This window comes from Lacerta agilis, chromosome 17 (genome assembly GCF_009819535.1).
Source record: "Lacerta agilis isolate rLacAgi1 chromosome 17, rLacAgi1.pri, whole genome shotgun sequence".
Lineage (NCBI taxonomy): Eukaryota > Metazoa > Chordata > Lepidosauria > Squamata > Lacertidae > Lacerta > Lacerta agilis.
Genome location: NC_046328.1, coordinates 37,403,342 through 37,545,822, shown reverse-complemented (window position 1 = coordinate 37,545,822; position 142,481 = coordinate 37,403,342). Strand labels below are relative to the sequence as shown.

At 49.0% G+C, this 142,481-nt stretch overlaps 3 protein-coding genes across 3 annotated transcripts in view; 1 reads left to right on the top strand and 2 right to left on the bottom strand.

The window, feature by feature from the left end:
* RIIAD1 (regulatory subunit of type II PKA R-subunit domain containing 1) overlaps window positions 1-4,002 on the bottom strand; it is a 6,801-nt gene extending 2,799 nt beyond the window's left edge. Inside the window, exons 1-2 of the mRNA XM_033174914.1 lie at window positions 3,878-4,002; window positions 280-356 (exon numbers count right to left, since the gene is read on the bottom strand). Coding sequence (XP_033030805.1) covers window positions 280-356; window positions 3,878-3,976 — 176 coding nt within the window. The 5' untranslated portion in view covers window positions 3,977-4,002. The remainder of the gene's footprint in view (window positions 1-279; window positions 357-3,877) is intronic.
* Window positions 4,003-30,282: 26,280 nt separating this feature from the next.
* Window positions 30,283-105,303, top strand: CELF3 (CUGBP Elav-like family member 3). Its single transcript, XM_033135774.1, has 13 exons — window positions 30,283-30,492; window positions 56,853-56,935; window positions 80,663-80,711; window positions 82,084-82,212; window positions 83,338-83,417; window positions 86,685-86,828; window positions 88,154-88,304; window positions 90,452-90,601; window positions 91,985-92,050; window positions 93,506-93,616; window positions 95,449-95,592; window positions 96,899-97,042; window positions 105,144-105,303. Exons 1-12 carry the CDS (start codon window positions 30,348-30,350, stop codon window positions 97,024-97,026), a joined length of 1,380 nt encoding a protein of 459 aa, XP_032991665.1. The 5' UTR covers window positions 30,283-30,347; the 3' UTR covers window positions 97,027-97,042; window positions 105,144-105,303.
* A 4,660-nt stretch (window positions 105,304-109,963) lies between these two features.
* LOC117039225 (neuronal acetylcholine receptor subunit alpha-7-like) lies at window positions 109,964-127,847 on the bottom strand. The gene is made up of 10 exons (XM_033136314.1): window positions 127,784-127,847; window positions 120,390-120,529; window positions 120,135-120,179; window positions 119,629-119,738; window positions 116,881-116,960; window positions 115,393-115,560; window positions 114,332-114,526; window positions 112,966-113,052; window positions 112,174-112,283; window positions 109,964-110,805 (listed from the first exon to the last, which is right to left on the bottom strand). The coding sequence occupies exons 1-10, from the start codon at window positions 127,833-127,835 to the stop codon at window positions 110,299-110,301; spliced, it is 1,494 nt and encodes a 497-aa protein (XP_032992205.1). The 5' UTR covers window positions 127,836-127,847; the 3' UTR covers window positions 109,964-110,298.
* Window positions 127,848-142,481: the final 14,634 nt, after the last annotated feature.

Sequence of the window (142,481 nt, the reverse complement as noted above, 5' to 3'; positions counted from 1 at the left end):
GTACAGCTTCCGGATCATGTGGCCAGCAGGACTAAGCCGCTTCTGGCGAACCAGAGCAGCGCACGGAAACGCCGTTTACCTTCCCGCCCGAGCGGTACCTATTTATCTACTTGCACTTTGACGTGCTTTCGAACTGCTAGGTGGGCAGGAGCAGGGACCGAGCAACGGGAGCTCACCCCGTCGCAGGGATTCGAACCGCCGACCTTCTGATCGGCAAGCCCTAGGCTCTGTGGTTTAACCCACAGCGCCACCCGCAATCATAGAAGTTGAAAAACTTACCTGAGAAATCCCGACAGCAGCATTTCCACTTCCTTGTGTGACCGAAGATATTTCTCATTAGCAATCCTGGTGTTTATCTGGGGGGGGGGGGGAAGAGTCGAGAAGAGGCTAAGATCTGAGCATCTAAGCAAATTTGTGCCGACTTGGAGGTGAGGTTTTCCCCAGCTCCAAATCTTACTGCAGGCTATGGCTAAAAGCCCAGTAGCTGTGGAAGGAGATTGTTCACAGCCCATTTCTTAACAGCTTGGTGGGAGCAACTGTCAGCAATAGAATGTGAACAAGCAGCGCTTGGCCTTTGAGGGAAGTGGAAAGTCATTTTGGCTGGGGAGGAAAAACACTAAACGAGGTCTAGCGATGGGGAAAAGGAAAGGAATCGCCAAACTATTCCCATACCGGATATGGCCAAAGGCTCATCTAGCGCATATTATCTAGCTCCAGGCAATAACATGTTTCCTTTCCCCCCCTCACCACAACCCTGTGAGGCAGGTTAAGCTGAGAGAGAGAGACTCTCAAGACAGACTGGCCCAAGATCACCCATTGAGAGCTTCATGGCTGAGTGGAGATTTGAACGTTTGTCTCCCAGGTCTTAAGGCCCATATTCTAACCACTATACCACACTGTGATGCACGTACAAGTTTCGGGTAGCCTGAAAGGATTTGAGGAAGAGGGGGGACACTGCGGTTACACTAAGGCAGGGGTGGCCAAAAACTGCCAGTGACTGAGCTTTTTTAGGGAGGAGAAAAGCCCTGGTTTTTTAGGGATTTTTAAAAAAAAGCTTTGGGGGGGGGGGAGAGTTCCGTTTGGGGGGGGTTAAAGGCAAGACACAAAGTCGTAAAGTCATTCACAAAAAGATCGCTATGGATCAGAACAGCACAGAGAAAGCTCCGTCTTTCCTACAACAATGGAGGGCGGGGCGAGGGGGCATGGCAGGAGTCAGTTTTAGCGAAGCTAAGGCCTGGCAGGGATTGCAATTAACCTGTTGGACATCCCTGCACTAAGGTTACCAGATTTTTTTCATTGAATCCAGGGACACTTTTTAACTTCATTGGGTTTTGTATGGGAACTGATGTGTAAATCTGGGGACTGTCCCCGGGAAACAAGGACGTCTGGTAACCTTAGGTTAACACCAGACAGTTGGAAGGGGACGTTGGTAAAACAAAATTTTAAAGGTTCAGCAATGTTCAGCTGATCACCGAAGAATGGATGCCTTTGGATTATGGTGCTGGAGGAGACTCTTGAGAGTCCCATGGACTGCAAGAAGGTCAAACCTATCCATTCTCAAAGAAATCAGCCCTGAGTGCTCACTGGAAGGACAGATCCTGAAGCTGAGGCTCCAAGACTTTGGCCACCTCATGAGAAGAGAAGACTCCCTGGAAAAGACCCTGATGTTGGGAAAGATGGAGGGCACAAGGAGAAGGGGACGACAGAGGGCGAGATGGTTGGACAGTGTTCTCAAAGCGACTGGCATGAGTTTGGCCAAACTGCGGGAGGCAGTGGAAGACAGGAGGGCCTGGCGTGCTCTGGTCCATGGGGTCACGAAGAGTCGGACACGACTGAACGACTAAACAACAATGTTCCCTGACTCTGATGCCCATCAGCCCCAGCCAGCACAGCCCAATGGTCAGGGATGATGGTTCTTGTAGTCTTCCCGAGCCACTTTAGTAAGACATTCCTTAAAGGGGGAAATATGGGTAGGGGGTGGACTAGCCAGAAAAGCAGAGGGAGGCAGAGCCCAGGGAACCTCCCCACCCACTCCGATAATAATATAGACACCTTTAGCTTGCAGAGAGGCCCATTAAAATGTACAGCAAAGATCCATGTGGCACCTTTAAAGACTAGCAGATTTATTGCGGCATAAACATTGGCGGACTGGATGCGCCTGATGTGCTGGGCTCCAGTCCATGAAACCGTCTGCCACAATAAATCTGTTTTGTCTTGATGGTGCCACAGCGCTCCTCTTCCCCCCCGTGTTGGCTGTATCGAGACGTAACTCCAGGCTACCGTCTCCGGAACGTGTCACAGTTAAAATACGGCCTCGGTTAGCTTTTATGGTGCTTGTGGTTGTTTTTATTTTATTTTATTAAATTTATATCCCACCGTTCCTCCCAGAGGAGCCCAGGGCAGCAACTGCACAAACGAGAAAGCAATTAAAATATCTCAAAACAATCCCGATGCAGATGCAAACTGGGGAGGGCGTCTACTCAAAAGGGTGGCGATGATTTATTAATTTACGAATCTGCTTTTACATTCATGTCTCAAGGCGATTTGCCGCCGTATCGTTAAAAAGAGAGAGAGAGAGAGAGTTTTGAAGATGTTACGCAAAGAAAAGCCAAAGCAGAGATCTTTTTATCCAGTTTGGAAATAAAATAAAAATGTATTCGATTGTTTCCGGAAAGTACAGGTAACGGCTGCCTGTCGTATCTCAGCAGCAGCCGTGCAGCAGCGCAGCCCAACCTGCAAAGATCACCACTAAGTGCAGGCAAATATCCCTGAGCATGTGTAGAGTGCTGATGAGTACAAGCAGCCAGCCCCTGAGAGCTGTACAGTATCCTCTGTGAGCGTGCCTAGTCCTCTTTAAAAGTCATCCGAGTTTGCAGTCATTGCTAATGCCAGCCTCAGAGGCTCGCCAAAAATGGACAAATAACCGAAGCTTTTGCACTGGAAAAATAACGTCAATCCTGCTCCAAATTGCGCCATCACATAAAAAAAGACGAAAGATAAATATATAGATAGAGATAGATGATAGATAGATAGATAGATAGATAGATAGATAGATAGATAGATACAGGTGAAACTCGAAAAATTAGAATATCGTGGAAAGGTTCATTTCTTTCAGTAATTCAACTTAAAATGTGAAACTAATATATGAGATAGACTCACGACATGCAAAGCGAGATATGTCAAGCCTTTATTTGTTATAATTGTGATGATTATGGCATACAGATGATGAGAACCCCAAATTAACAATTTCAGCTTTGGGGTTTTCATCAGCTGTGCGCCATAATCATCACAATTATAACAAGCAAAGGCTTGACATATCCCGCTTTGCATGTCATGAGTCTATCTCATATATTAAACTCCAGTAGCTAATGAAAACAACTGCTTACATAAATGGACTTTTCCATGATATTCTAATTTTTCGAGTTGCACCTGTAGATAGACAGACAGACAGATTATACAGACAGACAGACAGATGATAGATAGATAGATAGATAGATAGATGATAGACAGAGAACAACAAAATGAAGCCAACCCATAGCAGGCAGTTATTTAAAACTTTGTCCTGAAAGAAACAGGTTTAATAATAGTAATCCTAATCCTAATCACAATGTGATTATGCTAAGCAATTTCTCCAGGGCACTGTGACTTTTGCACACCCCAAAACCAAACCGCCCATTTCCCCGTGCTCCACCATCTCCGCGCCTTCCATCCGCTTTATCTCTTTTTCTTGCCCAGCCGCCTTACGGCACCCTCTCCGGACCCGCTTTGCCTCTCCCCAGCCCCGAGAGAGAAACCCCTTGAACCAGACTCCCAGCATGCCTTGGGGAAGCGGAGACACCCCTTCCTTCCTCCTCCTCTTTGCCTCCCCTCGACCCACCTTGTAGTGGGAGAGCTTGGTCTGCTGCTCTGGGTCGAGGGAGCCCCAATCCTGGCCTTGCAGGCCGGAGGCCAAGTCCACCATGTCGCGGAACGCCATGTTCAGGCAGGCAGGCAGGCGGCAGGCGTTGCCATGGGGACAGAGAGACACAGAGAGACTCATGCCAAGATGCTCGGGAAGCAGGCTCTCTCCCTCCCTCTCTCTCTCTCCCTCTCTCCCATTTAGAAAAAAAGAAAAGGCCCCACAACAACAAAGACACACTCCTCCTGGGGAGACACCATGAGCTCGGCCCTCTTTCGGGAGCGATGTTGGCAGATGTTTGCTCCCCTTGTGCGGCTCTTGTTCTGCTCATGTGGGAAACACTGTCATTTTTAAAATTGCTTTTATCATTACTATTAGACACAATCTCCTTTCAGCCCACTTTGTTCATGTGGCTTTAATAATAATAATAATAATAATAATAATAATAATAATAATAATAATAATAATAATGTAGGCTCTCCTTTAACCCCATTCCCCCAGGTGGCATTATTGTCATTTTTTAAAAAAAATTAGTAGCACAGTACTAAAGGTAAAGGGACCCCTGACCATTAGGTCCAGTCATGTCCGACTCTGGGGTTGCGGCGCTCATCTCGCTTTACTGGCCGAGGGAGCTGGCATACAGCTTCCAGGTCATGTGGCCAGCATGACTAAGCCGCTTCTGGCGAACCAGAGCAGCGCACGGAAACGCCGTTTACCTTCCCACCAGAGCAGTACCTATTTATCTACTTGCACTTTGACGTGCTTTTGAACTGCTAGGTGGGCAGGAGCTGGGACCGAGCAACAGGAGCTCACCCTGTCGAGGGGATTCGAACCGCTGACCTTCTGACCAGCAAGCCCTAGGCTCTGTGGTTTAACCCACCCGCATCTCTCATAGTAGTAGTACACATGCTTATCTTTTGACCCATTTTACTCGTGTGACATTATTATTACTACTACTATTACTACTACTACTACTACAGTAGACCCTCTGGTAATGTAACTTTCGGGTTGTGAACATGGCCAACAACCCAGAAGTGTGTTCTTCCGTGTTTTGCCATGCTCACATGCGCAGAAGCGGCGCCTCCACTTGCAGATTTTTCAGGATACGTACGGACCCCTGGAACAAATTACATTTGTATCTGGAGTGTCCACTATATTGCTATTTTTCATATTTTTCTTACCCATTCTTTGCCACGAGGGGTGTTTGTGTGTGTGTGTGTGTGTGTGTGTGTGTGTAAAATCTCTTTATGAATATTCACCGGCATTTTAGCGCATTTTTCTTCAAACGGAAGCATTTTTTGCCTGCAATTCTGCCCGATAGAAACGCAGTTCTGCCGAGCAAATTCCACCTGAAATAATGCATTTCAAAGCACGTTATTTTCATGGACGCCTTCCCTTAGCGCACACACATTTCCCCACATGTGGTTTGGAGAACTACGTTGCAATATTCGGAGAAGAGGTGTGGATTTCGAAGGGCGGACGCATTTCAGTTTGCATTGCATTTCAAAAAATGCAAATTAGGTAAACTGTCCTTTAAATGCAAACTGAATTGATTCCCCCCCCCCCACATATCCCTAGTTGTTATTAGTTGCTTGTTAGCTCTGAAATGTGAGGTACAACACATTTCAGAGATAAATATAAATACATTATACCACATCTTTATTTCTTTATTGTGACTGTGCTCAAATTGCCATCGCCTGCTTCTTTGGTCTCCTTTTTGCTGCCCTTTTGTGCAAGCACCCACAACACTTTTATCTATATATGAGTCCTGGCCCCTCTTCACACACCCCCCCCCCCAAAGCACACAGTGCTATACCATAATAGCAGAACAAAGCAACCTCCGTAACAGACATAGGAAACAAACTAATAAGAAAAACAGCATCTTTTCAGGCTGTGAAAGGGGCAAAGGTGCCAGGCGGTCCTTGCTGAGGAGAGCATTCTGCAGGCGAGGGGCCACCACTGAGAAGGCCCTGTCCCTTGTCCCTGCCCTCCGAGCCTCCCTCAGAGGTGGGAACTGGAAAAGGACCTCCGAAGAAGATTGAAGGGTCAGGAACAGGCCTTTTCTGTAGTGGCTCCCCATTTGTGAAATGCTATCCCTTACATATATTTTGGTGTCAGGGGGAAAAAAAAACATTCCTCTGCTTCCGGGTCTTTAGCTAATTAAACAATTTATGGCTTTCAAACTGTTGGGGAGAGGTTGTTTTCGTTTGTCACGATATTAATGCATTTCCGGTGGTTTTTTATATTGTAATACTCAGGTGAAGGGTGGTACAGAAAGTTAATTCATTAATTGATGTAGTTACAGGTGGGTAGCCGTGTTGGTCTGCCATAGTTGAAACAAAATAGAAAATTCTTTCCAGTAGCACCTTAGAGACCAACTGTGTTTGTTCTTGGTATGAGCTTTCGTGTGCATGCACACTTCTTCAGTGTATCTGAAGAAGTGTGCATGCACACGAAAGCTCATACCAAGAACAAACACAGTTGGTCTCTAAGGTGCTACTGGAAGGAATTTTCTATTTTGTTTCATTAATTGATGATAATGATGTGATTTAGCCCGATTTTGCAACCCATAGGTTCACCGGTTCCGTTTCTGCTTCAGCAGCAGAGCCGGCAGGGTGAGGAAAGGTGGCAATCGAATTTGGGTTGGACTGGATGACCTCTGGTTCATTTTTAAGTGCATCCTTCTACAGAGCCCTACAAATATGCCTTTGCATTGTCCCCCCCACACACACACTCACGTAGTCTGTCCCTGCCGGGCTCATATTGCTTGCTTGTTTGGTCAGGAAGAAACAAGTCCTCCCTTCAGGGGATGTGCTGTTTATACCTCAGGCAGTGAAATGCGGTTTCAATAATATTCCCCTTTCTATATGGGAGAATCCACAAAAGAGAACCTAGGGAGGGGGGGGGAAATCCTAGACCCCAGATTTCCTGGGCTTCTTACCCACCAATTGATTGCAGACAGGGGAAATTATTCTTTATTTAGTAATATTTATTTCATCCCACTTTTATATCCCACCTGGTATGGCTCAAGGTGTGCCATACCTGGCTCTCTCCCACTTCCTTGCCCGTTCTGCACTCAACAAATAAATAAGGTGAAGAACTAAGCACCATCAGCGGAGGCGGCCCAAGCACTGTGCCTTCAACACAGGCAGGAATTCTTCAGGGGAAGTCTTCCTCGCCACGCATACAGGTGCAGTAGGGGGTGGGGGACTTCACCAGTTGGATTTCTGCCTGAATGCGCAGCTGGGAAAGGCACGTGAGCCCTGCTGGGTGTTGGGCAGGCACTGGCAGTTGGTGTTTTGACCCGTGAGTTTATCTTAAGCCTCCCCAGCCTCAGGGCCTTGGCAGCCTCCCAGTCCTATCCGAAGCCTCTTTCCTTTCGCTGTGCGGTTGTATAAATAGATTTATTTCTTTTTCTCCGAGCGGCCGCAAGTCCTCCCTTGAAAAATGGCCAAGGAGTGGGCGCTGGGGAGGGGGGGAGGAAGATGAGAAAAGAAAGGTGAAGCAAAATTGTCTGATGGCGGTGGTAAGGTTAAAACCAACCTCCCAAAGTTCTCTCCCCCTCACCAAGGGCACGAAAATTGAACAGGATATCAGCACAGTATTGTTGTGCAGGCTGACCCAGCAACTCATCCTTACCCTTTGGCGAGGTAGGCACTCTGCCCATGCTCAGAAGCACCTCTTCTCTATCGCATCGCATCTTCCGACAGGCTTTTTGTTGGTGTTCATCCCCCACCGGGGGTTTGTTCCAAGGCCCTGCCACCTACTCGCCCTCTGCCCCTGAGCTGCCTAAGTGCCCAGAGAGGAGACTGTAAGGGAAACTGAGGCTGCGTTCTTGCAATGCTCCGAGGGGGGCAGGTAAAGAGGTAAGTACAGCACCAAGGCACTGCAGCAAGGGCCAGGAGCTGGCAGCGGCTGCCCCCTGGAGCGCCGTGGGGTTTGGCAACGGTGTGTAAGCAAGGCCTCCATCTAGTGAGTTTTCAAGAAGAAATTCTCACGAACCAGCCAGCTTCTCTGGGCAGGTGGAGGTGGGGGGGGGGGCAGGGTTAGGCCTTAGCAAGCATTGCCAAACTCACTCTCCTGGATATATTAACACCGTCCCCCTTTCGTGTGTGTGTGTGTGTGTGTGTGTGTGTGTGTTGTTTAACCTGTAGGGAAGATTTTCTTTCAAGTGAATGTCAAATGGAGGTATCTGAAGAAGTGTGCATGCACACGAAAGCTCATACCAAGAACAAACTCAGTTGGTCTCTAAGGTGCTACTGGAAAGAATTTCCTATTTTGTTTCGTCAAATGGAGAAACGGGGAAGGGAACAGAGAGGGATGGAGAGAGGCATGCTCCCGAGGTTCTAATTAAAAGAGGGAAAGTGGGAAAAGGAGGAGGGCCGGAAATAGCTGCCTGCAAGAAGGCCGCCACGCACTCAAGAGTCGATATTTTGCGCCAAGATGACTTTTGGTTTGAGATTTCTGGGTAGAGCAGTAACCTTTGGAAAGGAGAAACTGGGAGAGAGAGAGAGAGAGAGAGAGAGAGAGAGAGAGAGAGAGAGAGAGAGAGAGAGAGAGAGAGAGATGCCTTGAGTGCCAAGACAAGAGATGTGCTTTGTTGCACAGAGGACTAGTGGCAATGACTTGTGAGAACAGGATGCTGGGCTAGATGGGCCTTTGGTCTAATCTAACAGGCCTCCACGTATGTTCTCATGAGCATGGCAACTCGGAACAGATCTGTAGGCTGCCTCGGTGCAAATTAAGCCCTGCCAATTGAGAGGACAGGCTCTCCCCTCCTCGCCGCCTCCCGTCATTGCATAGAGGCTGCTGCCAGCGGTGGGAGGCTGGCCTGGCAGGATAATTACAATTATCTCCTGACGAGCGGAGGCGGCCGTGGCATCGCTAAACACAGTTGTTTGCACATTTGCTCCTTGAAGGGCAATCGGCAGCCCACGGGCCTCTTTTTGCAACCTGGCAAAGAACCGGGCAATCAATCTGATGTTATACACACAGAGAGAGAGAAAGAGAAAGAGAGATCCTTTTTGCCAGCATTTGATTGTTTACAATGTCCCTTATGTGGGGCTGCCCTTGAAGACTGCTCGGGAGCCTCAACTGGTCTAAAATGCAGCAGCTGGCTTTACTGGATTGAGTTCCTTCTAAATCTCATATACCTCTCATTTTAAAACGACTGCGTTGATTACTAGTTCATTGATTGCCAGGCCAATTAGTTGCCAAACGCAATTCGACTTGGGCCTCTTTCTTAGGCCTCTTGGGTGTAAAGATCAGCAGGAAGGGCCCTCTTGGCAGGGGCGAACGAAGGCGTCGTGACACCCGGGGCACATGCGCCATACGTGCGCTGTACGGATGGTGCCGGGATCCTCTACATGCAGCTGTAGCGGTGACGGAGGGATCCCACCGCCGTCCTTACGGCGCTCGAGCGGCGCCAGCGGCAAACCGCTATGCACAGTGCACGTGCGGCAGCGTTACGTACAGAGCATGCATGCGACGCCACACATGCGCTGTGCATAGCGGTTTGCTGCCAATGCCAGGATCCTCTGCTCGCGGCTGTAGCTGCGAACAGAAGATCCTCCACATGCGGCTGCTGTGGCGCAATGGCTGCTCACGCCGCTGCGGCGGGGCGCCTTCTTGTCACCCCCACAGACATGGCACCCGGGGCGCACTGCCCTCCCCGTTGCGACACCACTGCCTCTTGGTAGTTCCAACACCCTCAGAAGTTTAGGGCGTGCGTAGGTATTGCATACTTGCCAAGTGGCCCGGAAAAGGGGGACCTCCCGTTTTTTCACCCTGTTAGGGTTGCCATATGTCTGGAATTTCACAGACATACTGGGAATGCTGCAGTCAAAAGCAGTGTCTGTGCAAGGTGTGGGTCACGTGACTCACCCGGAAGACGAGCGTCTCAGTTCTGGGTCTGAAATGTTGGGCGGTATGGTACTGGCCTGAGAGAGGGTCTTCTTGGTGACATCCCCCCCCCCCAGCATGTGAAATTCCTTTCTCACAGAGGCATGCCTGGCACCTTCATTGTATAATTTCTGTCATGGGCTGAAGACTCATCTCTTTGCTCTGGCCTTCGATGCTGCAAGATGTATATTTGTAGGACCTCGCCCTGTTCTGGTGACTATGGTGTGTTCCAATCTGTTTTTAATACAGTACCGAATTTTAAATGTTTAAGAAATAGAATAAGTTATACTTAGTAATACGAAAGCACACGAAAGCTCATACCAAGAACAAACTTAGTTGGTCTCTAAGGTGCTACTGGAAGGAATTTTTTTTATTTTTTATTTTGTTTTTAGTAATAATAGTTACAGGTAGGTAGCCGTGTTGGTCTGCCATAGTCAAAACAAAATAATTGTTATGATTTGATGGATGTGTTAATTGGCTGTTTTTATTGGGAAATTAATAAAATGTTTAAAAAATATATAGAAAGGAGCTGGTTCTGGCTTCCCAGAAGTTGCTGGAGCTGAATCTGCCCGGTTCCCTTTCTGCAAGAGATGACGTGTTCGGGGCCCCCCGCTGGGAAGGCAGCATCTCCCATCCACCCCCATCCACTCCGCAGCTTTTCTGACATGTCCCTTCTGTAGCCCCGCCTCTGTGCCCCCCTCCTTCTTCTCCTTCCTCCCCCCCTCTCTCTGTGGGGAGCAGACTTGCAGAAAGCCACTTCCCGTGGTCCTTCCATGTTTTGCCGTAGGAGGTGCCCCAGCTGCTTCCCTCCTCCCAGCAGGAGGGAAGGAGGCAGCTGGCAAGAGCTCTGCAGGTCAGGCCGAGATTGGCAAGGGAGGCATTGGTTAGGGGTGCAAAGTCAGGAGGGGGGGGGTCGTGGCTTTTCCATTTCCTTGGTTGGAAAGGCAAAGCCAGTGGCTGAATGTGACCGTCCAGTCCTCTCTATAAAAGCCCAGGCTGCACTCTTACAACCCTGCTGCATTGCACCCTCTCCTTGAGTGTTTTCACCTGGTCGGATTGGGCCCTCGGACTCCAGCCGTGCTCCTTCCTTCCTTGGATAGAGAGGAGCACATGTAGAAATCTGGCTAGGGGTTGTTGCCAGTTTTAGTCCTACTCCGAGTAGACCCATTAAGATTAAGGGGTTTGGCTAACATTCTTTTCAGCAGGTCAACTTGGAGCAGAACTTCATTGCGTGCAACCCCTATTCCACACCCTGAGCCAGCCACCTCCCCCTGCCCCTCCCCGGCTTGAGTTGTTGGCTACCTCCCTCTGTGGCAGGAAGGAATTCGCCTGTCCTCTTTGGCCAAAATCCACACTAAGTGACCAAACATCCTATACAGACAAGAGGTGTGGCTTTGTTCATTGTTGGAACACAGAGCAAGGGACCCGAACCTCTTCTTAAGTTTCTCAGAGAATTTGCCAGACGGGTAATGAACTCAGGCGAAACTGAACCAGGCTTACTTGTTGTTGTTCAGTCGTTCAGTCGTGTCCGACTCTTCGTGACCCCATGGACCAGAGCACGCCAGGCACGCCTATCATTCACTGCCTCCCGCAGTTTGGCCAAACTCATGTTAGTAGCTTCGAGAATACTGTCCAACCATCTCATCCTTTGTCGTCCCCTTCTCCTTGTGCCCTCCATCTTTCCCAACATCAGGGTCTTTTCCAGGGAGTCTTCTCTTCTCATGAGGTGGCCAAAGTACTGGAGCCTCAACTTCAGGATCTGTCCTTCTAGTGAGCACTCAGGGCCGATTTCCTTGAGAATGGATAGGTTTGATCTTCTTGCAGTCCATGGGACTCTCAAGAGTCTCCTCCAGCACCATAATTCAAAAGCATCAATTCTTCGGCGATCAGCCTTCTTGATGGTCCAGCTCTCACTTCCGTACATTACTACTGGGAAAACCATAGCTTTAACTATACGGACCTTTGTTGGCAAGGTGATGTCTCTGCTTTTTAAGATGCTGTCTAGGTTTGTCATTGCTTTTCTCCCAAGAAGCAGGCGTCTTCTAATTTCGTGACTGCTGTCACCATCTGCAGTGATCATGGAACCCAAGAAAGTGAAATCTCTCACTGCCTCCATTTCTTCCCCTTCTATTTGCCAGGAGGTGATGGGACCAGTGGCCATGATCTTAGTTTTTTTGATGTTGAGCTTCAGACCATATTTTGCGCTTTCCTCTTTCACCCTCATTAAAAGGTTCTTCAATTCCTCCTCACTTTCTGCCATCAAAGTTGTATCATCAGCATATCTGAGGTTGTTGATATTTTTTCCGGCAATCTTAATTCCGGTTTGGGATTCATCCAGCCCAGCCTTTCGCATGATGAATTCTGCATATAAGTTAAATAAGCAGGGAGACAATATACAGCCTTGTCGTACTCCTTTCCCAATTTTGAACCAATCAGTTATTCCATATCCAGTTCTAACTGTAGCTTCTTGTCCCAAATAGAGATTTCTCAGAAGACAGATGAGGTGATCCGGCACTCCCATTTCTTTAAGAACTTTCCATAGTTTGCTGTGGTCGACACAGTCAAATGCTTTTGCGTAGTCAATGAAGCAGAAGTAGATGTTTTTCTGGAACTCTCTAGCTTTCTCCATAATCCAGCGCATGTTTGCAATTTGGTCTCTGGTTCCTCTGCCCCTTCGAAATCCAGCTTGCACTTCTGGGAGTTCTCGGTCCACATACTGCTTAAGCCTGCCTTGTAGAATTTTAAGCATAACCTTGCTAGAGTGTGAAATGAGTGCAATTGTGCGGTAGTTGGAGCATTCTTTGGCACTGCCCTTCTTTGGGACTGGGATGTAAACTGATCTTCTCCAATCCTCTGGCCACTGCTGAGTTTTCCAAACTTGTTGGCATATTGAGGCTTACTTAGCAGGTATTAATTTGCAGGGCATAAATTCATTTATATCGAAATGATTTGGAGGGCAGGGCAATGAATGAGAGCAATCAAAAAGCAGCCAAATTGATTTGGAGGCAGATTTGCGAGTAAATGAACTGAAGAGAAATAGGTTTGGAGTTGGGCACCAATTAACTGGGGGGGGGGGAGGAATCTGGGGTGATTTATAGGGGACGTTCATTTTTGAAACATCCAGAGGGTGCAGAAGTTCCCTGTTCTAAATGGACAAAACAGTTTCCTTCTGTACCATCCCAGATCCGGCAGTTTTATTCAGGTGCTATACCTGGCACCGATCAGGTCTCAAGGCCCATTGAGCGAGCGCCTTCTGCAAACAGAACAATATGTGAAGCTTCAAGTTGCTCCAGCTGCAACTTCAGCAGAGAAGATCGCCCAGCATTATGGCAGAAGCCCTTTGGCAATCAGCAAGCAGGGGAGGGGGCTTGCCAGCTGGGAGATCCCAAATATCCTCTGGGATAGGGTAAATGTAAAGGTAAAGGGACCCCTGACCATTAGGTCCAGTCGCAGACGACTCTGGGGTTGTGAGCTCATCTCGCTCTATAGGCCGAGGGAGCTGGCGTTGGTCTGCAGACAGCTTCCGGGTCATGTGGCCAGCATGACAAAGCCACTTCTGGCGAACCAGAGCAGCACACGGAAACGCCGTTTACCTTCCCGCCGGAGCGGTACTTATTTATCTACTTGCACTTTGACGTGCTTCCGAACTGCTAGGTCGGCAGGAGCTGGGACCGAGCATCGGGAGCTCACCCCGTTGCAGGGATTCGAACTGCCGACCTTCTGATCGGCAAGCCCTAGGCTCTGTGGTTTGGACCACAGCAGAAGAAGAAGAAGAAGAGTTTGGATTTGATATCCCGCTTTTCACTACCCGAAGGAGTCTCAAAGCGGCTAACATTCTCCTTTCCCTTCCTCCCCCACAACAAACACTCTGTGAGGTGAGTGGGGCTGAGAGACTTCAGAGAAGTGTGACTAGCCCAAGGTCACCCAGCAGCTGCATGTGGAGGAGTGGAGACACGAACCCGGTTCCCCAGATTACGAGTCTACCGCTCTTAACCACTACACCACGCTGGCACAACCTGCGTCTCCTTTGGGGTAGGATAAGGACGAGTAAATACTGTCAATTCCGGCTTCTTATTTTTCCACAATCTTAAGTTCCGTTCAGCACATTCCCCATCTTTTTGTAGATTTTTGTTGTTGTTTAAAAAGTCCATGCAAAAAAATCTTAAGTGGTTTAGTGCAAATTACTCCCAACAGACACGTTTTTGTCTGGCCCAACGTACACATATGTATTTTTTTTGCAAAGCAACTTCCCCTAATATATATGTTTATATGTATACTTGTATCCCAGTACAGTATATGCATTTTTGTGCATGTGCCTTGGCTGGAGAATTGCATCACAAAATTTGTAGAAAGTGAGGATTTCAGTATGCAGATTTGCAGTTTTCCCTGATTCATTTTGGCAGGTTGTTCTCACTAATATACGTGTCCTTATGCACACTTTACCCTAGTAATATAAGCATTTCTGCTGTTGTGGAGAACAGCATCACAACATTTAAAGAAGTAGAAATCTCAAGGGATAGGCGCACATTGTCTCAGAAGGTGCAATTTCTCATCTCCATCCCAATCCCCCTGGGTCATCTTTGCATTTGAGTTTTCCCTGGAATTAACTGGAGATGCTGCTGAAATTTGGATTTCTTTCTGGGTTTTGGCTCCCAGCTCTTCCAAACAGCAGAAATTGACCTGGTCTTAACTTTGGGGGCAAAATCCTGTGTTAACTGAGACACTGCAGTGGGAATCATAACCATAATCATAGGCCGGAGGTCGAGGTTTCGTTTACTGCTCCTGAGAGTTTACTGGTCTGTGCATAAGTTGGAGAAGGGGCAGATGGATAGAACGGGTGGCAATGATGAACAATGATTAAACTTGCAGGCTTCCTCAACCTCGGCCCTCCAGATGTTTTTGGCCTACAACTCCCATGATCCCAGTAGTCAGGGATGATGGGAATTGTAGTCTCAAAACATCTGGAGGGCCGAGGTTGAGGATGCCTGGATTAAAGGCTTGCAGATGGGGCTCATCAGCCTGGGAAGGGAGCCCACCTAGGAGAAGGAAAACTCTGGTCCCAAACCTCTGCTGCCTTGTGGAATATCTTTGTGAGAAGAAAAGGCTGAGGAGGAAACCTTACACAAAGGCAGTTGCATTTCTGGCAACTCCTGCCACCAAGCTGGTGCCAAACATCTTGCTCTGCTTTCCTTTGGACCAGATCCGTGAGGCTGAGAGGGGGTATTGTCATATGAGCAGCCCACGTCCTCCATATCAACTGCCCAGACTTGCACCCCAGGGAGGTCACTTGGGTTAGACTTCACCCCTGGAGGCGCACTCCATTGTCTCGCAAGACAGACAGGTGCCAACAGCGAAACTATTGCTAATCCCTTGTACTGAGCAAGAAGGAGGGGTGAAGCTCAGGGGTAGAGCATGCGCTCTGAATGGAGAAGGTTCCAGGTTCAATTGGTGATATTATGGTGCTGGAGGAGACTCTTGAGAGTCCCATGGACTGCAAGAAGATCAAACCTCTCCATCCTTAAAGAAATCAGCCCTGAGTGCTCACTGGAAGGACAGATCCTGAAGCTGAGGCTCCAAGACTTTGGCCACCTCATGAGAAGAGAAGACTCCCTGGAAAAGACCCTGATGTTGGGAAAGATGGAGGGCACAAGGAGAAGGGGACGATAGAGGTGGTTGGACAGTGTTCTCGCAGCTACTAACATGAGTCTGACTAAACTGCGGGAGGCAGTGGAGGATAGGGGTGCCTGGCGTGCTCTGGTCCATGGGGTCACAAAGAGTCGGACACGACTAAAGAACTAAACAACAGCAACAGGTAGGGCTGGGGAAGGAACCCTGCCCGACTCCCTGGAGAGCCACTGGCAGTCCATGTAAACAATGCTAAGCTAGATGGATCAACTTCCTATTTAAACCATCCCTTTGTGCAGAACCACAGGGCCTAGAATCTTACTTTTACTTTTAAGGGGAAGCTCTGTAGCTGAGTGGCAGAGCACACCTGCTTTGCACGCTCAAGCTCCCAGGTTCAATCCCCAGCATCTCCCAATACAAGGCCAAGAAAGACGTGAAGAGCTTCCGCCAGTCAGTGTCTGCAGTACTAAGCTAGATGGACCTATGGCCTAACCGAACACAAGTTCGGAACCCCGTGTTCCCTGTTTATCTGTGACTGTATAAAAACTGGTTTAAGTCTTGAGGTGCAGAGACATCTATCACCCCTCATGGTCAGAAATCAGCTTGGGGAAACCTGTCAGCTCATCCAGGAAAGGGCAGGCCATTCCCAGCAGCCCTCCCCACCCTCAACTCTTGCCAAGACTCACCTTGGCCAGTCTCCAAATCAGGATGGAGGGACACCCCCTCCGCTCTCGCCCCTCCGCCGAACCTGCCTTTTGCCCTCCTCCGTCTCCAGCAGCTGTTCCGTCTCTGTAAGCCACGGGCTGCCTCCTGACCCAATTTCTCTGCTCCTTCTCCGCCACCCCCTGGCATGGAGGGCTCAAGCTGTTCAGGCTCGCCTTGACGCCCTCCCCCTCCCCAGTGTATGTTCCTTCCATCCAACCAGCTTCCCCCCCCCCATCCTCCCAAACGATAACAAAACTGTCGAGGAAAGCACATTCTACACTCCTTCCCAGGTTTAAACGGGCTCTTAAAACCAAAACTATTAGAGCAGGTTTTTGGGAACCTCAGGTGCAGAGGCTGGATGTGGGCCCCAGTCCTGTCCTTCTGGCCCTTAGGATTCTCCCCAGCCCAGATTAGCCCACATTCTATTATTATTATTATTATTATTATTATTATTATTATTATTATTATTATTCCTATTCCTATTCCTATTCCTATTCCTATTCCTATTCCTAGCTAGAATGGGTCTTTAAATTATAAGGCTTCTTGCTTGCCTAAATGGAGAATATGGGAGCAAATAAACTCTTGCCCCCACTTTCACTCCGTCCCCCTGCCCACAGCTGGCATGCAGCCCTCTGGAAGAGGCCTAGCAGGGAAAGTAGCCCATGGAATGGAAAAAGGTTCCCAGTCCTGCTTTAGAGGGTCTTATGTATAGCTCAGGGGTCCCCATACTAAGGCCCGGAGGCCAGATGCAGCCCAATGGCCTTCTAAATGCGACCCGCAGACGGTCCGGGAATCAGCGTGTTTTTACATGAGTAGAATGTGTCCTTTTATTTAAAATGCATCTCTGGGTTATTTGTGGGGCATAGCAATTCGTTCATATTCTTTTTCAAAATATAGTCCGGCCCCCCCACAAGGTCTGAGGGACAGTGGACTGGCCCCCCGTTGAAAAAGTTTGCTGACCCCTGGTATAGCTGGACCATAAAGAAGGCTGATCGCCGAAGAATTGATGCTTTTGAATTATGGTGCTGGAGGAGACTCTTGAGAGTCCCATGGACTGCAAGAAGATCAAACTTATCCATCCTTAAAAAAATCAGCCCTGAGAGCTCACTGGAAGGACAGGTCCTGAAGCTGAGGCTCCAGTACTTTGGCCACCTCATGAGAAGAGAAGACTCCCTGGAAAAGACCCTGATGTTGGGAAAGATGGAGGGCACAAGGAAAAGGGGACGACAGAGGATGAGATGGTTGGACAGTGTTCTCGAAGCGACTGGCATGAGTCTGACCAAACTTTGGGAGGCAGTGGAAGACAGGAGTGCCTGGCATGCTCTGGTCCATGGGGTCACGAAGAGTCGGACACAACTGAACGACTAAACAACAAAAGTATAACAGCAACCTAGCAGTTTGAAAGCACGTCGAAGTGCAAGTAGATAAATAGGTAGTGCTCCGGCGGGAAGGTAAACGGTGTTGGAAGCCACAGGAGAGAAGAGGACTCTTGTGCTTGGGTCTACTCAAAGCAGGACTTAGCTGCTTGCAACCCACATTTCGATTTACAGTGAAACATTCAGCATGAATGGGAGCCTCCAAATGTTGTTGGGCTCCAGCTTCCCTCATACCTCACCATAAGACCTGGGACTGATGGCAGTTCAACAGCACCTGGAAGTTCAACAGCACCTGAAGCTTAGGTTGCCAGATTTTTTTTCAATGAATCCAGGGACACAAATAAATAAATAAATAAATACTACACGTCGAGGACCAGCCCCATCCCAACTCCTACTTGCGTGCAAGCAGGAGGGGGTGGGGATCCCTCAGCTGGGAAGGGAGGCTTCCCGTTGCCTAACTGAGAGATCCCTGCTCCCTCCTGCTTCCATGCAAGCTCTGATAGACAGCATGAAACCTCCCTTCACAGCTTAGTTGCTGGGTTCAGGGAAGGTGGAGGGAGCCCGGAAGCTGCATCTTTGAGTCCCTGCACCACCATCATATGGGGACTTCCGAGCAGCTCCTGAAGCCAGACAGAGCCAACTGCTCGGGGCTGCTGAGACTGCCGCTGCTGCGTTTCCTGGGGACATTAGATGAAATCCAGGGACATTCTGGGGATGGAATTTGTCCGGGGACTTGTTCGCAAATCTGGGAACTGTCCCCGGGAAACGGGGACATCTGGTAACCCTACCTGAAGGTCACCTTTGGTCCCTGACTTATAACCTGCTTTTGGACTAAAATGCTCTAGAATTAAAGCATCACGCACCTGGACAAGCTTTGGTCAGACTGCATTGGAGTTAACTGAGCAGCACCAGATCCCACTGCCTTGCCTGGAGAAGACTTTTCCTGCAAATCTGATTCTACCCCCACCGAATGGCACACAGCCCTTTTTGCTTAGAGCTCTCCAACGACGGACCTTTCTGGTGCAGGCCATCACCCCCGGAAAATGTAGCTATGCTTTTTGCAAGAGAACTTCTGCCAGGGATTCTTTAGTTGCGATTGCTGCTTTGCGGGGGGGTTGGACTAGATGATCCTTGGGGTCCCTTCCAACTCTGGCTCCCTGAGAATCTTGAGGGCTGTCGGTCTGCCCCCCTTTTTAAGCACACCTTTTCCTGCACTCTAGATCTACTGCCTCTCCGCTTGATTTGATCCACCGGAATCCAGGTCAAAACGAATTACAGCTGAGCAACGCCGTTCGTTTTGAAAAATTAAATACTGGCCTCTGGGAGGGTGGGGAGTATCTCAGAACCAGGCTGCTAGCATAGGACGAATGGTGTGTGTGTGTGTGTGTGTTACACACAGATAGTGGGAAAGAGAAGCAAAGAGGAGAGTCCATTCTTCTGCCCCCCTCCCAAGCACGAATGAGATCATCGTGGAAACGAGCAAATTCTTAAATCATCTTGTCATCTCCAATATCAACAAGCAGCGCACGCTCCTCGACAGATGCCAATATATATTACACGGGCGGGCATCTCGCCCATCTCCACGCTGAGGCGCCGAGGGCCTCTTACGAGAGGAGTTTCCGCAAGTCTCTAACGCTTTAAAGGTGGCGGCGCTGAGACTATTAGCCACGGGGTGGGGTGGGGTGGTGGGTGAGAAGGGAAGGGAATTGCCAGCCTTGGAAGGCACCAGGGAGCAGCAGCATGGGGCATTGGCTGAGACCTGCGCATGGCAGAGGGGCACTGCCCATCACTTGGGCCTTCTGTCTCTGCTGTGGCTGCTCCCAAACCCTCCTCTATCCTGCTGGACACTGGTACAGACTAGGCAGGGGGAGAGAGAGGGGAGAGAGCTGGGGGGAGGAAAGGGGGGCCCAAGGGGGGCTCTTGCTCCGGAAATGCTCCCCCTCAAACCTAGAGCCATTGCAAAAAGGTGGCATGCACTGGAAAGTATGCTAACAGTAAGGGCATCCTGTTACTCTTGTGGCCTCCCAGAGATCTTCTGGCTGTCCACTGCTGGAAGCAGGAAGCTGGACTTGAGATGGATGCCTGTTCTGATTAAGCAGGTCTCTCCTCCTGCTCTTATTGGCGTGATATTTAGCAATGGAACACCCATGTATAGGTGCAGTATGCCCCTGAAATTCAAGTGGGGGGGGAAGCTCAGGCCTTCCGCCCTGCTTGAGGTCTGCCCTAGAGGTGTCTGTCTGCCCTCTGTGAGGAACCAGGATGCTAGACATGGCAATCTGAGCTGGCAGGGCTGCTGGCCCGGAATGGGATATAATCATGGAATTGTAGAGTTGGGAAGGACCCAGAGGGGGCCATCTAGTCCAACCCCCTGCAATGATGTTCTCAGGCATGTGGTTGCGATGTCTTGAAAAGTGCTGTTGCGCATGGGCTATGATGGCATAGAGTGAAACTGGTTTTCTCCCATCAGAAGTGGCCTAGATTAAGCAGTAGATTTGGGGGGGGGGACTCATTTACACCAACTGACCTGGAGACCCCTAGAGCCTGCCCCACCAGGGTAGAGGGAGCACAGACAACCACCTTCGTTGAACAGAGTAAGCAGTTCAGGTGGCTTTAAAAGGGGATTCAGCAAACGCATGGAGGAAGACAAGATTTGTCCTTGGCTGTTAAGGCCAGGAGGGCTGAATGGGTGCCATGCATGCAAGAGCAGTATACCTCTGAATGCCAGTTGTCAGAAAGGAAGAGCTGCAGGAGGTTGTGTGTGAGCCCAGGGAGGCCCAAAACAGCCACAGGGAGCTGTTTTGGTTTTATGTCTCCAGACCAAAAATATATTGGGTTCTACCGTATCTGTATATTCCACACACACACACACACACCCCGCCACCCAAGACCCAAAGGCTTTACCCTTCCCTTGCAGAAAAGGTGCAGCAAAGTCTTCCAAACTTTGAGATATACAACAGGCAGGTTGGCGTCCTACCTTCCAAGGTGTCTTTTTTTTTTTCAAATTTGAGGCCCGGGGAGTCGTGCAAGCAGGAAATGCCACTGGGAAATCCTTATACAAGGAGAGGGCAGGGAATACTGAGAACAATACTTGGACATATTTCCTAAAAGAAAAAGAGATGTCAGGACTTGTAAAAGTCACACTAGCTGTGCCACCAAATTTTAAAAAACAATATGTAAGCTATTAAGCACCCCACAACTCTTCCACCATCTAGATTCTAGACTGAGAGAAGAACTCTGGAGGACCCAGAAACTTGCTCATAATTTTCTAAAGTATCGCCTTAATGTAGATTTTGGATTTCTTCTGGCTGATTTCCCCCCCCCCCGTTGTTGTTCTTTGTGTGACTGGCTGCCTTGAAAACCTACTTTATAGGAACCACAGAATCTGCCTCTGTACTGAGTCGGCCGTTGGGGTCCATGTAGCTCAGCGATGTCAACATTGGCAGTGATTCTCTAGGGTTTCTGAGAGGGTGCATTCCCAGCCCTTCCTGGAGATGCCAAGAATCGAACCTTCTGCCAGCTAAGCAGGTTGTCCACTGTAGACATGACACTCTCGCCCTGATAACAAAGCAAGCCTCCAGTCCTCATGGCTCTGAACAAAGGGCGTAGGAGGAAGCTCATGGTCCATTAGTTCAGAATGGTCAGCACTAATTGCCACTTTTTATTGTATACTTGGGTAGATTTTTTTATTGTTCTAATTCTACTAGAGTTTAATCACTATATATATATATATATATATATATATATATATATATATATATATATATATATAAAGGTAAAGGGACCCCTGACCATCAGGTCCAGTCGTGTCCGACTCTGGGGTTGCGGCGCTCATCTCGCTCTATAGGCCAAGGGAGCCAGCGTTTGTCCGCAGACAGCTTCCGGGTCATGTGGCCAGCATGACAAAGCCGCTTCTGGCGAACCAGAGCAGCGCACGGAAACGCCGTTTACCTTCCCGCTGGAGCGGTCCCTATTTATCTACTTGCACTTTAATGTGCTTTCGAACTGCTAGGTGGGCAGGAGCTGTGACCGAGCAACGGGAGCTCACCCCGTGGCAAGGATTCGAACCGCCAACCTTCTGATCAGCAAGCCCTAGACTCTGTGGTTTAACCCACAGCGCCACCTGGGTCCCTATATATATATATATATATAATTTTGTTGATGCTCTAATCTACGCAAGCCGCCTTGAGACCCTCTCTGGGGGAAAGGCGGGATACTGTTAATGTTATCATCATTTGGCAGTGGCTCTTCAGGGTTTAAGGCAGGGGTCTCCGCCAGCCCTTCCAGACCCCTGGAGCATAAGGCTGGCTGCTTTTTGAAAGCAAGCCTCTCTGCATATGCTCAGAGGCACTCTCTTTGTGTGTAATATACACAATATATCCTGGTGCTGGGGGAGGTTCCAGGGTGAGCGCAGGAGCCGGCTACGCCCCAAGTCTCTCGTGCCAGTGCGAAAGGGTAGGATAGAATCGTGTGCATATATGAGCGAGAAGAGGCGGGTAGAGGTTTGGCTGCTCGCACAGCCTTTTCTCCCCCTGCCTCCCTCCCTCCGTCCGTCCCTCTTTCTTTCTTTCTCTCTCTCTCCCTCCCTCCATAGCGAGCGAGAGCGGGGCGGGTTGCTCCAGCCTCCCTCCCTCCGGTCCATTTCCTGCCCGTCCTCCCCAAGGTAGGGCTTTTCTTCTAATTGTGATCTGGCCAGCTGTGTTTCAGCACCGAGGACAGCTCCATAGCCGAACAATGGGGCAGTGCGATGGAGGCGGCTTAGGGATGCTCAACAAATTCCTAGCCGGCAGCAAAGGAGAAGAAAACTCTAGGCAAGTCAGTTGCGTTTAATGTAGGGCGGGGTAGAAAAAGAGGGGGGGCGCTTTCTCCCTCTTCCTGGCGTGGGTCTGTCTGTCCATGTCCTGGCTTCCTCCAGGGACTGAAGGAAAATGGGCCTTGTGTTGAAGCTTATTTATTTAAATTATTATCTCTAGTCCACCTTTTTCTTCAAGGGGCTCTAGGCGGTGCACATGGCTTTATGCAGACAGAGCATAGTTAAACTCGCTGCCACAGGGAGCAGTGCTGCGTGGTTCCAAATATCAGAAAACTGCAGGAGGGGAAAGTGTTATTTTTGCTCCTAATTCTGCTTGTGGGCTTCCCATTGGGGCATCTGCTTGGCCAGTGTGAGAACAGGGATGCTGGACTAGATGGGCTGTTAGCCTGACCCAGCCATCTCTTCTTTCGTTTCTCGTTTATTCTCCACAGCAACCCTGTGACTGAGGTAGGTTAGGCTGAGAGGCAAGGACTGGCCCAAGGTCACAGTGCCCAGTGAGCTTCATGGCCAAGTGTGGGTTTGACCCCTGTTTTTTCCTGGGTCCTAGCCCAGCTCTCGCACCACTACCCACTTTGGTTCTATAGGCTTATCTTCCATGAATTTGTCGAATCCACATTTAAAGCCATCCAAGATGGTGGCCATTAATGTCTCATGCAGAAGTGAGTTCCAGAGTAAATGCTGTGTGAAAAAGTACTTTCTTCTATCAATATTTTATCACAATGTGGATCAAGTTACAGGTAGGTAGCCGTGTTGGTCTGCCATAGTCAAAACAAAATAAAAAATAAAATAAAATCCTTCCAGTAGCACCTTAGAGACCAACTATGTTTGTTCTTGGTATGAGCTTTTGTGTGCATGCACACTTCTTCAGATACACTGAAACAGAAGTCACCAGAACCTTAAATATAGTGAGAGAGTTGGGAGGGGTATTACTCAGAAGGGAGGTAGGAATGGGTGATTGGCTAATAGGTGTGGAAGACCTGTTGACGACTGTTAAGGACTGCAATTGGTCTTACAGGAAAAAGCAAGGGGTGAGATGGCTAAAGGTAGCTTTGTCATGTATAACGAGATAAGAATCCAATGTCTTTGTTCAGACCAGGTCTCTCCATGGTTTTAAGTTTGGTAATTAGTTGCCAAATTTTACTTTCTTGGGCTCCATGATCACTGCAGATGGTGACAGTAGTCACGAAATTAGAAGACGCTTGCTTCTTGGGAGGAAAGCAATGACAAACCTAGACAGCATCTTAAAAAGGTCCGTATAGTTAAAGCCATGGTTTTCCCAGTAGTAATGTATGGAAGTGAGAGCTGGACCATAAAGAAGGCTGATCGCCTAAGAATTGATGCTTTTGAATTATGGTGCTGGAGGAGACTCTTGAGAGTCCCATGGCCTGCAAAAAAGATCAAACTTACCGGTATCCATCCTTAAAGAAATCAGCCCTGAGTGCTCACTGGAAGGACAGATCCTGAAGTTGAGGCTCCAGTACTTTGGCCACCTCATGAGAAGAGAAGACTCCCTGGAAAAGACCCTGATGTTGGGAAAGATGGAGGGCACAAGGAGAAGGGGACGACAGAGGATGAGATGGTTGGACAGTGTTCTCGAAGCTACTAACATGAGTTTGGCCAAACTGCGAGAGGCAGTGAAGGATAGGCGTGCCTGGCGTGCTCTGGTCCACGGGGTCACGAAGAGTCGGACACGACTGAACAACAACAACAATTAGTTGCAATTCAGCAACTTCTCTTTCCAGTGCAAGTTTGCACTTTCTGTGCACAGATTAACCTATTTGGTTCTGAATTTCTACGGTGGCTTCTTGTTCCCTACACTGTACTTGAATGCCCCCATTGTCTTATAATATACAGACACAGGCAGGATGTCTGTAAGGATGGGATATTACACCAGTCAAAGTGGCCAAAATGTACAAAACTGAGATTAGTACATGTTGGAAATGTAAGGGGAAAGAAGTGACTTTTATCATATGAGGTGGAAATGTAGAGAAGTTAAAAAATATTGGGAAATGACTTATAATGAACTGGGGGGGGGGGGAAATGTTTAAAAAGACCGGAAGGTTTTACTAGGAATTTTAGGACAAGATATACCAAAGAAAATAAAGAATTTATTTATGTATGCTACAACTGCGGCAAGAGTTTTGCTAGCACAAGGAAGGAAGAAGGAAGAAATACTAACGAAGGAACAATGGCAAGAAAAACTGATGAATTATGCAGAATTGGCAAAACTAACAAACAGTTTGCGTGAAAAGGACAATCGGGACTTTAAGGAAGAATGGGAACCTTTTACAAACTATTTGAAAAACCAACAAAGAGACTTAGAATCGCTGGCAGGACTTGAATAAACGTACAGAAACTTTATTAGCGGAAAATAAATCTGAACAACAGGGAAATAATATTTACAACTGTACAATATGCAGAAATAATATGAGTTAATAAAACAGGGGAGCTGGGGGGGGAGTCCAGGAGGGAGGGGGGGAAATGTAATTGGCTGTATTGGTGACAATTGGTATGGATTTTATTTCTTTAATAAAAATTTTATTTTAAAAAAAGGACAGAAGAGGTTGAGCATCATTGTAAACCCTGAGCACAGTGATGGAAGGCACCCACTGGGACCGGTAGGGTGGAATGCAGGGAGCCCAACAGCAGGAGGCGCCAGAGCTAATGGGAGGTAGAGCCAACTCATTTTGGTTCTGTCTTCATCCTCCCCGCTGCTCAATTCTAAACGGGCAACACTGAGGTCAAGGAGGAGGAAGATGGCACCAGTGTCACCACCCACTGGACGGGTTGCAAGAAGGCAGACAGGTGTTGACTGGCAGACAGCAGGCGTGAGTTTGGCAGGGCACGGCCCCCTTCACCCTCACGAACCAGCCTCCAGGGTCTGAGCGTTCTTCAAATGCTAATGAAATGCTGTTATCCAAATGGTCTGAAATTTTGGGCAGAGCAGCCAGGCGCCATGCGTTAGAACTGAGCCAAATCTCAGAGACATTCATCAAGAAGATTTTTAAAAGCTTTGCGCGTACGTTTTCCTATCGAAAGCATCCAAAAAAAAAAAAAAAAAAAAATCTGGGGGGGGAAGAGCCGGAATACAGGAAATCTGTTATGCATCAAATTGTAAACTGTGGAGAAATTGGATGAGGAGACACGTTCCTCTTCGCTCATAAGTACTGGTGGCGCAATGGGTCAGTGTGTGTCTCTGTTACGCAGAAGGTTGGTGGTTCTATCTAGCCCACCCAGAGATGGCTGTGGGCAGGATTCCTGTATTGCAGTGGGTTGGACTAGATGACTCTTGGGGTCCCTTCCATTCCAACTCTACAGTTCTGTGATCCTATGATACTTGAACTCAGGGCCATCAAACGAAGAAGAAGCAATGCTTTTCAATACCCGTTGCTGGAAGCCACAGCAGGAGAGACTGCTCTCGCACTCAGATTCTGCTTGTAGGCTTCCCAGAAGAGGCATGGGGGGGGGTGCCTGTGAGAACAGGATGCTGGCCTAGATGGCCCTTGGCCTGATCCAGTGGGCTCTCCTTGTCCTCTTATGGTCTTTGCAATGTCAGGAGAGACAGGACTCACACAAGGGAGATACCTCTTCACAAAGTGCATAGTCTAGAACTTTGGGATTCCCTCCCACAAGTTGTAGGGAGGTCTACCGACTTGGATGGCTTTGAAACAGGATTAGACACATCGACAGAGGAATAGGCCACCCATGGCTATTGGCCATGCTGCCTGTGTTCTGCCTCCGCAACCAGCGGCTGTAAATGCTTCTGAATGCTGGTTGCTGGGAGCTGCAGGTGGGGAGAGCTGCACTAGATGTGCCTTTGGGCCTCATCCAGCAGCCAGGTCCTTCTGATGTTCTTAAGGTTTTAAAACCTCTGTGTAAGCCAATTAATTTTTCACCAAGGGCTGTTAGGGTGAGCTGCACTTAGTAGATCTGATGGACGTGTGTGTGTGTGTGTGTGTGTGTGTGTGTGTGTGTGTGTAACTGTATTTATATCTGTCTTCCTGGACCAGTCGGTCCCCAACTTGATGCCCACCAGCCCCTCAGCCAGCTAAATGCCTACCAATCTCCAGTTTAAACATCAGCACTGAAAATAAGTTCTGGGGCCAGGATGTCTCCAATGCAACCCATATTTTAATCACTCCTTTGCTGATCCCATGAGCAGGAGCAATTAGCACTCTTGAGCTGGATTGGATGAATGCATTTTGGGCTCCCTTGACATATTTGAATGACAGACATTATCCTTTGTTAACCTATGCTGCAATAACAAAGAATTGTATCCATTGCTACAGCCTACTCAGATCACATCCATTGAAATTCATGGGCAAGAGGCTAATTTAGGCTCATTAATTTCAGTGGGTCTACTCTGGTGATAACTTAGTACAACCCATTGACATTCATGGGCATGACTAATGTCGATCCAGTTATTTCAATGTGGGTCCACTTTGCACATTGTTTAGCTGGATACCAACCCAAAGAGTTTTGGGTTAATTAACCTAGTGTCAGATTCTTGTTGCTTATCAGAGGAGGTTTGTGAGTGACAATCTTTCTATAAGATCCGAGGACAAAAAGGGGGGTTTTCCAGCCTCTTTCTATAAGCTGGAGAGGGGAAGAGAAACAACTTCTCTTTTTTGAGGATTCCCATTTTGCAAATAAAATGAAAATTGGGAAAGCATCCTGAGGGTTAACACATCTTCAGAAAGTTCCCCCGAAACACCAAGTGATGTGTTTCCAATCTTTGAGTTTCTGGGGCGGCTAGCTTAGATGGCATTCAAATAAGATTGCACAGATTCACGGACGAAAGGCTAGCGAATGTAACTATGCTCTGGCACCATGGTCAGAGCCAGCTGTTGTTTCCACCCATCTGTCTTGAGAGACAATGGAGTGTGCCTCTGGGGGTGAAGTCAAACCGCTGAAGAATCACAGTGCCAGCTGTGGCTGCAGAGACCAGTATGCATGGAGGTCCTGGGCTGCCCAGATGACAAGACACCCGCCGGTCTCACTGACGTGGTCCAAAGGAAGGCAGAGCAATACATTTGGTTTTATACAAACTTTTGTACAACTTGGCTGCAGGAGTTTCCAGGAGGGGGGCGTACAAGACGACGGCATTGAACCGTCTTAGGGGCTCCACTCCAGATTTGCGTAGTTTACTCCTTAGCCTGCTTCCAAATACCAGTCGCTGAGAACCGCAGGAAGGGAGAGGGCTCTTGTGTTCGAATCCTGCTTGCAGGTATCCCACAGGGATCTGGGTGACCACTGTGATAACGGGATGCAGGACTAGATGGGCCTCTGGCCTGATACAGAAAGCCCTTCCTTGGATGATGGGCTTGAGAGCATCCTGATCAAGTTTGCAGATGACACCAAATTGGGAGGGGTGGCTAATACCCCAGAGGACAGGATCACACTTCAAAATGACCTTAACAGATTAGACAACTGGGCCAAAGCAAACAAGATGAATTTTAACAGGGAGAAATGTAAAGTACTACACTTGGGCAAAAAAAATGAAAGGCACAAATACAGGATGGGTGACACCTGGCTTGAGAGCAGTACATGTGAAAAGGATCTAGGAGTCTTGGTAGACCACAAACTTGACATGAGTCAACAGTGTGATGCGGCAGCTAAAAAAGCCAATGCAATTCTGGGCTGCATCAATAGGAGTAAAGCATCTAGATCAAGGGAAGTAATAGTACCACTGTATTCCGCTCTGGTCAGACCTCACCTGGAATACTGTGTCCAGTTCTGGGCACCACAGTTCAAGAAGGATACTGACAAACTGGAAGGTGTCCAGAGGAGGGCAACCAAAATAGTCAAAGGCCTGGAAACGATGCCTTATGAGGAACAGCTTAGGGAGCTGGGTATGTTTAGCCTGGAGAAGAGAAGGTTAAGGGGTGATACGATAGCCATGTTCAAATATATCAAAGGATGCCATATAGAGGAGGGAGAAAGGTTGTTTTCTGCTGCTCCAGAGAAGTGGACACGGGGCAATGGATTCAAACTACAAGAAAGAAGATTCCACCTAAACATTAGGAAGAACTTCCTGACAGTAAGAGCTGTTGGACGGTGGGATTTGCTGCCAAGGAGTGTGGTGGAGTCTCCTTCTTTGGAGGTCTTGAAGCGGAGGCTTGACAGCCATCTGTCAGGAATGCTTTGATGGTGTTTCCTGCTTGGCAGGGGGCTGGACTGGATGGGCCTTGGGGTCTCTTCCAACTCTAGGATTCTATGATTCTTATGACTACAGGGAGTGAATTGGACGGGGAAGTCCTATGTCGTACACGAGGCATAAAAATAACTTGTGGATTTCACTACCGCAAGATGTATACAGAGGGCCATTTTGGGTCACCATCTCTTCACAGACGTCTTTCCCTTGATCTGAACCATTGAGTTGTTGTTTAAATGGGATTGTTTGATTGCCCGTTTTTTATTCTGCCCATCTTCTGACGGAGGGGTTGGGAACTGGATCCAGCCAGTTCTTTACCCCCCCCCCCCGCCTTCTGCCTGGATGGGGCCACCCACCTGTCAATCATGATGACACCAGGGGGCCGCTTGAAAAGGCAGCTTGCAAGGTGAGAAGATTTACGTAATTACAAAAGCATAACAAAAGTAGTCATAAGCAGTAAATAAAAAACGTATCAAAACATACACAGGGAAATTAAACAATCCCCATGTGAGTCATAATAAAATCTAAAAACACAGTGAAACCCGATAGGATTAGGATGGAAACCAAAAGAAACCAGCAGAGCAGGGGGGATATTACGTTTCTTATTGTTTATATTTTGCATTGTTCTTGGTACTGTTTTGTATCACTTTAATAAAAAAAAAAATCCCAATAAAGGTTATTACCAAACAAATAAGATCTAAAAATAAAGATACAACAAATGAGTATCAATAAGAGGAAAATTAACATCTCCAAAATTAAATCTCGAACCGGACAACGGCGCCTAAGCAATATCCCATCTCAGTATCCCTGGGAGGGGGGGCGTTATTTGCCCCCAGGTGGTTCTGCAAAGTTTCCAGGTCACTCTTTGAAAGAAGGCAAAACGATTGTTCCCACGGCTCCTCTCTCCTCCCGCGCGCCGCTCTCCTCTTTCCCGAGCCAGTAATTTGTTGCCGGTCCCTTACTCTGACATGATTATTAGTCGGGGGGGGGGGAGGAGGAGGGGCCGCCAGGGCTGTGTGTGCTGCTGGAGGTTTTGTTGGTAAAGAAAAAGATTTGAAACAGAGCTCAAGATCCATTAAAGGAAGGGACCGTCAAACCTGAAAAAGCAGCCGAAATCGCGCTCTTGAGGTGGGGCTGGGGGGGGAGGGAAGGAAGGAAATTTTAAAGGGGTAGGAGGGAGGGAAATTGCCGGCAGGGTGCGAAAATGAATCAATAAGCGAGGAAAAGAGAGGGGGGAAGGAGAAGAAGAAGGGGGGAAATCACAAGAAACCCCAGAATCTCAACCGCGCCACGGAAAGTTAATCAATAAACTAATTAACTGCTTGCAAGCTTTGTAATTGTTTGATCAGAAGAATTAGAATGAGGGTCTGGGGGCTGCCCGCGACCCTGGGATAAGGCCGAATCGTAGAACTCTCTGCATTTTTTTTAACAAAAAGAATTACTATTTTATTTTTATCTTTTAAATAGGAATTTTATGGTATTTTTTTTGCACCCGGGGGGGGTGGAAAAGGGAAGGGAAATCTCTCTGTCCCTTTCTTTCTCGTCCCCCCACCACACTTCCTCATCCTTTTTTGTTTTTTAAAAGAAAATAATAATAATTGAAGGATTTGGGAGAGAAGCGAGGCAGACGGAAATGCCGTTCAATTAAAGCGAGATTGGAGGGAAATTTTGTCTCCTAAACTGCTGCCGGCTTTTGATCTCTTTGTTTCCATACAAGACGAAGACCACCAAGTCCAGCTTGGGATTTTCTGCTCCCCCCTTTTTTTTCTTTGTTTTGTTCCGACGTGATTCCCTCCCCCTTTTCTTTCTTTCTTTTTTTCCCTTTTTGGTTAACATTCTGAATTCGAGGCTCGCTCCAGCTTGCTCCTTTTTGGACCAATGAAGGAACCAGACGCCATCAAACTTTTCATTGGACAAATCCCCCGGAATTTAGAGGAGAAGGACCTTAAGCCTATCTTCGAGCAGTTCGGCAAAATCTACGAGTTGACAGTCATTAAGGATAAATACACCGGCATGCATAAAGGTAAGAAGGCGCGCGTTACGCGCAACCAAGAAGCTCTTCTGCGCCCGGCCCGGTACCGTCGCGCGTTGGATGCGCTGGTGGCAGCAGCGGTGGGAGCGGGAGAAGAGCAAGAAAGCCGGAGGGGACACTACTTTGGGGTTGGGGGGTCGGAGAGAGAGAAGAAAGAGGAAGAAGGAAACAAATTCTGAGCTCAAAGTATCGCCTGGAATTGTACTACCGGTGGCGGGGGAGGTGCACAAAAAGGACAGCTTTAAGCGAGCAGATAAATTCGTCGCTCAGAAAGCACCGCTCGACTCGTCACTGGCGAGCGTTACGCGTGGAGTTTGTAGGTTTTAGGGAGGGCTGGGCAAAGCGAGGCATTTGAGGGTAAGCGGTTTTTCCAGGAGGAGGAAGAGGTGGGGGGAGGGAGATGGTAACAGATGGCCGGAGCTGGAGAGCCAGTAGATTTCTTCCCTCTCCCCTCGGCCCCCCCCTCAAAAAGGGCACCACGAATAGAACTCTGGGTGTCTAACCATCCACAGGATTGGGTTAGAGACTTGGATGGAGTCAATGGGATGGAGGGGGTGGGGCGTCTAGATTTTGATTTCTTGAAGTCGTGTGGAGTAAGGTTTGGAAGCCAGCTGCAGGGGAGGACCCAAACTTAGCAGGGGAGCAGGAATCGTTTAGCGGGGAGGGTGTTTTGAGCAGATTTCCACCGACTTTGCGCTGTGTGAGAGAGAGATTGGGAGGGAGGGAGGGAGAGAGAGAGAGAGAGAGAGAGAGAGAGAGAGAGAGAGAGAGAGAGGCAGGCGCGGGGGCAAAAGATAGCAGACCCTTTCTCCAGTTCATTCCCTCTTTTCGGAGTTGAAAAGAGGGAGGGGGGGGTCAAGCCTCTCCTCTTAAAGTGTCGCTAAATAAATCCACGGTGTTGTTTTTTATACCCGTGACAGTAGAGCTTCTCTGAATTTTTGTAACCTAATTGCTTATCAAGTTTTGCCTTTTCTTTAAAAAAATGGAAATTAAAATTAAAAACCACCTTTTCGAAGAGGAAACAAGGTGTAATTTTAGCTGAAGCTCAATACTGGGTGACACAATTGCAACACCCCCCCCCCCCCACACACACAACGATTTCCAGATTTAAACATGCCTGTTCAACAGAACTCTGGAGACCTCTTGGTTTTCAGAACAAGAAAGCTTTCATCTTTCTTGGGTGGTTTTTATTATTTTTGCAGGATCATTTCCCCTCCAAATTCCCCCACAAAACTGCCCCTCATTGTGGATGCCTCCCCTTCCCAGGCCTTTATTCTCAGCTGCGTAAGAGAGTAGCCAACTCTGAAATCATTTTGCTTGAATTGTATTTAAAACCACATTTCAAGACGCATCAAACTTTTGTAGGTGAGTGGCAGGAAAAGTTGCAATATAGGATTATTATTATTGTTGTTATTATTTCCTGGCTCGTAAACACTGCTTTGCCCTCAAGTGATGCTTTAGAGGGAAGAGAAAGCAGAGCAAAATCCATTTAGTAGACCCTGAAGGAACACAAGGAAGGGAATGGGATATAATTAAGAACATTAAGGGGTTTGGGGTTGTCTTTTTTTAAAGTGGCAAAAATCCATGTGGTCCAGATTCCCTTAATTTTGAGATTTCATCAGCATCCAAATTTTGGCAACCGATAGGGCGGGAGGCAAGAGGCGTCTCGTTGTGTGTCTGGGCTCGCTGATCCAAAACCCTGATTAATGGACGTTGTTTGGCAGGTATTTTCGGCACCGTTCCGTGAAAAATTGTTTTGGCTTCGTAAACTGCTGGGACTGGGAGAGGGGGGCAATAAGAGAAAGAAGGAACATTTGCTGAGCCCATTTGAAGCTGCTCTTGTCTTTGAAGTCTAGGAAAACAGAATTGATCACGCATCAGGCCAGCTGGGAACACAATAACCAGGTGTGAGGCTCTTGGGTTTGTTGTTTCTCTTCGTTTTATTGCAGATGGTATTTGGTAGGTGAGGAAGGTGCCAGCTTTTTTGTGATCAGCCTGGGCTTCTGTGACTCGGACAAGGGTTCAGTTGACAGGTGTTTACAAGGGGACCCTGTTTATCTCCAGTGCCATGAAAAAAATACCTCTCCCCCCACACACACACCTGGCACGCCACCCCAAGTTCCAATGAATTGAACTGCTATTAAAGGCGGAGGAGCAAGGGCAGAAAAAAGGAATTGGCAAGCTTTGTGAGAAGGGAAATGAATCGAGGTTGAGGCCTAGAGTCTGAGTATGTTGGAAGTTGCAGGGCGTGGGATATTCCCCCCCCCCATTAAAAAATAACAACAAACAGGATGTTTGAGCAGGAGTTAAAGTTTCGTGTTTGGTGGCATTGAATGTTTGGTGTTGCAAAACACTGGCAATAAAATAAGATCAATTAACAAACCAATTCCCTCAGGTTTTGCATGCAAGGCTTGGAGGCAGAGGACGAACCTCGAGGTCTGGAAAAACACAAGCATATTCTAAATCTGCAATACGCTGCAATTTGAATTTCTCTCTCTCTCTCGTTAGAATTCATTGAGTAGCCTCTGTTTCTCAGAAGCTGAACAAGGGAAAAGGTTGGGTGTTCTGAGGAGAAGCTGTTTCGGTTCAGAATGTGGTTGTTTCCCTACCACCACCACACCTGACCAGCCCTCTCAGGGGGTCCTCTGACCCTCACGCCCAGCAGCCAGTGCAGCAACAGGCAAGGAGGATGGGAGTTGTAGTCCAGCAAGATTTAGAGGGCAGCACATGGCGACCCTTGCTCAGAGAATCAGGCTTGTCCTCATGGAGGGAGGGACAGGCTTATGACTGGCTGCTAGCCGCAATGGCTATGCCAACGGAGGCAGGATGCTCGCCCTCGGTTTCCTGGGCACATTCTGCGTTCCTGGCCCTTGCCCCAGGCAAATTCTTGTCCCTCCTTCCTCCCCCAGTACTTTTTCTTCATGTTTCTGGATGCCTTGAGCCAGTTGTGGTGTGGTGGTAAACTAGAACCCCATTCAGCCATTCTCTGTTTCTCAACCTCCATCGCAAAGTTGTTGCGAGGGCAAAGTAGGGAGAGGGAGAACCATGTGTGCTGCCTCCAGCTCCTTGGAGGAAAGGTGGGTAATAAACGTTAACAATGCATGATAATTAGCTATTGCGAGTTTGTAGCAGAGTCCAAGTACCCCTGAGCCCACCAAGGAATCTTTTAGAAGCGAAATCTTTCCATGGGAAAACAAAACATTGCTTTAGCGGACATGAGTGCTAAGGTCTTAGGTTCCTGTTTCACACATCCTGCAACCTAGCAAGGCTGATCCTAACCCACCACCATCCTAATCTAAAGAACTAGACACCTCTTTGGCTTTTAAATTGATAGAAGACAGGATTTCAGCGGAGCTGGTGGATCAAACCCTTCAGCAGGGCTTCCTCAACCTCGGCCCCCCAGATGTTTTTGGCCTACAACTCCCATGATCCCTAGGTAGCAGGACCAGTGGTCAGGGATGATGGGAATTGTAGTCTCAAAACATCTGGAGGGCCGAGGTTGAGGAAGCCTGCCCTTAAGTATAACTAAGGTTTTTGAGGTTTAAAGAGCAGGAAAGGGCTGCTTGCAGATGTGCTTTTGAAACGGCCCGTGCTGCGCTTTGAAGTCCCGGCCGTGGGGGCGCAGCAGCAGCGTCTGATGTCAAAGTGATGCCGGATGATTGACGGGTGATTGGTCCCACCCACCTGTCAAATTAAGCCTGGCAGGGGTGGGGAGAGAAAGATCTGGTCTGACGGCCAGACCAGAAAGGTTCTGCACCTCTGGCATAGAAGTAAGAAGTTGGAATGTCTATAATGGGGGGGGGCAACTCCCAAGAGACTGCGATCTACTCAGAGTTTAAAACTGGCAGTGATCTACCCCCCCCCATTATAGGGGAGCCACAGTTGTTCAGCTTCTTTGGGGGGAGCCAATAATCTACCAGTGATCTGTCGCAGATGTCCAGTGATCTACTCGTAGATCACAATCTGCCTGTTGGAAAATGCTTGGTCTATATAATATCCACCTAACAACCACAAAGCTTTGGCAATGAGCTTTCCTTCTTTTGCCTTGCTCACCCATTCCACAAGCCTAATCGCCAGAGATGAAGGATGTCCAACAGGTTATCGTTTACATAACCCAGAACTGAATGGCCTCTCACTTTCCGTGATACAGGGAGACACGGAGAGGTTGAAATCCATTCTAGACTTACCTGGGAACAAGCCCTGTTGGACTTCCTTCTGAGCCAACCTGTGTGGGATGATGCTTCCAGCTGACATTCCTAAACCGTGTTTACACTGAAGCAAGCTTCGCCAAAACCTGAGAGGCTTGCTTCTGAGTAAACACGCTCAAGAGGGTCTCCTGTCTTGCACCGTTAATCTTTAGAGTTTTTAGACACTGGTGGTTGGTCGCATGGAGACTGGTGGGGTGGAAGGAAGGCAGGGAGGCCCACAGTAGGCGGAGTCAGAGCCAACGATGGGCGGGGCCAACTCTCGATTGCCCCCAACCTCATCCCTGCTGTGTTCTCCTAGGACAAAATTGAAACTCAGGGCTAGGAAGGTGGCAGGGAGGGCCAAACCACAGGCTGGTTGGAAGTCAGAAGACAGGGAGCCTCCAGCATGTTTAGGATCTACCTACCGATCTTGTCCGATCACAAAATTCCGAAACCTACAGCAAACAACCCCATGTTCCAGGCACCACGGGGCAGGGAGATAGGACAGCAGGGGTCTGGTAATTTTTTCCACCCTGTCTTTATATAACTTGAAATATTTTAAACAATCCAAGGGGCAAAGTCGGCCTCCTTTTCCAGGAGGATTTGGACAGCTGTCCTTCGTGTGCCAAAAATAAATCAAAAACAAAATCTGGAATAATAATAATAATTATTATTATTATTATTATTTGTACCCCGCCCATCTGGCTGGATTTCCCCAGCCACTCCGGGTGGCTTCCAACAGAAATCAAATACAAAAATATCACACATTAAAAACTTCCCTAAAAAGGGCTGCCTTCAGGTTTTCTCTGAATGTCAGGAATGATTGTGGCGCCTTTATTTCCTTGGTCTGTCTGTATACACCCCCAAAATAAGGGAAACACTCCTTAGAGCACAGCTGATGGTGGTTTTCTTTTAAAGGAAATATAGGGAAGGCTTTGCCAAACTGGAGACCTCCAAGTGTTTTGGACCACACTTGTTCCTATCGGCCCCAGCCAGCTGTGCAGCATTGCACGCTTTTAGATAACTCTTTGAGAAGGATCTTTGGGAAATGGTGAAGGAGGCCTTTATTTCGCTAGTTCGGGTGGTTGCTTGTGGGGTGTGTGCGCGCAGCAGAATCTCAGGGGTGGCTAGGTAATAAGGAAAATCCTGTAGGGGGAGAAGAACCCCACCCCTCTCAGGACAAATACTCCCAAGCAGGGGCGTCTTAGCCATAGAGGCTAGCGGCGTGGGGAACGATGGCGCCACGTTCTGGAGGGCGCCAGGGAAGAGGCGGAGGCTGGACATGGCACCTCTCGGCATCAGCTCACCGCCCTCGTCCACCTCTGCCATGCCGCAGGGTGGCTGGAGCCTCCACCCTGCCGGAGGAGCACCCTCCAGCCCCGCCGGAAGCGCCAGCCTCACCCGCCTCTGCCATTCTGCCCCATGCCATGCCCGGTGCCTCCGTCCCATCAGAGGAGCCGCCCTCCAGCTGCTCCCTGCCTGGAGGGAAACGTGGGTGGATCCCGGCCAAGGCGAGGCGGCCGTGCTAAGCTTTCAGCTTTCAGCTGCCCAAACAGCCGGCCAGGGAGGTCAGCCCGTTTTTCCTGTCTGTCACCATCGATGCCAACTTAGCCACGGATGTGTGCGGGATCTTGCCCGCTGCGCCTTACGAGAAGGCTGTTTACCAACGGGGGAAAGGGGGGGGAAGCTGCACCTGGTGAGCTGCTGCCTGCTTTGCAGCGGATGAAGATGCAGGAGCTCGGTGCAGGGTCCGTGAGTGAAAATGGAAGTCCAAAGCTGACGGGGGGGGGGGGTCACCGGAGGGATCTTTGAACCATGGCGCCGGATAGGCTTAAGACGGCCCTGCTCCCAAGCCAGGGGGAGCTCTCGTGCCTGCTCTCCTGCCCCCCCCCCAGGCAGCCCATTTCTCTCTCATTCTGTAAAACTGGTGCGGAAGATTCAACTCTGCTGCTCTTTGTTCCTTAGGTTGAGTTTGGTACAGCAAGATCTGAGGAAGAGGGGCATTAGGGGGGGGGTGTGAGGGAGAGATACGAAATTAATTTTGCCCAGGGCAGTGTGATAACTGGTTCTGCTCAACCCCCGATTTGGGGCCAGGGGTGGGGGAGGGATACGGAAATTGCCAAATCAGAGCGAACAGGAACAGCTGCCAAATTTAATCTCTTAATTGCCCCAACGGGAATGGCTCGTTATAATGTAGGAGCATATTAACTAACTAAGCAAACAAGGAAAGGAGAGTCAGGTAGAGGGGCTTGAAGGTAGACAGGCCTCCCGCCCCCCCCACCGCCCCCTTGGCTCAGACGGCGTGGCCTGGGAGAGTTTCAAGGACCCCTGCTGGATCAAGCCCAAGGGAGGCCCGTTCAGACCCAACACACTATTTCCGTTGCAATGGACAGCTGGACCCTTCCGGGAAGCCAAAAGGATCCTACCCCCATTGCCTGTTCCGGCACGACTAGCATTTTATTTGCTCGTTTATTTGCCAATTTATAACCCACTTTTCCAAGGCGGCTTGCAACATGTCGAAAACACCATTTATAAATATTCGTAAAAAAAACAATTTGGAAACGTCTATAGAACCTCGTTGGATGGTGGAAAAGAGAAGCTCGTCTTGGAGGCCTGTCTAAGCAGCATTCAGTTTTCGAAAGACACCTGAAAGAAGTCAGGGGTGGTTCCATCTGAAGCTCTAGAGGCAGGGAGTTCCACAGGGCAGAGCCCGCTGCAATAAAGAGCCAGTTAAGGCCAGCCGAACCCCTGGGGCCTGGGGAGAACCACCAGAGGCAGCCCATCAGACGATCTTGGAAGCAGGCAGTCCCCCAGTAACTTTAGAACGAAGTTGCCTAGGGCTTTGTGAACTATTTGTTTTATTTATCTCTTAAGATTTATATACCACTTGGTTGAAAAAAGAAAAAGACCCAAAACAATGTTCCCAAAGGCCTAGCCTGGACTCTCTGCCAAAAGACAGAATCTAGAAGTTCGGGAGCCCCCCTCTGCAAAAAAAAAAGGACCCTCCCCCCAGAACCCCAACCAGCTAATGGCTGCATCAACAGAAGTACAGTGTCAGATCAAGGGAACTAATGGTCCCACTCTATTTTGCCTTAGTCAGAGCGCACCTGGAATCCTGTGTCCGGTTCTGGGCGCCACAATTTAAGAAGGACATTGACAAGCTGGAACGTGTCCAGAGGAGGGCGACCAAAATGATCATGGGTCTGGAATCCAAGCCTGATGAGGAACGGTTGAGGGAGTTGGGTATGATTAGTGTGGAAAAGAGGAGACTGAGAGGAGATGTGATAGCCATCTCCAGACAAGAAGAACTTTCATAGAATCATAGAGTTGGAAGAGACCCCAAGGGCCATCCAGTCCAACCCCCTGCCAAGCAGGAAACATCATCAAAGCATTCCTGACAGATGGCTGTCAAGTCTCTGCTTAAAGACCTCCAATGAAGGAGACTCCACCACACTCCTTGGTAGCAAATTCCACTGCCGAACAGCTCTCACTGTCAGGAAGTTCTTCCTAATGTTTAGGTGGAATCTTCTTTCTTGTAGTTTGAATCCATTGCTCCGTGTCCGCTTCTCTGGAGCAGCAGAAAACAACCTTTCTCCCTCCTCTATATGACATCCTTTTATATATTTGAACATGGCTATAATGTCACCCCTCAACCTTCTCTTCTCCAGGCTAAACATACCCAGCTCCCTAAGCCGTTCCTCATAAGGCATCGTTTCCAGGCCTTGGACCATTTTGGTTGCCCTCCTCTGGACACGTTCCAGCTTGTCAGTATCCTTCTTGAACTGTGGTGCCCAGAACTGGACACAGTATTCCAGGTGAGATCTGACCAGAGCGGAAGACAGTGGTGCTATTACTTCCCTTGATCTAGACGCTATACTTAACCCTCTGGTAGCAGGGGCTGTTCGGCAGTGGAACAGTCTTCCTCAGGAGGTGGTGGACTCTCCTTCCATGGAGGTTTTTTAAGCAGAGGTTGGGTGGCCATCTGTCATGGATGCTCTAGATGAGACCCCTGCATTGCAGGGGGCTGGGCTGGATGACCCTTGGGGTCCCTTGCAACTCTACAGTTCTACGATTCCTCTAGAAAGACCACAGCTCGGTGGGAGAGCATCTTGCTTGGCAAGACTCCTGTCCAAACCCCCGGAGAGCCTCTGCTGGTCCGTGTCAACAGCCGGAAGCTGGGTGGACCAAGGGTCTGCCTTGGTATAAATCTGCTTCCTCAGCTCCTGTTATGGTTGACCCCACCAGCAACCCTCAGATCTGAACGGCCGAAAGGGTTGCGTCTGCATACAGTGGTTTGCTACCCACCAGACAACTGATGTAACACAGAGATTCAGGATGTGGTTTAAATTGTGTCTGGTTTAAATCTCACCTCGACGGGCTCGCCATCTTCGTGGACCGGCCCCTGCTCCTGAGACTTGTAACAGCAAGCAGAGCTTGGGCTGATCCTACGTTATTTCCATGCTGCCAAGGGTTTCACTTCCTAGTTTCCTGCAAATCTGCCTGCTGAAATGGGCGCAGGAGCAGACTAGCCTGGGTTTTTCACGGTCAGTTGGCATCCCCTCGTCTGAGAGACGGGGGGATAGGTTAGGCCAGGTGCAAAGGAAGTGCTGGGCCTTGCAGAGTTGAATAAATGAGAGGGGCGTCAGTTGGGACAGATTTCTTAGACGGGCGTGACAAAATCAAACTTGTGAAAAGTCCCTGTAAAGGGTACCAGAGGCCAATGGACCTCATCTGGCACACAGAAATCTTTGGACTGCCTCTAGATAATTTGCTGTCGCTCAGCAACCACGGGATAGGGGGAGAAATTCGACAAAGAATTCTCATTTAAAGGCAAAACCGACTGAATCCACACTTTCCAAAACAATTCACGGACCGAAATGCAGCCCTCCTGCAAAACTCACACCCGTTCGAATTTTGCAATCCAGTTCTCCACCCGTGATGTGTACATAAATGCATATACTGAGGTAAAGTGTGCATAAGAAGGCGTATAATGTACAAATACATGTTGTATTAGGGGGAACTGCTTTGCTAAAATATGTGTCTTAGGCTAAAACTGCATGCGAACATGTGGATATTAGGAGAAAATTGCACTAAAATACCGGTGAATTTTCTTGAGGACCTTAAAAAAAAAAAAAGATTTGCAACCTGAGGTGGAAGTGTGGAGAACTGAACTTTAGATTGGGAAAGTGAGAAACTGAAAACTGACACCTCTGCCCATCCCTAATCCCAACCCTCCCCAAAATTGTAATATATGGGTAACAAATGGGGTCTGCAACAAAATGTTGCAGCATGGAACACTCCTGCCAAGGCTTCCAGTTGGCCAAGATACCCTATTCTGTTCCCCCTCTTGCTTGTTTTTTTCTGAGTTTTTCTGCCCCCCTCAACACACACACTTCTTGGTCTCCCTTGCAAGTGGTTTTTTATACATTAAATTTCTTAAAGTTTCCCCAAGCAAAATACTCTAGTGTTCAGGGATAGAAGGGGAAGTTTTCGGTGAAGGCAGGCTGGGGTTGAGATGGAGTCTCAGAAGCCAAGAGAAAGATCCTTGCTGTTCCAACTGCATTGCTCAATGCAGACAGGCCCCAACGACTTCTCTCTTAATGCATGGGTGCTGCTGCTTTGGCTGCAGCCATCACTTGGATAATTAAATTTTGTTGTGAGGATACAATACCACAGGCCCACCTTATGTGGCTGCTGTGAAGTTTACTGAGAGGATCTATCTCTTTGTGAGTTGAACCATGTGAATCTGATTTCACTGAAACCAGAGAGCTCTTACAGGGTATGGCTGAAACAAAATAGAAAATTCTTTCCAGTAGCACCTTAGAGACCAACTGAGTTTGTTCTTGGTATGAGCTTTCGTGTGCATGCACACTTCTTCAGATACACTGAAACGGAAGTCACCAGATCCTTAAATATAGTGAGGGAGTGGGGAGTGGGAAGGGTATGGCTGTAGTGTGTGTGTGTGTGTGTGTGTGTGTGTGTTTCTTCTTTTGTTCAGTTGATCTGATTTAGGGGACGAATGGGCAAAAGTGCGATTTCCTCCCCTGCTATTTTGCCATGCTCTGTGATTTCATCCGATACCTCATTCGTCTCCCTCTCTCTGACCTTAGTTAGTCCCCCAAAAGAGTATCCTGAGCTGGCTTTGCAAAAAGGTATGTAGATGGACGTGGGTGGCGCTGTAGGTAAAACCACAGAGCCTAGGGCTTGCCGATCGGAAGGTCGGCGGTTCGAATCCCTGCCACGGGGTGAGCTCCCGTTGCTCGGTCCCAGCTCCTGCCAACCTAGCAGTTCGAAAGCACGTCAAAGTGCAAGTAGATCAATAGGTACTGCTCCGGCAGGAAGGTAAACGGCGTTTCCGTGCGCTGCTCCGGTTTGCCAGAAGCGGCTTCGTCATGCTGGCCACATGACCCAGAAGCTGTACGCCGGCTCCCTCAGCCAGTAACACGAGATGAGCGCCGCAACCCCAGAGTCGTCCGCGACTGGACCTAATGGTCAGGGGTTCCTTTTAAATGATGCAACCATCATTTAAAAGGGGGGAAATGTGTTTTGCAAACAGACAGGCATCAGCAAAAGACTCTAGTGTTCAGGGATAGAAGTGGAAGTTTTCGGTGAAGGCAGGCTGGGGTCGAGATGGAGACTCAGAAGCCAAGAGAAAGATCCTTGCTGTTCCAACTGCATTGCTGGATGCAGACAGGCCCCAAGGGACTGCGAATCAAAGCCCAAACAATCAGGGAACACACAGAGAGATAATATATATTAGGGTTTCCAGTCCTCCAGGTCCCACCTGAAGTTTCCAGGTTCGCCTGGCCTCCTCCAGGCGGCAGGTAGAGGCCTTCGGTCTCCAAGGTTGGTGAGAGGGCCTTGAATAATAACAATAAGAAATTAATAATAACGATGTTTTCTAGAGCAGTGTTTTTCAACCTTTTTTGGGCAAAGGCACACTTGTTTCATGAAAAAAATCACGAGGCACACCACCATTAGAAAATGTTAAAAAAAATTAACTCTGTGCCTATATTGACTATATATAAAGTAATTCTCTTGAATAGGAATCAAATAAACACAAAGAAAGTATTTTATAATTACTTTATTATGAAATAGTAAGTAAACAGAAATATGAAAAATTGTAAAATACTTTATTCAGTGCGCAACCAGGGCCTGTTTGGCTGAACACAAAGCTGATATTCTGGCTGGAATTTTTCCCACGGCACACCAGGCAACATCTCGCGGCACACTAGTGTGCCACGGAACAGTGGTTGAAAAACACTGTTCTAGAGTACATGAGTAAACACTGTTCTAAGGAAAACAGGTTGGTATGTTTAGGTTAAGTCTGTAAAGTAGACCTAGGAAAAATTAATAGATTTAGAACATTAAAGACGAGAAGTGTAAGATGCAACGTAAATAAGGACTTAAAGTTTAAGGGATGATGAGTATTGGAGGAGGAAAGTCATATGGGTGTACAAATATTATTCTTTTCTCTTTTTCCTCTTTTTCCTTCCTTGGCTTTTTTCTGGTTTAATGTATGTATTTTTGTCGGTGGGAATAATAATTGTTTGTTTTGTCTTATCTATGAAATAAATAAATAAAAATTCAAAAAAGAGAGAATTGTTAAGGAGACGGGGCAAGCTTCAGTCTGGCAGGAGCTGGTTGCAAATTACAGCATAGACACTCGGGGTTGGGGGGGGGCTCTCCTCTCCCAATTAACTTCCATCTCCAGGAACCACCTCTGGATATCACCAGGGGCCGCCTCTGTGTCTCCGGTTTGGGCTCTCAGTTTTCAGGGTCTAGGGTGCTGCTGACCCGGCAACCTTAATACAGTCGTACCTCTGGTTACGCTTGCTTCAGCTTGCGTTCGTCATGGGATACGAATGCGCCGAACCCGGAAGTACCGGAACGGGTTACTTCCGGGTTCGTCAATTCGCGCATGCGCAGAAGCGCTAAATCGCGCTGTGCACATGCGCAGATTCGGCGCTTCAGGTTACGGGCTTTTCATGTTGCGAAAAGGGCTCCGGAACGGATCCCGTTCGCAACCCGAGGTACCACTGCACACGCAAACACACACCTTTTCTGGATGAAGGTGAAGCCGGCTAATTTCTCACCCCAAAATGAGAAGAATAGGGCCTATGGATTTTGTTTCATATTTGTTCGTTTATTTCATTTAAAAAAAATACCGGTAGATACTGATTGGTTGTTGAAAGCAACAGCACAACAACCTCAAAACAGTTCACGAAAAGAATAAAGCAGTGAAACCATCATTTAAAAAACAAAACAGCCTTTGGCATTATTTTCATTTCAAAGGGGTGTTCCCCCCTCCCATACTAAAGCGAATTGTCCACCGTTGTTTTTTTTAAGGCCGAAATTCACAAGCAAATGTGTGTGCTTTTTGGTCTTTCCTCCACAAATGAAAACCACCTCTTCCTAGGTGTGAAGCGGTTTCCAAATTCCTGTTTAGAGTGAGATATAAAAATATGTTCATTACATCTCAGGTTCTTCGAATGCTCTTGCTCTTAAAGAAAGAAAGAAAGCTGGGAATCTGGGGTGTAGGGTTCATTTTGGGGGCAACCCTCCCCCATGGACACCCAAATACATATACTCTCACACACACATATATATTGATGGCTTTTGCCACCTTTTTAAACCATGGGTGGGGCCGGAAAGTGGGGTGCAGCTCTCCAGACACCCCACTCCACTGCCTCGCCTTGCCTTTCCCCACAATTAATTGTATCCAATGTGAATCCTACCCAGGGCAAATCAATGGCATCAGAATATCAGACCTCTGGACCAGGGGTCAGCAACCTTTCTCAGACGTGGGCCGGTCTACCATCCCTCAGACCATGTGGGGGGCCGGACTATATTTTTTTTTGGGGGGGGGGAGATGAACAAATTCCTATGCCCCACAAATAACCCAGAGATGCATTTTAAATAAAAGGGTGCATTCTACTCATGTAAAAACACGCTGATTCCTGGACCGTCCGCAGGCCAAATTGAGAAAGTGATTGGGCCGCATCCGGCCCCCGGGCCTTAGTTTGCCTACCCACGGTTCAGTCACTTCAGTGCATCTAGTCTGAGTGGAACTCAGTCTGATAAAATCTAGTGCCTCTTTACCCAACGTGGGTGCCCCAGATTTTTTTGTCTGTTTGCTGACCTTTGGGGGGGCGTTGTGCCCGCTTTTGGGTGGGCATCGCCTCCTTTTTTGTCTATGTTGCATTTGTTTTGGGGTGTATGTAGGTCAGGCATCCCCAAACTAAGGTCCGTGGGCCAGATCAGGCCCGAGGGACTTGTTTATCTGCCCCCCGGCGACCCCTGCCGCCTGCTCTTCCCGGCCCTGTGCTGCATGGCTGCCCACAGGCCTCCTCCGACCCGGATGTGCACCGGAAATAACACTTGCGCATGTGCACAAGCTATTTCAGGTGCTCCTCCGACCCGGAAGTGCGCCGGAAATAGTGTGTGCGCACGCGTATGGGGGCGCGCTCTCCGGCCCGCCGCGCGATCGGCGCTGCAGACACCGGACCGAGGCGCGGTAAGTTTGCTGACCCCAATGTAGGTGATTCTCCTCTTTGGGTATTGATTTCCTAAGTGTGACCACTTTTTTCTTCTTTGAAATAGGTTTTGTGGTGCCCGTGGCTGTTCCTTAGATTTCCAAACGGGCCTCCGGAAGGTTGGAGAGCTCCTTTCCTATCCTTATAGCAGAGTCACAGCAGGCCAAAAATGAAATAAAATTTGACAGGCAGCTATAGGGCCAGTGCGCCAGTTGGATTTCTGTCTGCTCTGCACCCTCTAAGGGCCCAGCAGGGCTTAAGCACCTGTTTTCTGAATGTCAGGATTCCACCATGGAAAATATGAAGGAGCCATCACAGAGGCCTCACTCTGTGCGTGTACAAAGTGTGGTTCCCCCCCCCCCCAGGGCTCCCTTTCAAGTCTTTGTAGCGTCTGAGCACTCATGTTCCAGCAACCGAGGTTTCTGCGCCTGCTTGGCGGAGGAAGAAACAGAATAGATTATGCAAAGAGCAGCCCATTTGCATCATTCATGACGGGTTTTTTTAAAATTCATCTTCTCTATTTGCCAGGGTGACGGTGACCCACAGCCCCTGCCTTCGTTGAACTCATCTAAATCCCTCGAGCCCAACATGTGCTGTGCTTGTCTGTTGTCTGTTGGACGGTGTACTTAAAAAAAAATGGTCAGGTTGATAAGCTGTTTGTATTTTATTACAGTCGCACCTTGTGTTGCGGACGCTGTGGGTTGTGCTCGTCACGGGATACAAACGCACCGAACCCAGAAGTACCGGAACGGGTTACTTCCAGGTTCGGCGGTTCGCACATGCACAGACGCACCAAATCGCGCGGCGTGCATGCGCAGATTCGGCACTTGAGGATGCGGCCTTGGATGTCTCCGGGGTGGGGTGGGGAATAATCAATAAAGCCATGGAGCTCAAAAGCGCCTATTGAAAGAGGAGGGCTTCCCACTGCCTCTCTGGATGAGTCCTTGTTCTAGGCATCCTTCCTTCCCATCAGCCTCTGCAGGACGGCAGATGTTTCTGCTACACCTCCGCACAGGGCGCGACTTTTGCCTTCATTCACTTTTGGTGCGGAGACTCGGAGAAATTCCTGTCCACGGAGGACTGTGCCTGTCGTATCTCTGTATGATTTGCTGTTTATGGACAGGATGAAATTTGAAGCAGACTTGCTGCTTACCGGCCTGACACAAATCCTCAAGTTCCTAGTCCACAGTGGGGGCTTTTTTGTTTGCCCCGTTCCACATTTCAGTTTGCAGCGCACCGGTTAGCGGGGGCATGGACCAATCCACCTCTTTTGCCAATGGCCCGGTCACTTGCAGGCAGTTTTTTCCTACTCGGCCCAGGGGAGGCTGCACAGAACCATCTTCTGGTCCTGCACGCACCCCTTCCCCCTCTCTCCCGGGAAAGCTACCGCCGGCGGCTTGTCCGCTCAGCTGACGTGGCGCCGCAAGATGGGCCCGCTGGAGTGTGACGGCTTTTGCTTTTCCGCCTCGCTGCTCCTTGCGACAGGCTCGCTGGCAGGGAAGCTAAATATAGAACTCAGCACTGCAGCTTGGAAGAAAAGGAACATATTTTGCTCATGAATTTTTGAAAAAGGGTGGTGGAGGGAGGGGGGAATGGGGGCGAACAGAATCACTCTGGAGCAAGTTTTTCCACCTTTCAAACTATGCATGAACTCCGCAGTGGCGAGCTGGGAAGGGCAAGGATGCCCAGGAAAACGTGATCGCCCGGCCTGGCACTCGGTTCGCCATAGGGCTGTGCAATGTGGGTTTTCGTTCTGTATATAGGTCTGATCTCTTGTGTGTGGCTCCTCTTTGCCTAGCCGCCCGAAATGTTTGCGCCTGTAAAAAAAAAACAAAAAAAAAAACTGTCTCTGTGGAATCTAACCAGCGATCTAGTCATGGGGGCCAACCGGTGGGAAGCCGCCACACACTCACACACACACACACACCCAGAAGCAGGAGCTGAGCTGATAAGTAGAGAGATCAGTCCTACTCTGTGCTTTTTGCAGGCCGTTCTCTGCAAGGAATGCACTGGCAAAGCAGCAGGATTGAACCCTGCCCATCAGCTGGTGATGTCAGTTGATTGACTGGTGGGTGTGGTTTGGGGAAATGGCCTCATTGGCCAAACTGGGCTCCCTCCCCACCAACCCGGTGGACCAAGATTGGCCCATGGGCTGGAAAAACCCCCAACCTGCTAGAGAAGCGGCTCTGGCCCTGTGATCATTTTGGGATGCCCTTTTCGACAGATTTCCATCTCCCCTCCCTAGCACGATAGCCCTGTTTGCACATGCACTCCTTAAGTGATGGGCAGACATGTGTGAATCAGCTCTGAGCGTTCCCGCCCTGCCTCAGATATAAGGAGGCTGCATGATCAAGGAAGCCAATTTTTAAAATTATTATTATTTAATATTTTTATTGATTTTTTCATATTGCATTGCACTACACACATATGGCAACCACCACCCTTACCCCCCATATCTTTATATATCGTCAATCAATCATATTTATTCTTTTCTCCCTCCTCCCACTTCCCTCTGCCCCAACTCGATTTCCTTCCAGTTATATTAGTTACAGCAATCTTTGCATTCTATCATCTTCCCAGATTTTCTATGCATTCTTATTTTCTATCTTTACAAATTTTTCTTCCATCTAATGCTTCACATTTTAATCTAGGCGTATTAGCGTGTCTTTTTTTGAGCAATACTTTACCATATGATCGTCAAAACATTTCCACTCCTTTTTTTAATTTTCGATTCGACTGATTTCTGATAATTGCCGTTAATTTTGTCAAAACTAAATATTCATTTAATCTACAAATCCATTCCTCAAGGAAGCCATTCTTGGTGTAGATTCTCACGCTTGCATCTTGACTTGCTTTGCACAGAAAAGTCCCAGGCAACGTCAGCTGTTTGACAGGCCTGCTTTGAGGTACAGTTTATGGTGTGTGTGTGTGTGTGTGTGTGTGTGTGTGTGTGTGTGTCCACCTGTGAAGATAAACATATGAAGTGCCTTCTGGGTCAGGCCAACAGCCCACCCAGTCCAGGATCCTGTTCTCACAGTGGCCAACCAGATGTCTGTGGGAAACTCGCAAGCAGGATTCAGGCACAAGAGGAGCTCTCTCCCCTCCTGGGGTTTCCAGGAACTGGTGTCCAGAAGAATCGCTGCCCCCCAACTGTGGACGCAAAGCATGCCTGTCCTGGCTAATGGCCATCTGTGAATTTGTCCAAATCCTCTTTTAAGCTGTCTAGGTTGGTGGCCGTCCTTGCCTCCTTTGGGAGCCGGTTCCATAGTTTCACTATGCATTACGGGAAAACAACTGAAATAAAAATAAAATAAAATACAAATTATCCAGTAGCACCGTAAAGGTAAAGGGACCCCTGACCGTTAGGTCCAGTTGCAGCACTCATCTCGCTTTACTGGCCGAGGGATCCGGCGTACAGCTTCCGGGTCTTGTGGCCAGCATGACTAAGCCGCTTCTGGCGAACCAGAGCGGCACAAGGAAACGCCGTTTACCTTCCCACCAGAGCGGTACCTATTTATCTACTTGCACTTTGACGTGCTTTCGAACTGCTAGGTTGGCAGGAGCTGCGACGGAGCAATGGGAGCTCACCCCGTCATGGGGATTCGAACCACCGACCTTCTGATCAGCAAGCCCTAGGCTCTGTGGTTTAATCCACAGCGCCATCTTAGAGACCAACTAAGTTTGTTCTGCATATAAGCTTTCGTGTGCATGCACACTTCTTCAGATACACTGAAACAGAAGTCACCAGACCCTTATATATAGTGGGAGGGTGGGGTTTTCTCAGAAGGGTAGTAGGAGATGGGTGATTGACTCAATGGGTAAGGGATAGTATGCAATAGTTCAAATCAACGGGGTGATCTCCGGTTGCTCGGTCCCTGCTCCTGCCCACCTAGCAGTTCGAAAGCATGTCAAAGTGCAAGTAGATAAATAGATACCGCTCCAGCGGGAAGGTAAACAGCATTTCCTTGCGCTGCTCTGGTTCGCCAGAAGCGGCTTAGTCATGCTGGCCACATGACCCGGAAGCTGTCTGCAGATAAACGCCGGCTCCCTCGGCCAGTAAAGCAAGATGAGCACCGCAACCCAAGTTGTCCACAACTGGACCTAATGGTCAGGGGTCCCTTTAGGACGTGGGTGGCGCTGTGGGTCAAACCACTGAGCCTAGGGCTTGCTGATCAGAAGGTCGGTGGTTCGAATCCCCACAACGGGGTGAGCTCCCATTGCTCGGTCCCTGCTCCAGCCCACCTAGCAGTTTGAAAGCACATCAAAGTGCAAGCAGATAAATAGGTACCACTCTGGTGGGAAGGTAAACGGTGTTTCCGTGCGCTGCTCTGGTTCGCCAGAAGCGGCTTAGTCATGCTGGCTACATGACCCGGAAGCTGTACGCCAGCTCCCTCGGCCAGTAACGTGAGATGAGCGCCGCAACCCCAGAGTCGGACACGACTGGACCTAATGTTCAGGGGTCCCTTTACCTTTACCTAGTATGCAAATGACTGAAAACAGCTTTAGCATTATCTATCCTGAAGTGCATGCAAGGTTGGTGAAAGTAGTGTCAATAAGGTGGTCCGTGTGTAGGACAGCAAAGTAATCAATGGTGAGGGGAAGACTCAAAGTTACCTTCATTAAATGACATCCCTCTTTCTTTGAAAAAAAGATGCATGCCTTTGATATGCGTAGAAATCGTTGTGGCGAAGGATTACCATTTAAATAAATAGACTCAGTTTCATTGTGGGGAATGCGAGATCCTCGGTTAGAAAAACCCACAAGTAAAACACTCATTTGGGGCTTTCCCTCTTTGATCCTTTTTGAAAATAGTCCTGTAATTCAGGAGTATTCAATGAAGCAATGAAGGTCTCTGCCTATTTCCTATCACACTGTCACCTGGAGACACACACCTGGTTTGCTCTTCCAGGTAACATCAACGATGACTGAATTCATTTACAACATGCATGGCACTGTTTAATCATTAGTGTTTCTAAGGATAGAAATAAACCATGCAGAGAATAAACTGGCAGAAGTCATAAAGCCCAAACATAAACCCAAACACTGCCTTATATTTCCTGCTGGACTAAGGAGCCCCTCTGAGTTTCGCCCTCTGATGGTTCCCTTCATGGGCCATCTCTGGTCTCCAGCCTCTGCTCATGGCCCATCCAGGTAGCTCTCTGCCCAGCTGGCTTGAGACTCCTTAACATAACTCAGTCCAAGGGGATTCTGTGCAACTTTGGCAAAGTTTAACCAAACCTTGATCAATTGCGGTACAACTTTATTACATCATAACACATTTAGGGGGATCTGCCTCCTCTCCAAACTCATAATGCTGTTTGGGGTTTTAAAATTTTTCTTTTGCCAATACTGTTTGGTTGTGTTTTTTTTTTAGATAATTGCACAATGCTTAGAAGCCTTTAAAAAAATTAAGAGGTTTATAAATGCTTCTAACTGCATGGTTATTTTGGAGCCAAGGTGCGAGGGTTCAAGGGTGTTTAGGTTTCACAACATCTGCTGGTAATAATTACAAAATTTAGTATTTCAGTCTTATAATTATACCCCGCCTTTGCTCCAAGGAGCTCAAAGAGGCCTGCATAGTTCTCCTCTCTGCCTCCATTTTATCCTCACAACGACCCTGTGAGGTGGGTTCGGCTGAGAGACTATAGCCGCCCTACGGCCACCCAGTGAGCTTCGGGGTCAAGTGGGGTTTTGAACCCAGGTTTCCCAGGGCCTAGTCTGACACCCACCGCAGCACCAGAGTGGCTCACCATTTCTGCCCGCCATCCAGTGGCAGCACGGCGCAAGGCTGAGAACCTGGCAGTAGGTGGAGCCTGAGCCAAGGAGAGGCGGAGCCAACTCATTCCCGCCTTCTCCCTATCCTGCCCCCTGCTAAGTTCCGCAAGGAGCAACACCAAAAGGGAGGAGGAGGAGGAGGAGGAGGAGGAGGAGGAAGCTGGCAGGCAGAGTCGCCCCATGGATGGGTTGTGAGAGATAGCTCCGTCAGTTGAGCATGAGATGCTGAATCCCACGTTGGGCAAAAGATTCCTCCATTGCAGAGGGTTGGACTAGATGACCCTCGGGGGTCCCTTTCAGCTCATGCTTCTATTCTCTGCAAGGTGGCGGTTGGCTGGCTGGCTGAGGCTGGTGGGGCACTGTCCCTCTCTCTGACATTGCTGTTATAAATCCAACCCCCCCCACCTCAGTTTGGATGAATTTTGCAACTTCACGGTGGCCCCAATTATTGTGGTTTGTTGTGGGTGAGGAAACCGGGTGGTTGATCTGTGCGGAAAATTCTCCTGTGAGAATATCTTCAGGGAAGTTCCTGCCTTTCCGTCTCACGCGCTGCATCAACAGATATATTTTTAGCTTTTTTCTTTCGGGCTGCTGGAAAGATGTTAAGACGATCCGGCCCAGGTGAGAAATCGTATCGTTTTGGGGTGTGTGCTTTTATTTAAAAGAATCTATTAAGGTGGTTTTAAAAGATTTGGAGTTCAGAGACAGCAGGTGAGGTGGGGTGACTAGAATTTCCACCCCATTATCTTAGCGGCCCCAAATTCTTTTTACAGCATGGGTCCCAGCATTCGTATCCCAGAGATTGGAAACCTCTTCTCTCCCGGAGGCCACATTCCGTTCTGGGTAGCCTTCCAAGGGCCACACAACTTCCTTTCTAAGTAACGCTTACATTTGAGGCAGATCTGCACATTTTGCAAAATTGTAAGTAAAAAAAAAAACAACAGAATAATAATGTGTCCATTGGGAGAAATTCGCCTTAAAACTCAGATGAATTTTCAGAAGCACTTTTACAAAATCCGATTGAAAACTGATCTAGAAATGGGGAGAATGAGGGTTTATCAGTGGCTACTTGTTGTTGTTCAGTCGTTCAGTCGTGTCCGACTCTTCGTGACCCCATGGACCAGAGCACGCCAGGCACGCCTATCCTTCACTGCCTCCCGCAGTTTGGCCAAACTCATGCCAGTCGCTTCGAGAACACTGTCCAACCATCTCATCCTCTGTCATCCCCTTCTCCTTGTGCCTCCATCTTTCCCAACATCAGGGTCTTTTCTAGGGAGTCTTCTCTTCTCATGAGGTGGTACTGGAGCCTCAACTTCAGGATCTGTCCTTCTAGTGAGCACTGAGGGCTGATTTCTTTGAGAATGGATAGGTTTGATCTTCTTGCAGTCCATGGGACTCTCAAGAGTCTCCTCCAGCACCATAATTCAAAAGCATCAATTATTTGGTGATCAGCCTTCTTTATGGTCCAGCTCTCACTTCCGTACATTACTACTGGGAAAACCATAGCTTTAACTATACGGACCTTTGTCGGCAGGGTGATGTCTTTGCTTTTTAAGATGCTGTCTAGGTTTGTCATTGCTTTTCTCCCAAGAAGCAGGCGTCTTCTAATTTCCTGACTGCTGTCACCATCTTCAGTGGCTACTAGAACCTGCCAAAATGTTCCTGTTCAACCAGGCTTTTGGCTGATTGACATCTGATGCCCTTTCAAAAATTTGTTGTGGAAGGCGGGGATTATTAGGTTGTTTTTGTTTTTATGAGCATTTTGTGGTTTGTTTGTTTTTATATTGTGATTTTATGTTGTGGACTGCCCTGAGATCTATGGGTCTAGGGTGGTATACAGATTCAATAAATAATAAAAATGACAATGGCTCTGTCCTCACAGTTGGGAGGCATCGATGTTTCTGAAAACCCAGCTGCTGTAAACCACATGCGTGGGGACGCTCTTGAGTTCGAATTCTGCTTGCAGGCTTCCCATCGGGGCAGCTGGTTGGCCACTGTGAGAACAGGACCACTGGCCTGGTCCTGCGGGCTCATCTTGTGTCCTCGGTGGCTAAGCAGATGCCTCAAAGGGAAGCCCACAAGCAGGACCCAGAGCATCTGAAAGTAGATGTGGCCGCCATTTGCAAGGAGCCACAATGGCCTCGTGAATCTGCCTGGTCCTCTTGCAAAAGCCTTCCAATTTGGTGGGCCTCGCTGCCTCTAGTCTGAGCGCATTCCAGCCGCACTGTATGGGATACGAATCTGGTTCCCCGTAGGTTTTGCTTCTAACTCCCCCAAGAAAGAATACCTCCTTTGCTCCTTTAAATTGGCAGAGGATAAGCTGTCACCGCAGAGAGAGAGAGCAAAGGGTTCGACAGCATGCAATAATGACAAGCCTGGCAGTGGTGTTCGCTGCCACAATGGGGGCGTTTTCAAAATGTCCCTGTTTTCTTCTCTGAGGTGTTGAACGGGTCTTCGAGCAGGCAAAGTGTCAGCTTTCAGCTTGGTTTTAAAATCCTTTCATGATTTCTTTTTCTTTTCAAAACAAAATAGAAAATTCTTTCCAGTAGCACCTTAGAGACCAACTGAGTTTGTTCTTGGTATGAGCTTTCGTGTGCATGCCTTAATCTGAAGAAGTGTGCATGCACACGAAAGCTCATACCAAGAACAAACTCAGTTGGTCTCTAAGGTGCTACTGGAAAGAATTTTCTATTTTGTTTCGACTATGGCAGACCAACACGGCTACCCACCTGTAACTTTTTCTTTTCAAGTTATTGCCTGCTAAAATGCGTTCCCCATTTGCGTGTTCAGACCTTTTAACCTCACCCCAAATAAATTCAGATAAGACTCAAATTTTGGTTTGGTTTTTGGCAGAATTTAGGCCACATGAGTCTGACCAAACTGCGGGAGGCAGTGGAGGATAGGGGTGCCCTGCGTGCTCTGGTCCATGGGGTCACGAAGAGACGGACACGACTGAACAACAACAAGGCCACAACTTTATTGATTGTGCAAGTGACTGGTTGCATAGGCTCTGGTTCAACTAGCTCCCTGCTCCAGCATAGGTTCCAGCATAGGTCAGCCAAGGGTGGACACCTGGATAAGCGGAAAGCTGGGAACATGCTCTATCCGCCACCCAAACGTCCCCCTGGACTCAGGCACAGGCACAACCTCCTCCCAGGGGTTGACCAAACCATTGAGTCCCTGGATTCCTTTAACGGAATACCCTTCGCATAGGGATCACCTGAACCTATCCGCAACCTCACAAGTTGTGACAATTTTCTACCTGGCAGGCGAAACCCAAATGGCAACAGCCAATCAGCCAAGTGGGGAAAATTCGTGCCATGCCCCTGTCCCAATGACAGACGACACATGACGGCATAGCAAGGTCGTGCGCACAAGCCCTAAAAGTAGGGAGAGGTGGCTGGGTGTTCCAAATGCACGCGCCAAAAGAGGAAGCTCAGGGACACATGCATGGGTCTTTATAGGTCCCTCGATCCGTTTAGCTTGCATCCCATAGGCCTGATTGAACCCTACATCGAGGGACCTACTGACTGGTTGTTGTGGCTGTCAATCATGTTGTTGTTGTTCAGTCGTTCAGTCGTGTCTGCCTCTTCGTGACCCCCTGGACCAGAGCACGCCAGGCACTCCTGTCTTCCACTGTCTCCCGCAGTTTGGTCAGACTCATGTTGGTAGCTTCGAGTACACTGTCCAACCATCTCGTCCTCTGTCGTCCCCTTCTCCTTGTGCCTTCCATCTTTTCCAGGGTCTTTTCTAGGGAGTCTTCTCTTCTCATGAGGTGGCCAAAGTACTGGAGCCTCAACTTCAGGATCTGTCCTTCCAGTGAGCACTCAGGGCTGATTTCTTTAAGGATGGATAGGTTTGATCTTCTTGCAGTCCATGGGACTCTCAAGAGTCTCCTCCAGCACCATAATTCAAAAGCATCAATCATACCCACCCACAACACAGGGCTTGGTTTCCAAGTCTCACCGCAATACGTGCCCTCTGAGGAAGGACCCAATTTCTTCGATTGGAACATTTTGAACTGTCCTGGGCGTGGGGTGGGACAGGTGTGTCCCTTTGAGATTTAAAAGGTGGGATATATAAATGATATGGTTGGTTGGTTGGTTTAATGGATTTGGATCCTACCTTTCTCCCGAGCTGGGATTCAAGGCAACTTACGACATTTTAAAAGCATGGTTCAAAAATACAAACAAACTTGTTAAAAACAATAGTTAAAACGTTTTTAGAACCAGCAATTAAAATCCAGTTTGACCTGGCAGCAGCCTAATGATCAGCATAGTTTGCGCCTTAATTTCCAAAGGCCTGTCTGGATAGGAAAGTTTTAGCCAGCAGGCAGAAAGATAACAAAGAGGGAGAGAGTCTGACACCTTTGGGGAGGGAATTCCACAACCTGGGAGGAGTCACAGAAAAGTCTCTCTCTCTCAACCTCACAACAAGTCTATGAGGTAGGTCAGGCTGAGAATGGCAGGATCTGGCCCAGGGTCACCCGGTGACTTTCATGGCTGAGTGAGAATTTCAACCCTGGTGCCCCAGGTGATGGTTTGACACTCTGCCATTGAAAGAAAAACCACGCATCAGAGGATGGCAGAAGATTGCAATGCCTTTTTGCAGTGGCCGCCTTAAGGACGTAACTGGCACGAACATCTTTGGACAGGAGCTTTGCTGTGTCATCTTGTTCTGGACATAAGAGTCAGACGCTCGCTGCATAGGTTTGTTGAGAAATGGGAGTTCGCAAACGATTGAAAACTATAAAACACAGTGTTGCACCTGTATATCTTGTGCAACGTTGCATAAGGTGGGTTTTTTCCCCAGAGAATTGTATGGTATTGCTGGTTTTGATACTTTATTGCTGCAATAAAAATTAAATTAAAAGCAATAAAAAGAAGTAAACAACGTATGACTGTGGAGTTTGCAATGGCAGCAAATTATAGGCATCAGAGCATTGGAGGGGAAGTCAGGAGACGGGAGGACAATGTGAGGCCCTCCCAGGTTCTGCTGGAACCCAACTCCCAGTGGCCAGCATTCCTAATGGTCTTTGTTTTAACTGTTCATATGTGTCTTTGTCCTGCATTTTTATCTAGCGAACCGCCCTGAGATCTTCAGCTGACGGGCCGTTTATAAAATTAGATAGATGGATGGATCAGTAGATTTTGTAGCTCGCTGGCTGGTTGTGCCAACCTCCACTTCTGAGATTGTGGGTTGCTTTCATATGGGAAGGTAAATGGCGTTTCCATGCGCTGCTGTGGTTCGCCTGAAGCGGCTTAGTCCTGCTGGCCACATGACCCGTAAGCTGTCTGCGGACAAACGCTGGCTCCCTCGGCCTATAGAGCAAGATGAGCGCCACAACCCCAGAGTCGTCCGCGACTGGACCTAACCGTCAGGGGTCCCTTTACCTTAACCTTTTTACATATGGATAAAGACAGATACTAGTGTGTGCACCCACCGCAGGCCTTTGATAACATCAGTACAACAGAAGAGCCCTGTGGGTGAATCAGTCCAAATGGGGCCCGTCTAGTCCCGATGTCCTCTTTTCACAGGGGCCATCTAGGTGCCTCAATGGGAAGCCCCTGAGCAGGACTTGAACACAGCACCCAGGTTTCCTAGCAAGTGGGATTCGAGAGGCATGCTGCCTCCGACAATCACCGAGCCGTCATGGCTAGGAGTAGCCCCTTACACAACACTATCAAACCAATAGTTATGTAAATTCAACTAACAAGTATACCCACAACGTAAACTGGCTGTGTTTGACTATATAAATTCTTTATACATCATATAAATGTAACTCACACAACTCTTTTCACATTATCTAATTGAGTAGAAACAATTAAGGACCAACATTTAGAACAGGAAATACAAACAGATCGGTTCTTGTATACGTAATGTCCAGATAAAAGCTTTTGTGTACCACGTATGTGTCAAACGTAACAACTTTTAAGGAGCAGTACTTGCAAAAGATGAACTTTTCTTTGTAATGTTCCACATCTGCAAAATATAGTTGTTGTATGCCGGTGTCAGACAAAAGAACTTAAACGTGACAAGGATTCCCGGAATAATACCTTGTTTTGCCCTGCTGGGCTTTGTCAGCTGAGCATACTTTAAACAATGCAGAGAAACATAATAATGTAGTGGGTTGTTTTTGTTTTTGTTTCTTTTACAAATTAGAAAATAAAATTACAGGTCCTTGATGTGCCCAGGTGACAAAGAATGTTAAATCCTGGCAAAATAAGCTACAGGAATATGCAGAAATGGATCAGTTAATGAATAGCTTAAGAGGAAATACAAGACAAGCTTTTGTGTTAAAATGGGGAAAATACAGAAAATATCTACAAAGCAATAGCAATGGTATATAGTCTATGGCGGCCTTTGAGTGACCCTGGAGTTGCAAAATTTGAAGGAGACAAATCAAGGTTAAGCTCTGTTCTAAGGATGCATTAGAAAGGTTATAAAAGAGAAGCTAACAACGTTGAGTACATTCACAAGTAGAAAGGAATTGTTCATTGGGGAATGACAGGAAGTCTAAATATTTGTCTGTTTGTTTTTGTATTTGGATGAGTAGAAGTGGTCTTTTTTGTGGTTTTATTTTATCTTTGGTTTTTTTTCTGAGAAGTTGCTGAAGCATAAAACATATGTATATAAATTGGACTTTTATACCTGTTTTAAAATTGTTTATTGGTATGTTTGCTGTTTGCTGTTAAGTTTTGCAATAAAGTGAAGGGGGAAAAAAGAATGTTAAATCCTCATCTGAATGTGACGCTTGAATAAAACGTTGCACTAAAGCTGGTGGCTCCTGCTACCTCTTTCCGGGGCAAGTGCCACAGTCTGAGGATTACACCCCCATCTCTTTTTCTTCCAGGATGCGCCTTTCTGACTTACTGCGCCCGCGAGTCAGCTCTCAAGGCCCAAAGTGCTCTTCACGAGCAGAAGACGCTACCTGGGGTGAGTTGTTTGTGCCGTTTGCCGCTTCACCTCGCCGTCCGTCTCCCTCTGCACAAACCTTTCCTGGTCACCTGCCATAAAAGCTGTTAATGTGCCTCTCTCTCTCTCTCTCTCTCTCTCTCTCTTTGCAATAACCACATGGCTGTTTCTCTCTGTGTGAAGCCAGGGAGGGGAAAGGACTCTCCCTGAGATTTCGCTCCTGGCCCCCTGCATTCAGGCTCAGTTCTCTCCCTCGAAAGATAACTCAAACCCAGGGCCGGCGCATCCATTAAGGCGAACTAGGCAATTGCCTAGGGCGCCAAAATGGAGGGGGCGCTGGCCAGGCTTGGTTGGGCGTGGGGGGTGGGACGGGCGAGCAGCAGCTTCTCCACTACAGCAGAGAAACTGCTGCTTGCCTCTCCACCACTCCCCACCTCCCGCTAAAGCAGGCTTTGGCGGGGGGCGCCAGAAGGTGTTCTGCCTAGGGCGCAAGAAACCCTAGCACCGGTCCTGCTCAAACCCTCCCTCTTTCCCTCACTCTCTCACACACAGACCTCTTCACTTAGACAAGTTCTGCGGGAGCGCTGTCCTTAGAATTCCTGCCAAGGGCGCTGCCTTTGTTTGGTTGCGGTTTAAGTTCCAAAGTTACTTAGCTGCGTATTACCTTGTATATACTCTCGTCTGAATCGTCAGTGCCTTTTTGTGGAGCCTGATTCCAGAGGTCCAAGTTTCGAGCCGGCAAACACACGTGGCGTCAGAAGTGGGGTGGATTTGAACCCGCGCCTCGTCCCCCAAGGTCCTCTGAGAAGCCTGTTCCCCCACAGGGAGGTTTAAGAGGCAATACATATAACAGTCTCAGAAGGGCATTTGATAACAGGGCAGCCTGTGGTGGGCTGAGGTGGGGTTTTTTTAAAAATTAATTATAATTTATCATCTTGCTTTCCCTACTATGAAATCCCTCAAGGATTAATAATAATAATAATAATAATAATAATAATAATAATAAGCAGATGGGTGCTAATAACAACAAATTATATAGGGAAATTAAGAGACTATAAAATCAGACTCGATCCCTGTTAATTGCTCAGGTGAGTGGTCCAGTCTTCATTTTGAGTTTCAAAGAGGTGGTTCCAGGGGATTTTGCCTTGAGAAGAAGTTTCCCAGCTCGGAAGCCTTTCCAGAAAAAATCCCTCTCTTGCTTACTTGTCCTAAGTGAGGAGGGGGCATTTGGAGAAGGTCTTTCTTGGTGAGTAGGTTTTCAAGTGGGAATGCGGTCCTTCAGGTACAGACCACTGGTAAATGTCTGTTGGAAACCAAGGGGCTAGTCCTTAAGACTGCTGCCTGAAGAGGGGAGCTGTAGCTCAGCGGCAGAGCGTGTGCCTGGCATATGGGGTCGGAGGAATGCCTCTGCCACATTATAAACCGTGTGGAGAGAAGGGCATTTACCCCCTACTTCTGCCTCATAATACTCAGGGTCTTACTTAATAATCCAATTTGCAATTAGATTTCAGGACAAGCAGAAGAAAGGACTTGTCCACTCGTTGCATCCTTGAATGGATTTACTTCAGCGGGAGATGGGGATGGCAACCAATTTAGACGGCAGAGGGGTCAGTCCTTGGCACGTGTACAGTCATCCCGCCTCTGCATCTGGTTAAACAGCTTTTTGTAGCGATGTGCAAATCAGCCTGAGCTGTTTGACCCGGAGGCAGCAATGCTTTCTTATTTTTAAGTTTTTTGATTTTTGTAAACTGCAGTGCCAATCCAGAGCAGTTTTCCACAACTTAACAACAAGAAGAGACATGTAAAAATGTAAAATGGCAAACCTAAAATAGGGCGGACAAAAATATATGTGTGGGCATATATGACATGCTGAATATATATGACAAGTTGAACACACACACAAACACTCTCTCACACGTAAACTTTCAGCAAGATTGTGGATGCACAATGCACTTTGGCAATCACACTGCCCAGCTGCAGAATTGAGCATCCTGATAACCTTTTGTTGTTGTTCAGTCGTTCAGTTGTGTCCGACTCTTCGTGACCCCACGGACCAGAGCACGCCAGGCACCCCTATCCTCCACTGCCTCCCGCAGTTTGGCCAAACTCATGCCAGTCGCTTCGAGAACACTGTCCAACCATCTCATCTCTCGTCCCCTTCTCCTTGTGCCCTCCATCTTTCCCAACATCAGGGTCTTTTCCAGGGAGTCTTATCTTCTCATGAGGTGGCCAAAGTACTGGAGCCTCAACTTCAGGATCTGTCCTTCTAGTGAGCACTCAGGGCCGATTTCCTTGAGAATGGATAGGTTTGATCTTCTTGCAGTCCATGGGACTCTCAAGAGTCTCCTCCAGCACCATAATTCAAAAGCATCAATTCTTTGGCGATCAACCTTCTTTATGGTTCAGCTCTCACTTCCGTACATTACTACTGGGAAAACCATAGCTTTAACTATACGGACCTTTGTCGGCAAGGTGATGTCTCTGCTTTTTAAGATGCTGTCTAGGTTTGTCATCGCTTTTCTCCCAAGAAGCAGGCGTCTTTTAATTTCGTGACTGCTGTCACCATCTGCAGTGATCATGGAGCCCAAGAAAGTAAAATCTCTCACTGCCTCCATTCCCTACCCCTTCTATTTGCCTGGAGGTAATGGGACCAGTGGCCATGATCTTAGGGTTTTTTTTGATGTTGAGCTTCAGACCATATTTTGCGCCCTCCTCTTTCACCCTCATGAAAAAGGTTCTTTAATTCCTCCTCACTTTCTGCCATCAAGGTTGTGTCATCCTGATAACCTTACATTTCTGTTTTGTTTGGAAAAGATCAAGCGCCTAGTCCTTATGACTAAGGAGATTTGATGCTGCAGAAAGAGTGTCAGACTTGGACCAGGATAGATGGGCAGCGGGGAAGATATTCCCTCCCCCAGACGTGACTCTCACTCTGCCCTCTGCGTGTGTCACTCATTCTCGTTCTACCCTACCTCGCAGGGCTGTTATGAGGATGGAATGGGATAACTCTCATGTTCTCTACCCTGAGCTTCTTGGGGAAAGGGTGAGATGTTGATGGGATTGTTAAACAGGATAATCTTTGCAAAATTTCAGGCGCCAGGAAACGTTAGTCTGGGCAGAACTTGCGGAGATCTCAGGGCAGAGGAGAGGAAGGGTGGGGTTTTAATCGCAGGAACCTAGGAAGCTGCCTTAAAAAATGAATCAGGCCATTGGCCCATCAAGCTCAGTATTGTCTGCACTGACCGGCAACAGCTCTCCGGGGTATTGGGGCTGGGGACATTCCCATCTCTACCTGGAGATGCCAGGGACTTGAACCAGAGATGAGAAGCAGGTGTTCTGTCCCTGGGCTGTGTCGCTTCCCCTTAGATCGTAAACCTGCAGACAGGACCCAGTTTTATGTTTAATTTCTTGGCAGCACCTAGTGACTTTAGGCACCTTTATAAATAATAAACAGTGATTCTTATTCCTTAGGAAAAGATGTTTACCCTGCTGTTCTGTACATCCCCCGAGGCAGCTAGGAATAATAAAACTCATCAAGACATTGGGTCGTTAGGCCTTTCTTCATTATTATATTAAAAAGCCCAAATGACTAAGGAGACTGAAAGTGAAAGCAGTTAGCCAGAGGAGCCTCATCAAACACACCTGATAAAACATTAATAATCAGTAATGGGTCATTTTATTTTATTTTTTTTAAAAGCAAGGATTCTGGCAAACGGAAGTCCTTCTTCCCACAGCGCTAGGAACGGGCAAATCGGTCAGTTTCATTTTCTCCCACTTCCCCAGGGTTAAGTTCAGTTCTCCAAATTTCCACTGTCAGTTTGATTTTCTTTAAAAGCCCTCGTGAACATTCAGCTGCATTTGAATGCAAATTTCTCCTAACACGCCTGGCTTTTGTCTGTGATCTCCCCTAACTGTACACAGTTTTTGCAAAGCAATCTCCCCTCTTTAGACTTTAGCAAGCTGCCTTGTGCAAGTTCAGTATTGTCTACACTGACTGGCAGCAGCTGTCCAGGTTTTCTTCAGGCAGGGGACACCCCCGGCCCTACCTGGAGATGTGGGCAGAGTGAATGTGGTGACGTCTTCATGCAAAACTGGTTCTCTATCCTCTGATTTACCCCCTTCCCTTAAAAACAAAGTTAAAGATTCCAGTCCTCATGGTTGTGAGGAAAGGGCCACTATAAACAGGAACGCAGGTAGCTGCCTTATATGGAGTCGGAACATTGGTCCATCTAGCTCAGCATTGCCTACACTGACTGGCAGCAGCTCCCCAGGGCTTCAGGCAGGGGACATTATGGTCCACTCAGGGGCGGAGCGAGGGGGGACGTAGGGGTGGGTCGCCCCGGGTTCCAGGGGAGGGGGGTGACACTTGGGCAAGCCCCACCAGCGGGCCCTGGATGGGCTGCGGGGCGAGGCTACTCCACCCCGCGGCCCGTTCAGGGCCCACCCGACGCTGCCGCTATGGTGTGGCATGTGTGCACAGTGCATTGTACGCACTGCGCACGCATGCTGCGTCTGTTGCACGATGCATGGTGCGTGCGTCAGATGCAGCGACGCTGCGCACGCGCACCGCCACTGGGTCCCCGGGTTTGCCGCCCCGGGTGACGGAGCGGCTCAGTACGCCCCTGGGTCCGCTCTCCCTGGAGGTGCCGAGGTTCGAACCCGGGACCTTCTGCATGCCCCTTCCCAAAGACCCAATAAGATTCCAGCCCTTCTGGTTCCGTTTTCTCCTTTTTCCAATCTTTCGTCCAGTTTGCTACATATCTGTCGTTTTTTTTAAACAACTCCTCAAATTTTTGTGTCAGGCCTCCTAAGAGATACAGCGGCACCTCGGTTTACGAACATAATCCGTTCCGGAAGTCCATTCTCAAATCAAGGCACTCTTTCCCTCCTGCCGCTGGTGCCCTTCCACCATTCGGATTCCGTTCGTAAACCGATGTAAAGTTCTCAAACTGGGACACTACTTCCTGTTTTGCAGAGTTTGTAAACCAAATCGTTCTTAAACCGGACTGCTCTTGAACCGAGATACCACTGTACATTTTTTTGACGCAATTTTACCCTTACATACAGAATTATTTTTTTTAAGCAATTGCATTTTGTGTACCATTTTCCACTAATGCAGGGAAGGCACTCTGCACATGCACAAGGATACCCTCGCTGCCTCACAGTCTTCAGGCCTGAACTCATATCAGCGGGCTTTAGCAGCCTTTTGTTCTTTACGCGTTGAAAAAACAGCAGGTGTTTTATGCATTTGTGGGTTCCGGATCTGCCTCTGCACACCTTGCCTTATTTATTTGTGGGGGGAGGGGACGACACTTGCTTTTCCATCTCCCTCCCACCTGGTTTCCTAGCACCTGCTTAGCGAGGGAGGAGGAGAACAGCAGCACATTCAAAGGGCAGGTGTTTCGCCCGATGTTGGAATAGGAGCCACAGTTGCTGCCTTTGTTCTGGTGGGGCCTGAGGCCCTGACCATAGCAGTCACCTGTCTCTTGCTTTTTGTCTGTGCCCATCCTTTCAGCTACGGTTTCACAGCTTGCTGATCAGAAGGTCGGCGGTTTGAATCCCTGCCACGGGGTGAGCTCCCATTGCTCAGTCCCTGCTCCTGCCAACCTAGCAGTTCAAAAGCACGTCAAAGTGCAAGTAGATAAACAGGTACCGCTCCGGCGGGAAGGTGAACCGCGTTTCCGTGTGCTGCTCTGTTTCGCCAGAAGCGGCTTAGTCATGCTGGCCACATGACCCAGAAGCTGTACGCCGGCTCCCTCGGCCAGTAAAGCGAGATGAGCGCCGCAACCCCAGAGTCGTCTGCGACTGGACCTAACGGTCAGGGGTCCCTTTACCTTTACCTTAAATGGGAGTTGGGGACGCAGGTGGCGCTGTGGGTTAAACCACAGAGCCTAGGGCTTGTCGATCAGAAGGTCAGCGGTTTGAATCCCCGCCACGGGGTGAGCTCCCGTTGCTCCGTCGCAGCTCCTGCCCACCTAGCAGTTCGAAAGCACTCCAAAAAGTGCAAGTAGATAAATAGGTTCCACTCTGGCGGGAAGGTAAACGGCGTTTCCGTGCGCTGCTCTGGTTCGCCAGAAGCGGCTTAGTCATGCTGGACACACGACCCGGAAGCTGTACGCCGGCTCCCTCGGCCAGTAAAGCGAGATGAGCAGCGCAACCCCAGAGTTGTCCGCAACTGGACTTAACTGTCAGGGGTCCCTTTACCTTTTCAGGTGTGTGAGTGCCGCTGAAGGAAATTAGCTTTGGTTCCCATTCTGTGATGAGTTTATCACATTCGCACTTTGCGAAGCAATGCAGCACCATCCTTCAAAATCTATTATTATTATTATTATTATTATTATTATTATTATTATTATTATTATTATTATTATTTATTAAAGTTTACACACCGCCCTCCATCTATAGATCTCAGGGCAGTTCACAACATAAAATTACAACGTAAAAGCACAAAATTCATAATAAAAATAAGAACAGGACAAAACCAATAATCCCTGCCCCCTCCCTCAACACTTTTAAAAGGGCGGATTTTACAACGCAGTTCTCTAGCCATGCAGCATTTACACAAAAACGCACCTGTTATAAACATGCATGTATTGGTGAAAGTATTGAATATATTATAAAAATGTGTTACATGTGGGGAAATGGCTCACAGAACGGTGTACCTTAATCAGAGCTCCCTTCAAAAATGTGTTTATTGGGAGGAAATCGCACTAAAGCTCTGACGAATTTTCATGAACAAAACAAAATAAAAAATTCCTTCCAGTAGCACCATAGAGACCAACTAAGTTTGTTCTTGGTATGAGCTTTCGTGTGCATGCACACATCTTCAGATACACCGAAGTGTGCATGCACACGAAAGCTCATACCAAGAACAAACTTAATTGGTCTATAAGGTGCTACTGGAAGGAATTTTTTATTTTATTTTGTTTTGACTATGGCAGACCAACACGGCTACCTACCTGTAACTGGAATTTTCATGATGATTTTCTTTAATGGGAAAAGCCGGATTTCAGGTAGGAAAAGCAAGAAACAGAAACCTGAAACTGACAGATTCCTTCCGCCCCAAACATCTGTATACTGGGATTCCACGGGGACGGTGCGGAACGTGGTAGAGGCTTCAGTTTTGAGGCAGCAAGTTTTCTAGTCACCGCATGGTGCCCTCGAGCCATTGTTGGACTCCCAGCTTCCATCAGCACCACCTGATCTGACCAGTGGTCGCGGATGATGGGAGTTGTAGTCCGACAGCAATTGGAGGGCATAGCGTTGGCTAGCTGGCCCTTCCACCGGAGAGGAGAGACTGCTGACCCACAGGTCAGAAGCAGTCACCGGAGCTTCTTCATCTGCCCCACAGGTTTGTGTGTGTAGGTGGCCGTGCCCATATTTATCTTGGCCATGTGCCCTCCCCACCTCACCCCCCATTTCCTGGAGGGTTGGCTAAGAGGGAAAAGCACCCCTTTCAGACCAGAAATCTTCATCTAGTCCAGTTTCCTGTTTCCCATAGTTGGCCAATCAAATGCCTCTGGGAAGCCCAAACGCAAGACGAGTTCGGCAACAGCTCTTCCTAACTTTTTGTTTCTCAGAGACGATGGCTGCGCTCCCCCCCTCCACGGTCGGGTGCAGCGATGCTTCTGAATACCCCTTGGTGGAAACCACAGGAGGGGAGAGGGCTGCTCTCGCACTCGGGTCCTGCTCAGGCTTCCCACTGGGGCTCCTGGCTGGCCCCCATGAGAACAGGATGCTGGACGAGGTGGGCCACGGGCCTCATTTAGCAGGACTCTCTTTGCATTTTAATGCGCTCCTCTAGAGAATGCAAGAACCGGAACCCTGTGAAATTTGCAATTGTGATGCAGTTCTCCAATACACACAGAGAGACAGACAGACAGACATAAAATATTATTATTGTTAGCAAGGAGCGTGCACAGAAATGCAGCTGCGAATGAAAAAGTATGACGATGCTCTATGTCAGAGGTGGCCAACTCCCAAGAGACTGTGATCTACTCACAGAGTTGACAACTGGCAGTGATCTACCCCTTTTTTGGGGGGTTCAGGTCAAAGTTGTTCAGCTTTTTTTAGGGAGGAGGAAAGCCCGTTTTTAGGGGTTCAGGTCAAAGTTGTTGAGCTTCTTTGGGGGAGCCAGTGAACTACCAGTGATCTACCACAGACGTCCAGTGATCTACCAGTAGATCACAATCTACCTGTTGGACGTGCCTGCTCTATGTGAAGGGAGACCGCCTTGCAAAAGGGAAATGTACACATTAAGCAAAACTGCATTCTGAAAAGGGCGTTTGAGGAGAAACATAAAATGCTGATTTTTTAAAAAATTAAAAAAAGAAGAGGCACCAAATGAGGCGGAAAGGTGGCGAAGCAAACTTCAGATGGGGGAAGATGAGAAATGGATAGAAACTGAAATTGACAAGAGTCGCCCCCTCTGCTGCTCACAGTACATCGATTTCAGGGTGAAGCCAAGCAAATGATAACTGGTGGCAGAATTTAACGGGGGGGGGGGGGATTATTTACTTCTCTGGAACTGTAGAAATATATATACATATATATATCTGGCACCTTGGTCTGGCTTCCCATCTCCCTCGCCCTCCTGGTCCTCCCTTTTGTTCAGGGACTTATCTGGAAACATCTGTTATAAATATCTCCCACTTGGCTCTTGGTGCAGCGTCACCCGGCTGCTCGGTTGCTAGGAAACCGGCGGCTCGAGAAAGCACCGTTGCCAGGTAAACACAGTCCGGGGTGGCTCATGCCATGGAAGAAGGGGGGGTGGAGAAAGGGGGGCAGGTGCGCCGAGCTGTTGGGTGGCTGAGCTAACAATGGCAGGAGGGTCCGCTGGGATAAGCAGTGTCGATGTGTCTGCCTTCCGTGTTGTGGGAATAGCATCCCCATCCCAGGAGGGTTTCGCGTCTGGGTTGATATCGGCGTCGTGTTTTCCTTAGGAACCCGGCAGAGAAGGCGAGAGCTCTGCTTCCCCCCCCAAAAAAAACCATCTCTCCACCCCACTCAGGCCTCTTTGCGCTTAGTGGTTTTGCAGGAGGGGAGAATTCTGGTGGCCGCAGCTTCTCCGCGCAGAGTGGAGAGAGAGAGAGGTTTTTGTTTGTCTCTCGGCTCTTGCGACTCACGGGCATCCAAGCTGAACCTTGGAAGATTTTGGGACATGCAAAAAAAGGGGGGGGGGCTTCTTTAGTTCAGCCGTGGAACTCACTCCCACAAGAGTCAGTGGCGGCCATCAACATGGAGGAATAGAGGATAAGGGCTCCCAATGGCTACTAGCAACAATGGTTCTGCTCTGGCTCCATGATTAGAGGCAGCGGAGCTTCCAAGTACGAGGGGAGGGGAATCATAGAATCATAGTTGGAAGAGACCCCAAGGGCCATCCAGTCCAACCCGCTGCCAAGCAGGAAACACCATCAAAGCATTCCTGACAGATGGCTGTCAAGCCTCCGCTTAAAGACCTCCAAAGAAGGAGACTCCACCACACTCCTTGGCAGCAAATTCCACTGTCAAACAGCTCTTACTGTCAGGAAGTTCTTCCTAATGTTTAGGTGGAATCTTCTTTCTTGTAGTTTGAATCCATTGCCCCGTGTCCGCTTCTCTGGAGCAGCAGAAAACAACCTTTCACCCTCCTCTATATGACATCCTTTGATATATTTGAACATGGCTATCACATCACCCCTTAACCTTCTCTTCTCCAGGCTAAACATACCCAGCTCCCTAAGCCGTTCCTCATAAGGCATTGTTTCCAGGCCTTTGACCATTTTGGTTGCCCTCCTCTGGACACATTCCAGCTTGTCAGTATCCTTCTGGAACTGTGGTGCCCAGAACTGGACACAGTATTCCAGGTGAGGTCTGACCAGAGCAGAATATTACTTCCCTTGATCTAGACGATATACTCCTATTGATGCAGCCCAGAATTGCATTGGCTTTTTTAGCTGCTGCTGCATCACACTGTTGACTCATGTCAAGTTTGTGGTCTACCAAAACTCCTAGAGGGGGCTCTTGTGCTCAGACCCCACTTGTGAGTTTCCCCCTTGGGACATCTGATCGGCCGCTCTGAGAAAAGGATGCTGGACTAGACGGACCCCCTTTTGGCCTGATCCAGCAGCCTCTTATGTTCTTAGAGGAGCATCGCAATGGGGAAAGCTGTGTCAGAGTCTAAATTCTCTCCAGCATCCTGTTCTCCCCGTGGCCGACCAGGTGTCCCTTTGAGAAAGACCTGAGCACCACAGCAACTCTCCCCACCTGGAGTTCCCAACAACTGGTATTCAGAAGCATTTGCTGCCTCCGACGGCGGAAGTGAGACAGATCCGTCATGGTTAGTAGCCGTTGAGATCCCTCTCCTCCTCCGTTAATTGCCTGGTCCTCTTTTCAAGCCATTTGGGTCGGTGGCCATCCCTGCCTCCAGTGGAAGGGAGTTCCATAGTTCAACGAAAGGAGGACTTCCTTTTGTCAGCCCTGAATCTTCCAACATCCAGCTCTGTCGGTGTCCCTGAGATCCAGTGTTATGAGAGAAAGACAAAAAAAATTCTCTGCTCGCTTTTTCTCCACCGCACATAATTTTATAATCTTCTGTCATGTTGGTTCGATCACCTCAGCTCCTCCTTGACTAACAACCAGGGTTGGGCGATATCTCGTTTTCAGTATCGCGATATATCGCCAGCTAAACATCACGATATACCGACATATCACAATGTCTGCAAAAAGGATGGAGCTGTGTAGAGCTATGTCTGGCTCCATGTCCGCCCGTCCCCCATATTGTGATTTTTTTGCATCGCACACAAATATATATCATGGTATTGCCAGGTCGAAAATTATGAAACCGATATCACGATATGGACTTGAAACTGCTTTCAAGGCAATATATCACCCAACCCTAACACACTTCATGATTCGCAATATATTGCCGAGTCAAAAACTATGGAACCGATATCACGATATGGACTCCAAACCGGTTTGGGATGCTAGATCGATCGATCGCCCAGCCCCACTGCCAACATGTCTGGTAGGGCTAGTGAGGGGCCAAGGCACAGCTAACGAGCCAGATTCAAGTTTCCTCCAGGGCAGGATCGCAGAGCAACCCTCCTAGCAAGTCATTAGCGAAAACCTTTCTGTTGCCCTCGGAAGCTCTCGATTGGACCCTCCTCATTAGGAACCACCAAACCGGCTTTGAAATGTCGCTCCGTGTGAAATTTGCCTCTGGTTTGGTGGGTGAAATTGTCCCCCTTGTCAAGGCCTGGGCTCAGCCCTCGTTGGCCCCAATTCACCTCAAACAGCGCTCCCCGCGCAGGAAGGCAGCAGGTGAGATTTCCTGCCCCTTCACTCTGAAGGAAGGGCACGGCACTCGCCTGAGATCAGAAGGCATTTATCTGGGTGCCAACCGCTCTAAGCCGGCTTCCCGGGCCCCTGCCCACCCCCCACCGCAACACGCTTTGCCTCGGCTTCGCCAGGCCTAAATCCAAGGATTATCCAACCCAATCCCAAATCTCCTTAGATCCCAGAATGCTGTGCATGGCCGGCGCATTACCGCGGGCTGCGGGGGGGGGTGAGCAAGCCGGCTGTTTGTTTAGTATCGGTGGCCGAGGGAGGGCGATACGCCATTTGAGGTACATGGCTCCGGAGAGGGAGAGGGAGGGAGGTGGCAAGCCACTGCTCTGGAAATATCCAGGGATCAAGCGATCCCAGAGCTTAAAGACCCAGACAGATCGATTTGGAGCGTCCGTGGAAAAAAATGGAAGCTGTGACATTTGCTATTCTTTAAAGGGGGGACAGAGGAGGGTCCGGGAGGAAATAATTTGAATATCTGTGAGGCTGCCCTTAGTCCTGGCCACCTGGCCTTGCAGTGCCAGACTCTGACCAGCAGCAGACCTCTAGGCTCTAGGCCTCCCCACCCCCCTCTTATTTCTGAGATCCTTTCATGTGGCGATCCCAAGGGTCGCTAAGCAAAGTCCCAAATGTGTCTGGCTCTTTCGGGGAGGTGCTGCAACCCCGCACTGCCTCCGGCTAATCATTTGGGATTTCTCTCTGGAGCAAGAAGCAGCCCTGTTTATTTGCAACACAGCTATAACTAGGAACAGGTTTCGGATTTTCTCAACTTCTCACTTTTCCAACTTTGCCTTCACCTCTCCCAGTTCCCACATCAGTTTGCGAATCGTAGCTCCTCGTGAGAATTCATCAGCGTTTCCGTGCGAACTTAATTCTAACACACACCTTTTTTGGGTGTGTATTAGAATTAACTTTGCAAAAATTTGCCCCAAAAATGCATTTTTTGCGTAGTCATCCCCTCCTCCAATGCAACACATTTTTCCATGTTCTTTTCAGCAATGTGTGTGCTTTTGTGCACATTTTGTCCTATTATGTGCATTCTTGAACACATTGCCCGGCTGGAGATCTTTGCATTGCAAAATCTGGTGGAGAGTGAATTTCGAAGTTGGCAGGCAGGAAGGTGAGGTGCTCTTGGGCTCTGATCCTGTTTCCACGTTCCCCAAAGGCATCACTGTGGAGGCAGAGCACAGCCATCGTGCACAATAGACTTATCCCTAGTGCATTTGTCTAACCCTCTTTTAAAGCATTATTACTATTATTATTATTATTATTATTATTATTATTATTATTATTATTTTCTATACTGCTATATATTTCAAAGAAAAAAATCTCAAAGTGGTTTACAACACATCAAATAAAACAACCCAAAATAAATTCAGATTTTCTAGGGAAATATTTCAGAACCTTCTCTAAGTGCTTTCCCCGTATTTATTAACCTCCTTAATTTATATAGCTGCCCCGCAGCAGCAGTTCTCTAGGAAGCCCATGTGGCATAGTGGTTAGATTGCTGGACTAGGACCAGGGAGGTCTGGGTTCAAATCCTCACTCAGCCAGGAAGCACACAGGGTGACCGTGGAGTCAGTCATAGCCTCTTAACCAGGCATAGGCAAACTCGGCCCTCCAGATATTTTGGGACTACAACTCCCATGATCCCTAGCTAACAGGACCGGTGGTCAGGGATGATGGGAGTTGTAGTCCCAAAACATCTGGAAGGCCGAGTTTGCCTAGGCCTGCTCCTAACCTACTTTGCAGGGTCGTTGTAGGGATTAACCGAGGAAAGGAGCGAACTATTTAGTCCTTGGAGAGAAAGGTTGGGATATGGGTGGGTGGCCATCACTGCCCTCCTGCAGCAGCGAGTTCCATAGTTTGAGCTGCTCCACGGTACCATTTCCTGGAAGCCGCAGGAGGGGAGGATGCTCTCGCACTCGGGTCCCGCTTGCAGGTTCCCCGCAGGCACCTGGTTCGCAGCTGTGAGGACAGGAAACTGGACCATACGTGCCATTTGCTGTTCCGACGTCGTTACAATTAGCCATGTCCATTAATATCGGTGGATCTACTGTGAGTGATTCAGTTGGAAACAACCCAATGCCATCTGTGCATGCGCAGGAACACTTTGCCCTCGGATTTATTTGTTTGCACAGGTTGGGGGGGGGGAGAGAACCTCAGAATAAAGTCCTACTTATTTTTTGGTGGGAGATGGAACCTTATGCCCAAGGAAGGGTTTATACCCGTGGCAGAGAAATGGTGTCCCTTTGGTCAGATCTCAACAGGCTCTACCTCCTTGACCATTGGGCATGCTGGCCGGGAGGTGGGGGTGGGAGTTGGTGTCCAATAGCATCAGGAGTGCTGCAGGTTCCCCTTGGTCAAAAGGCACTCTGTGCTTGCCCAGAGGCAGTTAGCGTGTGTCTTACTACCAGATTCCTTCCCACCCACCTGCCCCAAATCTCCCTCTGCTTCGCTTCTGGGAATAAAGGGTGAAATAATACACACATCTCGCTAGAAAGGGAACGTGCCGCATGCCAGCTACAGATGGCCAAAGAAAATTAAACCTGTGTCTCGATGTGGGTAATCCGTGCCTTAATCTCCCCCACGGAGGCACCGGCAGGATCAGGAGGGGGTCTCCAAGCAGCGGAGACAACTGTCGGCAGGGGGGGGGGACGACACACACGACTTTCGTTTTCTTCCCTTCCCTGTGGGTTTGGCTCAGTAAATCTGGAGCCTGCCCTGTCCAGGAACCAGAATTGGGGACTTGCAAGGACCTCCAGTGCCCACTTTGAAATGCCTGCTGAACACTTTTCTGTTCCACTAGGGCCCAGGCATGTCCAACAGGTAGATTGTGATCTACCAGTAGATCACTGGACATCTGTGGTAGATCACTGGCTCCCCTCAAAAAAGGTGAAGAACTGCGGCTCCCCTAAAAAACGGCTCAACATTTTACCACCTCCCTGAAAAAAACACCAGGGAAAAAGCACCAGGGACTGAAGCTGGGGCCTTCTGAACACGAGCTGCCATTTGTTGGGCTCCCAAGAGTCTTTTCCGAGGCCAGAGGCCCCCTCGGGAGGAAGTGGGAGATGCGGGTGATGACCCAGAGGGTGCCCAGCTGGCACCGAGGATATAAGCTTCCTTTCCGCAGGCGCTAGGAACTGGCCACACACCAGGGACCTCCTAGCTCAGTCATTGAGGCACCTCTGCTCCACCCCAGAGCCGGCTGCATGCAAACCCCTCTGCTCGGCTCCTGTTTTTGCTAAACTGGGGCTGTCGCGGTTAGCCACGGCACCGCGCCTTCCCCCAAATCAGCAAAACAAACCCGGGGCTGTGTGTGGAATAGCATCTCCCGTCCTATCGGGCCCACCCTTCTGCCACACCGTGTCATCCGCACACACAAGACTGGCGGGCGGAAGCTGGGTTTTGCCCGATCAAAACTTGCGTGGCGTATTAGCGCGGACAAAAAGCAAATGGTTTTTTTTGGCGGGGTGGGGGGAGGCTTGGGAGCAAATTTGTTTCTGCGAGCTGATCTTCCTCTCGGGTCTCCTGGTTTTTGTGAAACACTAACAAACCGACCCACGCACACACATCATCTTCTGCAAATACCTTGTTCGCTCACCTTTTGTTATGAAAAGGTTTCCCTTCCTTCCCCCCGCCCCACCCCACCCCCCAAAAACGCACACCTTTCCTTCACACACCCTTCTTTTCTCTCCTTTCCTTTGCCAAAGTCTCCAGGTCATTGTTTATAGAGATAAGTTATGATGTCAGCACATGTTCCTATGGCAACCCGATGGGTAAATTGGAGATGAGTGGGTGGTTACCATGGAGTAAATTCTTCTGTTGCCATCGTTACCAAGCACCTGCTCCCTTTCTTTCTTTCTTTCTTTCTTTCTTTCTTTCTTTCTTTCTTTCTTTCTTTCTTTCTTTCCACTCCTGTCCCCCTCCACTCGTGATTTCGATAGCGTAAATGACTGGCGGGCGGGTGGGTGGGGGGGAGGTGGTACCAGCAATTTCCTGATGATGTTGGTGGTGGTGACCCTTTCTGGAATCATCCACATCTGAGGGAACAGTGTCAGGAATGAATACACGGCACGGGGGGAACCCTTTGCCTTGGTAAAAACGGGATACGATCCTGTGTTGGGTTGGATCGGAAGGAAAGGGCGAAGATTCGTTTAAAAACAAACAAACAAACAAACAAACAAACGCGTGAATGCTAATGGAAATGACGTGGTTTGTTCCAAAAAACAAATAAACCACACATATTGATGAGTTCATATCTGACACCACCCCATAGAGCCAATCCCTCTCTTGAAATGTAGCTGAAATAAATGCTAATTTTTCACCAGCAGGCCTCAGTTTTCATCAGCTTCACCCCTCCCCTCCGTTCAGCCTTTCCATGGGAGCTGCTTTGGGCAAGGACTTCTCCTCTTGTATTGAAATAAATGCATATTCTTCCTGAGATTTCTTTCTTTCTTTCTTTCTTTCTTTCTTTCTTTCTTTCTTTCTTTCTTTCCTTTCTTTCCTTCCTTCCTTCCTTCCTTCCTTCCTTCCTTCCTTCTCTCTCTTTCTTTCTTTCCTTCTTTCTTTCCTTTCTCTCTCTCTCTCTTTCTTTCTTTCCTTTCTCTCTCTCTTTCTTTCCCTTCCACTATTTCCCTTTCTGGTGTCCTGTTTTAGCTTGAAAAGCCCCTGGGGGTGGGGGGGGGAGGATGTTTCCCTCTTTCCCATTATTTGTTACAACCTCTACGGGGGCCCAGCGTCAGCCCTACCTAGAGGAGACCCATTGAAACTGAATAACGATTTCTGGTTCCCCAGAATGGTTTGAAATCAATGGACAAGACGGGGCCTATCATTAGGCAGGGAGTCACTAGAAATGAATGGGCCACATTCACACCCTACACCTAAAGCAATTTGAACAGCCGCGGTGACTCCCAAGGAATTCTGGGAAATGTAGTTTGTTAGGAGCGCTGCTGAGAGTTGCTAGGAGAACTCACAGAACTGCAATTCTCAGAGTGGTTTAACAGTTAATTCCTCTTCACGGGGAACTCAGGAAGGAAACAGCAGCTCCAAGAGGGGAATAGGGTGGGTCTCCTATCGCCTCTCAGTGCCCTTAACAAACTACATCTCCCAGGATTCCTTGGGGGAAGCCATGACTGTTCCTTAAGTAGCATCATAGTGCTTTAAATGTCCGGTTAATTAACTGATTTCCATGGGCCTGTTTTGAGCAGAACTTGAGTTGCATGCCATCCTATATAGAACTGCTGTCATTAAGTAGTAGTAATTAACGACGAATCGAGCCGATAGCTGGCTGGGGGCTAATGGGAGTTTCAGTCCAAAACATCTCTATTATTTTCAACGGTGATGATGATGATGATGAAAATAATAAAGATGTTTTGGACTGAAACTCCCGTCAGCCCCCAGCCAGCGAACTGCTTGTCAGCTCCCAATTTAAATGTCAGTACTGAAAAAATATAGTTTTTAAATACTCGTTTGCTCGTCCCACGAGCAGGAGTAATTAGCAATCGAGCGATGGGTTAGATGTGTCCCTTTGGGGCCCCTGTAACTTGTTTGAAGGATGGACAGAGAAATCCTTCCTTAACCCGGACTGAAAAAATAACGGGTTGCTTGCTCTTAAAAAGGCCTCATCTGCTACTCCTTTAATTCTCACACAACAACCCTCCAAGGTAGGCTAACCTGAGAAGGAGGGGGTTAGCCACCCCCCCCCAAGGCCACCAAGCACCTTCTCTCCATAGAGTTGCATCCATCTAAACCCATTTAAATGAATGGATATGCCTAAGCCGGGCCCATTCATTCCAATGGGTCTACACAACCCATTAGCTGCAAATCCTAAAACTAGTCGCTATAACCCATGCATTAAAATTGTGACACGGAGGGGTTTGTAACCCGCAAACGGTCTCCTGGCAGAGAAGTATATTATTCTTTTTAGGGATGGGGAATCTCGAAGGCTTGAGTTGAATAAATGTAACACACACACACACACACACACACACACACACACACAAGAGGCATTTTATTTTCTCCCCTGCTTCACCTCATCAAAGTCCCAATGAAAGGACCCCTCCGCCTGCCACTCTCTCTTCAATCCCCGGTGGTGATTCTGTCCTCCAGTTCTGATTTTAAGTGGCAGGGGCACAGCAGGAGTGCCGGGGGGGGGGGAGAGAGAGAGAGAGAGATGAGAATAAGAAATATAAACTGGGAGTGGTGCATTATTGCTCAGGAATAATAATAATAATAATAATAATAATAATAATAATAATAATAATAATAGAAAGAGGGAAACTGGTCAGTTTCCCCTCCCGTCCCCAACTACTTGGCTGCGCCGGTTGCTGTGGCAACGAGAGGCAAAGGAGACGATGAGGAAGAAGAAAGGTACCCCCGGCCTCGGGCGCCATGGCAACCAGATCCCAATCCCTGCAAGCAGCTTTAGGGGGTGGTTTGTGACGAAGGGGAGGAGAGGGGGGGGTTCGGTCCTCCGCCCCAGTGCAAAGGGAACCATCTTATAAGGCCGGGGCGGTGTTGTCCCTGAAACACAGCGGCCTGCACACACACACACACACACACACACACACCCCACAGATTTGGGGTTGCCAAAATCTAGCTTCTTTAAATCTGTCCCTGGCAAATCGAGACATTTGGAGGGTCCGGCCCCGTCAGGGTTTCAACCCTCTGTGGGGAAGGAAAAGCACTCTGCGCGTGGTCTGGTGTGCTGGTGGCCAGTAGTCGTCCAGGAACAATAGTCTAATTTGGACCCGTTACATTGGTGATCCACAAACAAGAATTAAAACACGAGTTTCTCGGCCCTACTCAGGCTCATGGGAGACGTATCCTGGTGCGTGTCATAAAATCTCCCTGCGTTGCCTTATCTCGCTGCGCAGTATACCCAGCACACCCCACTTTTGCCGCAGGCTGTCCCTATCTGATCTGCAGGGCCCCCGTCCGCAGTACATTAGTGATAGCCATCGATCGGCGGGTCAATTAGCAGAGCGTTCATTACGCTGATCGCTCGGTTTGGAGCACACGCAACCCCCCCCCCCCAACTTCAGCGCCGGAGGGCGAGGAGGGGGGGGCGAGAAAGGTGGTTGGAGGTCAGTGGGATCTAGTGCTGGAACAGCGAAGAGAGGTGGTGGTATTATTATTATTATTATTATTATTATTATTATTATTATTAAAGTTTTATTCAGCCTTTCCTCCCAAAGGAACCCATCTCCACCACAAAGCCAGTGTGCTTAGAGTGCTGCCTGGGAGAGACCAGGGTTCGAATCACCCCAGAGCCAGGAAGCTCCCTTGGGCCAGTCACTGCCTCTCAGCCTAACCTACCTTGCAAGGTTGTTTTTTGGGGGGGGGTAAAATGAGGAGCGGCGAGGACCATGCACACACCACCTTGAGCTCCTTGGAACAAAGGGTGGGGAATGTATGCAATCAATAAATAAAATTGTTCTCATTGCAGCGACGAGGTGGGGAGGAATTAGCCACTGCGCACAAGGCTCTGTCTACACTTGCAGACTTAAATCTGGTTTAGTCGCACATTCCCTCTTTGCAGGGAATCTGCTGTTTTTTGGGGTGGGGAGAGCCTGCGTGGGCGTTCCTGTTCCTCGCCAATCGTCTCTCTCGCTGCACCTCGCGAGTGAGGGACTTGGCACCCTCTCCTGCTTGCACCTCTCGCTATCGATTCTTATTTATATTTATAGTTGAATTCAATACGCTGCTGGGTCTTCGGCCATCAAGGCACACTCCGAGCATCTTGGAATCAATAATTAGAAAACCCTGTTAACCGTTCCGTAATAAGAAAGGAAGAAGGTTCCCCCTTTATGTTCTTTAGAGAAGCAAGCACACCTGGGACTTCAAGAAATTCTGCACCACAGATTTATTTATACCAGTTGCAGCTTCCTTCCCCTGCAAAGCGGAGAATCCAAGGAACTATAATTGGTGGCTCTAAGCACACCTTGCATTTAAAGTACATTACTCCCTCAAAAGTCTCCTGGGAACTCTAGTTTGCCCCCTAACAGACCTAGAATCTCCAGCACCCATAACAAACTACAGTTCCCAATTTCTTGGGGGTGTTTATAATAGCTTCCCCCTCCTTCCCACCATCCTTTGTCCTCAGTATCTGGTTTTCACAGGTCAGCTAGTAGCTGTTAGCAGACCCATAGATTAGTCTAATGCTCTCCTAAAGGATTCCAGGGCTGTGTCCCTTGCTATATCATGTGGCAGGGAGTTCCACAAGAATGTGTTGGGTGAAGAAATCATATCCTTTGGTTCTCTACTTACGGTGATTTCCTACCCATCAGTTTTGTCAGTTTTGTTCTAGTGTTTTGGGTGAGGATGGGAATGAAATCAATCTTCAGGGGGGAAGAAAGCAAAGTCAAATGCCAGTTCTCCATTTCCCCAATCTTAAACCCTGTCCTGAAGGGCAGATCCTGAAGTTGAGTCTCCAGTACTTTGGCCACCTCATGAGAAGAGAAGACTCCCTGGGAAAGACCCTGATGTTGGGAAAGATGGAGGGCACAAGGAGAAGGGGACGACAGAGGACGAGATGGTTGGACAGTGTTCTCGAAGCTACTAACATGAGTTTGGCCAAACTGCGAGAGGCAGTGAAGGATAGGCGTGCCTGGCGTGCTCTGGTCCATGGGGTCACGAAGAGTCGGAGATGACCGAACGACTGAACAACAACAACAACAAACCCTGTCCTCCACATTTCTGCTGCAATTTGTGAATTAGAAAAATATTTTTAAAATCCTCGCAAACATTTTGGTGCAAATTCTCTCCTGCACATTTCCACATGCCGTTTTGCTTAACAGGCACATTTTTTTAATTTATTTTTTGCAATGCGATTTCCCTCTATATAATGTATTTTTGTATGCTGTTTCCAACAATATAGGCAGCTTTTTTGCACACTTTGCCCCAGTATGTATGTACGTTTTTGGTTTTGTTTTGTTTTTTATTTGTAAACAATACCCTGCTGGAGAACAGCAGTGCAAAATTCTGGGAGCGAAAATTTCAAAGGATGGCCATTTTTTTTATTTTTTGGTTCATGCATTGTTTCGGAACGTGCAAATTAAGTAGAATTCGCCTTTAGATGTGACCTCAATTGAATTTCTCTCTCAGATTCATCCACGTTTAAGGAGCCCCAAATACTTTCATCTCTCCTGGGGGAGGAGATTCTCTGCGCCCATTTCCCTCTCCCTTCTCTGCGTTCATTCCAGCTCCACGAAATCCTCTTATTTTATTTTATTTTCTGAGACTGAGCAGCTAGAGCATGAAAAATGAGTGTTATATCACTGACATCCTAACGGCAGCTTGGGCGAAAGCACATCCGCCCATGAGCTTGGTTTCGCCCGCAAGAAGAGTCACCGGAGAAAGATGCGTTCTGAGCGGCCAGCTGCAAACCTCGGCGAGATCAACCTCTGCTGAGAAGGAGCCCCATAACCTGGCGCCACTTCTCTCTGCGCCCTATTTTTGGTCCAGGATTACCTCAGTAGGAGAGGCACACACAATGCCACCAATTTATCTTATTTCACAGGGAGAGGGGAGCACACTTTGTAAGAAATAACTCACATTATAACTTGGGGGGGGATTTTTGTTCTTAAGGAAAAAGAAAAACCCAATGCTGTGGCCCGAATTTTGGCTTCGAAGCATCGAGGACTGAAAAGGATTCACTCTACACGAAGCCATGTGGGTGGAAGCTGAATTTTCCGAACTGCTTCCAAGGGCAGCACCGGGGCATTGTAGTAGTCAAGAGCATGAGACCCAAGTCCTTAACTTTCAGGAGACATGACCACAGTCAGCATCCGAGTGTCCCGACAGCACAATCCTGTCCGTGTTCACTCAGAAGTAAATCTGCCAGGATCATATGCATATAATTGCCATAGAAGTGTAGAGAGTTGGAAGGGACCCCGAGGGTCATCTAGTCCAACCCCCTGCAATGCAGGAATCATCCCTCTTAAGGATTTTAATGGATGATGCGTTTATTGTGGGGTGGCTATTAGCTTGTTTTAAACCGCATAATCCCAAACATTTAATGTTTTCAAACAGTTTTTGCTCTTGTGTATTATTTGCTGGTTTATATTAGGAAGCTTCCTGATACCAAATCGGACCTTTTGTCCGTCAATCTCAGTATTGCCGTCACTGACTGGCAGTGCCTGCGTGGCTGATAGACACAAAGAGCCCTTGCTCTGGCAAGGGAGTGAGGTGCCGCTGAAGCTCTCAAAGCTGATTAGCATGTAGGAAGCCAGAGGAAACAAGTAAACAGAGGCTAGCTACGTCTTTCCTTTTCTTTGCTGGGGTTCCTGCTTCATGCCGGTAGCTTGAACGTTCAACCTCCTTGCACTTCATCTGATACAGGGGCTGCCATGATGCCCTCCTGCTGCACTTCATAACGTCCCGCTATGCCACTGGTAGAACACCTGCTTTGCATGCAGAACGTCCCAGGTTCAATCCCCGGCATCTCCAGGTAGGGCTGCCTGAAGCCCTGAAGAGCTGCTGCCAGTCAGTGCAGGCGATATTGAGCAAGGTGGCCCAGCTTCCTGTGTTGCTATCTAAGTCATTCCTTTTTCAGAACCATGAGGACTAGAACCTTTGATTTTGAAGGAAAGAGCTGTGGCTCAGTGGCAGGGCACCCAGTTTGCACGCAGAAGGTCCTAGGCATCACCCATTAGGTCCGGGAATGGCCCTTGAGTCTGAAACCCTGGAGAGCAGCTGCCAGTCAGAGCGGGCAATACTGAGCTCGATGGCCCACTAGATTGACAGTGAGCTTGACACCACAACAGCAGTTTCAGGGAGGCAAGATGGAGCCTTGTCGACAAGCCCTTGCCAGCCAAATCCCCCTTTCTCTCTTTTTTCTTTGCGCCCTTTCCCTGCTCCTGCCGGCAACCGGCCTCGTCCGCCTCCACAAGGCCTGCTTTCCTTTAATGTGATTACAAATGCTTTTACAGAAAAAAGGCCCCAGCTGCCTGCTAGGATAATCTAACTCTTTCTAATCCTGAAGGCTGGGGAGAGTGCTCTCCATCAGGGACTTAGCCCTCCCAAGGCTGCCTAGGGCTGTGTGTGTGTGTGCAATTTCCTTTTTAAAACAAGAGACAGTGTGGCGTAGTGGTTAGAGTGTCAGGTTAAAACCTGGGAGACCAGGCCTCAAATCCTTCCTCGGCTGTGAAGCTCACTAGGTGCGACCTTGGGCTATCTCTTCCAGCCTAACCTACCCCGCAGGGTCGTTGTGGGGACCATACGAGGGGGAGAGAGAGACTCGTGCATCTTTTTAGTTCTTTATATGACCTATAGCACATATAAGGTGCCTGTGTGCTGTGGCAGTTGGGGTTTGGGGCTAGGATCTGGGGGGGGGGGGGCAGGGTTCTGATCCTCACCCAAAGGCCGCACTGACATCACACCTTTCGAGCATGATTATATAATCTTAAAACAGTCGTGGAAGAATCCCGGGAACTGTAGTTTAAGGGCGCTGAGCGGCGTTAGGAGACCCCCTATTCCCCTCCCGGAGGAACTACAAATTTCCAGAGTGGTTTAGCAACCAGCCCCTCTTCCCAGGGAACTCTGGGGAAATTGTAACTCTATGTGGGGGTCTCTCAACACCCACCGCAAACTGCAGCTCCCAGAATTCCCGGGGGGAAGCCACGTCTGTTTAAAAATGGCATGGCGTGCTTGTGGCCTCGGCCATGAAGCTCTGCGAGTGCGACCCGGGGCTCTTAGCCTAACGCTACCTTGCAGGGTTGCCGCAAGGATGCGATGGGGAGATGGTGGTGGAGGGGTGATGAATGTCCTCTTGAACTCATTGGAGGAAAGGAGCGGTACAAAAATGGAATGAAACAGCAATGTTTTTTAAAACGCTATGCTTCTAAGAGGCGGGAGTTGCACCCTGTCCCAATATTGCATTTCCTAATTTCTAACCCTGGAGGAGGGAAGCAAGCAGGAGAGGAACATTTAGCAGATGTTGCAAGATGTTGCCAGCTCCCATCATCCCTTTAGCCAGGATGGCAAACGCTCAAGGGGGGAGCATGGGAGTTGTAGTCTATCATGTTGGCCTTTGCCCAGTGGCGTACGGAGCTGCTTTGCCGCCCGGAGCAGCAAACACAGGGGCACCCCCCAGGGGCAGGATGCTGCTCCATAGCATGCGTGCGTCGTGATGTCACAACGCATGCGCACTATGGAGCGCAGTCTGTCCCAGATGCAAGCGGCACCCTGTCTGTGCAGCGGCAGCTCATAAGGCTGCAGTGCGCGAGCAGCCGCCACACGGAAATAGTGCCAGGCGGCGGCTTGGGACTCGCGGGGAGGTGGCGCCGAGTGTCACCCCCCCTCCACGCTAGAACAGGGGGTGTGCCGCTCTCAACGCTCCCCACCTTGTTACGCCACTGCCTTTTCGCACCTCACCCCTCTGGGTCTGGTCCCACAGCCTCTGTCTCCTTCTCGTTCCAGATGAACCGACCGATCCAGGTGAAGCCAGCAGACAGCGAAAGCAGAGGAGGTACAGTCGCCCTCTGGGGTGCTGGGGTGCTGGGCGGTTCAGAGAGCAGCTTACCTGCTCACCTGGTCACTTTTGAGGAGCTGGCCTCCAGTTTCTGGACAGGTTTGATTCCCTTAATAACGCAGCCTTCTCCCTACGCGGAATTGGACAAGATGGCAGGGAGAATTCGAAACCGGCGGGACCAGAGGTTCTTGAAAGATTGGAATTAAACTTGAGAATTATTCGAAAAACAATTGTAAACGACAAGTTGCGCTAGTAGGTTTGCAAGGAGGACTTTACGAAATACTACAGAGAAACTTTAGGGGAATGATAATTGGTTACCATTTATTGCAAGTAATAGTGAAATTATGGAAACACAAGATTAAGCTGTGAATATTGGAAATCTCTAGACGTGGTTGATGGAAGTCCAGAAATATTGTATAAGATATGAATGAATGTTAAATGACGTTTGGAAAATATATGTAAAAACATAAAAAAAAATATTAAAAAATAAATAAGAATACAGCCTTCTCCACCCTGAAACCCACCCACCCCCGGGATGATTTGGACTACGACTCCCATCAGTGCCCGCCAGCTGGGAGTCGTAGTTCAAAACTTCTGGAGGGCTCCATTTTGGCGAAGATGTTGGAGAGCTAATAAGTTTCACCCCCCCCCCCAGATTCCCCCCCTTTAAAAATATTTTTATTAATTTTTCCATTAATAACATATCAAATCTTGTCATATCATATCCAAATTATATATATATATATATATTTATATATATATATATATATATATATATATACACACACACACACACACACACACACACACATATATATACATATATAAATATATATATATGCCAATTATACATTCTGAATTAATTAATTTTGTGGAGCTTCCCATGTTCTGGCTGGTCCAGAGAAAGTCTTTAATTTTTGTTCCTGGGTTTTCTCCTTTGTTTATTCCCAACATCATAGTTCCAATGTTAACCCCTTCTTATCGTCACAGTCCTCCATCGTGCTTAACGAATCCATATTATGTTAGCATGCAAGAGGGAATTTTATTCTTCTTGTTGTTATTCTTCAATTGTTTTTCAGTGCAACCCCCCAGATTTTTTCCCCAGGGGGCGGTGTATGTATATTATGCATATTATTCATTTCGTTGAATTTATATACTGCTTGATTGTCCAAAAAAGAAACCCTAAAAGACTTAATCACCATTAAGATAAACAGCAACGATAATCTAAGGCATCTGAAAAGTTAAAATAGACTGGAAACAAATTAAAACCCGTGCCAGCTTTCTGAACGGAGGTGGGCATGTTTATTTCGCAGTCTGGGCTCCCCCAGGACGGCCTTTATCTGAGCAACCTCCTTTCTCCTCCTTCCAGAAGACAGGAAGCTCTTTGTGGGAATGTTGGGTAAGCAGCAGACAGACGAGGACGTCCGGAAAATGTTCGAGCCGTTCGGGAACATCGACGAGTGCACGGTACTGCGGGGTCCCGACGGCACCAGCAAAGGTGAGTGGAGAAGGGGGTGGGTGCCCACCGCTGCCATCAGAAGGTTGCCCCCTCGAACTACAACTCCCAAGGTGCCCTCGAACTACAACTCCCATCAGCACCAGCTGATGGGATGGGAGTCGTAGTCCATCTGGAGAGAGTTGCTGCTCTGGGAAGTGACTAAGGGCCCCTTCAGGGGCACTGTTATGTAAGAACATTTTGTACGCATGCTAGGAGTGGGCGCATCGCTTTTTGCCGCCTGATGCCAGACAGGAAGTGCCACCTCCGCCATTGGATAAGCGGTGCCAGCATCAGTAGTGATTTCCAGCGAGATCTCTCCCAAATCTCGCAAGATCTCGCTGGAAATTGGCACTGATGTTGGCACCACTTCTCTGCCAATGCCAGAGGTGGGAGAGTGCCTACCGGGTGCTGCCTTGGGGGTTTCTTCCACCCAAGGCGGCTGCTTCCCTTTGCCTCATGGGTGCGCCGGGCCTGATTCATGCAGGCCTATTTTTAAAAGCGATGAGGCACAGCGAGCTAACGTTGGCCTGGTCTTACGTCCTTGCAGAGCATCGATCATCGGAAAGGTGGCTCTGGGTTCCTCCTGCATCTAGAAGGCAGGCGACAGACATGCCAGACAGCCAATCGGACCCTGTTTCAGTGGGTCCTCCTCCACGCCCCCAGCTCCATGCTCCACATGGGCTGCCCGCCTTTCAGAGGCTTAAAACGGGTGAGCTGGGTTCGTGATGCCACTGGTTCCAGCCAATCAGAGCTAGGCACAGCTCAAAACGCACACAATTGGCTTTGCAATCCTGAGCTCAACCGGGGAGAGACAAGGGTGCCTTGGTGGAGGGGGCAGCTGGCGAATGGCGACTACAAGAAGATGTAGCAGTGGCCAGCTTTGAAAGAGAATTAGACCAATTTGCGGAGGAGAAGGCTCTGCGGTCAGAGTCAGCGGTGCTTCCGAATGCCAGTCGCTGGAAACCACAGGGAGAGCAGAGGGCTGCTGTGGCCGCTCTCCTGCTTGTGGGCTTCCTAGTGACGCATCAGATTGGCCACTGTGAGTGCAGGGTGCAGGCCTGATCCAGCAGCCAAGCTCTTCCTGCTTCTGTCTCCGAGTCTTTCCCTTCCTCTCCCCTCTGCCAGGCTGCGCGTTTGTGAAGTTCCAGACCCACGCAGAAGCACAAGCTGCCATCAACACGTTGCACGGAAGCCGCACGTTGCCGGTGAGACCCACAACCTCTGCCTTGGTGGGGGGCAGGGAGAGCCAAGGGCTGTGGGGGTACCAGAGGAGGAGGAGGAGGAGGAGGAGGAGGAGGAGGTTGTCTTGCTAAATCCCTCCTGCCTTCCATTAAGTCCTTTCATTTTGAGGCTCCGCCTTCAGCAAGTGAGCGAGGTGAGAGAAGGGAGAAATCTTCCACGGGCTCTGCTACCTCCTAGTGGACAAACGTCCTCTGTTGCACTTTCCCAAAAGGGTAGTCCAGGCTTCCTCAACCTCGGCCCTCCGGATGTTTTGAGACTACAATTCCCATCATCCCTGATCACTGGTCCTGCTAGCTAGGGATCATGGGAGTTGTAGGCCAAAAACATCTAGAGGGCCGAGTTTGAGGAATCCTGGAGTAGTCCAAAAGATTTGCAGGCTGTACGTATGTCAACTTTTATATATATATAAAAAAGCAAGAGAGACATGCCGAGGGTGCAGGAAAGAGATCCGGCAATTTGCTTTGTGAATTAAATAGCAGGGGGGGGGGGGTTGCCAACTTTTCAAGCTATCCTCCGATGCTATGCATTCAGACACGACTTAAGATGGCAGCGATCAGGAGGTGGCAAATAGGGCACAAATCAATCAATTTGGGTTCTTCTCCGTTTCTAATTTTTCCAATCTTAACTTCCATTCTCCGCATTTCTGCACCAGTTTATATATATATATATATATATAATCTTCACTTTCTCTTTAACATACAAATTTTTGTACACATATTTCCCCATATGTGCAAGCAAATTTCCGTGAGAGTAATGCATTTTTAATGCTACTTTCATTAACATATGCATTTAACTGACACTTTCCCCTAATAATATGCATTTTTGAGAAAAACTCCCACCCCGATCTTTGATAGCAGTTTCTCCTCTCCTCCAATCCCCCTCCCCCAATGCCTTTTGGACCAGCTCAAGACCTTCTCCCAAGCTGGTGCTGTCCACAAGTTAACATGATTTCCATCATCCCTGGCCATTGACTGTCCTGGCTGAGGGGCTGACATGAGCTGTTCTCTGACAACACGTAGCAAGACAACTACAGTCACACCTTGGAAGTCGAACAGCCTAGTATCTGAACGATTGAAACCCGGAAGGGAGTGTTCCGGTTTTTGAATGTTCTTTTGGAAGCCGAACATCCGACTGGGGCTTCCGCAGCTTCTGATTGGCTGCAGGAACTTCCTGCAGCCAATCAGAAGCCGTGGTTTTATTTTCAAACGTCTTGGAAGTCGGAACGGACTTCTGGAACGGATTCTGTTTGAATCCAAGTTACGACTGTATATTAAAACATCTGAGATTAAAGTACAGTGGTACCTCGACTTAGGAATTTAATCCATTCCGAATGCACATTCGTAGGTCGAAAAATCCGTAAGTCGAAAAAAGCGATTTCCCCATAGGAATGCATTGGAAATGAAAAATTCAGAAAAAATCGAAAGTCGAGTGAACCCCATCTAAAACCGCCAACGGATGTCCTTCGGATGTCAAAAAATTCGTAGTCGTGTGGGCACTTTTTTCATTCGTAAGTTGAAAATTCGTATGTCGAGGGACCACTGTATGTCATGAGCAAAGCCCAAAGACCCGAGCGTTACAATTAAAAGAAGGATTTGGGGGTTGAAGACAGGAGATCAGGAGAAAAGTCTCATCTAAACGGGTGCATTCAAGTGCCATCAGTATTAGCATTCCACCGACCCTTGAAAATGTCTTTTAATTATGGGTGTCTTAATGCAATTACAGGTCACTGTATTTCTATAATTGGGTTTGCACTTGTTTGACTGTGGGCTTTTATGTGTTTTTGATCTGCCGTGGCCATTCTGCATGAAATGAGAGGCAGCATATAAATTATGATCATTTCCTTATTTATTATTTTATTAGTTCCTTACATGGGACGCGGGTGGCACTGTGGTCTAAACCACAGAGCCTACAGCTTGCCGATCGGAAGGTCGGCGGTTCGAATCCCCACGACGGGGTGAGCTCCCATTGCTCAGTCCCTGCTCCTGCCCACCTAGCAGTTCAAAAGCACGTCAAAGTGCAAGTAGATAAATAGGTACCGCTTCGGTGGGAAGATAAACGGCGTTTCCGTGCGCTGCTCTGGTTCGCCAGAAGCGGCTTAGTCATGCTGGCCACATGACCCCGGAAGCTGTACGCCGGCTCCCTCGGCCAGTAAAGCGAGATGAGCGCCGCAACCCCAGAGTCGGACACGACTGGACCTAATGGTCAGGGGTCCCTTTACCTTTACCTTTACATTTATATAGGGGTAAAAACAAAATAAAATAAAATAATTCCTTCCAGTAGCACCTTAGAGACCAACTAAGTTTGTTCTTGGTATGAGCTTTCGTGTGCATGCACACTTCATGTAGGGCCATGGCTGGGGGGCACGCCGTGCTCCTTATGGGGTAGTTTGTCCACCTTTGGTCCCCACCCTGCACTCAGATCTCAGCTGTGGCTCCCGGAAGCTGTCAGCACAAGCCACACCCCGGGAAATGGCACCGTCTGGCCGGCCAAACCAGGCGAGGGCAGCCGATGGGTCTCAAACCCTCAGTGAGTTAGGGGCTTCCCCTTGCATGCAAAGACAGGGTCTGGCAGATGGAGCGGAAGAGACCAAGAGGGGGTCCAACTGTCAAGAAGGAGATGCCCGCATGTGCTGCAGAGGGAAGTGAGGGGCAGGTGGGGCTCATCCACCTGGGAGAGGTAGATCATCTAAGAGAAGGAAAACATCTGCTGCCTTGCGGGATATCTCCAGGAGTGGAGAGTTGGGTGGCACCCGGGACTCCTCCTTCTGCCAACTCCTGCAGCCCAGCTGGTGCCAAATGTCCTGTTCTGCTTTCCTTTGGGCCAAATCCAGTATGGCCAGGATGGGGGTCTTGTTATCTGGGCAGCTTAGGAACTCCAGACACTCTGCCCAGGCTTGCGCCCAAGGGAGGTCACTTTGGCGCTGCCAACGCAGCAGTTTGGCGCCGCAACCTTTCCTCCAAGGAGCTCAAGGTCCTCCTGTACAAATTGTTCTCCCTACCCCATCCCATTTTATCCTCCCAACAACCCTGTGGTGTAGGTTAGACTGGGGGAGAGTGACTGGCTCATGTCTGAGCAGGGATATGAAACCTGTTATCTCCCGGGGTTGTAACCCAGCACGCTAACCATCGCACCACACTTTCTCTCTGGAGGGCGCCATCTTGGGAAAAGCTACCTTAGCATCAGCATAGTTGCTGTTTTTGGACCCTCAGTTTCCCCCTCTTCCTTTTCAGGGCGCCTCATCCAGCCTCGTGGTGAAATTTGCCGACACGGAGAAGGAGAGGGGTCTCCGCCGGATGCAGCAAGTGGCAAACCAGCTGGGGATGTTCAGCCCCATCGCCCTGCAGTTTGGGGTGTACAGTGCCTACACCCAAGCAGTAAGAGGCCCCGCTTCGCTCTAGGAGCCTGGAGTTGTGGGGAGGGGGCATATGCGCACACTTTTCCTTAAGATCGTCTTACCGCATCTAGAAAGCTAGTATATCAGGGTGTAAGCTAGGCTATGGCCCTTATCCTTCAGATGCTAGCTTTCTAAAAGGAAGGGGTTTCCATTAACGCCCCCCTGAGAAACTAGCATGCCAAGAGCAAGGAAGGACAAGAACTATTCACCCTGATGTGCTAATTTTCTACATGCAGGGATTTAAAAAAAAATTAAAAGGACGAGCCTTACCTTATGTGCAGTAGTGTAGTGGCAAATTTAGAAGTGTGGGTTCCACTCCATGTTCCCTCACAACTGCTCCCCTTCTAAGATTTTGCAGCCTCCTAACAATATGCAATAAAAATGAGCTTACCGTTTTTTGCTTTTCTTGGGGGTTCTGCTGAGCAATGAATACAGGATGAGGGCAGGTCTCTTTTGAGGTGGCCGTCAAAATAAGAACGATTTGCCTTCAAATGAAGCCCGTTTCAAACACTCCTCCAGAGAAAGGGAAGGAGGAGGGAGAGTTTTCAGATAGCCTAGAGCAGGCACGTCCAGCTCACAAGAAACTGTGATCTACTCCCAGTATAAAAATTCTGGAAGTGATCTACCCATGAAGGGAGGTGGGGTGGGAAGCTAAAGTTGTTGACCTTTATTTAGTGGGGGGGGGAGCCTTGGCATCTGGTGGGAGGGCGTTCCACAGGGCGGGTGCCACCACCGAGAAGGCCCTCTGCCTCGTTCCCTGTAACCTCACTTCTCGCAGTGAGGGAACCGCCAGAAGGCCCTCGGAGCTGGACCTCAGTGTCCAGGCTGAACAATGGGGGTGGAGACGCTCCTTCAGGGATACTGGACCGAGGCCGTTTAGGGATTTCGAAACAAAATAAAAAATAAAAAATAAATTCCTTCCAGTAGCACCTTAGAGACCAACTAATTTTGTTCTTGGTATGAGCTTTCGTGTGCATGCACACTTCTTCAGATACTGACCTTTCAGGGTCAGCACCAACACTTTGAATTGTGCTCGGAAACTTACTGGGAGCCAATGTACAGGACAGGTGTTATATGGTCTCGGCGGTCACTCCCGGTTACCAGTCTGGCTTGCGCATTCTGGATTAGTTGTAGTTTCCGGGTCACCTTCAAAGGGAGCCCCACGTAGAGCGCATTGCAGTAGTCCAAGCGGGAGACAGCACAGGGGCAGACTCTGTGGACATCCATGAGGCTTTATATTTACATATATTGATCTGTCTCTTTCTCTCCTGCCCCCCCCCCCGTTCCCCGCTGCCCCACCCTCAGCTAATGCAGCAACAGGCAGCTCTTGTTGCCACGCACTCCGCCTACCTCAACCCCATGGCGACGATGGCCGCCGTCCAAATGCAGCAGATGGCCACCATCAACCCCAACGGCCTCATTGCCACCCCCATCACGCCCATCACAACCTCCTCAGGTAAGGGGGGGCCAAGGAGGCCCAGCCAGGAAGGGCTGGATGGGCTCCATCTTCCTCACAAACACACGATCGGCGCTGTGACCAGCCAGGGTTTTCTGGAAATGTCTGTCATGTCCGGGCGCTGGCAGGGGTCCGAAATGTTTCCCACTCCCAACATGTGCGTTTTTTTCTGGGGGGAAAGGTGGGGAAGGTCACCACGAGGTTTGTTGGTTTCCTTGTTCGCTTGCTTGCTTGAGAGCCAGTGTGGTGTAGTGGTTAAGAGCGGTAGTCCTGTAATCTGGTGAACCGGGTTCGCGTCTCCGCTCCTCCCCATGCAGCTGCTGGGTGACCTTGGGCTAGTCACACTTTTCTGAAGTCTCTCAGCCCCACTCACCTCACAGAGTGTTTGTTGTGGGGGAGGAAGGGAAAGGAGAATGTGAGCCGCTTTGAGACTCCTTTGGGTAGTGATAAAGCGGGATATCAAATCCAAACTCTTCTTCTCTTCTTCTTGATGCAGTCCGAGTCACAGTGCCACTCTTCCGGGCAGTGGCTAAATGTAAGACGTGATTAATAAACTCAAGCAGGCAATGATCCGGATTGGAAATTCAAATTCAAATTTTATTGCGGCTATAAGCCCATAAAGGAAGATTTCCGGATTGGAAATGGCCACACCTTTACCAATTACAGTGGTACCTCTGGTTGCAAATGGGATCCATTCCGGAGGCCTATCCGCAACATGAAAAGAGTGCAACCTGAAGTGCCCTATCTGCGCATGTGCGCAGCACGATTTCGCACTTCTGCGCATGCGCAAAGCGCGATTTAGCACTTCTGACTGACCGAACCCAAAGGGTACTCATTAACAGCTCCTCTTCATCCTGGAGAGAAGTGACTAGTGGGGTGCCATAGGGTTCTTTCTTGGGCCCAGTCTTATTCAACATCTTCATCAATGACTTGGATGATGGGCTTGAGAGCACCCTGATCAAGTCTGCAGATGACACCAAATTGGGAGGGGTGGCTAATACCCCAGAGGACAGGATCACAATTCAAAATGACCTTAACAGATTAGAGAACTGGACCAAAGCAAACAAGATGAATTTTAACTGGGAGAAATGTAGAGTACTACATTTGGGCAAAAAAAAATAAAAGGCACAAATACAGGATGGGTGACACCTGGCTTGAGAGCAGTACATGTGAAAAGGATCTAGGAGTCTTGGTAGACCATAAACTTGACATGAGTCAACAGTGTGATGCAGCAGCTAAAAAGGCCAATGCAATTCTGGGCTGCATCAATAGGAGTATAGCGTCTAGATCAAGGGAAGTAATAGTACCACTGTATTCTGCTCTGGTCAGACCTCACCTGGAATACTGTGTCCAGTTCTGGGCACCACAGTTCAAGAAGGATACTGACAAGCTGGAACGTGTCCAGAGGAGGGCAACCAAAATGGTCCAAGGCCTGGAAACGATGCCTTATGAGGAACGGCTTAGGGAGCTGGGTATGTTTAGCCTGGAGAAGAGAAGGTTAAGGGGTGATATGAAAAAGGGATTTTTGGCTCAGGCGTTGGGTGCATAGCCATTCCAGCCCCCCAGACAATACATATATATATATATATATCAATTATTTAATTTTAAAAAGGCAAGGGAATTCAGTTCCCCTGACTTCCTGCTCAAACCTCCCACCCATATGCACTCTCAACCTTCTTGCTATTAAGAAGGAAAGCTCAAATGGGGGGTAGTCAGAACTCATCTTAAGATGGGGCTGCAAAAAGAGACTTAGGCGCAATTCAAGCAGAGTCCAAAATATGAGGGGGTCCTGCCGGTTCCTTCTTTTTTCAAATCCAGCTTCCGGTCCTTATGATACCCTTGAAACTTGGTGAGCGGTGAAATTCTAGCCAGAATAGATTATGCAAAGCAGCCAGAAATATACACGATGTATTATGCAAGGCCTGGCAGCGTTTATTTCCCACCGGGGGATCCCTGTGTTTTTTTTTTCTTAACATTTGCTTAGCACGCGGATCTGACAGCCTGAGCTGCATAGAGGAGTAAACTCTGGCGCGTGTGTGATGTCGAAAAGGGCAGAGCTATGGGGTTTATGGGCACGAGCGACTCCATCGCGGAGGCCTGGTGAGGTTTTTGGTGCCACGCCAACCTTTTGCTGCCTTCTCCAACAGGGACCAGCACGCCACCTGCCATTGCTGCGACGCCAGTGTCTGCCATCCCGGCCACCCTCAGCGTCAACGGCTACAGCCCCGTTCCCACGCAGAGCACGGGGCAGCCGGCCTCCGAGGCCATTTACACAAATGGCGTCCACCCATACCCAGGTATCTGAGGCTCTCCGGGGTCGTCTTCTCCCTCTGCTCACACAAACCCCATCCCCCGTTTTTCAATCTTTCTTTTCTGGACACTCAAGTCCTTGAGACCACCTAGATCACACACACAGACACACACAACCCCAAATGCACCATTGTAATCCTATAATGCTAGGTGAAGGTAAAGGGACCCCTGACCGTTAGGTCCAGTTGCGGACGACTCTGGGGTTGCGGCGCTCATCTCGCTTTATAGGCCGAGGGAGCCGGCGTTTGTCCACAGACAGTTTTTTTGGGTCATGTGGCCAGCAAGACAAAGCCGCTTCTGGCGAACCAGAGCAGCGCACGGAAACGCCGTTTACCTTCCCGCCGGAGCGGTGCCTATTGATCTACTCGCACTTTGACGTGCTTTCGAACTGCTAGGTTGGCAGGAGCAGGGACCGAGCTACGGGAGCTCACCCTGTTGCGGAGATTCGAACTGCCGACCTTCCGATCGGCAAGCCCTAGGCTCTGTGGTTTAACCCAAATAGTGGACACCTGGCAACCCTAGGGGGGGGACCCATTTACTAATAATGATGATAATGTAGTAAAAAGAAGAGAATGTGGTATAACATGGAAGTAAACACAATGCACCGGATTAGAGAACAGAGGCATTAAGGCCTAGACACATTTTGCACAAGAGCCAGAGCACCAATGAAACAGAAGTAAACCAGTTTTTAATTAAATAAAACCCCAAGCCTCCATGTGTCCTTTTCATGCTGTGCTTTTGGGCTTTCCAGAGGAATCTGGTTAAGCACTGTGAGCAGCAAGACCCTCTAAGTTTCACCTGAATCGCCACGGCTCCTCTGGTATGCTTATTAGCTGTGAGAGTATCTAGAGGTGGAGCCTCCACGTACAGGAGCAGGATTCTGCGCTGTGGGGAGACTAGTGAGGAGGGAAATTGCTTCATGTCCTACTTGGGGGTTTCCTGGGCTCCAGATTTGAGGGCTGCCGGAGCTTGAGGAATCTTAAATAGCATTGGCTGTGTTTACACGTAACACTCAATCGCTGTTTGCTTTAACCATGGTTTGCCTAACAAGCCTCGAGTTGTCCCCCCCCCCCATGGCACTGCTCATTTCTGCAGAGCGTGGCTCCCCATCCCAGCTATAGAGCCTGGGACCAGGCGCCCCCCCCAAAAAAAGTATGGTTGGATTCTGACAAAACACTAAACTGCAGCTTTAAAAAACCATGGTTTGTAAGCCAACAGCAAACCATGGCTGCACAAATGTGGTTGGTTCTTAGGGAACAAAACCATGACCGGTATGCCGAGTTGGAGATTTTTGTTTTGCTTTGTGTGTGTGTAGCAGTCCATTATCGTCTCATAAGTGTGTAATCTTTCCTCTTCGCCCCCTGACACAGCACAGAGCCCAGCAGCCCCTGTGGACCCATTACAGCAGGCGTACGCCGGAATGCAGCACTATACAGGTATGGGGTGGAAAATGGGGATTTATAAGATTCTGGGCCGATATATCTCCTTGCCTAGACTCCATTTTCTGGGCAATATGGGGAGCGTGGCACCCTCCCTTTTGCCAAGGCCTCGTTGCCCAGGCAACGCCAGAGACCTGGTCCCTGCTCTCTGTGTTCTACGGCTAAGATGTCGCATGGGGTGTTTTTGCTCATTCGCTTTCCCAGAATGCTGCATCTATTACGTCAGGGATGGGGAATGTCTCTGGCACTCCACAGGCTAGTGTGCTCAGGGACTGTGGGATTTGGGGTCCAGCGATATCTGGGAAGGGTCCAGAGAGGAGGGAGAGATTCGGTTTGGTTCTCTGAGCAGCGCGAAGCTCCCTCGTGCCTACTTCTTGGAATAATGATGTGAACTCACACGCAGCTGTCCCTCAAAGTGTGCACCGCTCCAAATTTCACCATGTGGTTCTCCAAATGCAAAAAAAGCACAATAGAGGAAAGTGCGCATTTTTGAATATATATACACAGACACACACACACACACACATGCATGCATGCATTGGTGAAAACCACATACAAAAATGCTCCCAAGAATGGGGTAAATTGCTGGTTTTTTAAAAGTGTGTATTAGGCAAACCTGCATAAATGTGGTTAGTTCTTAGGAAACAAAACCATGACCGGTACGCCAAGTTGTGGAATTTGCTGCCAAGGAGTGCGGTGGAGTCTCCTTCTTTGGAGGCCTTTAAGCAGAGGCTTGACAGCCATCTGTCAGGAATGCTTTGATGGTGTTCCCTGCTTGGCAGGGGGTTGGACTGGATGGCCCTTGGGGTCTCTTCCAACTCTAGGATTCTATGATTCTGCATGCGAAAATGCATAAAGGTAAAGGGACCCCTGACCATTAGGTCCAGACGTGTCCGACTCTGGGGTTGTGGCACTCATCTCGCTTTACTGGCCGAGGGAGCCGGTGTACAGCTTCCGGGTCATGTGGCCAGCATGACTAAGCCGCTTCTGGTGAACCAGAACAGCGCACGGAAACGCCGTTTACCTTCCCGCCAGAGCGGTGCCTATTTATCTGCTTGCACTTTGACGTGCTTTCGAACTGCTAGGTTGGCAGGAGCTGGGACCGAGCAATGGGAACTCACCCCGTCGCGGGGATTCGAATCGGCAAGCCCTAGGCTCTGTAGTTTAACCCACAGCGCCACCCGTATCTCTGCAAAAATGCGTACCTTAGGCTAAAATGCTGGCAAATTAAAAAATGCTTCAGAAACACACAAGATTGGAAAAGCTGATAGATAGTTTTGTCCGTTCCCAGAAGGGCACGGTGCCCTCTCTGCGCGTTAAGCCTTTCTGCCTGGGCAATGCCGGCAATGTGTTCTTCCCCGGGTCAGGCAACACCGCAGGCCTGTCGCTCTCTCTTTGCCCCTGTCGCACGGCCGATGTGATCTTAGGCTTTACTCTGCTTCTCCCCTGCAGCAGCCTACCCTGCCGCCTATGGACTGGTGAGCCCGGCCTTCCCGCAGCAGCCAGCCACCATCATCGCCCAGCAGCCTCCTCCACAACAGCAGCAGCAGCAGCAACGGGAAGGTAGGGGGGGTCACCAGCCCCTTCCCCCACCCATTATTTCCATTGGAACATTCTGGAATCCGGTCCGTCGCTTCCTCTGCGGAAGTCCTGAGGCACTGGCAATGTCTCGCTTTCCCCGCAATGTCTCGCTTTCAGCCACGGCGCAGGCGGGGGTCTCTTTAGCCCCCGTCTGAGGGGACTTGCTCCTTCCCAGAGTTTTGGCTCTTGCCACAGTTCCTAGTCGAACACTAAACCACCCAGGCTCAGCACAGCATTGGGGACAATCCTGTTCGACTGTGGAACAGGCTCCCCGGGAAGGCGGTGGAGTCTCCTTCCTCAGAGATTTCGAAGCAGAGTTTGGATGGCCATCTGTCAGGGATGGTTTAGTGGCAGGGGGTTGGGCTAGATGGCCACTGGGGTTCCCTCCCATCTCCACAGTTCTAAAACCAGGTGCTTTGAGATTCCAAAATTAAAGAGGGCATTTTGGTGGAAGATAAATTTCAGAAGCGCCTAGGGCAGCCTCCCCCAATCTGGTGCCCCCCCCCCATGTTTTGAACTACAACACCCATCAGCCGTGCTGGCTGGGAGTTTTAGTTCAAAACTTCTGGTGGGCACTAGGTTGAGGAATGCTGATCTAGGGCATATCGGTTTTTTAAGTGGACAGAGATTTTATGCAGATTTTAAGACCTGGGTAGAAGAAATGATTTTCATCAGGTGTGGGTGGATGCGGAGACTACAGCTGCTGGAATTCCCTGTTCTGAAGGTGCAGGAACCCATCCATTCCCACCCCCCAGCCGCACCTCTCTGGCAACTGCAGAAGCACCCCCAGCTAAATGGGAATTGCAAGGTGACTCTTCTGAGTGGCTCACAGCAAGGAAGCCTTGACTCAGAGTCAGGCCCCGCCTGTGCTATTCATTTAAAGCGATCTCAGACCACTTTGAGCAGTCATGAGTTCTCCCAAAGAATCCTGGGAACTGTAGCGCTGGTAGTTGTTACGAGGCCCCTGTTCCCCTCCCAAAACTACAATCCCCAGAGATTCTTAAAACACGCTGAGAAACGTAGCTCTGCGAGGGGAATAGGGGTCGCCTGACAACTCTCAGCACACTGCACAAACTACAGTTCCCAGGATTCTTTGTGGGGAAGCCATTACGGTTTCAAGCAGCGTGATACTGCTTTAAACCCATCGTGCAGACGGGGCCTCATTCCTGGTACAGTGGTCCCTCGACTTACGAATTACTCGACATACGAATTTTTCAACTTACGAATGAAAAAAGTGTCCACATGCCTACGAATTTTTCGACATCCATTGGCAGTTTTAGATGGGCTTCACTCGACTTACGAATTTTAGATTCGGTTTTCTCGACTTACGAATTTTTCCGAATTTTTCGTTTCCGATGCATTCCTATGGGGAAATCGCTTTTTTCGACTTACGAATTTTTCGACCTACGAATGTGCACTCTGAACGGTTACAATTCGTAAGTTGAGGTACCACTGTATTGCGTTTTCACTCGTCGTAGAATACGGTGGGGAACGTGGTTGGGGGTGAAAGGAAAACGTAAGGTTGAAAGCTTTGAGCTCCGACCTCCTTGAGAACTACTGTTCAGGGTTAAGCCTTTGTCGGAAATCGCATAAGAGTAACATGGAATGAGCATGGAACGCTCTTTGGGACTCCCCTGTTCAAAGAGGCAACTTGGCATGAATCTGGTTCAACAACGCTAATCTCAATGTTTCAGGGGATGTGGATTGCACAGCCAGCTCCCTCTGTGTCCCAGCGTGTTCTCAACAAACAATTATCTCTCTCTCTCCTTCCTCCCCGCCTTCCTTTATCCCAAAACATGGCCGTCCTCTCCCAGGTCCTGAGGGCTGTAACATCTTCATCTACCACCTGCCGCAAGAGTTCACGGACTCCGAGATCTTGCAGATGTTCCTCCCCTTCGGAAACGTCATCTCCGCCAAAGTATTTGTGGACCGGGCCACCAATCAGAGCAAATGTTTCGGTAGGGATAGCCCATTGGGGTTCTGGGGGAAGAGAATAGGTTGAATCCTGACAAGACAGGGGGACAGGAGGCGGGCGGGTGTGGAGGACTCCCTGGTCCTGAATGGGGTCACTGTGCCCTTGAAGGACCAGGTGCGCAGCCTGGGAGTCATTTTGGACTCGCAGGTGAATTCTGTGTGCAGGGCGGCTGTTTATCAGCTCCATCTGGTACGCAGGATGAGACCCACCCTGCCCATGGACTGTCTTGCCAGAGTGGTGCATGCTCTGGTTATCTCTCATTTGGACTACTGCAATGCGCTCTACATGGGGCTACCTTTGAAGGTGACCCGGAAACCACAACTAATCCAGAATGCGGCAGCTAGACTGGTGACTGGGAGCGGCCGCCGGGACCACATAACACCAGTCTTGAAAGACCTACATTGGCTCCCAGTATGTTTCCGAGCACAATTCAAAGTGTTGGTGCAGACCTTTAAAGCCCTAAATGGCCTCGGTCCTGTATAGCGGAAGGAGCGTCTCCATCCCCATCATTCTGTCCTGACACTGAGGTCCAGCGCTGAGGGCCTTCTGGTGGTTCCCTCACTGCGAAAAGCCAAGTTACAGGGAACCAGGCAGAGGGCCTTCTTGGTGGTGGCACCCGCCCTGTGGAACGCCCTCCCACCAGATGTCAAGGAGAACAACAAACTACCAGACTTTTAGAAGACATCTGCAAGCAGCCCTGTTTAGGGAAGCTTTTAATGTTTGATGGATTATTGTATTTTAATATTTTGTTGGAAGCCGCCCAGAGTGGCTGGGGAAGCCCAGTCAGATGGGTGGGGCATAAATAATAAATTATTATTACAGTGGTACCTCAGGTTACGTACTTAATTGGTTCTGGGGTGCCGTTCTTAACCCGAAAAGTACGCAACACAAAAATCGCGCATGCACGAACTGCGCACAACGCTTCACATGCGCAGACAGCGCAGAACGCTTCTGTGCATGTGTGGATCGCGTGTGCCAAAAAACACTTCCAGGTTACCGGAGTACGTAACCCGAAAATACGTAACCCGAGGTACGACTGTATTATTATTATTATTATTATTATTAACCGCAATCCGCAGAGGCTAAAAGTTAAAACCAGCGGCCTTCTTGCGCACGGCACGCAGAGAGATAAACATCCCACCAGCATGCCTTCTCCGCCTCCCTCATAGGGACTACCAACTTAAACCTTTGCTTTAGAAACCAAACAAGGCAAGAGGTGGATTCTGCAGAGGGTGGGACGCCCATCCCGTCCTCCCTTCTCCTTCTCCGTTTCCCCTCCGCCTTTGCAGGATTCGTAAGTTTTGACAATCCCGCCAGCGCTCAGGCTGCCATCCAGGCCATGAACGGCTTCCAGATTGGGATGAAGCGCCTCAAAGTCCAGCTCAAGAGGCCTAAAGACGCCAACCGGCCCTACTGAAGCGGCTGCCCATCAGGTGGGTGCCCACGCTTTCCAAGGCCAGGGAGCTTAGGAGATATCGCTGGGGCAGGCGGGCATATCAGGAGGGCACCACAGCGCCACAACACCTGACCCCCACCCCGGAAGCCCCTCAAAATGCATTTATTGGCCGGTTGCAAGGGTTCGAGAGGGAAACCACAGCGTAAAATCTCTTCCCAGAAAGCTTGTTTTCCTTAACCCCTGGCCAATCGACCCCAACACCTTCCCGGTGGAGTAGCTTCTGCCCGTTCTTTGAGGGACATGTTGATGCCAGGCCTTGCTGGGGGGGGGCCTCGTGCAGCACCCAACAAGCCCAGAGAGCTCAAAAGGCAAAATATTTAGATCTCTCTCTCTTTAAACAATTGCACCAGTTGCAACCCGCTATCAAGTTGTGGCTGGGGGAGTGGGTTTTTTTGCCAGAGTGCACAGGGGAGCACCAAGCCCCAAGGCCGGGGGGAGAGGAACCTGCAACCCTCCGGAGACGGCCGGGCTGCAACTTCCTTCCCCATCCCTGCCAATTGGGGCCACGCTGCCCATTGGGGCTGTTGGGAGTCCAGCAACATCTGAGGGTGGCCGACATTATTCTGCATGGTGTCCTCCCAGCCACTAGGGGGCAATACAGTCCTGGTCATATTTGGGGGGGTGGAAGGTGTTTCAAGGTGGAGGGGGAAGAGAAGGCAATATTTAAATCTATGTTCAACCCAATTCTAAATACGAGGAGACCATGGTGACGTTTAGCCAGATTTAGCAAGTCCGAGCAGAGTTGGCTAGATTTCAGATTAAGCATATGTGCTCCTGCATTTGGGAGTGAGGGGGCCTGGACAAGTGTGGGAGCACTGGGGGGGGGGGGGCAGCAGCCGAAACAGCTAACAGCGCTGAGGAGGCTGCCACCATCTTTATTTACCTAGAATGCCTCTGGTGATACTTCTCTTCATCTTGCCGCGGCTGAGCTCTGCACCTTTGCAAAAGTTTACAATTTTCGGGAAAGAGAAGGTCGGCATCGGCCGCAGGGAACCTCCTCCGAGGCTGCTGGGCCTGTCGCTGCTGTGTTTCTGCACGAGTCCCTGGTCTGGGCATACAGAGAGACATAGGCGCCAGGTCTGGGGGTCCCAGGATGACAGGGCACCCACACAAAAAGAATTGTGGGTGCTTAGCACCCACAGTGCGGGGCTGTGACACGACTTCCGGTTTCTACCGGAAGTTGCGTGACAGCCCCGCACTGTCGCGTCACAGCCCTGCACCTCCCAGACAACGTTGGAGACCCTGCCGTGATGTCATGATGTCACGTTACGTCACCGTTGGGCACCCATAACTTGGGGCTCAAGTCAGCGCCCCCACAGAGAGACCATGGGCAGCCTCCTCCAAAGGCAGCTCCTTCTACTGCGTCAAGAGCAATTGGACAGTCCAATCCCAGCCGTTGCGGACGTATATTTTAAGGCTCAGTGGAGACCTGCATGCGAGGAGGGTTGGGAGAGAGAGGACAGGACTCCCTAGTGTCTAGGTGTGGCATGGCAACCCGTCCCATCATGCCTTTGCTGTCATTCACCACCTACAGATAAATCTCTCTGGATGTGAAGCTCCTTTGTCCGGTGTGGTGTGATTGCCATTTTGAGCAGGGCATCGCCCCAGGTGACCCTTCTGGGTTGTTGTTCTTAAATCAAGGAAATCTTTTGCGCGCGTGTGTTTTCTACTGCTGGTATGTTTAAATTTCAGGAGTCAATTCTGGGATGTTGTCTCTTCCACCCCCTACCCTCAATCTGTTATGGCCCACTCTGGAGTGTTACAAATTCAATCTCTGTAACCCAAGGAGTTGGCAAAAAGTTCAACGGAGGCTTTGGTAAACTGGATTGCAGACAGACATGTTGGCCTAGTCCAGGGCAAGTAAGGGTCATCTCCAGCTGATCAGCCAGAAAAGCATTAAAAAAAAAAAGTTTCACCATCTCAACCCTGCCTTTTGGGGAGGAGCTGTGGTTGAGTTTCAGAATACTGTTAGAAATGAGTTTGGACAGGTGAGAATCGTTTCATTTTTTTTTTAAGGGAACAAACGAAGATTAATAACATTTGTAAATCTAGTTACAGGTAGGTAGCCATGTTGGTCTGCCATAGTAAAAAATAAATTAAAATAATTTCCTTCCAGTAGCAACTTAGAGACCAACTAAGTTTGTTCTTGGTATGAGCTTTTGTGTGCATGCACACTTCTTCAGATACATGCACACGAAAGCTCATACCAAGAACAAACTTAGTTGGTCTCTAAGGTGCTACTGGAAGGAACTTTTTTTAATTCTTTATTTCGATTTGCAGATCTGTTTGCCAGGGAACTTGATGAAATTGAGAAAGGTGCAATGGAGACGAACATTATTTTTTAAATAGAGGATTTGCATAATTAGTCATATTCGATTGTGCCTCCCCACCAGTCTCACTTAAGGATCTATCATTGTAAGTCAGTTTTGGGTTGTGCTTTGGGGGAAAGTCTAATCTCCCTTGCAGTGACTGGGACTTGCGCATGACCCCAGCATGAACAAGCGCAGACCCAAAACACCCACCCACACCCAAGAACCCCCTGGCAGCGCCCCTGCCGTTGCCGTGAGACAGCAATAATACCAGTCCTAAGTGGAATTGTACAAATTGAGTATATTCCAGTGTGGAGTGGGGGGGGCAGATATTGCTGGAACCCCGACTTGAGTACAGAAAATATATACTGTCCTACCTTGTTTTGCGACCGAGATCCGTTCCAGAGCCCCGGACGCCAGGCGAAAAGGACGCATGACAAAGTGCCGCTCTGTGCGCGCACACGGAGCAGTTTGCGCTACTGGGCATGCACGGGCGGCAAACCCAGAAGCAACCCGTTCCGGTACTTCCGGGTTTTCCTTGACCATTCGACGGTACCACTGTATAGGAATTGCTCTCAGAGGGGCTGGCAAACCTTGTTCACGATCTTTTTTTTTTACAACAACCCTGCAAGGTAGGCGAGCCTGAGAGATAGAGAGGGAGCAGGGATTGGCCAGCCCCATTGGGTTCTCTGCAACCAAGTCCTACTCAGAGCAGATCCATTTGAATGAATGGGCCCGAGTGAGTCGTGTCCATTAATTTCAATGGGTCTGCGCTGAGTAGGGCCGACATTGGACACAACCCAGACCGCCTTGCGGGCCTGCATGGGTGAGACTTCCCACAGCAGGCTGTAGCAGTTAAGGGTTGGATGAGGCCCTGAAAGACTAGGGTTGCAGCCTCCACCCCCAGCATTCATTTAAGCGCCACAATACCACTTTAAACCTTTGTGGCTTCCCCCAAAGCCTTCTGGGAGCTGTAGTTTGTTGCGGGTGCTGAGAATTGCCAGCACTTCCCCTCACAGAGCTACAATTCCTGGGGGGGGGGGTTAACAACCTATTCCTCTTCCCAGGGAACTTTGGGAATTGTAGCTCCAAGGGGGGGGTTGGTGCCTCCCAATAACTCTCAGGACCCTGAACAAACTTCAGCTCCCAGAATGCTCTGGGGGAAGCCATGACTGCTTAAAGTGCTGTAGAAATTGGAGTTCTTGGTTATACCCAGAAGTCAAAAATTAAAGAATCCAAGAACTCTGGCCAGGCGGGAGATCAGTTTTAAAGTCTTCAAACAGTTTTATTATTATAGTATTGAAGCAAATTCCAGTCGAAATAAATTCCAGGACAAGGCCCTGTTTCGCTAATTCTTCCTCAGCTAGATTTTCATGCTCAAGGTGTACCAATTCTCTGTATGCCCTTAGTACACCTTGGCCATGAAAATCTAGCTGAGGAAGAATTAGCGAGCGCGGGGATCCTTCGGTTCTCTAGGTGCTGCTGAACTATAACTCCCACCAGACCTCGCAAGAAAGGAATGGTGGGAGTCGTAATTCAGAGGCATCCGAATGGCCGAAGGTTCCCCCCTCCCCACCCGTCCTAAAAGAATCAAGGGACTTTTTTTTAAAAAAAAATGAAAGTTGTGACAATGCAATCCATACATTTTCTTCCCAATGCATGCTGGGAGTTTACAAGTGACCAGAGTCGAAACCTTCCTGTCTCGTGTCTTCCTTCCATGTGTCAGTAAGCAGTGTTGTTTTCCTTTGACTAAATGTCCTTTTTTATTTTTAGAAAACCCATTTCTTATCAAAACGATAAAGCTGCAATAAATAAATAAATTTGAGGATCATTGGTTTTTCCACGCGCGCACACACGCACACACACAAACAAACAAAAAGAAAACCAAACTCCCGTTTTTTTTTTCTTTACTGCTCGAAACCACGCCCCCTCCCTCCCCCCTCCCTCCGACAGGGTGTTGCAATCATATCTTGAGACGACTCTGTTGCTAAGGCAACCCCTTCGCCTGTCGCAGGAGACGTAGCTCCGCCCCCCCTTGTAAGTTGCATCCTCTGGAATGAACAAAAGAAAAGTGATTGTTATATATTTATTATTATTATTATTATTATTATTATTATTATTATTATTATTATTTGGAAAGAACAAACAAACAAAAACGTCATGTGATCCGAGCTGCACTCTTTTTGCATGACGTCTGCGTGATTTTAGCATTTACTGGATGTGCCGTGAGTTTCTGGAACGTAGTTTTCGTTTGGTGAACTTATTTCCCCTCCTCCTTTCCCCCTACCCATGCCCCCCCTGCACAGCAAGCCCCCCCTTCCACCGCACACACACACACAGGCCCCTGCACCCACCCACGTCCCCCCCTGTCTCTGCCCCAAACTCCAAAAATAAAAGAGTCTCAATTTGATTTTGAAGTGGGCGCCATGGTCCCCCCCCTTCACCTCCATCTGTTAAGACTCCAAGCTGCCCCACCTTAGAACACTGCCTCACCCTCCAATTTACCTGTATTTGGTTTCGGTCACCTTTTCTACCGCTGTCGTCACCATATCGCTGTGGCCTGTTCTTTTCTATAGTTTTCTTGCCTGTGCCGTGTGTTCCTTTTTTTGCCTGTCTGTACGGTTGTTTCTTAATCTCTCAGACGCATTTGGCTGGTGGCTCTGTGCAATTTGGTTTGTGCTTTTCGTTCTGTGGGCGAATGTAAATTTTTTATTTAAAAGTTTTCCTTTCCTCTCCCATACCCACCCACTCCCTGATCCTGTCTCTCTCCTCCCCCCACCTTCCACCTTTGCTATACGGGGTCTCCGGCGCACTCGACACACGTTTTGTACCTGTAAACTGGTCGGCCAGACCGGATCCCAATCTTCCCACCACTGGGGGGGGTGCAAATTGGACAGGACTCACCTGTCAATCGCAGTGAAGTCACAAGACGCTGCATTTTGAAGTGTTTTGTTGGGGCCGCAAAGCATAGCACAGAGCTACGTGGAAGCAAAGAAACCCCACACTGTATTTTGGCTGCCCGAAAGCCGAACATGGGCCCTCTGCTCACCAACTGACAAACAGGGTTCAATCCTGCCGGGTGCAAGGGTCAGAGTACTTCCCACAGTGCCAGAGTACTTCCCACAGTGACACCAGCTGGTTGACAGGCGGGTGTGGTCTGAAGAAAACCACTTTGGAGACACACCCCAGGCAGGCCTAGACTGGGTTCCCTTGCCCACGCGGTTTAGGTACATAGTGCCAATTTGACGACTGCAGAATAATTACCCGGTGAAATGGGACAGGAGCTGTTCCCGTCACAAACAAGGGTATTGGAAGGAGGGCTTCCAACCAACCTTAGTGATTTGGAGCACAGGACTGAGAACAGCAGGAAAAGGGGTGGGTGGGTTGCGCCATATTCCACGAGTTCGTGCCCCTCCCCAAATTGCATACGTTAGTTTGGGGCAAAGGGGACAGACACACGTCAACTCTCTTGTGTGGCAAAGGTGATCCTCTCCCCCATCCCTCCCCCCCAAAAAAAACACCCTATGGGCTGTGCTCGCAATCCAGCTGCCGCCTCCTCTACCCACCCCCTCAACACTCATGGCCCTCTTCCCCAACCGTGGCCCCCACTGGACTGCCTGCCTGCCTGACCCACCGCCCTACCCAGTCTCCATCTCTTTGACCTGCTGCATGAACCTATTTTTCCTTCCCTGCCCCCCTATTTCTCACCACCCCCTTCTGCAAACCTGTTGGGTACCTCCACCACCACTGCCATCCATCCCGGAGATTCCCGATTGGCTGTTCCACGGCAACCGTTGCCGCCCACGGAATCTCTCATCCCGATGTGTTGTGCCTGGCCTGGCGGGGCTGCTCTTGTCCGTGAGAATCCCCAGCTTCCAAAAAAAAAAAAGGCCTCTTCGTGTACCTTTTCATTTTCTCGTCGTCGTTCTTCGTTGTCGTCGTGGGTTCTTCCCGTGTGTGTGTTTGCTTTCTTTCTTTTTTGTCGTCGTCGTTGGTGCGTGTGTGCGTGTGTGTGTCTGTATTTCTAGTTGCTGAAAATAAAGCATCGTGGGGTGGGGCTCGTGGGCCAACGCCGTGTGGAGGCCGGACACCCCCCAGTGATGGGCTCCACAGGGCGGCTTCTCGGCGGGGGTGGGGAGCGAGGCTGTCATTTCAAACCACGAGGCACTACAGACCACCACCACCCCAAAATAGGAGGGTCTTTTTCTGCTTCCACTGATCCCATGGCTGCAACATTCTTTAAAGAACTTTCTCGGGTGGATTATCGTGGCTAGAACCCGGGGTTTTAAGATTGGGGGGAGCCAAAGAGAATTAAAGCCCAATGCAGGGGGAAAGGTAGAATAATGTGAGGGTTATCTTTTAAGACCAAAAGAGAGTTCGGGGGCAGAGGTTAAGAAAAGGAAAGAAATCTTCCCTGACCACAATTTTTAGGAGCCAACTTCCTCCTCCAGAGATGCAGGAGGGATGAAATATAACAACCTGAGAGCAGGGTCCGGCCCACCGCTCTCGATCAAAAGCCAAAACGCCGGCAAGTCCCCAAAGGGGATCAGGTTCCTCGTCGGCTGCCATCTTGCCGTTCTCTGTGGCCTTTGGAGACACGGCAAAATGGCAGGACAGAGCTAATTGGATGGTTCTCAGCGGGTGCCTTGTGCTAGAGGGGGGCTCTGTCTGCTGGAATCTTGGGACGGTGTTGGTGGGGGACAGAGAGAAATTCATCCTGCTTTGTGGGGTGGAGGCAGAGAGAGAGAAAGGAGTAAAAGGGAAGATCTGACTCGCTATCAGCGCCATCGCCTCGTCCTGCAAATCTAGCCACAGGCGTTTTTCTGTGGCTGTTCCTAAAATGTTCTTATTACTATTACAAATGTACATTTATGGAGCAGACCAGCTGCCTTCACCATGGGGGTTTCGTTGGCATTTTTTAAATGCAAATCTACCCAATTCGCACCTTCCGAAATGAGACGTGAACCGAAACGCAGAAATCCTACAAAAATTCGCGCTTCTCCAAACTTTGCAGTGCAAAATTCTCCGGCCGAGTATTTTTTAAAAAGCACATATTACTAGACAGAAGTGTGCGCCAAGATGCAAACGTGTGAATCACACACAAACAAATGCATTCGATTCGTGGAAATCGCTTGCAAAGATGTGCCCGTTAGTCCTAGCCTCGTACGACAATGTGTACGCGATGAGAAATTCACTCCTAACGCGAATTTTCGCAAGGTTTTCTTTAAAAGAAATTAAGAATTTGCAAATTGCTGAAGAATAAGTGGAGAACTGAATTTAAGACTGGGGGAAATGAGAAATGGTTGGATCCATCCATCCTTACTTGACCGCTCAAAATTTACTAGCCTGATGTTTTAATCATGGCTGCGTTGTTCAGGTAAGGAAGGAATCGCAACACACCCTCAAAACAAGATTTATTGACATACACCCTGTGGCGCAGTCAAGGGGGGGCAGGGGCTCCAGAGGCCGGGGGGAGCCTCTTCTGTGGGGTCCCCACCCCAAGTGGGAAGGAGCTGCAGAAGACACAGCCTATTCAAACGTGGCCGCTTCACCCAGGTTGGGCAGAAATCAAGGGGAGAGGAGGGGAAGATTTCGATTCCAGGACTCCACGCAAACCACCCTCCTCTGTCTGCATGTCCTAGGCTTCCGGGCACCTCAAATTCTTTGTGACCCAGTGGATTTAGCTGGAAAGAAAGAAAGAAGTTTAATATATATATCTCTGTTCTTTTTCTGTTGTTTGTTCCCCCCTTTTCTCTCTCTCTTTTCTAGGTCTGGAGCTTACTGGAGGAACAAAGCCCCCTTGATGTTCTCCCCTCCTCCCCTCCTGCCCCCTCCTCTCTTCCTCTGCTCTTCTTCCTCCTCTTAGATAATAGGAAAGCCACTTGCTCTCTGAGCTCGAGGGGCACCGATTTGCTCACTGGCTGGAGACCCGGAAGACCCCCCCCCTCACCTGCACCAACCAAGCCCCTCTTCGAGGATGGGATGAGCGATGAGTCGGGCTCACTATATATATCTCTCTCTATATATATATATCTCCTCTTCTGCCAGCCACAGGGCTCCCCCCCCCACTCCATCCACTCCAATCCTTGCCCCCTCCCTCCCCCCCCAACCCAGCCAAGAAGCACTGCATTGTGGGAACTGGAGTCACCAAGATAAGTGGCCCATGCAGCTCAAGAAAGCCCTGCTTAGAATAATAATTTAAAAAGCAAGATCCAAGGCAGAAGGAAAAGCGGTCTTTTTTAGGACAAGGCAAGCTCGGACAGAAGGCACTCCAAGAAAGATGGACTCGGGGGCCAATCCGGAGAGGAACCCAACCTCACCTTTGGGGTCCTCAGCCCATTTCCTCCTGCAATGTTCGGGTGCAGCAACCTAGGGGGGGAGGGCATAGGTATGGACCAATATAGGGGAAGGGGAGAGAAAGCTTTGCTTAAACAAAAATGTTGGTTTTGGGACCACGCAGGCCAGTGTAAAACAACCCAAACCCCAAAGGAGCTCTGCACGAGTTGCTGCCCTGAGAGTGCCTCCTGCTTGACGGAAGGAAATCTCAGACCAGGGACTCATACAGGGATGCAACAAGGTAGCCTCCCCTGCAGGCAGGTTTTTTTGGGGGGGGGTTCTGTTGGATACTCGCTGCTGCAAATATCAGCAACTGGCCCACCATTTAGGAGTGGAACCTTTAATGATATGATGCAGACATGCAAGAGATTAAATGGGTAGGTGCTGATATTTTTCAGATACGCTGCTGTTTAATGCCACAGGAGCACTGGTGGAAATGCACCCATCCTCTCCCTAAAGAAACGGCCTGTCCAGACCCTCTCTCCCCACCAGGCTTTGAAAGAGCATGCAATTATATTCCCCACCCCCACCCCCGGGGGAAAAAACAACCCGAAAACCGCTCTCCCTGTTCTCTTCTCCTGGAAACTTATTGTCACCCATCGTATCTGCATTTGGGGTGGATGGATCAGAGTGGAAACTATATTTTTTTCATATCAAAGGGAAATGTGCCTCTCTTCCACACCCCAACCCACCCCACACCCCCAAGTATCTTGGTATTGCCATTCAGGGATCCAGAAATGCTTTGAGGATGGACGAAACCTCAAAGGGGAAGGTGGGGGGTCAAAATAACCCAACAAGTGGATGAGCAAACTTTTTATTTCAAGCCTAAGATGGCATGATGGGAAAGATGGAGGGCACAAGGAGAAGGGGACGACAGAGGATGAGGTGGTTGGACAGTGTTCTCGAAGCGACTGGCATAAGTTTGGCCAAACTGCGAGAGGCAGTGGAGGATAGGGGTGCCTGGCGTGCTCTGGTCCATGGGGTCACGAAGAGTCGGACACGACTGAACGACTGAACAACAACAAGATGGCATGTGAGGCTCCAGGGATGCCAGATCTCCAGCCGAAGTGATTAAGACAGAGAAACAAAAAACTTGAAGGCTTTTCTGGTTCTGTTTAGGAGAGGGTTCTCTGGAGGAAGAGGCACATGCAAACCTGAAATTAAACCCGGACTCTTTGGCCACCGTTTCTTGGCAGATTCCATTTGGGCAACACAGTCTGGCTGGTATAGGAGACCCTTTCAAAGCAGGACACCAAAAACAACCACCCAGTGGGGAAGAGGGAGACACCTGGTCTTCATATTCAGCCAGCCAGGACTGGAGAGCAATGGAAATGCAAAGCTCCCTCCCGCTGTCATCAAGCCGTAGTCCTTTCAGCGTATCCCTCACAAGATGAGCAGAGACAGACAGACCGGATGCAGCCCATGCCCTAGGACCCACTTTCTAGACTGGTCCATAAAGAGGCCGGCTGCAAGATCTCCGAGTTGCCCACCTCTCCCAGCGCCCCAGCTCTTCTCCCCAAATCAGCCACGAGGTTGCAGCCAAAACTTCCCAGCATTCCTGAAGCCATCTGATCGCCTAAAAAGGTAAAGGGACCCCTGAGTGTTAGGTCCAGTCACGGACGACTCTGGGGTTGCGGCGCTCATCTCGCTTTACTGGCCGAGGGAGCCAGCGTACAGCTTCCAGGTCAGGTGGCCAGCATGACTAAGCCGCTTCTGGCGAAACAGAGCAGGGCACGGAAATGCCGTTTACCTTCCCGCCGGAGCGGTACCTATTTATCTACTTGCACTTTGACGTGCTTTCGAACTGCTAGGTGGGCAGGAGCAGGGACCGAGCAACAGGAGCTCACCCCATCGCGGGGATTTGAACCGCCGACCTTCCGATCGGCAAGCCCCTCTGGTTTAGACCACAGCACCACCCGCATCCCTTCATCTGATCGCCTACCTGCGCCCATTTTGGCCAAAATATCTTTTGGATTAACCACATTTTCTACCAGCTGTGTCACAGCTTATCTTTCTGTTCATACCCCCCGCCATGCGAATCCATTCTTTGGTTTTTCAGAGAGGGCGAAAGAAAAGAAAAAATGATATTAATAATCTCAAGAGAAACCAGACCTTAACTTTCGTATCTCCACATCCGAACATGTGAGGAGGGCCAACTACCCTCTGACAAGCAGTTTTATACACCCGGTTGTCCTGCAGAGTTGCTATCCAGACCTTGTTTATGTTTGGGTGGCGATCCGAGGACACAGAACGGCCTCAACGCTCCCCGGAGAGGGCAAGTCAAGGATGCTCACCAAAGCTGCGTCTCCAAACACAGGGTGTCTCCTCCTAATTTAAGCTCCTTGATTACCGGAAGTTCCCCGTTCTCGGTACTGACTGATTTACCCATTCCTTATCGTTCAGCTCTATCGGACCCCCGACCCAAAATGCTTCTCTTACCTTTCTGCTTAAACACGCCCCACACTCACTCCCCCCTCTTGAGTAGTTTGGTGTGTGTAAAGTTAACCCAACAAGCCCAGAGACCAAAACCTACTCATGACTCTTCCCCTTGCCCCACTGCAAAACAGAAGGTCTTTGTCCTTCCTGTGTGTATTTTTACCTATGTCTCCCCTAAGGATGGAGGGCTGGGGGTATCAAAACCATAATCTCTCTCTCCCTCCATGCTCAGAAACCTCTCATGCTCACAAGCGCTCTGAAATCAAGGTTATATACCATGAGGAAAGAAAGAGAAGAAAAAATAAATATATGTTTACAAGTCTCTTTTGCTGATCCAGTAATTGTAAATAATTCCATTGCGATTAGCTGCAATTAAATTTTAAAAAAGGGTTTCCAGTCCACCACCATGTTACCTTTTCTGATTTTAGAGAATTTTTTAATCTTTCTTTCTCTTTCTCTTTCTCTTTCTGTCACTCTCTCTTTTTCTTTTATTTTCCCTTCTAGGGTGGGAGGTGGGTTTACTACTTGGACATTTTATTTAGAAGGAGAAAAGGGGGGGGGAAATAAGGGGGGACGACCCCCGAAATCAGAAGAACTTTTAGCGATGAGGAATTTTAAGAAAAACGAAGAGTTGGATTATATGTTTCAGACAATATCAATGCTTAAGTTATTGATTATTTATTGCCACTTACTTTTAATAATTTAAATTTTTTTCTGTCTAAATAAAATTAAATGAAAAGCAAATCCAGTCCATGTTGCCGTCACTTTGGGGTACTGGTAGTTACGGAAAGTTGTGAAAAGAGGAGAGAAAAGGTGTACTTGATTTGGCTAACATTATCTGTAGGCAAGTGTTAACAAAAATACATTTTTTATATATGCCACCATAAATGGTAACACACTATACCGGGGAGGGGGCGGATCAGAAAGATCACAAACAAAACATCAAAATGGAGAGATACCCCCTCTTCCTTTTGGCACCACATTTAGCAGTGTCTTGTTAACATACACAGAACTGTGAACATGTGAATGTCCATAGCATTGCTTTTCAAAGCGAGAAGATTGGTACTGTGTGACACAACAAAAACATTCAGCGAATCTGAACCTCATCCATTGCAAAAACGCTTTCATAAACTTCATTGCATCCTTTGACTTCATAGCAGACCCCGGCAAGAGGGTAGCTCGGCACGTTCCCATTTTACAGCCTAGGAAAACTGAGGCAGAGAGAGTGAGCGTGTGGCCTTGGCTCGAGGCTGCTGGGGCAGGGCTTGAATCCCTGGCCACGACCCGTTGCAGGACGCGTACACACAAAAACATGTGAATCGATTTAGCTTCCTTTGCTATAAAAGGGTCTCTGTGAAAACCTCCTCCGGGGTTTATAAACCAGGTCAGGGCTCCCAAACTAATTTAGGAGTTCCAGGACTATGGCGTGGAAGTGGCCCATGTTTGCTTGGTCGTCCTTAGCATGGAAGGGAAATCGAGACAGCAAAAGCAATCAGTATTTGCTGCTGCTGTTGCTCTTTGTCTGTAAACGACACAAGACCGATTAACACAACATTTGCTCTGTGTTTCATTTTCACCAAAATGCACGGGGCCAAGGGTAACATAACGCCAGGGTAATTAATTAAATAGATTATGTAATTTCACCACAGCGGACAGCGAGACAGATAACGTATTCTTTGGCGGAAGACAAACTGCAGCAGAAGGGAAACAGCGCTGCGTGCGGCAGCAACGGGGCGGGGCCGAAACCGAGGCCGCCTTGACATCTGTGACGTTCAGGCTCAAATAGGCGGCAGCCCCTCTCAAAAAAAAAAAAAAAACGAGTGGTAAATTTTAGAGGCAGTTTGGATCTGAAATCCTTCTGGGCGAGTGTTACGGACTTGGCATGCGGGACAGGAGTGTCGGTACGGTGTCCGTTTGGTCCTCCAGATGAGCACACAGAACTCGGCAGGACAGCCTTCACAAGTGGGTCGGAAGTCCTGGCCTGCAAGGCTGGTTGTCCTCAACAATCTCTGCCCAGATTCGCCTCGCAGGAAGCCTCTAGCAACATCCTGCCGCTAGGGAGGGAAGCCACGTTGGAAAGACCTGCGCTGCCGCCAGGGGAGGATGCCAAAACCTAGGCGCCGGGGAAACCTGTTGTTTTGCGGGCCTAACGTCACAGGAAGTCCTTCGTAATGGCCTCGGGGAAGTTGGGCGCGGCCATGAGGATGCCGATGGAGCACACGATGTGGACGAGGGCGAAGGTGACCAGGCACAGCCGGTCCAGGACAGCCGCCGCAAACTTCCACTGGCTGCAGGTGGCCTGAGCGGCGTCGCGGCCCCGGAAACACTGAGCCACGTACTGCAGTTCCTCCAGGATGTGGCCCAGCTCGGGCGCGGCAAGCAGTTCCTCGGGAGTGGAGGCCGGCAGCTCCGGAGACGGGAGGAAAGGGCGTGGCACATCAGGGGGCTTGGCCGGCAGCAGCGCTCCGGAGTAGGCGAGGTTGCCGTTGGCCAGCGCCACGGGGAGCCGGGCCTGCCGGGTTGGTGTGCCGCTGCCGTCGCTGCTGTCCGAGCTGCAGCTCAACAGGCTGGGGGCGCAGTGCGGGCGCACCACCGGGTCCTCCCCGGGTTGGCGCATGCGCAGCAGCCAGGCTCCCCACTGCAACACAACCACCTGCACCTGCATGGAAACAGCAAGCCGATAAGGGAGAGGGAAGGGAGTTTATGGGCGAGGGGAAACGGGGACCCCATTTATTACAGGCAAGAGGGTCCACAAAGGAAGGGACGAGGGAGCGGATCATCAGGGGAAGGTCAACAACTCGGAAAACCCTGAGCTGAGGCCAATGAAGGTTCTTAGGCCAAGTTCCCACCATATATCTGAAGCACTATGATACCATTTTGGCTTCTCCCAAAGAATTCTGGGAACTGTCATTTGTTAATGGTGCTGTGAGTTGGTAGTAAAGGTAAAGAGACCCCTGACCATTAGATCCAGTCGTGTCCAACTCTGGGGTTGCGGTGCTCATCTTGCTTTACTGGCCTAGGGAGCCGGCATATAGCTTCTGGGTCATGTGGCCAGCATGACTAAGCCGCTCCTGGCGAACCAGAGCAGCGCATGGAAACGCCGTTTACCATCCCACCGGAGCGGTACCTATTTATCTACTTGCACTTTGACGTGCTTTTGAACTGCTGGGTTGGCAGGAGCTGGGACTGAGCAACAGGAGCTCACCCGGTGGCGGGGATTCGAACCACCAACCTTCTGATCGGCCAACCCTAGGCTCCGTGGTTTAGACCACAGCACCACCCACGTCCATAAAGGTAAAGGGACCCCTTTTGGCTTCTCCCAAAGAATTCTGGGAACTGTCATTTCTTAATGGTGCTGTGAGTTGGTAGTATGAGCTACAATTCCCAGAATTCCCTGGAAAGAGGGATGGGCGGTTTCATTATTTGTAATAGATTGTTATTAAATTTTCAAAAATTTGATATGCACGCTTCCATGCGTAAGACATTTATCTTTTCCCAGCTTCCCATCCCATATTCCATGGTGTTTTTCTTTCTCCCCTTCTGCCGCACAAAACCTTTTCTCTTTTATACTGCATTCTCCAGTTCCTCCTGTTGCTCATATTTCAAATCCTGCTCGCGAGTTAAATAGCCCAAAAAGTGACTCCAGCCTTCTGCAAAGCAACCATCGCTAGATCCTCTTAATCTGGCTGTTAACTTAGCCAGTTCTACATGGTGGGATCTTTCTCCCATTTTTATGCGTAGAGAATCCTAGCCGCTGTTGTTACATACGTGAAAAAAAAGAGGGATGGATGCTTAACCCCTCTTGGAATTGTAGCTCTGTGAGGGGAACAGGGTCTCCCAGCAACCAGTCTCGGCACCCGTCACAAACTACAGCTCCCATGATCCTCTGGGGGAAGCCATGACAATGTTTATGTTGGGATCCTAGTGCTTTAAAGGGAATGGCGTGAATGTCGCCTACGTCGGATACAAGGCGCTACGTGATAAACAAAGCGGCGATTCTGAAAAAGGGGTTTTTTAAAGCGCTCACCCATCTTGGCATGCAGCCGCCGTCCGGGTCGTGGTGATGGTACTGGAGCACAAAGACTGTCGCGACCACGGAGAGGCTCACCATGCCCATCGTACTGGCAAAGTATTGTCCTAGAAGCGGAGAGAAAGGGCTCAGAGCATTCTTAAGGGGGGGGGCAAATCTTGCAGGATTGCCTGATTCACGCTTCCTAAATCAAAACGCCAACCAACGAATCCTCTGAATCTTTTTGCAACCAAAATACCTACGAAAATGCATGTGTTAGGGGAAAAGTTGCAGGGAAATGAACACGTTCTCCCGAGAACAGCATACAAAAATGGGTTGGATTGGGGGGAATTTGCTTGCAAAATTGTGTGTTTTCGAAGATGCGCAGTAAAACAATTATGAAATTTTGGGCTTGCTTTTTAAAAACCAAAAACGACACAGCGGCAAACTGAAAACAACTGGAATTGACAGGTTTGTTCACCCCTACCTAGCAGTGATATCCTGATGATTGTTTCTATAACATTTGCCTGCCTTCTGCTGACACGCAACTAAGAATGAATAAGTCCATGGAGGGGCAGGTGTATTGACAGATGTGAGGCTTAAATGGAACTTCCAGATACAGGAGCAGCATACCCCGGGGATCAGTTTTTTTTAATTGCAGCGGGGTAGACTCAACCCTCATGGTCCCTTCCGACTGTACAGTGGTTTGCCATCTCCATCACATTTAGGAGCAGAGAGCACAGGGCACAATTAAGCACTGCACACCCCTGGGCAGACCAATCCAGCTCCAGATCTCCCTCTCGTACATACCTATGAGCGGAATGGAGTCAGAGGTGGCCGGCATGACCTCCGCCACAAGCAGCATGAAGACGGTGAGCGAGAGGAGAACGGTGATGCCTGTGGGGGGGGGGACAGACTGTTATTCCACTGGGTTTGGAGGAGCGTCTAAGTGAGAGAGGCAAAACAACAACAACAACAACAACAACAACAGCCTAAGGAAAATCTGCCAGGAGGCTCAGCTGCCTTGTCCACACTCCTCTGCCTCAGTCCTTCCTTCTGTAACATGGGCAAAGCAAACACCGACCTTCCTAGTGGGGATGTTGTGAAAATCCACTCAGATAATATCTGCAAAGGGCTTCGAACGCCAGGGCTTCTGCTAGGTCAGACACCCCCAAACTTGGCCCTCCAGGTGTTTTGGGACTACAACTCCCATCATCCCTAGTTAATAGGATCAGTGGTCAGGGATGATGGGAACTGTAGTCCCAAAACAGCTGGAGGGCCGAGTTTGGGGGTTCCTGTGCTAGATGTCAGCAGGAGCGTCCTACTCTCATGTAGGACCCTGGCAGAGACCCATACCCGACTGACATGTTCTCTCCCTCCTGGTCAGTCGTTTTGGGAGCTTCAAAAGCTTTCTTCTGCCCGAACATCACAGCGACTGATACCAAGAAGCATCAGCACACTTAGGGATCCGCAGAGTCTTCGCAGCATGCGTAAACAGACCTCAGCAACTCAGCGTTTTGGCTAATCTACTTTATTTACATATAAACACACACGGAGCACTGCAACATGGCTCCCTCTCTCTCCGGCATCAGACAGCAAAGAGAAAGGACAAAGGACAATAGTCCCACTTCAGGAAACACAGTAACACAAACACCCTGTCTCTGTCACTTCCCATTCTGTGGAATGAAAACACACACCCGTGTAGGACCTTAAGGTCCTCAAATAATAATCTTTTGGAGGTCCCGAGCAACAAAGATGCTAGGTTGGCCTCAACTAGGGCCAGGGCCTTCTCAGTATTGGCCCCGATTTGGTGGAACAGTCTATCACAAGAGACCAGGGCCCTGCGGGATTTGGCATCTTTCCGCACGGCCTGCAAGACGGAGCTGTTCCACCTGGCCTTTGGGTTGGTTTCTGTTTGATACTTATGCTTCATTCTTTTATTGGTGGGTTATTTGAAAATGAGACTGCAGTTTTAATATTGAACTTTTTAAATTTGTATTTTAATCTGTTATTTTAAATTGATTGTGTTTATGTTTTTGCTGTGATTTTAATTTTATGTGATAGACAACAATCCCATGACTGCAGACACAGGGAATGAATCTCCAACACAAGGTAGTGGAAGTGGGGGGGGGGGGACACCATACAGGCAATAGTCGGCTTGAATTGTTCTGCTTACCCAAGGAGATCTTCTCTCCGGAATCGGCTGGCAGGAGAAAGACCAGGAAGGTCATGGCCGAGAGGAGGAGGCAAGGGACCAGCATGTTGAGGGCGTAATAAAGTGTTCGCCGCCGCATGGTGACCGCAAAGGTGACGTCCAGGTAGGGCTCCCGGCAGCATTCGTAGAACACTTTGTTCTGACTGCCAGGCACACCTGTAGCAAGTGAGGAGGAAGAGGGAGTCAGCGTATGACATAGAATCAATCCATTTCAGTTTCTTCCTGTTTCTCATGGGGGGATTTTTGCCCCCCAGCCCGAGGTTCAGTTCTCCTCCGCATGCCCACATCAGTTTGCAAACTTTGCATTTTAAAAAGTCCTGCCGCACACCATTTTTGCAAAGCGATTTCCTAATACATTTTTTTGGACATTATATGCGTTTTTATGCACACTTCACTGCAGTATATGCATTTTCATAAATATCGCTCGGCTGGAGAAGCGCATTGCAAAATTTGGAGATGAGTGAATTTGAGAGGGTTGCTTTGTTTAATTCATGTATTGGCTTGGAAAGTGTGGATTTGGTCAGTTTGGCTTTAAATGAGAACTCAGGTGAATTTACACACACACACCCCAATCCCTGGGTTGCTGAGCAACAGCGGATGGTCTAACGGCATTCCAGAGATCTGTGTGTGCAGGATGAGGTCATTGGCCTCTGGTACCCTTTACAGGGAATTTTCACAAGTTTGATTTTGTCCCGCCAGTCTAAGAAATCTGTCCCAACTGATGCCCCTCTCATTTACTCAAGTCTGCAAGGCCCAGGACTTCCTTTGCACATGTTACCTGGGCAGGTGCAATTTTGTACTTGTCTGTAAAACTGCCCTGCTAAGTGCAAATTCAGCTGCGTTCAAGTTTCCACTGCTTTTCAAAAAGCGTGAATGAGGCAGGTTTGCCTTTAAATGAGAACAAAGCTGAAATCCTTCCCCCATCCCTAGCCGCAGGGGCCCTATTGTTTAAAACAATAATAATACCCAACCTCATGAGGACAAGGACCTCGGCGCTGGGTTTGCTCAAGGTTCCCCCTTACCCATGAGGTCCCACTCGCCATTGGCAACGTAGCCAGAGATGTCCGTCTCCAGCATGCGCAGGTCGAGCAGCCAGCCGTCGTACGTCCAGGAGCCAAACTTCAGGTCGCACTTCTGGGTGTCGAAGGGGAACCAGCGGACGTCAATTCGACACGTGCTTTTCAAGATGCCTGGGGCGGGGGGCCAAAGGAGCCAAACCAAGGTTGTTGTTGTTGTTGTTGTTGTTGTTGTTGTTGTTGTTGTTGTTGTTATTATTATTATTATTATTATTATTATTATTATTATTATTATGAACAGAAATGCAAGGGAAAAGAAAGGCTGAAACAAGGACATTTTTATCATTATGCTGGTTTCGACCAGCTACAAAAAAAGCTGCTTTTTAAAAGTTGTCAGCAGGGGGAGCTCTAATTTAACGTAACTGTTGTACATTGTGTATGCAATCAAATGCCAACAGTGCCCTTCAGCTCTCTATATTGGACAAACAGGCCAAACCCTACGCCGCCAAAGGATAAATGGACATAAATCTGACACCAGGAATCACAAGACAGAGAAACCAGTAGGAGAACACTTCAGTCTCCCAGGGCATTCTATGGGCCGGTGCGCCCTATGGAGCGAAAAATACGGTACATACAACAACAGTGTTTTGTGTTGTGTAGGCTCCTATGATGTAAGTAATGGGCCCCCAATCATTTTAAGTTAGAGCTTAATAATTATTTCACTATTAATGTACTTCTCCTTAATTGTATTTCAGTTCAACAATTACCATATTTCCCCCTCTACAAGACCCTCCCCCATGTATAAGATGCTCCCTATTTGGGGGCATTCCGATTTAAGAAAATGGGGGGAGATAATATCCATGTATACGACGAGCTCAGATTTTGAACATTATTTTAGAGTAAAAAAAACAACACAGTGTTATACACAGAAAAGTACGGTACTTTGATAAAATACATGTTTTGTTATGTGCAAATGGCTTTAGATACCCATTAGGCCCATCAATTACCATGTAGCATATATTCAACACAAAGAACTGCGACAATTTGTTGTTGACCAAGGACAGCTGGACATATAAATGGGCCCTATTCCCTTCAGTAGCTGAGGGCCTCATCAGACCTAAATCCGGCCCTGAATGATCTGCACATAGGCAGTCGGGCAAGCCATACGGGCTGGCTAGCTATAAACTAGATGGTTGTGGGAAGAGTTTCTTTGAAGCTGATGCATGGACTGATCGGCCGCAAACTGAGCCTACCTGGGTCGATTTGCCGCTTTTTGAGGACTTCCAAGTGGCAGATTGAAGTGCTTGCTTGGTATGTATATACTGTTTGCGGTTTAGAATAAAATCTTTAATCTTCTCACTTGTGTTTTGTGTTACTTCTGAATCTCATTTTAAAAGAACCACCTTGCCTTTTTGCAAAAAAAAAAAAAAAACCCACCACCTTCCCGCTATGTGACACCGAAGCCGCCTCTGGATTTCTCCATATGCCTCTCACCTGGGGGGAGCCACTGGCAGTAGCCGCTGGAGTTGACCAAGACGTTGGTGTGGAACGTGGAGTCAAACTCTTCATTGGCACTGGGGGGGGGGAGAGAGAGAAGGGGAGGGGCATTTAAGGAAGAAGCTCAGTGAAATCAGATTTCGTTCCTTTATATATCATCGCCCCAAACCCCTTAGCTACTCTACATGTCCAATAACATATGATAAAATGCACCTTCACATTTTTACATTTCCTTTACATTTCCAGAATGTACCTGACTCTGACATACGTTTACTTGGCATCTAGAGATCATCTTCACATAGTTTTCCTTCTATTTTCTATGTTAAGGCATAGGAATTCGTTCATTCCAGCCTCCCCCCCCAAAAAAAATAATAGTCCGGCCCATCGCATGGTCTGATGGACAGTGGACAGGCCCACGGCTGAAAAAGGTTGCTGGCCCCTGCTCTTGAGGAATGAAATTCTGTTCCTCTCCTTCCCATAGTGTAAAAGAAGCAACACATAGACCGATGAATGATGGGCACAATTATGTCTTTATAATTTGCAGCGAAATAATAATAGCTGTACAATTTGAGTAACTAAATACATCCGGTGAAACAGCGTTCCGGATAAATACATTGTTTTGTTGTGGTCTTCTTCAGTATATCACTTAATGTACATACATCTTCTCTGGAGCAGATATGCGGATATGACCACTGCTCCTCTTTTACACTGTGGAATACTGTGTCCAGTTCTGGGCACCACAGTTCAAGAAGGATACTGAAAAGCTGGAAGGTGTCCAGAAGAGGGCAACCAAAATGGTCAAAGGCCTGGAAACGATGCCTTATGAGGAACGTCTTAGGGAGCTGGGTATGTTTAGCCTGGAGAAGAGAAGGTTAAGGGGTGATATGATAGCCATGTTCAAATATATAAAAGGATGTCATATAGAGGAGGGTGAAAGGTTGTTTTCTGCTGCTCCAGAGAAGCGGACACGGGGCAATGGATTCAAACTACAAGAAAGAAGATTCCACCTAAACATTAGGAAGAACTTCCTGACAGTAAGAGCTGTTGGACAGTGGGATTTGCTGCCAAGGAGTGTGGTGGAGTCTCCTTCTTTGGAGGTCTTTAAGCGGAGGCTTGACAGCCACCTGTCAGGAATGCTTTGATGGTGTTTCCTGCTTGGCAGGGGGTTGGACTGGATGGCCCTTGGGGTCTCTTCCAACTCTAGGATTCTATTCTATGATTCACTAGGCTTGAAGTTTGCAACACAGGGGTTTCACTTATTCTTCCTCTCCTTCCCATAGCTGTCAACCTTCCCTCTTTTGCGGGAAATTCCCCTATCAGTACTATACTATAGACTATAGTACTGATAGGGGAATTTTCTGCAAAAAGGGGGGGGGGAAGGTTGACAGCTATGCTCCTTCCACCTTCCAGGGATAAGCTGGTGGGGATTGAGACTGATGGGGCAGAAAGCAGGGAGCCCAACAGTAGGTGGCGCCAGAGAGCCAATGGCAGGTAGAGCTAATTCATTCTAGTTTTGCCAGCTGCCACTGTCTCCCTGGAGAAAATCTGTCTTCAGCTCAAGGGGGAAAGGTTGGGATGTGCCCCCAACAGCATTTAAGCCTGCAGCCATTGGAGAAATTGGTGTGTCGCAGTTTGATTTACAAGTTTGATTTATGAGAGACTTTCAAGATGGCGTCAGCCGAAATGCAATATTGGGAGAGGATGGCTTTTTCCACACAGAGACATTATCTACTATAAGAGTGTCTGCTTGCTGGCATTTATCAGAGGCTGTGAAAATATTGACTTTATGAAGCAACTGGAAAAGATCATAAGAAAGCGCTCCGGAGTCCGAGACATGGGGAACTCACAAGTTAAAAATTTGGCATAATTGGAATTGTTATAATTGGAATTGTATAATTAATTTGGCATTGTAATTTGTTTGGTAATTGGAAATATATATTGGAAAATCAATAAATATGATTCAAAAAAATAAATAAGCCTGCAGCCATTGGTACAAGACACTTGTTAAATTATTGTTGTTGTTCTCTGTTAAATTGATTCATCGCCCGGCACATAACGAGTCTCTGAGAGCCTTAGAAAATGTAGAAGTATAAATGCTAGGGGGGTGGGGGTGGAGAGAGAACAACGCGTTTACAACGAATGCCTATAAAACAGACCAAATAAAAAGGCACTTTAGCAACGCAAAACCCACCATCTGAAGACAGCAGAAACATCCCTAACCCATCAGACAGCTGGGGGAGGAGATACGTTTTAAGCAGGTGCCCAAAGCATGCTGTTGTTGGTACCAGGTGGGTTTCATTGGAGAGAGCATTCTGCAAGGCTGGAGCCAGCACCAAAAAGGCCCTGCCACTTGGTGCCCGCCTCTGGACCTCCCTCCGAAGGGGGCATCCAGAGGAACACCTGTGAGTCCAGGGAGGTTTGTATCGGTGGGAACACTCCAAAAAGAGATTGCTCCTTACAAATCCTGCTTGGCAGGGGGTTGGACTGGATGGCCCTTGTGGTCTCTTCCAACTCTATGATTCTATGAAATCCTTGCAAAGGTTTCATTCTCTGGCTCAGGGGTCGCCAATGTGGTGCTCTCCAAACGCTGAACTGCAACTCCCAGCAGCCCTAGCAAGCCCAGCCAATGGCCAGGGATGGTCAGAGCTGTAGTCCAGCTGCCTTTCTGAGTTCCTTGGCCACCTGGCTCTTGTATTACCCACCCAGGGAAAACCACAAAATATCCCGGCTACAAGCTTCTCCCACCTGTTGTACAAAAGGATGTCGGGCTTCCAGACCTGGTTAGCCGCAAACCGCAGAGTCTTCACGCCAGGGTATTCCGATTCATTCCACTGCAAGTAATGGTCGTACCAGTACTGAGGGGTGAGAAAAAGCAGCGTTCAAGGGACCCTGCCAATGTTTAGTTAGGTTAGGGATAGGGTTAGGGTGTTGCTGTTCTTGTTTAAGGCGAAGTTGCCAATATTTAAGGGCCCGTTTGTTCTCCCACCCCAGGTAAGCTTCATCTGAAGCAACACAATGCATTGCAATAGTTACCGCTACTTGGCGGGGTGGGGGGGGCAAGGTAAGCTTTGCAAGAGCTCAGCTGCAACAAACAAATGAAAGTAGCAAGCAAAGTGAGCTTTGCAAGAGGTTAGCTGCTAAGATCAGAAGAATTGCTACTGATACGAGGCAGTTGCTGCTGCGGTACAACAGGTACATCTGGTTTCTCTGCCTTCTGATCACCCCCCCCCCCCCGTAAGCCATGACCTTACCATCTGCAGCCAGACATTGGTGGTCAAAACTTGGTTTTTCTCATCCTGCAAAAAAAAGGGGGTGGTGGGAAATGTTAAAGGCTCAGGAGTGAGGCATTAAGGAACTTCAGGTGGCAAATAAGGGGGGAAAGATCCGTAGTGCATAATGTACAGGTCCCACTGAAAACCCCGAGATGGACAGAGGAGGGAAGGTTGAAAGTGATATATTTGATGTGCAGTGTTTCCATATAAGCCTGTCCAGGCTCAGGATCTTACCACATCCATGATCTGCATGAGGCTCAGGGTGAAGTGGACGGTGATGGGCTGTGCGTCATCCCCCACCGGCCTTTCCAGAGGGGTATAATTCTCCATCAAGGCTTTCAGCAGCTGCCGCTGGTAGACCCCTCCTTGAGAGCCTGAAAATCACACAGGGGGGGGGGGTGAAAAGAGCCTGGCTGCTGGATCAGGCCACTGGCCCATCTAGTCCAGAACCCTGTTCTCACAGCGGCCGACCAGATTGCCTGTGGGAATCCCGCAAGCAGGATTCGAACACAAGAGCAACTCTCCCTTCCCGAGGTTTCCAGCATCCGGCCTTCAGAAGCATCGCTGCCTCCAGCTGTGGAGGCAGAGCTAAGCCATCGACAGCCCTCTCCAGTTCCCAGAGTGGTTTGCCAATCCCTCCTTCCCGGGGAACTCTGGGAACTGTAGCTCTGTGGGGGGGTGAGAAGCAGTGGCATAGAAAAGGCGGGGCATAGGGGGTGCTCCGCCCCGGGTTCCTGGGGAGGGGTGAAGAAGAGAAGAGTTTGGATTTGATATCCCACTTTTCCGCTACCCGAAGGAGTCTCAAAGCGGCTAACATTCTCCTTTCCCTTCCTCCCCCACAACAAACACTCTGTGGGGGTGAGAGACTTCAGAGAAGTGTGACTAGCCCAAGGTCACCCAGCAGCTGCATGTGGAGGAGTGGAGACACGAACCCGGTTCACCAGATTACGAGTCTACCGCTCTTAACCACTACACCACACTGGCACACGTGACACTCCCCGGCCCCTCCCCCACCGCCTGGCACCCCGTCCGTGCTTCTTTACGGACAGGGCAGCCCCACGACCCACCACTCGCTTGCCGCCTCGCAGCAGCGACGGCCGGATCCACTACGCATGCCCGGAAATTCCGGGCACGCGCAGTGCATTCGACGTGCCGTGGCATCACAGCGCATGCATTGGGACATCACGACACATGCGCTGTGACGCCCTGCCCCCAGGGGGGTGCCTCTGCACCACCGCCCCTGGCAGCGCAGAGGCTTCCTCCACCACTGATGAGAAGTCTCTTAATTTTTTATTTTTTAAAAAAAGATTTTATTAATTTCCACATTAAACTACAAATACAGAATACAACACACAAATACAATCTAAAAACACAACAAGCACATTTAAAAAGAAAAAAAAGATCAACAAAGAAAAAGAACACTTATACATACCTATACACCAATACTGGAACACTAAATAATAATTGTTTAAATCTAATTTCATTATCTTATTTGGGGACTTCCCCCGTTCTCTCTACTGCGTTCAATACTATTATACTTTAGTAACTTTGTAACTAGTTTCTTATCTTACATCATTATTCTTTAATAAAAATTTTAAAACTTACCTATCATATATAGCTTACTTCATTTAAAAAAAAAAATCAACTTAACCATTTATATACCATTCATAAACATTACTTCTAATGCACTATTTTTACTTAACATCATCTAGCTGAAACCATTTTTTATACACTGATTCTGCTTCAAATATCTAGCTTTTCCGAGAAGTCTCTTAATAACTCTCAGCACCCTTAAATGCGGGTGGCGCTGTGGGTTAAACCACAGAGCCTAGGGCTTGCTGATCAGAAGGTCGGCGGTTCGAATCCCCGCAGCGGGGTGAGCTCCCATTGCTCGGTCCCTGCTCCTGCCAACCTAGCACTTTGAAAGCACGTCAAAGTGCAAGTAGATAAATAAGTATCGCTCCGGCAGGAAGGTAAACGGCGTTTCCATGCGGTGCTGTGGTTCGCCAGAAGCGGCTTAGTCATGCTGGCCACATGACCAAGAAGCTGTCTGTGGACAAACACCGGCTCCTTCAGCCTATAGAGCGAGATGCAACCCCAGAGGTCAGGGGTACCTTTATCTTTACCTTTACCCGTAAACTACAAATCCCAGTGTCCTTTGGGGGAAAGCCATGACTATTTAAAGGGGCACGGTAGTGGTTTTAAATGCATGGGGCAGATTTGGGGACCTGGTATATCTTCAACCAAAGAGAATGGAGAGGATCCCTTTCACTGTTAGTTCATCGCAGGAAAGGCTGTTGGAAAATGTACCAAATGCAGCAGAGCGAGCATTTCTGCTGGGACAGCGACCCTTGTGAATACAGGAGTGTTACAAATGCACAAGTGTTCTCCTGCTTCCACCTCTCGTGTGCCTCTGGTTAAGTCGTTTTGTCCATTTTACTGGCTCACGGTTTTTTCTTCCTTCCTTGGGGCGACAGGGGTGTGAGTCCTGGCTCCCGGGGCTGCTTCTTCCATCTCTGCCTGGCTCCGAATCTTCACTGCCTCGGGCATCTGTGAGCTTCTCTGGCTGTCTTCGCTGCCAACAGAGGCTTGAAGCTGCAGCAGCGGCGAACGAGCCTCTTTGGGCCAGAGGCTTTAAACGAAGCCGAGGATTGGAGGCTGGGGAAACCGTGGAGCTGAAAGCCTGGATCGCTCCTTCATTTAGAACAGGGGGTGAGCTCAGAAGCTCAGGAAGACCCCAGTTTGAAACTCGCCTCTGATCCCACACGAAAGCTCATACCAAGAACAAACTTAGTTGGTCTCTAAGGTGCTACTGGAATGATTTTTTTTATTTTTTATTTTGTTCTGATCCCATCGTTATTGTTTAGTTTCTAATTTAACTATTCATTTCACTTTGCAAAAGCTGTGACCCCTCTACACATGGCATAAGCGGGGATTACTCTCAAATGTGTGCAAAATCAGAATTTACTGGTAGAAAACATGTTACAGACGCACACCTTTGCTACACAGGGCCGATTTCCTCTATATATTTTTCTCAGCACTTGGTGCAATCATGGCATGGGGATTTTACACAGGGGATGATGCGAGCCAGCAAGTACCCTGGGAAGGGAATCCCATAGCTCAGTATTAAAGCAGAATGGACCAAGTTCAGTGAGAGCTGGACCAGTGATTGCCGAAGAATTGATGCTTTTGAATTATGGTGCTGGAGGAGACTCTTGAGAGTCCCATGGACTGCAAGAAGATCATACCTCTCCATTCTGAAGGAAATCAGCCCTGAGTGCTCACTGGAAGGACAGATCCTGAAGTTGAGGCTCCAGTACTTTGGCCACCTCATGAGAAGAGAAGACTCCCTGGAAAAGACCCTGATGTTGGGAACGATGGAGGGCACAAGGAGAAGGGGACGACAGAGGACGAGATGGTTGGACAAACCCCTGCAATGCGGCAATCTTTTTGCCCAAAGATGGAGGGGCTCGAACCCATAACCTTGAGATTAAGAGTCCTGCGCTCTACTGACTAAGCTACCCCGCAGGCTTTTGTTTACTAAAGCATTTATCAGCTGCTTTGCATGCAGAAGGTCCCATGTTTAAACCCTGGCATTGCCAGGTCAGGCTGCACAAGACTCCCTGCCTGAAACCTTGTAGAGCCCCTGCCTGTCAGTGTGGGCAGCACTGCAGGAGACGGACCAGTGGTCTAACTCTGTATAGAAGGAACTTCCTATGCCTATGAGAGCCAGTGTGGTGTAGTGGTTAAGAGCGGTAGACTCGTAATCTGGTGAACCGGGTTTGCGTCCCCGCTCCTCCACATGCAGGGTTAGTCACACTTCTCTGAAGTCTCTCAGCCCCACTCACCTCACAGAGTGTTTGTTGGGGAGGAAGGGAAAGGAGAATGTAAGCCACTTTGAGACTCCTTCGGGTAGTGATAAAGCGGGATATCAAGTCCAAACTCCTCTTCTTCTTCTTCTTCTTCTTCTTCTTCTTCTTCTTCTTCTTCTTCTTTTGATGCCTTTTCTTCTCTTGGACTGCACACGGGCCCATCTTTACAAGGATGTGAGCCACACTGTATCTGTAACTACAAGCTAAAGCCTGCCTTCAGGGATCCAGCCGTGAACTGAATGTGAGTAAACGTGTTATACAAGAAGCCTGTTGTGTGTTTGTTCTTTTTAGGAGGGATAAAAGGGGTCTGAAGCTCAACATCAAAAAAACTAAGATCATGGCCACTGGTCCCATCACCTCCTGGCAAATAGAAGGGGAAGAAATGGAGGCAGTGAGAGATTTCACTTTCTTGGGTTCCATGATCACTGCAGATGGTGACAGCAGTCACAAAATTAGAAGACTCCTGCTTCTTGGGAGAAAAGCAATGACAAACCTAGACAGCATCTTAAAAAGCAAAGACATCACCTTGCCGACAAAGGTCCGTATAGTTAAAGCTATGGTTTTCCCAGTAGTAATGTACGGAAGTGAGAGCTGGACCATAAAGAAGGCTGATCGCCGAAGAATTGATGCTTTTGAATTATGGTGCTGGAGGAGACTCTTGAGAGTCCCATGGACTGCAAGAAGATCAAACCTATCCATTCTTAAAGAAATCAGCCCTGAGTGTTCACTAGAAGGACAGATCCTGAAGTTGACGCTCCAATACTTTGGCCACCTCATGAGAAGAGAAGACTCCCTGGAAAAGACCCTGATGTTGGGAAAGATGGAGGGCACAAGGAGAAGGGGACGACAGAGGATGAGATGGTTGGACAGTGTTCTCGAAGCGACTGGCATGAGTTTGGCCAAACTGCGGGAGGCAGTGGAGGATATGGGTGCCTGGCGTGCTCTGGTACATGGGGTCACAAAGAGTCAGACACAACTGAATGACTGAACAACAACAACAAGCAAAAAGAAGAGAAAGGTCTCCTTTTCCCAAAGCTGGGGATCGGGAGAGAATAGGACTCAGGTTTTATTTTGCCATCCGAAACTTAGCAGCCTGCAGCGGGCAGGCAGGAGGAGCCCGGGGAAAAGATAAAAATTAAAAAGCCAAAAGGAGGTAGCTACATGATCTTTGCTTTGCCAGTGACAATTGTTAGGATGTGACCGGCTGGGTCCATGCTCAGCAACCGGTGCGGTGCAGAAAGATGGAGGGCACAAGGAGAAGGGGACGACAGAGGATGAGATGGTTGGACAGTGTTCTTGAAGCTACTAACATGAGTTTGGCCAAACTTCGAGAGGCAGTGGAGGATAGGGGTGCCTGGCGTGCTCTGGTCCATGGGGTCACGAAGAGTCGGACACGACTGAACGACTGAACAACAACAACAACAAAAAGGGGTCTTACCAGCAACAGCACCCAGTCTGGACAAAGCCAAGATTGGATTGCTTAAGTAAAGAGATTCAAACGAATCTACCAACTAGCTTCCTATATATTGCTATATACTGGGGAATGCACTCCTCTGCTGACTCACAAGCGTGAGTTACGAAGGATAGTATCAAATCAATATTTCCTCTCTCAGTATCTACAACATTCCTACAAAAAGGTTGCAGCACTCTGGAACATGTGCAGAGGAGGGAGACCAGGATGATCAAGGGTCTGGAAATGAAGGCTTGTGAGGAGCGGTTGAAAGAATTGGGGGTGTCTAGCCTGGAAAAGAGGAGACTGAGAGGAGGTATGAGAGCCATCTTCAAATATCTGAAAGGCTGTCACTTAGAAGAGGGAACAAGCTTGTTTTCTCCTGCTCTGGAAGGTAGGACTCAAACCAATGACTTCAACTTATAAGAAAGGAGATTCTAACTAAATATCAGGAGGAACTTTCTGACAGTAAGAGCTGTTTGACAGTGTAGGCACAGACCCTCCAAGTGGCCCTATTTTCCATGGACGCCCCTGATTTAGAGAAGCCAGCCATCCCAGTTTCTGATTTGATCCCAGAATGTCCTGCTTTTCTCCCTACTTTCATTGAAGAAATATTGGAGGGTATGGAGTTATCTGACCGCCGAGCCATCTGAAGGCAATCCTGTATAGGGAAGGGTTTTAAAAAAATGTTTTGTTATGTTTTTATATATGTTGGGAGCTGCCCAGAGTGGCTGGGGCAACCCAATAAGACGTGTGGGGTATGAATAGTAAAATTATCATTATGGAATGGGACGTCCCTATTTTCATCGGAGAAATGTTGGAGGGTATGGGAACGGTCTCCCTCCGGTAGCTCTCCTTCCTTGGAAGTTTTTAAACAGAGGTTGGATGGCCGCCTGTCACGGACGCAATACTTGAGATTCCTGCGTTGCAGGGGGTTGGACTAGATGACCCTTGGGGGGCCCTTCCGACTTTTTAGTTTAGAGAAAATGTTAAGAGGTGACACGATAGAAGCGTATAAAATTACACATGGCACAGAGAAAGTGGTTAGAGCTTTTCTCCTTCCCTCACAGCCCCACGGACACCCAAGGAAGCTGGACAGACATAGAGGGAAGCTTGTGATGTGGTTATGATCCCAGGAAGGGGACAGTCCGCCCCCTGTGGATTGCCTCCACCCCACCTGGCAGCCGGAGGGTACACTGCCTCTGAACAAGGATGCTCCAGGAATAAAGAGGTGTTGGCAGGCCCCGTTCCTCTTCATACGCCTTTCCCTGATCCCTTCTGAAAGGCGTCTCAGCCGGCAGCCGCCAGAACCTGCAAATCCCATAAATAAATTAAGCGCCACCGAGACTGAAGCACTCTCCATTTCTCCTGTGTTCGGAATCCACTGCCCTGCCAATTTCAGAAAACGCAAGCCTCCAATATTGTGAGAGGTCGGGATGGAAGACACAGCTTGCTTTCCCACACACCCACTATGGACACAGCAACACACACACACACACACACACCGGCCGGATCCATCCTGGACCAAGACAGAATGAGGCGGGTGGAAAGGGAAGAGGAGGTGGGCCCCCTTTTAACTTGAGACCCTAAATGAAACTGACAAGGCAGCCTGCCCATTCTCCCACCTTCTGAGGAAACAGAGGCTATGTATGAAATTAAACTCAGCAAGCATGAAATAAGCTAGGCAGTGTGGTAAGTGGGGATAAAGCGGGGGGGGGGGGAGTCAGGAAAGCTAGGCGACCCAGTCAAATTTGCTTTCATTCCTTCCAGCAAACCGTAAAAGCCTAGGAGAGAAAAGGGGGGAAGGAGGCTTTATAGGAGGGGGGAAACCAATCCAGGCCCCCCAGTCGTCTCCCTCTGTAAGGACAGAAAATCGAGAGGGGTTTTGTCCTGACTCCGGTCTTGAAATCATAGGGCAGAAAGTGGGTTTTTCCTGACATCTTGGGAGATCAAGAATGTCTAGTCCTAAAACGCTAAAAGATCTCGCAGTTTATGGGGTGGGAGAGAGAGAGAGAGAGAGAGAGAGAGAGAGAGAGAGAGAGAGAAGCTGTCCTTTTAGAAAAACACCAGACCTGTTTCCAAGCCCTGGGAGATTTGAAAATGTTCAAGGATTGCTTTTTATCCTGGAAAAATCCTTCTTGAAAAAAAGAAAACAGCTGGAGCCCTGCTTCCCTCTGCCTTTTTGAGGTTTTCGGTTTCTTGTGTTTCATGGCAGGGGAAAGAAATGAGGGATATTTTTGCATACCTGGTTGGGGGGGGGGAGAGAGAAAGAAATGGGTGCACAGAAAATAAAGAGAGGAAGTTACCTTGGAAGAGAAGGAAGATGCTCAGGGCACAAATCCGAGCAGTGGGGTCCATGTCCGCAACCAGATCGCGAAAAGGAAAGGGGGCACCGGGAGACACCCCCCCCTCAAAAAAGCTGGTGCCAACTAGTCTGCTCTCCTCATCGTGCTCTGTACTGGCTCAGCGGAGGACGCACAGCTCACCGAGGGAAGCAGCAAGAATCTTTATTTGGAAGAGAGGAGGCTGGGGAGGGGATGGAGAGGAGAATGAAACATCATCCTTGCCCACTGGACGCTTTTCAGCTCTCATTAATTCAATCATTTCAGTGCTGTTCTGGCTGGAGAGATTTTAAGAGCCACATCATGAGCTCTTTAGAGGTCAGCATTAATGGGACTTAGAAGGGGCATTAATTTCATGGCATCTCTCTCTCTCTCTCTCTCTCACACACACACACACACACACATTAAAAGACCATTAGAGATTAGGCAAACAGGAGATGAAGGAGAGACTGAAAGAGAGGCAGGTAAAGTAGATTTGCAGTGCAGTCGTGTAGATGTATACTCCAAAGGAAGTTCAGAAAGGAGCTCATCTCCCCGCAATAATTGTGCTTAATACCGTGAACTGAAATCAAACAGAATCTTACGGATGGGTACCAGGGATGAATGAATCTGTCCGTTTCGGTTTCTCTGGCGTTGCTCATTTTTTCCAATCTCAAGTTCATTTCTCCACGTTTTCACACGGTCTCCTGGTTTTATTCTTCAACGTCCTCACAAAAAGACATCAACGTTTCAGGACTCATTTATCCATATGTGCATTTGCCTAGACTCATTTTCTCCTATTAGGCACATTTTTTAAATTTATTTTTTGCAAATCAACTTCCAGGGATATGCTGCACTTCTGCATGTTATCTTCACCAATACGCACGTTTTCATGCACACTTTGCCCCAGTTGGTGTGTTTTTTATCACAGCACTTTTATCACAGCTGCACTGCAAAAATTCGGGGAAGTGCAAATTTCGAGGGACGGCCAAATTTCGGTCCGTGCATTGTTTCATAAAGTTCAAAATCAGGTTGTTTCACCTTTAAGCGCGAACTGAATTCAATTTATCCCCCTTGTCACTAATAGATACACAAGGTAGCCAGACTGATGAGCAGATAGCCTGGAGAGATAAACTAAATTAGACACAGGAAGAAAGATTTGCACCAGCACATAACAGTAACCACACCTTGGGTCATGGCTTTGACTGGCCGGCTAAACCAAGTGAGGGCGGCTGATGGGTCTCAAACCCTCTGTGAGCTACGGACTTCCCCTGCATGCGAATACAGGCTCTGAAAGATTGAGCCGACAAGACCAATAGTGCGTCCTGAAGGTAGGGGGAAGTGAGGGACAGGATGGGTCTTGTAAACCTGGCAATGTAGCCCATCTAGAAGAAGAGAAGAAGAAGAGTTTGGATTTGATATCCCGCTTTATCACTACCCAAAGGAGTCTCAAAGCAGCTCACATTCTCCTTTCCCTTCCTCCCCCACAACAAACACTCTGTGAGGTGAGTGAGGCTGAGAGACTAGAGAAGTGTGACTAGCAGCTGCAGGTGGAGGAACGGGGAAGCGAACCCGGTTCCCCGGATTACGAGTCTACTGCTCTTAACCACTACACCTCTCATGCTTTGCTGGCAGTGGCGTAGCAAGCCCAAATGGTACCCGGTGCGGAATTTTTTTGGGCACCCTGTGCGGATTGTGCATGTGCAGCTTCCGCGCATGCACACTCCGTACAGAATGCTGCTCATGCATGCAAGCGGCAGCCCATAAGGAGCTGTGCACCTGGGGGGAGGCAGGAGCCATCTTGTCACCCCCACTTCCTACGCCACTGCTTTCAGGGTGTCTTCAGGAGAATAAAAGTCTCAGGAGTAAACCCTACACAAATCTGGAGTCCCTAGGGCCTTGTACGCCTCCTTTGGGCAACTCCTGCAGCCAAGCTGGTGCCAAACGTCTTGCTCTGCTTTCCTTGGGTCACCTGGGCAGCCCAAGACTCCAGACATGTTGCCCAGGCTTACGTCCTGGCGAGGTCACTTCGGTGCTGCTAATGCGGTGGTTTGACTTCAACCCCCAGAGCTGCACTCCATTGTCTCTTGGGACAGACAGATGCCAACAGCGATATAAAGCTTTCAGGTGCTGAAAGGACTTCACCTACCGTACATGGCTTCCCTCGTGTTATTATTCCCATACTGCAGGTGGGAAGACCGAGATTCGGAGAAACATGCCCGGTTCCATCTACCATTTGCCACAGGGAACATTTCCCTTTCCACAACCCCCTACTTGCACTTTCGATGTGCTTTCAAACTGCTAGGTGGGCAGGAGCTGGGACTGAGCAACGGGAGCTCACCCCATCGCGGGGATTCAAACCACCAACCTTCTGATCAGCAAGCCCTAGACTCTGTGGTTTAAGCCACTGCGCAACCCATGTCCCTATTGCTTTAATAGATAACAGCTATGTGTATATTACGGAGGCCCACCCTTTTGGGGCTCTGCTGAGCTTTTGGAGAGTGATTCCACTGAGCCTTTATTGCTAGCAATAAACACCCTTTTGTTATTCCTCAACACTGCTGGAGTTTTTCCTTTCAGCCCAGACATTTATTTTGCTACATCAGGGCAATCACCCTCATCACCTCCTGCCCAATGAGTTGCAGTTGGGCAGCTCAAAGGCATTCATGGCACCAGGGGAAGACCACAAGGGGAATCCTAAAGTCTGAAAAGAGTCTGTTGCGCTTCCTTGCTGCTCTGGACGGTTTCCTAGCCTGGCAGGCCGTTGAGAAACAGGGATGTGCTGCTGAACGACACAGTCAATTCTCCTGCAGAACAGTTAGCCAATGTGGTCGGAGACATGAATATAAAAGTTACTTTCATGGTGTGGGCTAGTTTATAGACACACGCTCATTCGCACACCCTCTTTGCTCTCCGTTTTTGGAAAGGAAGATGCACGCCTGGTATACCATTCGCCACAATGGTCCTGATCCCGTCTCCTCGCCTTGCCAGGATCCAGCCCCATCTCGCCTCCCAAACCGCAGCATCTGCGTCTTTCCTTGGCCACTCTGTGCAGCTCTGCTCTGCAGCATCTAGGACCACCTCCAGGCCCGGGAACGCAGTGGGAGCCATAAATCGTGCCACCGCAGAAACCAGCAGGGGCCAAAGATCTAATTGAAATCAGGCTCTTGGCACGAGGGTGAGGGGTGTGTGTGTGTGTGTGTGATATAAATGCCCACGTAAGCAAAAAGAGGCAGTGAGAGATTTTACTTTCTTGGGCTCCATGATCACTGCAGATGGTGACAGGAATCACGAAATTAGAAGACGCCTGCTTCTTGGGAGGAAAGCAATGACAAACCTAGACAGCATCTTAAAAAGCAGAGACATCACCTTGCCGACAAAGGTCCGTATAGTTAAAGCTATGGTTTTCCCAGTAGTAATGTACGGAAGTGAGAGCTGGACCATAAAGAAGGCTGATCGCCGAAGAATTTATGCTTTTGAATTATGGTGCTGGAGGAGACTCTTGAGAGTCCCATGGACTGCAAGAAGATCAAACCTATCCATCCTTAAAGAAATCAGCCCTGAGTGCTCACTGGAAGGACAGATCCTGAAGCTGAGGCTCCAGTACTTTGGCCACCTCATGAGAAGAGAAGACTCCCTGGAAAAGACCCTGATGTTGGGAAAGATGGAGGGCACAAGGAGAAGGGGACGACAAAGGACGAGATGGTTGGACAGTGTTCTCGAAGCGACTGGCATGAATTTGGCCAAACTGCGGGAGGCAGTGGAGGATAGGGGTGCCTGGCGTGCTCTGGTACATGGGGTCACAAAGAGTCAGACACAACTGAATGACTGAACAACAACAACAAGCAAAAAGAAGAGAAAGGTCTCCTTTTCCCAAAGCTGGGAATCGGGAGAGAATAGGACTCAGGTTTTATTTTGCCATCCGAAACTTAGCAGCCTGCAGCAGGCAGGCAGGAGGAGCCCAGGGAAAAGATAAAAATTAAAAAGCCCAAAGGAGGTAGCTACATGATCTTTGCTTTGCCAGTGACAATTGTTAGGATGTGACCAGCTGGGTCCATGCTCAGCAACCGGTGCAGTGCAGAACCAGGAGATTGTTCCAGCCTGAAGGCCGCATTCCCTTTCAGGTAATGTTTTGAGGGCCACATGTTGGGGGGGGGGCAGAAGAAAATTGGAAGAGCAATGAAGGTAATTATTTTTTTACCTTTGCACAGACACACAAACACACAACCCTCTATTCCCCCCCCCCCCAGCCAAGCATGATCAGGGATGCAGTCCAGCCAGGCAAAAAGACTCTAGGAGGATGCAGAGCAGGATCAGAGAGGGGTGGGGCCTGGGGAAGGTTGTGAGGGCCAGAGAAAGAGGGCCAAGGGGCCGCATTTGAGGTTCCCCACCGCTCCCTGAAAGCAGAGGCAGTGTGGTGCAATGCCTAAGGGCATCAGACCTGGGAGACCTGGGTGTGCCTCCTCACTCGGGTATGAAGCTCACTGGGCAGCTTTGGGCCAGTCACGTCTTCTCAGCCTCACAGGGTTGTTGTGAGGATAAAATAGGGAGAACTAGGTTCACCACATCTGGGACATGGGTGGCGCTGTGGTCTAAACCACTGAGCCTAGGGCTTGCTGATCAGAAGGTCGGCGGTTCGAATCTCCATGACGGGGTGAGCTCCCGTTGCTCGGTCCCTGCTCCTGCCAACCTAGCAGTTCGAAAGCACGTCAAAGTGCAAGTAGATAAATAGGTACCGCTCCGGCGGGAAGGTAAACACTGTTTCCATGCGGTGCTCTGGTTCGCCAGAAGCGGCTTAGTCGTGCTGGCCACATGACCCAGAAGCTGTACGCCGGATCCCTCGGCCAGTTAAGCGAGATGAGCGCCGCAACCCCAGAGTCGTCTGCAACTGGACCTAACGGTCAGGGGTCCCTTTACCTTTAAGATTCACCACATTGAGCTCCTTGGAAGAAAAGGTAATAAACAAACAAACAAACATTTTTCCTCACTGGCCTGGAAATCTCCCTGCGATGTTGGTGAATTGCTGCAAGCCCCACTGGGCTCTTTAAAACACTGAAACCTGCATCCTGAGAAAAGATGCCATCAGTACTAGGATTATAAATACTTAAAAGCCTTTTCGTTTTCACCTCCTTCCAAAGCTGCTTTTCCTCTCCCGCTGATTCTTTTTTCAACCCCAGGCTGGATTTAGCAAAGATTCTTCTGTTTCTTCTGCCTCTTTCCCCCCTTGGGAACATTTATTGATTTGACCCACATAGTCATAGTTGAAAGCTGTTGCTGAGTCGTCCGTGGCGCCGCTAAATCTCTAGAGAGGGGAAGGGAAATTTATTTCCATTTGGTGGCTATCTGTAAGCAGCCCGGGGAGTTCTGAAATCCTAAATATTCTCTACCACGCCTCCCCATCGCACCACCAAAGCAGGGATGGTTTTGGAAAGCTGGGGAGGTAGTTCTGCTTGCAAAAACCTCACCACCAGCAGGGCAGGCAGACTAAGCGCCATTCCTGGCAAGGGCATATAAAGATATGAAGAAGAAGAAGAAGAGGAGGAGGGGAGGGGGAGGGGGAGGAGGAGTTTGGATTTGATATCCCGCTTTATCACTACCCGAAGGAGTCTCAAAGCGGCTGACATTCTACTTTCCCTTCCTCCCCCACAACAAACACTCTGTGAGGTGAGTGGGGCTGAGAGACTTCAAAGAAGTGTGACTAGCCCAAGGTCACCCAGCAGCTGCATGTGGAGGAGCGGGGAATCGAACCCGGTTCACCAGATTACGAGTCTACCGCTCTTAACCACTACACACCACACTGAGAGTCCACCACTTTCACAGGGAGTCTGTTCCACTGTCAAACAGCTCTTACCGTCAGAAAGTTCTTCCTAATGTTCAGTCGGAATCTCCTTTCTTGGAATCCAAATCCATTGATTCGGGTCCTACTGGATCCATCTTCCATGCGACGGATATTTCAAGGTGGTTCTCATATCACCTTTGTCTCCTTTTCTCCAGGTGAAACATACCCAGGTCCCTCAACCATTCCTCGAATCAGACCAGTGACACACACACACACACACACACACACACACACACACAGCCCAGTACTGTATTGACAGCAGCTCAGTTTCCAGAGGCCCTCAAATGAGACTTTCTGTTTACTTTTTAAAAGGTGTCAGGATTGAACCTGGGACTCTTTCTGCATGCAAAGGCAGCTGCTCTGCTCCCCAAAGGACCTCCCCCCCCCCATGGGCCCTGCATTGCAGAAAGACTGACAGCTGCTGGGAAGCAGCTTTGGCAGTCCAGAATCTGAAATATGCTGTTGGCTTCCTCCTTCTCGCTGACAGGTTAAGCCGGGGGTAGCAAACTTTTTCAGCGGGGGGCCGATCCACTGTCCCTCATACCTTGTGGGGGGCTGGACTATATTGGGGGGGGGGACTAATTCCTATGCCCCACAAACAACCCAGAGATGCATTTTAGGTAAAATGACACATTCTACTCATGTAAAAACACGCTGATTCCCGGACTGTACGTGGGCTGGATTTAGAAGGCGATTGGGCCGCATCCAGCGCCCAGGCCTTAGTTTGGGGACCCTTGGGTTAAGCAGTCTGAAGAAAGGCATTTTAAGAGTCTGTGCCTGGGGGAGTCAGGCTACTAAACAAGAACGGTTCCTCCATTCGGTCCTTGCAGGGGGTTAATTTACTTGCGCCTATATCCTCTCTCTGCGGCACAGGGCGAATGCAGGATGACTCAATTTGCAACTCGGCATAGAATTCGGTATTCTGAGTACCCCAGGGCTTTTCTTTTTCCTTTGTATATACAAGGTGCTAGTCCTCAAGCTTGGGGGAAAGTGTTAAAATGCCCAACAGCTGATTAAATGTGAGAAGCAGGAATCACCCAACAGGTTTTGTTGGGGGGCATCTCCCATCATGACCTCTGAGCGCTCACCATGCGGGCTGCAATACAGGGCACATTGCTAGCTTAGCTAGCGCATAGGGACTCTGGCCATTCAAGCATTTTGTTTGGGGTGTGTGTGTGTGATCTACGTACGTCCAACACTTGAGGCTCTTGTGTTCGACAACGGTCACTTTCAGAGGCCTTTTCCCTTTCTCTCTCTCATGCTAAAAAGGTGCTAGAAACCTGTGTTTTGCAACACGTGGAATGCTCCCGGGAACTGCGAGGATAATGGAACCAAAGGCTTTTCTTTGTTCAAAAAGCGGTTGTAGGGTTCGTGTTACCTCGCTGGAGATCTTTTGGCACCAAGTGGAGACCCCCTGCCTATTAAAACTCAACACAGACCCTTTTAAAAGCTGTGTGCAATGCAAGAGGCGGCAGGCTGACTCAGAAGCAAGCCCCAATTACTTCGGGGGTCAGGGGTTGGGGGAGTCTGATGTTCGCACTTCTTGGGACTCTTCCGGGGGGGGGTCACGTGCCAGGTGTGGGTGGGGCCACAAGTGGGTGGAGCAATGAATGCAAGGCCGGTGAAGGGCGTGGCCTCGTGAGAGCTCCGAGGGCCGGGTGGAAACAGCTGAAGGGCCATATTCAGCCCTCAGGTTCCCCACTCCTTAAGTACGGAATTGCAAAGCAACCAAATGTTAAATATGAAGCTGCTTTAAACGGAGCCGGACTACTGGGTCACATTGCTGCTCATGTTGACCAGCAATATCTGTGCTCACCACCCAGGAAGTGAGGCAGGGAGAGGGGTCTTTGCAACTGGACTTTGCAAGGCAGCCTTTTAACCTGGGGCCTACTGCCTCGAAAACATCTGCTAAGCTGCTGTCAAGCACGGAAGTCTCACATTTGGTCCACCAAGGCTTGATGGAGTCTTCTGTGATCTTCCAAGATCTCTGTCTGATGGTCTCCCTCCTCTCAAAACATGAAACCTGCTTCTCTAGAGCAGGCATGTCCAACAAGTAGATCGTGATCTACCAGTAGATCACTGGACATCTGTGGTAGATCAGTGGCAGATCATTGGCTCCCCCCAAAGAAGCTGAACAACTGTGGCTCCCCTAAAAAAGCTCAACATTTTACCTCCTCCCTGAAAAAATCAACAACTTTGACCTGAAGCTCCAGAAAGGGGGTAGATCACTGCCAGTTTTTAACTCTGTGAGTAGATCGCAGTCTCTTGGGAGTTGGCCACCCCTGCTCTAGAGGCTTCAGCTGGAAATATCCCTGGGCTCATCTGCATTGCAAAGCCTCCTACTCAACCACTTGGGTGGAGAACCTGCCCTTTCCCAACAGTAGGTGCAGAGATTAGGAGCATCACATTCTGCTGAGCAGCTAACAGGCTGTTCTCCAAAATGCAACAACACCGGGGGGGGGGGTCGGTCCTTCTCGCTCAGTGTTGGCTGCACTGGCTGGCAGCATCTCTTCAGGTTTGGGGTGGGTGGGGGGCATTTTCAGCCCTACGTGGGGGTGCCAAGGATCGAACCTGGGGCATCTTGCATGCACTGCACGGGCTCCGAGACTGAGCTGTGGCCCTTCCTCCGAGAACAAGTCCCAAGATTCCAGTCCTCATGGTTCAAAATAAAGGACGGGTTTGAAGAGGGACATAGGAAGTCGGACCCTGGGTTTGTCTAGCTGAACATGGTCTACACCGATTGGCAGCAACTCTCCAGAGTTTCAGGCAGTTATGGTCCTCCCACCGACAAGAAAATAAGACCAGAGAAGGCTGTGCTTAAGCGGCAACTTTGCCCAGGAAGGTATATACAATACAGAAAGGCACAAATAAGCCTTAAGGATGCTCTGCTTAAGGATGCTCTTCCCGGCTTTGGCATGAGCCCACGAAGGCCATGTAGGTCCCGGTTGCAACGTGGGGGGCAAACTGTACCCCCAACCGGGAGGGAGGATGTGGCTTTGGAAGCTGCCAGTTGCCAACACGTAACCCACAAGCATTTGCTTGTAACATCACCCAGCAAAGCCTCACGGCTGCTTGGGAGCTTTATCCTGTTAGGGCTGCTAAGAATAGCATCTCCATCAAAAAAAGAAAAAGAAAATGTAGCTCCTGAATATTCAAATTAGGAATGCACCGAGCTGTTGTACAAAAACACAAACACCCTGACCCATTTAGGGGGGAAACAAATAAAATTCCTGCTTAGCTTACACGGCGCGTTTGAGTCGCCGCCAGGGATGGCTTTGTGAGTAATTCCTTTTTTCTTTTTCTTTTTTTAAGGAAGAGAAGTCACCGGCTCGGAAAATGAAGACGCGTTAAAAGGAAGCCGGAAGGGATGCCTTTTAAAAAAAACAACCTACATGCCGCTTGCAAAGCAGTAGGGAAAGTCAGGGAGGAAGGAGGGGAGAGTGAGAAGCAGGAGAAAAACAGGTGCAATGCATATGGAAGGCATTTGTGTTTCCACGCACTTGACGGATTTAATCTGGATTGCCAGAGAGCCGATTAGTGAGGGCAGTGGGGGGGGGGGATCTTGCCCAGGGCAAAGGACCAGAGTCTCTTTTCAAGTGATGCAGCTCATACATTCAGGAAAATTGAGAGGCAGGCTGTTCTTTCCCCCGGTGCCACAGATATTTGCTTTTCCACCAAACTGATCTGTGCATAGCAAAAAATAAAAATAAAAAATCTTCCAATCGAAAAGAAACGACCAAGCTTATATTCGGGGTGCGAAGGGAGAAGGCAACTTGGCAGTCTACTTGGGGCTCTCGAGTTACTCTGATTTATAGGTGGGTTCTGGACGCTGCCCGAGACGGGGGGGGGGGCTGGGGGCCGCCTGCCCGCACAATTAGGTGGCTCCTGATCCTTCTTTTGATTTAAGCATTATAATAATCTGAATTGCTGATTTTTTAATTAATTTCTAAATTTATTCTTTTAAAGCAATGATTATTAAGTTTAATGTACTTTAATTTTAAGACGGCCAACCCCTTTTGGATCAAATCTCAGATCAATTTTAAATTGCATTTATTATTGATTCTGTATGTGTCTTTTTGTGTGTGTGTGTGCTCTGGTCGTCGACCATAATAAAGTACTACTAATAGGTGGGTTTTTTTCATCACCTCACAGAGAAATCTAGCATGTCAAGGAGACAGCTAGGCTTCCACATACAGGAAGTTTTATTGTAATGTTCTTTAGGACAGCAATCACACAGCTCTCACCGCCACCTATAGCAGTCCAGCCCAAGGGCCCAGAGGGTTGAAGCTTTGCCCAGGAACAAACCTGTGCTCAGAGCATAATCTCTCACCTCTCAGCACATTGCCTCCTTTCCATTTTACTTGCGAGTCGCTCCCAGGATTCCTCATGGTTCTCCTACTGCCGTGTTTCTGGGCTGGGTGGGGACCAGCTGCCGGCAGGTGGAAAGGTTCTGAATCTCATGTTGTACAAGGCTACGTAACTCGCTGGCCCCTTCCTCGCACACCAACACCCCACACGGTGCTTCACACAATGAATTTGCAGCCACAAAGTGAGGAGAGAGCCACCAACTTAGATGGCTTTAAATGGGGAGGCGTGTTGGTAACAACTGGTCATAACGGCTACAGAACCTCCAGCGTCAGACGCAGTCTATCTCCTAATGCCAAGTGGTGGAGCAGGCCCACTGGACTTTCACCCCCCAAGCATGGGCTTCCTGGTGACATTCCTGGTGGCCAAAGGACCTTTGCTAAGACCCCCGAGTTGCTTTTCTGGCAAAAGGGGACGATTCCCAGGGCTGAGACCATCATGCCAAAAACTTTTCTCCCTAATGCAGGAGCAGCAAGCATGGTCGCCCTCTGGACGTCCCCGGAGTCCAGCTCCCAGTTGCAGCCAGCAAGGCCGATGGTCAAGGATGGCGATGATGGGAGTTCAACATCACCCGGACGACACCAAGTTGGCTACCCCTGAGGAGGCTCTGCCCCAATTTCTCCTGCAAGTTCTTACCGGAGAGAGCAACATCAGAACCGCAGCCACGGCAACCAAGAGAAGGCAAACGCCGACGTTTTAAAACCAGAGGTCAAAATGGTCAGCGAGCCTGCTGCAAATCAAGTTGAAGATGTTAAGAGCACATTGCAGGGACTTCTACGGAGAGGAGAAATATCTGCCTGTAACAGCAGTGATGCCTCATTGACACTGACCCATGGCGGGGCCTTTTGGGTGGTGGTCCCCTGGTTGCACAATGTCCCCCCCCCCAGTGCGATGTATCTTGTCTCCATCTTTATGACGCTTGAGGAAGTTGAAAACGTCCCTGTTGCTCACAGGGCTGAATAATACTGTTCCTGGCAACCCTGTGATCACCGGGTGGAATAATGTTCTCAACTGTTCCCAAAGTGGATGGTGGGGTGGCCTTGGGAGGGGGCACTAAGCAACAAGGAGGGGGGCGTGACGGGACGTGTCAATGGCTCTCAAGACTTTGAGAAGCTGGCATCACTGGATCAAGTTCGGTTTTGTCAAATTAAACTAGCTTCAATTGGATTTTGAATGAACATGTGGCTGTTTCAAATTCCTCCAGAGGGCACCCTCTAGCTACGAGAGAGTGAACTGCGACGCACCGCTCTGCCCGCTCCCCGATTTCATGTCACGCTTCATGTTTTAAACATTTTGCAATCTGCTCGGAGACCCCTTCTGTGTCGTGCGACTGATAAACTGAACGCATAACAGATTGTAGCAAACCTCCATGTAATAACTGTGTCTTGGGAGATGCAGGTTTGAGAAGTTAAGGGAGGGATAGGGAACCTCGGCTGAACCTTTGCATGGTCAATCATGGGAGCTGTGGCTCAGAGGCTCCTGGAGGGCCACAGGTTCCCCATACCCAATGTCAGGGTTGTTAACAGAAGTCTCCACAGCCCCCGACAATGCAGGAATAGGCACGTTCACTCAATAGTTCATTTTATCAGCCATTATAAATACTCCCTTCTGCTCCTCCGTGGATGTTTCAGGCCACCAGAAATCCCCAGCCAGAAAACTCCCCTCTCCTCTCCCCCCCCCCAAAAAGAAGTTTGAACTTCCTGAAGCTCCGTCAAACAAGATGAACTCAATTTCTTTCTAACTCTTCTCCGGCTGCGGCTAGTGCCTGCAGCTACTCACGTTTGAACCAGCTCCTGGAAGTACTCTCTCTCAGAGGAGGAGGAACAACTGAAAAGCAGAGGTGATGCCCACCTTGTCTGGAACGGTGCAGTAAGTTGAGGAAAGAGTCTGTCCCCTCTGACTGGTTAGAAAGTTCTGCATGCCTTCCATGTTTGAACTTCTTCTAAAAGAGGCTGCCTGGAGTCAATCGGCCAGGAGGGAAAGCGCTCTGCACTAGCTCAGAGGCACATGGCACACTGCCCACCCCAGGAGGGAATCCTAGCCTCAAACACAGATGAAGCCTTACCTTAAGACCTGGAGAGCGCTGGCCAGCCTACAGGGCCAACGGTTTGGGGGCAATTCTTGTTCTACATGGGAAGGAAGGGACACCCCATAGGTGTTTGAGGCGCTTGGGGCTGCTGCCTTAGCAACCAAGGAAGGCAAACCATTGGGGCCCCTCCAGCTCAGCAGAGCCCACACTGACTTGCAGAGATCCTCCAAGTTTCAGGTAAGGTATGTTCTCAGCTCAACCAGGAAGGAGACCAGGGACCTTCTGGACGCTCTCCCATATGAGCTACGGCCTTTGCACCATTCCAGTCCTCATGGCTCTGAGTAAGGCAGGTTTAAACAAGGGTGTAGGAAGCTGCCTTAGAGCAAGAAAGGCCACTGGACAATCTAGCTCAGGATTGTCCACAACAACCGGAAGCAGCTCTGCAGGGCTCCAGGCAGGGATCTCTTCCAGTCGTATCTGGAGATGTTGAGGATTGAACCTGGGACCTTTGACATGCTCCCTCTTTTTCCCTGGCATACACACTGTAGATTCCTACTCTCTGGAGCCTCAGAGCAGAGGAAGGTTTTCCTCTGTCCACCTCCCTGGGTCTTTTTTCCAAACAGACAGGCCTACAGGCAGACCTGGGACTTCTCCAAGCCAGCTTGTTCTTTACACAATGCATGCATATCCACAGAGGTTGCAGGTGGCGTTAAAAGGAGATTGGACCAAATTCGAGGAGGCCATCTAATGATATTTGGCCACAACGGCCAGACGAAGCCTCCAGCTTCAGAGGCAGTGTACCTCCACATGTCAGCTGCTGCTCCCGGCTGGCCACAGTGGGAAAGCAAGATGCAGGGCTGAACGGGCCTTTGGCCCTGCTCCAAAGGGCTTTTCAGACACTCTCAAGTCAGGTGTTGACTCTTGAACTTGTGGGGAAAAGCCTCAGGAAAGTGTGTGTCCAGTGGCAGTGAAGTCACACCTGCTTGGGCATGATCTCACACCCTACTTTTCCATTAAGCCCAACTGCAGCCCCTACTTCCAACACGTGGGCAAATGATTTTAATCCTCTGCCTACGGTACGTGCCTCAAAGCTGTGACCACGGGACCAGCGTTCTCCAGACACTGTGCGCACGCACACACACCACCCTGTTTTCCCAACTCTGGAAGCCTGGCAGAGAATGGGCCACCACTCTGGCATGCTCGGCCATCATCTCCTGTGTTCGTTTTGGAGGCCGGAAACTGGCTTGCAACTGACCTAGCCCCACCTCTCTTGGTACGCCTCCTGGCGGGAAATCTGCAGCCACAAATGCTTTGAAGGACAGAAGCCGGGTCTTGGCCACATCTGCACCACACATTCAAAGCGCTATACCACCACTTTAAACGGTCATGGTTCTCCCTCCCAAAGAATCCTGGGAACCAGCAATTTCCGGAATTCCTTGGGAGGAGGGACTGACTGTTAAACCACCCCGGGAATTGTAGTTCTGGGAGGGGAATAGGGCAGGGCTCTCCTAACAACTCTCTAGCTGCCGACCGTGGCTGCGTTGGCTAGCAGTTCAAGCAACAACCATGTTTCCGCGATGGTGGGTTGCACTGCGATCTTGTAAGGAGGGAGGATGGAATTTTCTTTCACCTCCTCTTCTCATCCAGCCCCCCTTTTTTGCTCAATTTTAAATGCATGACGGTGACACTGACAAAGTCTCAAATGCCACAAGGGAGGAGGGGGGACACAGAGGGAGTAGGTGCTATAAGCCCGGAATATCCAAGGCGACCAGATGCAATTTTTCAATTTCAACACCCCCACAAGAAAACCCCAAAATCTTCAAGCTGAAATTCCACAATTAGAAGCACAACTTGGACGTTTCAATCCAGTTGGAACGAAAAGCGTTTTTCCTGAAATGCTTTCTGTCCAGAGACTCCCCCCACTTCTCCTGCCGACATCCCAAAATGCAGCCTCAAAAACAGGGGGAGGAAATTCTCTCACACACACACATTTTAAAAAGGGCTTCAAGTTTGAAATTCAAACTACTTTCATGGTTTCAGAATTTGGGATTGGATGATGATGGCATTTGAAATTTGTTCCGGCTCCAGTTAATTCCTGTGAATGAGAGCAAAGGCAGCCCCTTCAATGCTGTTTTCCGTTCCCGCCCCCCCTCTTCCTGGTTCCAGATTTATTTATTTTTTTACAAGAGGAAAAAGAAGCACCACCATGACAAATTCTGGAGGAAGGAAAACTCCGTGTAGAAATGTAAGCATTCTGAAAGTTAAACGGCCGCCGATATGAAATTATATATATATGTATATACGTGTGTGATAGTTTGTATATATAATTTTTTTTTACATACATACATATATATGTCCAAACAGTGCAAATGGATGTACATTTCTATATCCAGTTTGTTTAAAAAAAAAAAAAGGAAAAGGAAAGAACAGAAAAAAACCCTCAGCAGAGT

What these genes read in the sequence shown, in the direction of transcription:
- LOC117039225 (XM_033136314.1), bottom strand. Translation starts at nt 127,835, where the DNA reads ATGGACCCCACTGCTCGGATTTGTGCCCTGAGCATCTTCCTTCTCTTC. An exon ending in CCAATGTCTGGCTGCAGATG is followed by an intron (nt 119,739 to 120,134) that starts GTAAGGTCATGG and finishes CTCACCCCTCAG; the next exon opens with TACTGGTACGACCATTACTT. An exon ending in CTGCCAGTGGCTCCCCCCAG is followed by an intron (nt 115,561 to 116,880) that starts GTGAGAGGCATA and finishes CCCCCGCCCCAG; the next exon opens with GCATCTTGAAAAGCACGTGT.
- CELF3 (XM_033135774.1), top strand. Translation starts at nt 30,348, where the DNA reads ATGAAGGAACCAGACGCCATCAAACTTTTCATTGGACAAATCCCCCGG. An exon ending in ACGGAAGCCGCACGTTGCCG is followed by an intron (nt 83,418 to 86,684) that starts GTGAGACCCACA and finishes CTTCCTTTTCAG; the next exon opens with GGCGCCTCATCCAGCCTCGT. An exon ending in CAATCAGAGCAAATGTTTCG is followed by an intron (nt 95,593 to 96,898) that starts GTAGGGATAGCC and finishes CCGCCTTTGCAG; the next exon opens with GATTCGTAAGTTTTGACAAT.